This window comes from Ranitomeya imitator, chromosome 5 (genome assembly GCF_032444005.1).
Source record: "Ranitomeya imitator isolate aRanImi1 chromosome 5, aRanImi1.pri, whole genome shotgun sequence".
Classification (NCBI taxonomy): Eukaryota; Metazoa; Chordata; class Amphibia; order Anura; family Dendrobatidae; genus Ranitomeya; species Ranitomeya imitator.
This window is the reverse complement of record NC_091286.1, coordinates 651,393,009-651,537,187: the sequence shown is the minus strand read 5'-3', so window position 1 is coordinate 651,537,187 and position 144,179 is coordinate 651,393,009. Positions and strand designations below refer to the sequence as shown.

Here is a 144,179-nt window from a genome sequence, read left to right as displayed (position 1 = left end):
TTGGAAACATATCTGAGATGTTTTGTTTCTGCAGACCAGGATGATTGGGTGTCCTTTTTGCCGTTGGCTGAGTTCGCCCTTAATAATCGGGCCAGCTCGGCTACCTTGGTTTCTCCATTTTTTTGCAATTCTGGGTTCCATCCTCGTTTCTCTTCAGGACAGGTTGAGTCTTCGGACTGTCCTGGTGTGGATTCTGTGGTGGATAGGTTGCAGCAGATCTGGACTCAGGTAGTGGACAATTTGATCTTGTCCCAGGAGAAAGCTCAACTTTTCGCTAATCGCAGACGCCATGTGGGTCCCCGACTTCGTGTTGGGGATCTGGTTTGGTTATCTTCTCGTCATATTCCTATGAAGGTTTCCTCTCCTAAATTTAAACCTCGTTTTATTGGTCCGTATAGGATTTCTGAGGTTCTCAATCCTGTGTCTTTTCGTTTGACCCTCCCAGACTCCTTTTCCATACATAATGTATTCCATAGGTCGTTGTTGCGGAGATACGTGGCACCTATGGTTCCATCTGTTGAGCCTCCTGCCCCGGTTTTGGTGGAGGGGCAATTGGAGTATATTGTGGAGAAGATTTTGGATTCTCGTGTTTCTAGACGGAAACTCCAGTATCTGGTTAAATGGAAGGGTTATGCTCAGGAAGATAATTCCTGGGTTTTTGCCTCTGATGTTCATGCTTCCGATCTTGTTCGTGCCTTTCATGCGGCTCATCCTGGTCGGCCTGGGGGCTCTGGTGAGGGTTCGGTGACCCCTCCTCAAGGGGGGGCTACTGTTGTGAATTCTGTGGCTGAATTCACTCCTGTGGTCACAAGTGGTACTGCAGCTTCTGAGCTTCCTCCCTCAGGTGTTCTGGTGAGCTCGTTAACTGCTTCATTACTTAACTCCGCCTGATGCTGCTATCCTTGCTCCTTGTCAATGTTTCAGTGTTGGATCTGAGCTTCTCCTGATTGTTCCTGTGACCTGCTGCTCTGTATAGCTAAGTGCTTTTTGCTTTTTTGTTGCTTTTTTTCTGTCCAGCTTGTCTTTTGTTTTGCTGGAAGCTCTGAGACGCAAAGGGTGTACCGCCGTGCCGTTAGTTCGGCACGGTGGGGTTTTTTTGCCCCCTTTGCGTGGTTTTGCTTTAGGGTTTTTTGTAGACTGCAAAGTTCGCTTTACTGTCCTCGCTCTGTCCTAGAATATCGGGCCCCACTTTGCTGAATCTATTTCATCCCTACGTTTTGTCTTTTCATCTTACTCACAGTCATTATATGTGGGGGGCTGCCTTTTCCTTTGGGGAATTTCTCTGGGGCAAGTCAGGCCTATTTTTCTATCTTCAGGCTAGCTAGTTTCTTAGGCTGTGCCGAGTTGCCTAGGTAGTTGTTAGGCGCAATCCACAGCCGCTTTTAGTTGTGTTTAGGATAGGATCAGGTGTGCAGTCTACAGAGTTTCCACGTCTCAGAGCTCGTTCTTGTATTTTTGGGTATTTGTCAGATCACTGTGTGCGCTCTGATCGCTAAGCACACTGTGTTTCTGGATTGCCTTCATAACACCTGTCATTAGCAAACATAACACAACACATCACAATCCATGAACAACTCACAACTGCGTCACAGGGGGCTGATGGGTGGAGGTGAGTGCATGCACCGGCCATCTAAATGTTTCTGTCAGTGACTGACATGGACATTTAAATGCTTAAAACAGCAGCAATCAAGGCAAGCTCTGATCATTGCTGTTACAGGCAGATGCCGGATAGGTATTTCATACGACATCTGCCTGGTATGTGGCAGGCTCAGCTCCTGAACCCGCTACATAAAAGCACACCCCTAATGTGACAGTTACGTCAAGATTAGAAAATTTCACTTGCCTGTTCCTAAATGCGGAAGGACAAATGGAATTCCCTAAGGCTGGTTTCACATTTGCGTTTTTTGCCGCTGCGTTTTTGCGCATAAAAACGCATGCGTTTTTTAGCATGCGTTTTGCCGCGTTTTGACGACGCATGCGTCGTTTCTATGCATGCGTTTTGTTGCAGAAATGCAACATGTAGTAATTTCTAAGGGATCCTAACCCTAACCCTAAGGGTTAGGGTTAGGGTTAGGATCCCTAGGGTTAGGGTTAGGATCCCTAGGGTTAGGGTTAGGATCCCTAGGGTTAGGGTTAGGATCCCTAGGGTTAAGATCCCTAGGGTTAGGGTTAGGATCCCTAAGGTTAGGGTTAGGGTTAGGATCCCTAGGGTTAGGATCCCTAGGGTTAGGGTTAGGATCCCAAGGGTTAGGGTTAGGATCCCTAGGATTAGGGTTAGGATCCCTAGGGTTAGGGTTAGGATCCCCAGGGTTAGGGTTAGGATCACTAGGGTTAGGGTTAGGATCCCTAGAGTTAGGGTTAGGATCCCTAGGGTTAGGGTTAGGATCCCTAGGGTTAGGGTTAGGATCCCTAGGGTTAGGATCCCTAGGGTTAGGGTTAGGATTCCTAGAGTTAGGGTTAGGGTTAGGATCCCTAGGGTTAGGGTTAGGGTTAGGATCCCTAGGGTTAGGGTTAGGATCCCTAGGGTTAGGGTTAGGGTTAGAATCCCTAGGGTTAGGGTTAGGATCCCCAGGGTTAGGGTTAGGATCCCTAGGGTTAGGGTAAGGATCCCTAGAGTTAGGGTTAGGGTTAGGATCCCTAGGGTTAGGGTTAGGGTTGGGATCCCTAGGGTTAGGGTTAGGGTTGGGATCCCTAGGGTTAGGGTTAGGATCCCTAGGGTTAGGGTTAGGATCCCTAGGGTTAGGGTTAGGGTTAAGATCCCTAGGGTTACTAGGGATACTAACCCTAACCCTAGCTATTTCTGTTTATAGTGGGTTTTCTATTTGATTTTGATGATTGGCAGCTGTCACACACTTCTCATCATACGTTTCAAAAACGCAAACGCAGGAAAAAACGCATGTAAACGCGTCAAAACGCCGCGTTTGTTTTAACACATGCAAAAACGTATGCGTCTAAAAAATCCAGCGTTTTTTTCACCACATACGTTTGGGTTTCAAACGCTGCATTTTTAAACGCTAATGTGAAACCAGCCTAAGATGTAAAAGAGCCCTTTATAGATTTAGTAAATGTGCCCCAAGCATATGAATGTTTTTACACACCACAATGAACTATTACATACACGCATCTTACAGAAATACATATAATTACAGGTACACAAACATATCTGCAGACACACACAAACACGTAGATATGCACAAACACATGAATACATGAATACATCACCTGAACCACCATCAGTACATGGTGCTAGTAATGAGCGCAAGTGCACGTTACTCGAGTTTGCCGAGGGTGCTCGGGTGACATGTTCGCATCCCTGTACCCGATTGTTCTCTTTCATTTAGACTCCATCTTGTAGAGGCTCCACAATACATTTCACAACCATAGCTCTTTTCTGCAGACTCCCATCTTCTCTGATCTTCAGCAGCACATCCTGACATGATGCCCTTAAGAACAGCATAATGATTACCATATAATGTAAGTACCTGTGCTCCCTGCACAAGAAAATTACCCACACTCTACCCGTCATACGGTAGGTGTACTCCACACTCTTTTTTATACTGGGTCCCCTCTTGACAATGTCCTCTCACACTGTGTCCCCCTTATACTGCCCAGTCTCTATACTGTGTCCCTTCATTAAACTACCCCACCTGAGCATACTGTTCCCTCCTTTCTGTGGTCTCGCACTGTACCCCATGCTACCCCCTCTGTATTCCTCTCCCCACAATACCAAGTCTTTATTCTGAGTCCCCTCACAAGTTTCTACCCCCTTACAGTCTCACGCATTCCCTCCTCGCTCTCCATATTGTCTCCTCATACATCACCCATCACCATTCTGTTCCTGCGCCCATACATCATACTGTTTCTTCACACATTCTCCCCATACTGTCTCCTCAAATTTCATTCCATCTCTCCCCAATTATGATAAATCTTCATAACAGTATGCAGAAATGTAGAAACACAATCATGCAGACACACACATGTAGACACACAGACATGCAGACGTGCACGGACACACACTCACAGACATTGGGAGGCAGTGATGGTAAGTGGCTCTATGGCCACAATTCCATTTAAATCTGTCAGTTTTGCTTTGTGTGTGTGAGTGTTGGAGTTTGCAAGCTGCAGAGCAGAAGGCTCTGTGCAACCCAGGTCTGTGTGGAGTTAACACAGAAACAGGGATTCCAGGCGGCTGACGCACCCATAAGACTCAGCGATGCCAGTGTCCACGGCAATGGGTTTTGAGTTCTGGACTGTTTGTGGAAACCCAGCTGCGATCTGGAGGACATCACTCCTATGTTTGAGTTCTGAAAATAAAGCCACCATTTCTGTTGAACTTCTGTGGTCCCTGCCTATCTGTCGTACTGCACCAACCCTGCTGCACTACAACATGCACACACAGAAATGCAGACACGCACACATACACGCAGTCATTCACAGACACACGCAGATAAACACACAGATATGCACATTCAGACACACTTAGAGGTGTAGCTAGGGTTTTGGTTCAGGGGGGGGGGCGAAGCTTCTGAGTGGACCCCTAACCAGGTATCCTTGATTACAACTAGGTGACGCACCCTAATAGTGGAGAACCTCAGCAGATGACCGCGCTCTTACTGAAGATAATCTCTATATAAAGACCAATATGGATATTACTGCCAGATGGTCAGTCCTACAGAACATATAAGAGATCACTGCACAGTTATAGATGGTGACTTACCGCTGACGTTCTTTCTGATGGAATCGTTCACCTTTCCCATCTTTACCATTTGGCCCAGACCGACATGACAACTTCTTCCAGCCACATCTCGTCTGCAGAGAATACAACAAAGACACATTTCACTTCTCATATTCCAGCCCCATCATAATCTATTCCCAACCTGCACAAACTCCTCATCCTGCTGATATCCCCAAATACTGAGCCGCTGCTGCCGTATGTGTCCCTATTACTGCACCTGCTGTGTGGTTTTCTGTACCCTCTAAATCCTAAAGCAACCCTCTATAATATAGTAATGCCGGGTGCAAGTGCCCTAGACAACAGTGCCCATATTTTGCCCCCTAGAAAGTAATATTGCCCTGTGTGCCCCTTTGATAGTCACAGTAACCTGAGTTCCCCTATAACAATAAGTGCCCACTTTACATTTAATAATGTCCCGAGTCTCCCCCCTGTACAGCTTCCCTATACACAGTATGATGCTCTCTTATACACAGTATAATGCCCCCTCACTGTATATTACCACACTGTATACTGACCCCTTAGTAGCCCCCAAACTATTTGATGACTCCAACACTGTAATCCCCACACTGTACGATGACCCCCTCACTGTAATCTCCACACTGTATGATGCCCCCCCTAGATAGCCTCCATATAGTATAATGCACCAGATGGTCCTAAATGTAGTATAATGCACTCCCCATAAGCCTCCATATAGTATAATGCACTCCCCATAGGCCTGCTCATATTGTATAATGCACCCCCATAGGCAGACTCTATAGCACAAGGAAGCACCCATAGGCAGACTCTGTAGTAAAAGGCAGCACCCCATAGGCAGACCCTGTAATAAAAAGCAGCACCCCCATATGCAGACCCTGTAGTATAAGACAGCACCCCATACGTCGACCCTGTAGTATAAGGCAGCACCCCCATAAGCAGACCCTGTAGTATAAGGCAGGAACCCGATAGGCAGACCTTGTAGTACAAGGCAGCACCCCACAGGCAGACCCTGTAGTATAAGGCAGCACCCCACAGGCAGACCCTGCAGTATAAGAGAGCACCTCCATAGGCAGACCCTGTAATATAATGCAGCACCCTATAGGCAGACCCTGTAGTATAATGCAGCACCCCCTATAGGCAGACCCTGTAGTATAAAGCAGAACCCCACAGGCAGACCCTGAAGTATACAGCAGCACCCTACAGGCAGACCATGTAGTATAAGACAGCACCCCCATAGCCAGACACTGTAGTATAAGGCAGCACCCCACAGGCAGACCCTGTAGTATAAGGCAGAACCCCACAGGCAGACCCTGTAGTATAAGACAGCACGCTCATAGGCAGGCCCTGTAGTATAAGGCAGCAACCCCATAGGCAGACTCTGTAGTATAAGGCAGCAACCCCATAGGCAGACCCTGTAGTATAATGCAGCACCCCACAGGCAGACCCTGTAGTATAAGACAGCACCCCCATAGACAGACCCTGTAGTATAAGGCACCACCCCACAGGCAGACCCTGTAGTATAAGACAGCACCTCCATAGGCAGACCTTGTAATATAATGCAGTACCCTATAGGCAGACTGTGTAGCAGAGGTGTATCTAGCTCTTCCTGCACCTGGGGCAAAGAATCAGTTTGGCGCCCCCCTCAGATTTTTGCCCTCTATAAAGTCCTCAGATTTCTGCCCCCATAATGTCCTCAGATTTCGGCCCCCATAATGTCCTCAGATTTCTTTGGCCCCCATAATGTCCTGATTTCTGCCCCCATCCCCTCCCTTCCCGGGTTCAGTTGCATGTGGTGGAGAAATATGAGGAACACAGTAGTATACAGCACTGTCCACATAGTAGTATACAGCACAGTCCGCTTAGTAGTATATAGCACAGCCCACATAGTAGTATACAGCACCGTCCACACAGTAGTATACAGCATCGCCCACGTAGTAGTATACAGCACAGCCCACGTAGCAGTATACAGCACAGCCCACGTAGCAGTATACAGCACAGCCCACATAGCAGTATACAGCACAGCCCACATAGCAGTATACAGCCCAGCCCACGCAGCAGTATACAGTACAGCTCACATAGTAGTATATAGCACAGCCCACACAGAAGTATACAGCACAGCCCACATAGTAGTATATAACACAGCCCACACAGTAGTATACAGCACAGCCCACACAGTAGTATACAGCACAGCCCACATACTAGTAAACAGCACAGCCCACACAGTAGTATACAGCACAGCCCACACAGTAGTATACAGCACAGCCCACATAGCAGTATAGAGCACAGCCCACATAGTAGTATACAGCACAGCCCACACAGTAGTATACAGCACAGCTCACACAATAGTATACAGCACTGCCCACATAGTAGTATATAGCACAGCCCGCATAGTAGTATATACACAGCCCGCATAGTAGTATACAGCACTGCCCACATAGTAGTATATAGGACAGCCCACATAGTATACAGCACCACCCACACAGTAGTATACAGCACAGCCCACATAGTAGTATATAGCTCAGCCCGCAGAGTAGTATACAGCACTGCCCACATAGTAGTATATAGCAAAGCCTGCATAGTAGTATACAGCACAGCCCACATAGTAGTATGTAGCACAGCCCGCATAGTAGGATACAGCACCACCCACATAGTAGTATATAGCACAGCCCACATAGTAGTATATAGCAAAGCCTGCATGGTAGTATACAGCACAGCCCACATAGTAGTATGTAGCACAGCCCGCATAGTAGGATACAGCACCACCCACACAGTAGTATGCAGCACAGCCCACATAGTAGTATATGGCACAGCCCGCATAGTATATAGCACCGCCCACACAGTAGCATACAGCACAGCCCACATAGTAGTATATAGCACAGCCCGCATAGTAGTATACAGCACTGCCCACATAGTAGTATATAGCACAGCCCGCATAGTAGTGTACAGCACTGCCCACATAGTAGTTTATAGCACAGCCCACATAGTAGTATATAGCACAGCCCGCATAGTAGTATACAGCACCGCCCACACAGTAGTATACAGCACAGCCCACATAGTAGTATATAGCACAGCCCGCATAGTAGTATACAGCACTGCCCACATATTAGTATATAGCACAGCCCGCATAGTAGTATGCAGCACTGCCCACACAGTAGTATACAGCACTGCCCACATAGTAGTATTCAGCACTGCCCACATAGTAGTATATAGCACAGCCCGCATCTCTCCTAGGCAGTTTGCTGTCTTCCGCTCCAGCCTCCATTACCCAGCTGTCTGGAGCTGGAGCACTTACCACAAACCACAAGGCTGCCTGTGAAGAGCTGGCGAGTGACGTCAGCAGCGTGATCATGTGACCTGATCATGCTGCTGGCACTTCACTTATGCCGGCGGCGGTCAGGGTGTAGATCAAGGGTAGTAGCGTCTGAAGACGCTAGTACATCCTGGGGAACAGACGCGCAACTCTTTCTCTGAGCCGGCTGTCAATTTGACAGCCGACTCAGAGAACAGAAGAATCTCAGTGTGGGGGTGGCAGAATTCCGCCGACGGGAGCCTCCTCCTTTGACCTCCGCTTCAGGTGACCTGCTGGCGCCCCCCTGTCGGCTGGCCTGGGGCACATGCCCCGGCTGCCCCCCCTGGATACGCCACTGCCCTGTAGTATAAGGCAGCACCCCTATAGGCAGACACTGTAGTATAAGGCAGAACCCCACAGGCAGACCCTGTAGTGTAAGACAGCAACCCCATAGGCAGACCCTGTAGTATAAGGCAGCACCCCACAGGCAGACCCTGTAGTATAAGACAGCGGCCCCATAGGCAGAACCTGTAGTGTAAGGCAGCCACCCCATTGGCAGACCCTGTAGTATAATGCAGCACCCCACAGGCAGACCCTGTAGTATAAGACAGCACCCCCATAGACAGACCCTGTAGTATAAGGCAGCACCCCTATAGGCAGACACTGTAGTATAAGGCAGCACCCCACAGGAAGACCCTGTAGTATAAGACAGCAACCCCATAGGCAGACCCTGTAGTATAAGGCAGCACCCCACAGGCAGACCCTGTAGTATAAGACAGCACCCCCATAGGCAGATAATGTAGTATAAGGCAGCACCCCACAGGCAGACCCTGTAGTATAAGACAGCGCCCCCATAGGCAGACACTGTAGTATAAGGCAGCAACCCCATAAGCAGACCCCGTAGTATAATGCAGCACCCCACCAGACCCTGTAGTATAAGACAGCACCCCCATAGGCAAACCCTATAGTATAATGCAGCACCCCACAGGCAGACCCTGTAGTATAAGACAGCACCCCCATAGACAGACCCTGCAGTAAAAGACAGCACCCCCATAGGCAGACCCTGTAGTATAAGGCAGCACCCCACAGGCAGACCCTGTAGTATAAGGCAGCACCCCACAGGCAGACCCTGAAGTATAAGACAGCACCCCCATAGGCAGACCCTGTAGTATAAGGCAGCACCCCACAGGCAGACCCTGTAGTATAAGGCAGCACCCCACAAGCAGACCCTGTAGTATAAGACAGCACCCCCATAGGCAGACCCTGTAGTATAAGGCAGTATCCCACAGGCAGACCCTGTAGTATAAGACAGCACCCCATAGGCAGACCCTGTACTATAAGGCAGCACCCCACAGGCAGACCTTGTAGTATGAGGCAACATCCCCATAGGCAGACCTTGTAATCTAAGACAGCACCCTATAGGCAGACCCTGTAGTATAAGGCAGCACCCCATAGGCAGACCCTGTAATATAAGGCAGCACCCCATAGGCAGACCCTGTAGTATAAGGCAGCACCCCATGGGCAGACCCTGTAATATAAGGCAGCACCCCATAGGCAGACCCTGTAGCATAAAACAGCACCCCCATAGGCAGACCCTGTAGTCTTAGACAGCCCCCAAAAATAAATAAATACTCACCACTCTTCTTACTAGTTCCTTCGCAGCTCCGAGCGCCGCTCATGTCCTGACAGCAGGCGCCGGTTAGTGATGTCATTGTGCCCGCTGCCAGTGTCGGCGCCGGTGACGCCAGACGCTAGCAGAGTGATGATGGGAGAAGTAGCATAGTGCTCCTCCCATCAATGCGATCAGCTGTATCGGCTAAATGTCTGTACAGCTGACCTTACGATGACAGGTGAGGGGCCCACTCCTGGCACCGCCCCCCCCGCCTGCTCAGGGACCCCATGGCAGCCGGGCGCCGAGTAGGGAGATCGATTCTCCCTGCCCTGCCGCAGAATGTAACTGTATCGACACACCCATATACACATGCAGGGAAGCATGCACACACTAGCATGCTGACACATATACACAGAAATGCACACATAGAAACAAGGGCACACACCCAGGCAGACACGCATGAACACATGGACACACAAAGACATTCGCACACATGCACAAGTAAACACATGCAGATGTGCTCGTGTGCACACACACAAATGCATACACAGACAGACACGCCGAACCAGGCAGACCGATACAAGTAGACATGCACACCCAGGAGACACACTCACGCAGACACACACCCACACACACAAATGCACAAACACATATACAGATATATATACACATGCAGGCATATACACAAAAATTAATATAAACAGACACAAATATTAGGGTTCAAAGTAAAATATGAAACAGAATCCAGTCCAGGTGAAAGATTGGAAAAAACTTTATTCCGTTTCGACCAAATGGTCTTTATCAAGCAGGACCATTTGGTCGAAACATTGTATGATGGCAGAATAAAGTTTTTTCCGATCTTTCACCCGGACTGGATGCTGTTCCATATTTTACTTTGGAGTTACTACGTCCAATTGGGTCTGTGGACTTGGAGCGTGCATCTTGTTTTCTGATGTGCTGTCAGCTGTCCCTTTTTTTCACAAATATTAGAGTTCTCTGCAGTGGGTGAGAAGGGTTTCCGCAAGTTAATTTCATCTTAAATTCACCTTAAACCTGTGGTGAACACATACCAAGTAGGGATCCATTTAGGATCCAAAAGAGCTGGCTCCATTTGGTGAATGGAGCCATGAGAGCTGGATCACCAAAAAAAGCCGGACTGTCCGGTACAGCTCCAAATTAAAGTGTCTCCTAGTCATCGTTCAGACCATCAGAATAAAGGCTGTATACAGTGCCACAAAATATGTGTGCATGGTATAATCAGCATCGCATTAGCCGACCCTCAGTAAGCCAAAGTCCCCGAAAGAATATTCAGCTATAAAAGATGCAAATGACTGCACATACGTAAAACAATGGCCTTTTATAAATTATATAGATTTGGTACATTGATTGTACATACTTAAATCTAAAAAATTGAACCCAAACCCGAGCTGAGGGGCCGCGCTCTATATGACTGCCTCTCCTGGAACATTGCAGATTTGCCGCAGGAGACTTGGAATTTATTGCTCAGTATTAATGTTCGTCTGTTGCTAAGAGACAGGGAAGAATAAAACCTTGAAAGTCAGGATAGGTTGGGGCTCGGCATACGCTGACTTTTCAGGAATTCACACTCGCTTCATTGCGCCTGGGAGATATAGCGGATTTTTTTCCTGTTCTTCTTACTTGCGATGATACGGAAAATCCATTGACAATCGTATAAAGCCGGGTAACAATCGATATGGCGGTATTATAGGTCTCATGGGTGTTGTTATCTAGCTCTACCAGATTACTGTGTGCAAAATCTACTTAATTATGCATATACAGACGGAGGAGGATAGGAGCGCAAAACAAGACAGATTAGCTATTAAGCATGAGAAAGGTGGGTGATAAATTCATGTTTAAACTGTGATTCCAATTACTCTTCTTTCACAAAACATATTATATCTAAGATCTCATGCACTATTAAAAAATTTTTTTGTTTTCCATACTACTACTACCACCATTATCAGATCTTTTGGGGATCAAACCAAATTGACCAATCCAGAGTTTCGCCCTTACTGCTTCTTCAAGAGGAACCTCAAAGAAGCCCCTCAAAGAAGCTCATAAGGACAAAAGCCTTGGCTGGACAAGATACTGAGCTTATGTTTTAGTTTTCCAAAAGTGGATTATATTGATGTAATGACTATCGTATGCTCTGTCCTAATGGGTGCTGCCTGGCCTGATTAGATAGAACAACTGCCTGGGCAAAGAGTTAATACAAAATCGGGTGGTCTGTTAGTTTTTATTATACCATTCAGACTATGCTAGTACACACGCCTATAACTTAGAGCCGGAGGCTCCAGAAAGGAAATAAATTCATTTTCTTCCAGTAGCCACACTTTCAGTAAGGCGGCCAAGCAGAATTGTACCACGATTAATTCTGACTCCATAACTAGGCTGCCAAATGTAAGGTACTTGGCTGCAGAGGTGCATCTAGCTCTTCCTGCACCCGGGGCAAGGGATCAGTTTGGTGCCCCCCTCAGATTTCTGCCCCATAATGTCCTCAGATTTCTTCTGCCCCCATAATGTCCTGATTTCTGCCCCCATCTTCTCCCTTCCCGGGTGCAGTTGCATGTGGTGGAGAAATATGAGGAACACAGTAGTATACAGCACTGCCCACATAGTAGTATACAGTACAGCCCGCTTAGTAGTATACAGCACCGCCCACACAGTAGTATACAGCACAACCCACATAGTAGTATACAGCACAGCCCACGTAGCAGTATACAGCACAGCCCACGTAGCAGTATACAGCACAGCCCACGTAGCAGTATACAGCACAGCCCACGTAGCAGTATACAGCCCAGCCCACGCAGCAGTATACAGTACAGCCCACATAGTAGTATATAGCACAGCCCACACAGTAGTATACAGCACTGCCCACATAGTAGTATACAGCACAGCCCACATAGTAGTATATAACACAGCCCACACAGTAGTATACAGCACAGCCCACACAGTAGTATACAGCACAGCCCACATAGTAGTATACAGCACAGCCCACACAGTAGTGTACAGCACAGCCCACACAGTAGTATACAGCACAGCTCACACAGTAGTATACAGCACAGCCCACATAGCAGTATACAGCACAGCCCACACAGCAGTATACAGCATAGCCCACACAGTAGTATACAGCACAGCCCACATAGCAGTATACAGCAGAGCCCACATAGTTGTATACAGCACAGCCCACACAGTAGTATACAGCACAGCACACACAGTAGTATACAGCACTGCCCACTTAGTAGTATATAGCATAGCCCGCATAGTAGTAAATAGCACAGCCCAAATAGTATACAGCACCGCCCACACAGTAGTATACAGCACAGCCCACATAGTAGTATATAGCACAGTCCACATAGTAGTATACAGCACTGCCCACATAGTAATATATAGCACAGCCCGCATAGTAGTATACAGCACAGCCCACGTAGTAGTATATAGCACAGCCCACATAGTAGTATATAGCACTGCCCACATAGTAGTACTGTATATAGCACAGCCCACATAGTAGTATATAGCACAGCCCACATAGTAGTATATAGCACAGCCCGCACAGTAGTATACAGCACTGCCCACATAGTAGTATATAGCACAGCCCGCATAGTAGTATACAGCACTGCCCACATAGTAGTATACAGTACAGCCCGCTTAGTAGTATACAGCACCGCCCACACAGTAGTATACAGCACAGCCCACATAGTAGTATACAGCACAGCCCATGTAGCAGTATACAGCACAGCCCACGTAGCAGTATACAGCACAGCCCACGTAGCAGTATACAGCACAGCCCACGTAGCAGTATACAGCCCAGCCCACGCAGCAGTATACAGTACAGCCCACATAGTAGTATATAGCACAGCCCACACAGTAGTATACAGCACTGCCCACATAGTAGTATACAGCACAGCCCACATAGTAGTATATAACACAGCCCACACAGTAGTATACAGCACAGCCCACACAGTAGTATACAGCACAGCCCACATAGTAGTATACAGCACAGCCCACACAGTAGTGTACAGCACAGCCCACACAGTAGTATACAGCACAGCTCACACAGTAGTATACAGCACAGCCCACATAGCAGTATACAGCACAGCCCACACAGTAGTATACAGCATAGCCCACACAGTAGTATACAGCACAGCCCACATAGCAGTATACAGCAGAGCCCACATAGTTGTATACAGCACAGCCCACACAGTAGTATACAGCACAGCACACACAGTAGTATACAGCACTGCCCACTTAGTAGTATATAGCACAGCCCGCATAGTAGTAAATAGCACAGCCCAAATAGTATGCAGCACCGCCCACACAGTAGTATACAGCACAACCCACATAGTAGTATATAGCACAGTCCACATAGTAGTATACAGCACTGCCCACATAGTAATATATAGTAACATAGTAACATAGTAACATAGTAACATAGTAACATAGTTAGTAAGGCCGAAAAAAGACATTTGTCCATCCAGTTCAGCCTATATTCCATCATAATAAATAACCAGATCTACGTCCTTCTACAGAACCTAATAATTGTATGATACAATATTGTTCTGCTCCAGGAAGACATCCAGGCCTCTCTTGAACCCCTCGACTGAGTTCGCCATCACCACCTCCTCAGGCAAGCAATTCCAGATTCTCACTGCCCTAACAGTAAAGAATCCTCTTCTATGTTGGTGGAAAAACCTTCTCTCCTCCAGACGCAAAGAATGCCCCCTTGTGCCCGTCACCTTCCTTGGTATAAACAGATCCTCAGCGAGATATTTGTATTGTCCCCTTATATACTTATACATGGTTATTAGATCGCCCCTCAGTCGTCTTTTTTCTAGACTAAATAATCCTAATTTCGCTAATCTATCTGGGTATTGTAGTTCTCCCATCCCCTTTATTAATTTTGTTGCCCTCCTTTGTACTCTCTCTAGTTCCATTATATCCTTCCTGAGCACCGGTGCCCAAAACTGGACACAGTACTCCATGTGCGGTCTAACTAGGGATTTGTACAGAGGCAGTATAATGCTCTCATCATGTGTATCCAGACCTCTTTTAATGCACCCCATGATCCTGTTTGCCTTGGCAGCTGCTGCCTGGCACTGGCTGCTCCAGGTAAGTTTATCATTAACTAGGATCCCCAAGTCCTTCTCCCTGTCAGATTTACCCAGTGGTTTCCCGTTCAGTGTGTAATGGTGATATTGATTCCCTCTTCCCATGTGTATAACCTTACATTTATCATTGTTAAACCTCATCTGCCACCTTTCAGCCCAAGTTTCCAACTTATCCAGATCCATCTGTAGCAGAATACTATCTTCTCTTGTATTAACTGCTTTACATAGTTTTGTATCATCTGCAAATATCGATATTTTACTGTGTAAACCTTCTACCAGATCATTAATGAATATGTTGAAGAGAACAGGTCCCAATACTGACCCCTGCGGTACCCCACTGGTCACAGCGACCCAGTTAGAGACTATACCATTTATAACCACCCTCTGCTTTCTATCACTAAGCCAGTTACTAACCCATTTACACACATTTTCCCCCAGACCAAGCATTCTCATTTTGTGTACCAACCTCTTGTGCGGCACGGTATCAAACGCTTTGGAAAAATCGAGATATACCACGTCCAATGACTCACCGTGGTCCAGTCTATAGCTTACCTCTTCATAAAAACTGATTAGATTGGTTTGACAGGAGCGATTTCTCATAAACCCATGCTGATATGGAGTTAAACAGTTATTCTCATTGAGATAATCCAGAATAACATCCCTCAGAAACCCTTCAAATATTTTACCAACAATAGAGGTTAGACTTACTGGCCTATAATTTCCAGGTTCACTTTTAGAGCCCTTTTTGAATATTGGCACCACATTTGCTATGCGCCAGTCCTGCGGAACAGACCCTGTCGCTATAGAGTCACTAAAAATAAGAAATAATGGTTTATCTATTACATTACTTAGTTCTCTTAGTACTCGTGGGTGTATGCCACGAGTGGGTGTATGCCATATAGCACAGCCCGCATAGTAGTATACAGCACAGCCCACATAGTAGTATATAGCACAGCCCACATAGTAGTATATAGCACTGCCCACATAGTAGTACTGTATATAGCACAGCCCACATAGTAGTATATAGCACAGCCCACATAGTAGTATATAGCACAGCCCGCATAGTAGTATACAGCACTGCCCACATAGTAGTATATAGCACAGCCCGCATAGTAGTATACAGCACTGCCCACATAGTAGTATATAGCACAGTCTGCATAGTAGTATACAGCACTGCCCACATAGTAGTATATAGCACAGCCCACATAGTAGTATATAGCACAGCCCGTATAGTAGGATACTGTTGCTAAGAGACAGGGAAGAATAAAACCTTGAAAGTCGGGATAGGTTGGGGCTCGGCATACGCTGACTTTTCAGGAATTTACACTCGCTTCATTGCGCCTGGGAGATATAGCGGATTTTTTTCCTGTTCTTCTTACTTGTGATGATACGAAAAATCCATTGACAATCGTATAAAGCCGGGTAACAATCGATATGGCGGTATTATAGGTATCATGGGTGTTGTTATCTAGCTCTACCAGATTACTGTGTGCAAAATCTACTTAATTATGCATATACAGACGCAGGAGGATAGGAGCGCAAAACAAGACAGATTAGCTATTAAGCATGAGAAAGGTGGGTGATAAATTCATGTTTAAACTGTGATTCCAATTACTCTTCTTTCACAAAACATATTATATCTAAGATCTCATGCACTATTAAAGATTTTTTTTGTTTTCCATACTACTACTACCACCATCATCAGATCTTTTGGGGATCAAACCAAATTGACCAATCCAGAGTTTCGCCCTTACTGCTTCTTCAAGAGGAACCTCAAAGAAGCCCCTCAAAGAAGCGTATAAGGACAAAAGCCTTGGCTGGACAAGATACTAAGCTTATGTTTTAGTTTTCCAAAAGTGGATTATATTGATGTAATGACTATCGTATGCTCTGTCCTAATGGGTGCTGCCTGGCCTGATTAGATAGAACAACTGCCTGGGCAAAGAGTTAATACAAAATCGGGTGGTCTGTGAGTTTTTATTATACCATTCAGACTATGCTAGTACACACGCCTATAACTTAAAGCCGGAGGCTCCAGAAAGGAAATAAATTCATTTTCTTCCAGTAGCCACACTTTCAGTAAGGCGGCCAAGCAGAATTGTACCACGATTTATTCTGACTCCATAACTAGGCTGCCAAATGTAAGGTACTTGGCTGCAGAGGTGCATCTAGCTCTTCCTGCACCCGGGGCAAGGGATCAGTTTGGTGCCCCCCTCAGATTTCTGCCCCATAATGTCCTCAGATTTCTTCTGCCCCCATAATGTCCTGATTTCTGCCAGCATCTTCTCCCTTCCCGGGTGCAGTTGCATGTGCTGGAGAAATATGAGGAACACAGTAGTATACAGCACTGCCCACATAGTAGTATACAGTACAGCCCGCTTAGTAGTATACAGCACAGCCCACGTAGCAGTATACAGCACAGCCCACGTAGCAGTATACAGCACAGCCCACGTAGCAGTATACAGCACAGCCCACGTAGCAGTATACAGCCCAGCCCACGCAGCAGTATACAGTACAGCCCACATAGTAGTATATAGCACAGCCCACACAGTAGTATACAGCACTGCCCACATAGTAGTATACAGCACAGCCCACATAGTAGTATATAACACAGCCCACACAGTAGTATACAGCACAGCCCACACAGTAGTATACAGCACAGCCCACATAGTAGTATACAGCACAGCCCACACAGTAGTGTACAGCACAGTCCACACAGTAGTATACAGCACAGCTCACACAGTAGTATACAGCACAGCCCACATAGCAGTATACAGCACAGCCCTCACAGTAGTATACAGCATAGCCCACACAGTAGTATACAGCACAGCCCACATAGCAGTATACAGCAGAGCCCACATAGTTGTATACAGCACAGCCCACACAGTAGTATACAGCACAGCACACACAGTAGTATACAGCACTGCCCACTTAGTAGTATATAGCACAGCCCGCATAGTAGTAAATAGCACAGCCCAAATAGTATACAGCACCGCCCACACAGTAGTATACAGCACAGCCCACATAGTAGTATATAGCCCAGTCCACATAGTAGTATACAGCACTGCCCACATAGTAATATATAGCACAGCCCGCATAGTAGTATACAGCACAGCCCACATAGTAGTATATAGCACAGCCCACATAGTAGTATATAGCACTGCCCACATAGTAGTACTGTATATAGCACAGCCCACATAGTAGTATATAGCACAGCCCACATAGTAGTATATAGCACAGCCCGCATAGTAGTATACAGCACTGCCCACATAGTAGTATATAGCACAGCCCGCATAGTAGTATACAGCACTGCCCACATAGTAGTATATAGCACAGCCCGCATAGTAGTATACAGCACTGCCCACATAGTAGTATATAGCACAGCCCACATAGTAGTATATAGCACAGCCCGTATAGTAGGATACTGCACCGCCCACACAGTAGTATACAGTACAGCCCACATGGTAGTATATAGCACAGCCCGCATAGTATACAGCACCACCCACACAGTAGCATACAGCACAGCCCACATAGTAGTATATAGCACAGCCCGCATAGTAGTATACAGCACTGCCCACATAGTAATATATAGCACAGCCCGCAGAGTAGTATACAGCACTGCCCACATAGTAGTATATAGGACAGCCCACATAGTAGTACACAGCACTGCCCACATAGTAGTATATAGCACATCCCGCATCTCTCCTTCTAGGCAGTTTGGTGTCTTCTGATCCAGCCTCTATTACCCAGCTGTCTGGAGCTGGAGCACTTACCACAAACCGCAAGACTGCCTGTGAAGAGCCGGCGAGTGACGTTAGCAGGATGATCATGTGACCTGATCATGCTGCTGGTACTTCACTGCCGCCGCCGGCGGTCAGGGCATACGTAGATCAAGGGTACTAGCGTCTGAAGACGCTAGTACATCCTTGGGAACAGACGCGCAGCTCTTTCTCTGAGCCGACTGTCAATTTGAAAGCCGGCTCAGAGAACGGAAGAATCTCAGTGTGGTGGCGGCAGAATTCCGCCGACGGGAGCCTCCTCCTTTGACCTCCGCTTCAGGTGGCCTGCTGGCGCCCCCCTGTCGGCTGGCCTGGGGCACATGCCCCAGCTGCCCCCCCCCCCTGGATACGCCACTGTTTGGCTGTCTCTGTACCATTACTCACGTGAAGAGATTTCATCATACACTTTGAGATTCCAGAAGGTTTATTTTCAACTGAATTCTTGTGGTTATGCACAATTACAGTAGGTAAAAAAGACTATACCTGACCATGGATGCAAGACACCAGCTTCATAACATGGGTGACATGCTCAAAACCAGGAAGAAGAAGGTAGAGGTTACTGACTTCAGACTTAGGGAGGAGGGAGGATAAGCTTCTGAAATCAAACCTTATTACATAGTAACAATACAATACTGTATGATTCTTAAGTTGTGGGACATGACTCTAGTTACCAAGACGAAGCCTTTCTTGCAAAACGTGCGTCGGGTGCGGTAGGACCCCCTGACTACCTTGCAGCAGTCTTGGAGATACAGTATGTGGGTATCTATTATTCCGTGTTAAGTTTGATTTCACTTTTTATACTCATTTCATAGGAGGAGGCTTACTTAGAGACTTACTTAGGAGGCTTACTTAGATATAACACTATCGACTGCCTTATTTCCTATATTTTACTTTATCATTTTTGTGTTACATCTAGATATACTCCATTATGACTTATATATATATGATAGCAAGATTCCTTCAATGGATTAATCTCTGCTTTGCAGGTGAGCCCCGTTTCTACGTTTACCTGTGGTGTCTCATTTTCCCTACATGTTTTTTACTGTTATGAAATTTAAAAAATGTCCAAGTAATGTGGTACCATAAACACCTATCAAAAATCAGAAGTATGACCTCAACTCAATCCACTGAAAGGAAACGAGGCATACAAAGATAATCACTTGAAAGGAGTTACTTAAAAAATACCTTTAATAGGTATATGCCACATGGCCATTTATATATTAGTGTATATGGATGTCTGGAATGACATAATAACAAGAAAAGGAAGGAATTTTACCTATTGGTATAGGAAACCTTGAAGATACTCCGTGTTTCTGCAGGGTCTGACAGTGCATCCCTCTACCCCAACGCATGTTTCGGAGTTACTTACTCACCCCGCCCCTCACCTGTCCTGATGCCCCAACTTTTTGTCAGGACTTCTGCTGGCTGGCTCTATTACTTCCTCTGGCTCCAGTCTTTTCTTCTGTCTTTAGTCTCCTCCACCCTTTGGCACTTCTGGTGCTCATTAAGGCTCATGCAACATGACATGCGTCATCCTGCAAAGTCATGACAGCACGTAAGGGAAGATCCGAAGAGTCAAGGAGGATGAAGATAGAAACAAACACTGGTGCCAGAGAAAGGAAGCAAGCTTATACAGGACAGAGTGGATAGGTGCGGCGCAGGGACATGTTACTAGCAAAGTGAGTATAATTTTTTTTTTATTGTCTATCCTCTTCTTGGTCCTAATAAGAATCATGCCAAATAGCTGTAAAAATAGCTGACACTTTTCAACCTTTTCCCATATATCATGCTTCAAACATAAAGATACCAAATGTAAATTGTTGGTGAAGAATCAACAACAAGTGGAACACAATCGTGAAGATGAACGAAATGTATTTGTTATTTTAAATTTTTGCGGAAAATCAAAAACTGAAAAGTGGGGCGTGCAATATTATTCGGCCTCTTTACTTTCAGTGCAGCAAACTCACTCCAGAAGTTCATTGTGGATCTCTGAATGATGCAATGTTGTCCTAAATGCCTAATGATAATAAATATAATCCACCCATGTGTAATCAAGTCTCCGTATAAGTGCACCTGCTCTGTGATAGTCTCAGGGTTCTGTTCGAAGCGCAGAGAGCATCATGAAGACCAAGGAACAAAAGAGGCAGGTCCGTGATACTGTTGTGGAGAAGTTTAAAGCCAGATTTGGATACAAAATGATTTCCAAAACTTTAAACATCCCAAAGAGCACTGTGCAAGCGATCATATTGAAATGTAAACACAGTCACAGTAGAGAAACCAGCCGACCGGCACTGAACGAGCTCTCCCAAAATCAAACAGCTGCAGTACACACCCAGGGGACTAGACGGACCAAGCTTCTTCTGAAGATAGGGAGGTGCGTGCAATAACAACAGATGAATCTTAATGACAAATTAGACATGGTGGTATTCATCTAAATCCGTTTGAAATCTTGAGATTGTAGTATGAGTTATGTTGTTTTTATTTGTATTTGATTGGACATATGTGTGATAGGTGGTGTGTCCACTCCTATAAAAGGATGTGACATCACTAACACAACTCACTGGACCCGTTGAAGCGCTTGTGCGCGAAACGGCCGTCGTCCATCTCGTCTCTGCACACTCCCTCACCGCTCCCTCCTCATGTCTTAGCCTGTCTTGTCCCAAGTTTGGAACGTTGTGCCATGGTCATTAAAGGACAATTACACTATTGAAGACTGTGGGTGAGTGCTGCATTCATTTATCTCTTCGTTTGCTGGTGGATCATATTGAAATGGAAGGAGTATCGTACCACTGCAAATCTACCAAGACCCGGCCGTCCCTCTAAACTTTCATCTCAAACAAGGAGAAGACTGATCAGAGATGCAGCCAAGAGGTCCATGATCCCTCTGGATCTCTGGATGAACTGCAGAGATCTGCAGCTGAGGTGGGACAGTCTGTCCATAGGACAACAGTCAGTCGCACACTGCACAAATCTGGCCTTTATGGAAGAGTGGCAAGAAGAAAGCCATTTCTCAAATATATCCATAAAAAGTGTTGTTTAAAGTTTGCAACAAGCCACCTGGGAGACACACCAAACATGTGGAAGAAGGTGCTCTGGTCAGATGAAACCAAAATCAAACTTTTTGGCAACAAGATATGTTTGGCGTAAAGGCAACACAGCTCATCACCCTGAACACACCATCCCCACTGTCAAACATGGTGGTGGCAGCATCATTGTTTGAGCCTGCTTTTCTTCAGCAGGGACAAGGAAGATAGTTAAAATTGATGGGAATATGGATGGAGCCAAATACAGGACCATTCTTGAAGAAAACCTGTTGGATTCTGCAAAAGACCTGAGACTGGGATGGAGATTTGCCTTCCAACAAGACAATGATCCCAAACATAAAGCAAAATCTACATTGGAATGATTCACAAATAAACATATCCAGGTGTTAGAATTTCCAAGTCAAAGTCCAGACCTCAATCCAATCGAGAATCTGTGGAAAGAGCTGAAACTGCTGTTCACAAATTATCTCCATCAAACCTCACTGAGCTCGAGCTGTTTGCCAAGGAAGAATGGGCAAGAATTTCAGTCTCTCGATGTACAAAACTGATAGAGACATGCCCCAAGCGACTTGCAGCTGTAATCGCGGCAAAAGGTGGCGCAACAAAGTATTACGTTAAAGGGGCCGAGTAATATTGCACGCCCCACTTTTCAGTTTTTGAATTTCCACAAAAATGTAAAATAACCAATACATTTCGTTCAACTTCACAATTGCGTTCCACTTGTTGTTGATTCTTCACCAAAACTTTACATTTGGCATCTTTTTGTTTGAAGAATATGTGGGAAAAGGTTGAAAAGTTCCAGGGGGCCAAATACTTTCGCAAGGCACTGTATTTAATATTGATCATTGCATCATTAATCAAAAGTTAAGCAACTTTCTATATGGTCTACATTCAATCTATGCTTTCCATCCTGGCCCCAAATGGATTTTCAGTATTTGAGAATGTCAATTTTGCATCTTCATGTAAATGATACTAGTAGCACACTAAGGGCTCATACTCACATGCGAGAAACTCGGATGAGTCTCTCATGTCAATACCCGGCACTGCACCCGACACTCGGATCGGAGCATGCAGCCGTGTAGCAATACATGCAGCCGCACGCTCCGCTCCTGAGTGCTGGGTGCAGTGCCGGGTATTGACATGCGAGACTCATCCGAGTTTCTCGCATGTGAGTATGAGCCCTAAGGGTGTGCCAATTCTCAGCTAATGCATTGATCCTGTGCATGGACTATAAGTCTCCTTACAGTGGCATGTCAGGCATGTCTCTCTACACAAAGAAAAACGTTACCCCTTAGACCGCAGCCATAGTTTTGAAAACTAGAGATAGCACATGCTGTTATGAGAAAAGTCTTAGTTGGATCCTCATAGTGCACAAGTTATACGTTGGCTGAGGATAATCAAGTTACAATGGTGACAAACAATCCTTGTGCTGCAGAATACCGGAATGAGCGCCACCACGCTGTTCTATCATTATGTTTTAGGAATATAAAGTCGGTGCCTAAACCTGCCACACAAAACAAGTTTACTTGTTCTGAAATGAGGATTGTTATGGGGCAGACGGGCAAGTTGTACATTTAGACGACACCTTTCACTTTAACACGTGATATCCTGAAAAGCGGGAAAAAAATTCCAAGCATGGTCAAAGGGTGGAACAAGGATTTATTTTTACGTAGTTTAATATGCATTAAAAATAACCTGGATCTATAACTTTTTTATATTTTTTTCGTCTGTGGAGCTAGGTGAGAGCATGTTTTGTTTTGTGTGCAGAGATGTAGTCTCCATTGATACATTTTGGGGTAAATACGAAATCTGTCCTTTTTTTTCTTTTCAACATATATGGTAGAGTTTAAATAATTATATATAATTAAAATATATTACAACTATTGTGGTTTGTCCTGATGGAGAAGTATGTGCACTTCGAAACGCGTTGACAAATAAAAACTGCATTCAAACCCTTTGGCCTCCTACTACATCCTGAACTATTGGCAGGGCGGATTTATACCCACTTTCTTCCAGTTTCATATGGTGGCATCAATAGCAGACACTTTATGGTGGCATCAATAGCAACCTTTTCATGGGATCATAAGTCAAAGCCATTTTATGGAGGAATCATTTGCATGTAATTTATGGGGGGGCGTCGCTTACTGAACGCATCTACAGGAGGAATTCTTGGCTGTATCAAGGGCAAGCACTTTCTAGGATCATGGCATTTTTGGGGGATATCTGTTACAGGAACCTTATGAGGACAACACTGGCAATCTCTTTGTAGGCCATCAGTAGTGGGCGTTACTTATAATAAGGACTCTTGAAGACATCAATGTTAGATATTTTGAAATTCTGAAAATGTTTTAGGCTTCTATGCAAATTACTACAGCGGGGCCCGAAAACAAACCCGGGCCATTGGTCCTACATGGCACAGGGCACCCTCAGGCCCGAAAACAAATCCGGGCCATTGGTCACCCTCAGGCACCAGTTCCTGGGAGCTACAGGTACTTCTGCACACCCTTTCCCCTCCACGTATAGCTACATGTCTTGTAAGATCTAAGGTGTAATAAACTACTACGAAAGCCTGTAGCCCGAGCATATGTGTCTGTGAGTGTAGTGATGATCCCATGGTGAAATATCTGCCGTCTGTAGGTGATGAATCACATCCTCGGCCTTATCCTCATATAAAGCAAGATTTATACTGAAATTTACCCTACAAGGGGCCAAGCGTATTGTGTGTCACGGATGCTGTAGCCAAAAGCTGGGAACCTGTTCACATGCACTTGGCCTTTGATGTTGTGCTCCTTCGATGTGCTCCTTGGGGAACCGAGTCTTCATCTATTATGGAGGAGCTTCTCAGTCATGCATTATAGAAGAGGTCACGCTCCCCATCCAAGTAGAGATCATTCCGGCTATCAGGATGAAATACCGCACAATTAGATCCTCAGCTAGTATATTTGGAAATATTGGAGATTTCGGTCTTAATGGGCCCGAAGTTCAGGGTTTCTGATGATCTCACTTGTTCCTGGTATAAAGTTTTCTCTAAATGTAACAGTCATTACTAAGAAAGAAATTGTTATCCCGAACCCTAAAAAGCATGAAAGTCTCATAATCCGCCACTTGGCAATGACGTGGAATTTCACAACCCTAGAAGAGAATACAATGGCTTATTGTTGGATTCCATATGATGCCATACTCATAGTTTCATAGTTTTAAGGTTGAAGGTAGAAATAAGTCCATCAAGTTCAACCTATAACTTAACATGTTAATCCAGAGGAAGGTGACAACCCCATGAGGTACAGTAGATACTAATAGCTCCGTATTAGGGGAAAACTTCTATCTCGAGTATAGTGGGGGGCAATTATTTATTCAGGGGCTCAGCGTAGGGCAGATATTTTATTCAGGAGCATTATAATGACACTGCTATCTTTAAGGGCAATGTGTGGGAATGTGCTGCAGAAGACCGGAGAAGATGGAGGTCTGTAGAGACGAGACATGGATGTGAAAACTCATCATTGGGTCTGGAAAAGATGAAAGAGAACGATAACAGATAGAACATCATCTATCAGGTACCTGGATGTAAATAATGTTTGTGATACTGACTAATTCTCTAATTTTTATTTATGTTAGGAGCAGTAAAGGGGTTATCAAAGTTTGTGGTGAGTCTGCTATCATTCTATGTGACTGCAGACTTCTGAATTCTCATAGTGTGCACTGCACGCTGTCTGGATTCTCTCGTTCTGGCAATTTGCTAACACGTGGTCACGTGCTGACTAGACATGCGTGGCCTCACTCAATGAAAATAAATTGAGCAAGGCCAGACACGTCTAGTCGGAATGTGGCCAGACGTCTACAAAGTATTAAGGAGGTCTTGAGGGTATTACGGTAATTCTCTTTGTGGAGACCACCAAAAGCATAGAGAGACATAGAAGCCAGGCAATGCTCACTGGCCAAAGAGTCTGTCTGTACATTAGCATACTAGTAGGAAGAAAGATGGTTCTCTAGTGCCACTTATTGGAGTTAGTTGCCCTTTATGTCCATGTTTCACCCTTTCTCAAGCCTTGCAGTAGACCAATATTCTTATAAGGGGTGCGCACTGGTTTCTCATGACCCTGATGAGTTGACCTTTTTTGGCTTTCTGGCCCTTGTTGATTTATTTGTTTTGAAGTGCCTTGTATTTAATACATTACTTAATAAATATATTGTTTTTAGAGGTTTCAGGTTGCTCATTGTCAACCAAACCATCAATGGCCTTGTGTTCATTAGTGATGGGCGAGCTTGCTCGGCAGTGTTCGATCATCACTAGTTTTCATCCTTCTAGGAGTAAGTGTTAATTTTTATCTAATAAATTAATAGTACGCATGAAAATAAGCATCTTTGTAATATTTCTTATCACAGAAATCTGCTTCTTTCTCCTCTTGGATTGATCTTTTCTTCTCAACACAGGAGTAAAATTTGTACTCAGTGAAGACAGATGTCACATTACTGAGATAGGAATAGACAGTTGGTGCTTTTAAAATTCTATGGAAAAGGGAGGAGGAGCTAGAAGCAGATCTCCATAGAACTTATGAGCACCAACTCTCATCTCCTATTTCAGTAATGAGAAGATCTGTGTTCACTAAAGGCAGATTTTAACTGTGATTTGAGAATTTATGAGACTGAATGATCAGTCCAGGAGGAGAAAGAACTAGATTTCAAGAATAAGATACATTACAAACGTTCTTATTTTAATTTTTGAAAAAATGAGCGCAATCCATCGTTAAATTAGGAATTAGTGTGGAGCAGATACAAGCAGTGTCTCTCACTCTTCTCGCTGCTTCGAAAGCATCACCAAACCAGGGATTCAAGCTTCAGGAGGCTAATTTGCATATTCCAGGTGCCTTCTGGGAGAAGCGAAGTCTCCCTAAGCTAGAAGATCGTTGGGTACAGCCGGGACCAGCTGCTTCGAAAGCATCACCAAACCGCGCGCCTTAAGGCGCGCAAATTTTTGCCTGTAGGACATTATTGCAAGAGAGCTTGGCTGAGTAGATTACACAAGAAGGAAAACACACAGCAAGTCAGCAGGATCTAGGAGCAACATGGCAGATGTGACAACCTACATGGTGAGCTGCAGCATGTGCTACATGTTCACAGATCGACCAGAAGAAGAATCCAATTTCACCTGTCAGAAGTGTAGACTAGTGGCCCTTTTAGAAGAAAAGGTGCGGGGTCTGGAAGAAAGAATAGCAACTTTGAAACTCATCAAAGAGAATGAAGACTTTCTAGACAGAACAGAAGCATCTCTACTGGTCACAGAAGGTGCAAAAAGTGTCAGAGAACCTCCAAAAGCAGATGAGTGGAAGCATGTGACCAAAAGAAGCAAGAAGACCATGGAGAAATCACCAACCACACAACTGAAGAACCGATATCAAATCTTTGTAGAGGATGAAGATGGCACACCTAAGAATGAAGCAATACCAGCAAGCAAAAAAGAAAAGGGCACACAGCAACAAGTGACAGCAAAAAGTACAGCCAAGAAGCAACGAAGAGTGGTGGTGGTGGGAGACTCACTACTGAGAGGCACCGAAGCAGCCATCTGCAGACCGGACATAACTGCAAGAGAAGTATGCTGCCTTCCAGGTGCGATGATCAAGGATGTGACCGATAGGATACCAAAGCTCTTCAGCTCCAAGGACGTCCACCCATTTCTTCTGATACATGTTGGCACCAATGACACGGCAAGGAAGGACCTACCGACAATCTGCAAGGACTTTGAAGAGTTGGGGAAGAAAGTAAAGGAACTGGATGCACAGGTAGTTTTTTCTTCTATCCTTCCAGTAGACGGGCATGGCACCAGGAGATGGAACAGGATCCTTGATGCAAACAACTGGCTAAGACGATGGTGCAGACAACAAGGATTTGGATTCCTGGACCACGGTGTGAATTACTGGTATGATGGACTCCTCGCCAGAGACGGACTACACCTCAACAAACCTGGGAAACACACATTCGCCAGAAGACTCGCTACACTCATCAGGAGGGCGTTAAACTAGAAGAAGAGGGGACGGGAAGAAAAACATTAGACTCGAACAAAGACGACCCAGGAAAACATACTCAGAAGGGAGGTAAGAACATTTCTAAAACAATCCACAGTGAGGAGATTGGAACAAAACAAAATCCTCTAAACTGCATGCTCGCAAACGCCAGAAGCCTGACAAACAAGATGGAAGAACTAGAAGCAGAAATATCTACAGGTAACTTTGACATAGTGGGAATAACCGAGACATGGTTAGATGAAAGCTATGACTGGGCAGTTAACTTACAGGGTTACAGTCTGTTTAGAAAGGATCGTAAAAATCGGAGAGGAGGAGGGGTTTGTCTCTATGTAAAGTCTTGTCTAAAGTCCACTTTAAGGGAGGATATTAGCGAAGGGAATGAGGATGTCGAGTCCATATGGGTTGAAATTCATGGAGGGAAAAATGGTAACAAAATTCTCATTGGGGTCTGTTACAAACCCCCAAATATAACAGAAAGCATGGAAAGTCTACTTCTAAAGCAGATAGATGAAGCTGCAACCCATAATGAGGTCCTGGTTATGGGGGACTTTAACTACCCGGATATTAACTGGGAAACAGAAACCTGTGAAACCCATAAAGGCAACAGGTTTCTGCTAATAACCAAGAAAAATTATCTTTCACAATTGGTGCAGAATCCAACCAGAGGAGCAGCACTTTTAGACCTAATACTATCTAATAGACCTGACAGAATAACAAATCTGCAGGTGGTTGGGCATTTAGGAAATAGCGACCACAATATTGTGCAGTTTCACCTGTCTTTCACTAGGGGGACTTGTCAGGGAGTCACAAAAACATTGAACTTTAGGAAGGCAAAGTTTGAACAGCTTAGAGATGCCCTTAATCTGGTAGACTGGGACAATATCCTCAGAAATGAGAATACAGATAATAAATGGGAAATGTTTAAGAACATCCTAAATAGGCAGTGTAAGCGGTTTATACCTTGTGGGAATAAAAGGACTAGAAATAGGAAAAACCCAATGTGGCTAAACAAAGAAGTAAGACAGGCAATTAACAGTAAAAAGAAAGCATTTGCACTACTAAAGCAGGATGGCACCATTGAAGCTCTAAAAAACTATAGGGAGAAAAATACTTTATCTAAAAAACTAATTAAAGCTGCCAAAAAGGAAACAGAGAAGCACATTGCTAAGGAGAGTAAAACTAATCCCAAACTGTTCTTCAACTATATCAATAGTAAAAGAATAAAAACTGAAAATGTAGGCCCCTTAAAAAATAGTGAGGAAAGAATGGTTGTAGATGACGAGGAAAAAGCTAACATATTAAACACCTTCTTCTCCACGGTATTCACGGTGGAAAATGAAATGCTAGGTGAAATCCCAAGAAACAATGAAAACCCTATATTAAGGGTCACCAATCTAACCCAAGAAGAGGTGCGAAACCGGCTAAATAAGATTAAAATAGATAAATCTCCGGGTCCGGATGGCATACACCCACGAGTACTAAGAGAACTAAGTAATGTAATAGATAAACCATTATTTCTTATTTTTAGTGACTCTATAGCGACAGGGTCTGTTCCGCAGGACTGGCGCATAGCAAATGTGGTGCTAATATTCAAAAAGGGCTCTAAAAGTGAACCTGGAAATTATAGGCCAGTAAGTCTAACCTCTATTGTTGGTAAAATATTTGAAGGGTTTCTGAGGGATGTTATTCTGGATTATCTCAATGAGAATAACTGTTTAACTCCATATCAGCATGGGTTTATGAGAAATCGCTCCTGTCAAACCAATCTAATCAGTTTTTATGAAGAGGTAAGCTATAGACTGGACCACGGTGAGTCATTGGACGTGGTATATCTCGATTTTTCCAAAGCGTTTGATACCGTGCCGCACAAGAGGTTGGTACACAAAATGAGAATGCTTGGTCTGGGGGAAAATGTGTGTAAATGGGCTAGTAACTGGCTTAGTGATAGAAAGCAGAGGGTGGTTATAAATGGTATAGTCTCTAACTGGGTCGCTGTGACCAGTGGGGTACCGCAGGGGTCAGTATTGGGACCTGTTCTCTTCAACATATTCATTAATGATCTGGTAGAAGGTTTACACAGTAAAATATCGATATTTGCAGATGATACAAAACTATGTAAAGCAGTTAATACAAGAGAAGATAGTATTCTGCTACAGATGGATCTGGATAAGTTGGAAACTTGGGCTGAAAGGTGGCAGATGAGGTTTAACAATGATAAATGTAAGGTTATACACATGGGAAGAGGGAATCAATATCACCATTACACACTGAACGGGAAACCACTGGGTAAATCTGACAGGGAGAAGGACTTGGGGATCCTAGTTAATGATAAACTTACCTGGAGCAGCCAGTGCCAGGCAGCAGCTGCCAAGGCAAACAGGATCATGGGGTGCATTAAAAGAGGTCTGGATACACATGATGAGAGCATTATACTGCCTCTGTACAAATCCCTAGTTAGACCGCACATGGAGTACTGTGTCCAGTTTTGGGCACCGGTGCTCAGGAAGGATATAATGGAACTAGAGAGAGTACAAAGGAGGGCAACAAAATTAATAAAGGGGATGGGAGAACTACAATACCCAGATAGATTAGCGAAATTAGGATTATTTAGTCTAGAAAAAAGACGACTGAGGGGCGATCTAATAACCATGTATAAGTATATAAGGGGACAATACAAATATCTCGCTGAGGATCTGTTTATACCAAGGAAGGTGACGGGCACAAGGGGGCATTCTTTGCGTCTGGAGGAGAGAAGGTTTTTCCACCAACATAGAAGAGGATTCTTTACTGTTAGGGCAGTGAGAATCTGGAATTGCTTGCCTGAGGAGGTGGTGATGGCGAACTCAGTCGAGGGGTTCAAGAGAGGCCTGGATGTCTTCCTGGAGCAGAACAATATTGTATCATACAATTATTAGGTTCTGTAGAAGGACGTAGATCTGGGTATTTATTATGATGGAATATAGGCTGAACTGGATGGACAAATGTCTTTTTTCGGCCTTACTAACTATGTTACTATGTTACTATGTTACTCTGGAGAACCTGTCCTGCAAAATGAACACTGACTGCCAAATTTTCCCACAGATCTCAGGAGATCCCAACAGGGCACTCTTTGAATTCACCTTATTATCCAGAGATTTTAGAAAAAGTAGGGATTTTCTGCCACGTTTTATTTTGGAACGTTATTTGAGTGACAGTTTTAATAGCCAACGAAAAAAAAAATTCCTAGAACTGATTTCCACCAAGGACAACCCCTTCTTCTAAGGCAGCTCCACCAGTGGTGAGCTGCTGATCTGCATGTCTGGCCTGCTGAATTCGAGTAAGGTTTTTTCTGCCCTTTATTTTGTGAATGTAGTCTACATAGTGACAAGTCCTCTTTTACGTGCTAATTTTATGATGTGCCAGTAACTACTCTCACACATTGGTTTACGCTTAGTTGAAAACACATCAATCACACGATGTTACAAGAAAATAATTGCGAATCTGCGGCACACTTAACATATTAACAGATTAAACTAAAAAAAACTGATTCAGACATGCATAATTCATTTATATAACAAAAAAAAAATCGGTAGTTTTGCTATGGAAGGCTTTACCCGCACCAACCAGACATTGAGTATTCAATATGAAGTGACCTTTATGATCAGTGACCGTCTGACCTCCGGGACACCCATCAACTACTATTTTTTTTCCCCGGGATAGCAACACTTCATAGCTGTGTATGTAGAGGTCCTCTGAGTCAGCACTGTAGCCCCATAGGATTGATGGGGGTCTCGGAAGTTGCACAATCACCAATCTTAAAGTGATGGCATATACTAACAATATGAGATGAGAATACCACTTGAATATAAAACGGTTTACCTTGCAAAAGAAATTTATGGCAAATACAGAGAATATTTCATACATGTCTGATAATTCCAGGTTCTACGTTTGCAGAACAGGGGTCGTCTGCCTCCCGATCCTTTTGGTGAGTCAATCCTTTTAATCTTGGCAGAGTTCTCCAGGCGTCTTATGTATTGTGTTGCCTGTCTTTGCTCTTATTTAATAAAAGCATTGAAATTCAGTCATGACAAGACATGACACCCACTGTGGTCTCCTCAGTCCAGGACTGTAATTTGCATGTTAGAATTCTTCCACTGCTTAGCACAGTTATTTGGGCACTTTATGAGGATATTATTTATTTGAGCACTCTATGGGAATATTAGTTATTTGAGCACTTGTAATGCGGCAGTCATGACTGAGCTGCTGTCCTGTTACGTGTCCCAGTCCCAGAGTGCTGTCAAGTATGAGGAGCATCACACTCACTTGTAGGCCACAGGCCTCCGCTGTTTCTAGGCCTTCATCTGCAGGAGCCGCCGCACACAACTCAGGGAACACCAAGCTCATTTGAATAACCAGAAGTTTACTGGACAGTTCAAGTTCATGAGATGTATCATGTAGGATAGAGCACTACACATCTTCATCCCTACCATCTGTTCATCTTGAACTATCCCTAAACCCACTGGCTCTGTCAGCCCCAGGGATTTCCTGTCCAGTCTCCCAGTACACTCAGGATCTGCTACCTTCCCTTCACATGGTTCCATCTTCCCCTGTGTGCCAGAGGACGTGATGTGCCCTTTAGTTACTATACTGGGCCTTGAGCTCCTGATGTTGACCGAATGTCCACATATTCTAATACGGCTTCCCATTGCCTTGAATGATAGGTACATGCTGGCTTTAGTAGCCCACGGCACTTTGATTTGACATTGTTACTGTACCTGCCTATCTGACACCCATCAGGAAGTGAGTCCCTTGTCTAACCTTACTAACATCCTCCCACCGTGGGCTAGTCCCAAACATTAACTGTGTCTTTTTACCTGTAAAGTGGCTTGTGAAAGTATTTACCAGTTGCCTTTGTCTATTTTATGACATTTCAACCTGTGTTTAAATATTTTAGTAATCCAATATGATGATGCATCAGCACTAAATAGTCTTTGGTTAAGTGAAGTGAGCAAAATATAGGCATAAATTACATTTATGGGATCAAATAACTAAAAACTGGAACGTGCATATGTATTCCCCCCTTTTGCTATGAAGTCCCTAAAAATTTCTGATGCAAGCAATTATCTTCATAAGTCAGCTGCTTAATGACAGGACGTCCCCGATGTGCAATCTAAGTGTCACATGGTCTGTCAGTATATACACTTTACCTTTACTAAAAAGGCCACAGAGGCTGCAACATCATTAACAAAAGGCACCACTAACCAAACACCATTAACAAGAGGCGCCACTAACCAAACAACACCATTAACAAGAGGGGCCACTAGCCAAACACCATTAACAAGAGGCGCCACTAGCCAAACAACACCATTAACAAAAGGCACCACTAACCAAACACCATTAACAAGAGACATCACACTAACCAACCACTACGAAGACCAAGGAGATCTCCAAACAACACCATTAACAAGAGGCACCACTAACCAAACACCATTAACAAGAGGAGCCACTAACCAAACACCATTAACAAGAGGCACCACTAATCAAACGCCATTAACAAAAGGCACCACTAACCAAACACCATTAACAAGAGGCACCACTAACCAAACACCATTAACCCCTTCCCGACCCATGACGCCACGTAGGCGTCATGAAAGTCGGTGCCATTCCGACCCATGACGCCTATGCGGCGTCATGGAAAGATCGCGTCCCTGCAGATCGGGTGAAAGGGTTAACTCCCATTTCACCCGATCTGCAGGGACAGGGGGAGTGGTAGTTTAGCCCAGGGGGGGTGGCTTCACCCCCTCGTGGCTACGATCGCTCTGATTGGCTGTTGAAAGTGAAACTGCCAATCAGAGCGATTTGTAATATTTCACCCATTATAACGGGTGAAATATTACAATCCAGCCATGGCCGATGCTGAAATATCATCGGCCATGGCTGGAAATACTAGTGTGCCCCCACCCCACCCCTCCGATCGCCCCCCCAGCCCTCCGATCTGGCCGGTACACTGCTCCGGCTCCCCTCCGTCCAGTGCTCCGCTCCCCCCCGTGCTCTTGTCCGCTCCCCCCGTGCTCCAATCACCCCCCCGTGCTCCAATCACCCCCCCTGCACTCCGATCCACCCCCCCGGTGCTCCGTTCCACCCCCCTGTGCTCCATTCCAGCCCCCCCGTGCTCCGTTCCACGCCCCCCGTGCTCCGTTCCACCCCTCCCGCACTCCGATTCCCCCCCCCCGTGCTCCGATCCCCCCCCCCCATGCTCCGATCCCCCCCCCACCCCATCATACTTACCGATCCAGCCGGGGTCCCGTCCGTCTTCTCCCTGGGCGCCGCCATCTTCCAAAATGGCGGGCGCATGCGCAGTGCGCCCGCCGAATCTGCCGGCCGGCAGATTCGTTCCAAAGTGCATTTTGATCACTGAGATATAATCTATCTCAGTGATCAAAATAAAAAAAATAATAAATGACCCCCCCCCTTTGTCACCCCCATAGGTAGGGACAATAAAAAAATAAAGAAATTTTTTTTTTTCCACTAATGTTAGAATAGGGTTAGGGTTAGGGGTAGGGTTAGGGTTAGGGGTAGGGTTAGGGCTAGGGTTAGGGTTAGGGCTAGGGGTAGGGTTAGGGCTAGGGGTAGGGTTAGGGTTAGGGCTAGGGGTAGGGGTAGGGGTAGGGTTAGGGGTAGGGTTAGGGTTAGGGCTAGGGGTAGGGGTAGGGTTAGGGCTAGGGTTAGGGTTTCGGTATGTGCACACGTATTCTGGTCCTCTGCGGATTTTTACGCTGCGGATTTGATAAATCCGCAGTGCTAAACCGCTGCGGATTTATGGCGGATTTACCGCGGTTTTTCTGCGCATTTCACTGCGGTTTTACAACTGCGATTTTCTATTGGAGCAGTTGTAAAACCGCTGCGGAATCCGCACAAAGAAGTGACATGCTGCGGAATGTAAACCGCTGAGTTTCCGTGCAGTTTTTCCGCAGCATGGGCACAGCGATTTTTGTTTCCCGTAGGTTTACATTGAACTGTAAACTCATGGGAAACTGCTGCGGATCCGCAGCGTTTTCCGCAGCGTGTGCACATACCTTTAGAATTAGGCTATGTGCACACGGTGCGGATTTGGCTGCGGATTCGCAGCAGTGTTCCATCAGGTTTACAGTACCATGTAAACATATGGAAACCAAATCCGCTGTGCCCATGGTGCAGAAAATACCACGCGGAAACGCTGCGTTGTATTTTCCGCAGCATGTCAATTCTTTGTGCGGATTCCGCAGCGTTTTACACCTGTTCCTCAATAGGAATCCGCAGGTGAAATCCGCACAAAAAACACTGGAAATCCGCGGAAAATCCGCAGGTAAAACGCAGTGCCTTTTACCCGCGGATTTTTCAAAAATGGTGCGAAAATATCTCACACGAATCCGCAACGTGGGCACATAGCCTTAGGGTTAGGGTTGGAATTAGGGTTGTGGTTATGGTTAGGGGTGTGTTGGGGTTAGGGTTGTGATTAGGGTTATGGCTACAGTTGGGATTAGGGTTAGGGGTGTGTTGGGGTTAGTGTTGGAGGTAGAATTGAGGGGTTACCACTGTTTAGGCACATCAGGGGTCTCCAAACGCAACATGGCGCCACCATTGATTCCAGCCAATCTCGTATTCAAAAAGTCAAATGGTGCTCCCTCACTTCCGAGCCCTGACGTGTGCCCAAACAGTGGTTTACCCCCACATATGGGGTACCAGCATACTCAGGACAAACTGCGCAACAATTACTGGGGTCCAATTTCTCCTGTTACCCTTGTGAATCAAAAAAAATGCTTGCTAAAACATAATTTTTGAGGAAAGAAAAATGATTTTTTATTTTCACGGCTCTGCGTTGTAAACGTCTGTGAAGCACTTGGGGGTTCAAAGTGCTCACCACATATCTAGATAAGTTCCTTGGGGGGTCTAATTTCTAAAATGGGGTCACTTGTGGGGGTTTCTACTGTTTAGGCACACCAGGGGGTCTGCAAACGCAACGTGACACCCGCAGACCATTCCATCAAAGTCTGCATTTCAAAAGTCACTACTTCCCTTCTGAGCCCCGACGTGTGCCCAAACAGTGGTTTACCCCCACTCATGGGGTATCAGCGTACTCAGGAGAAACTGGACAACAAATATTGGGGTCAAATTTCTCCTGTAACCCTTGGGAAAATAAAAAATTCTGGGCTAAATAATTATTTTTGAGGAAAGAAAACGTATTTATTATTTTCACGGCTCTGCATTATAAACTTCTATGAAGCACTTGGGGGTTCAAAGTGCTCACCACACATCTAGATAAGTTCCTTTCGGGGTCTAGTTTCCAAAATGCGGTCACTTGTGGGGGGTTTCTACTGGTAAGCCACATCAGGGGCTCTGCAAACGCAACGTGACGCCCACAGAGCATTCCATCAAAGTCTGCATTTCAAAACGTCACTACTTCACTTCCGAGCCTCGGCATGTGCCCAAACAGTGGTTTACCCCCACATATGGGGTATCAGCGTACTCAGGAGAAACTGGACAACAACTTTTGGGGTCCAGTTTCTTCTGTAACCCTTGGGAAAATAAAAAATTCTGGGCTAAATAATTAATTTTTGAGGAAAGAAAACGTATTTATTATTTTCACGGCTCTGCATTATAAACTTCTATGAAGCACTTGGGGGTTTAAAGTGCTCACCACACATCTAGATAAGTTCCTTTGGGGGTCTAGTTTCCAAAATGGGGTCACTTGTGGGGGGTTTCTACTGTTAAGCCACATCAGGGGCTCTGCAAACGCAACGTGACGCCCACAGAGCATTCCATCAAAGTCTGCATTTCAAAACGTCACTACTTCACTTCCGAGCCCCGGCATGTGCCCAAACAGTGATTTACCCCCACATATGGGGTATCAGCATACTCAGGAGAAACTGGACAACAACTTTTGGGGTCAAATTTCTCCTGTTACCCTTGGGAAAATAAAAAATTGCAGGCTAAAAGATCATTTTTGAGAAAATAATTTTTTTTTTTTTTTCATGGCTCTGCGTTATAAACTTCTGTGAAGCACTTGGGGGTTCAAAGTCCTCACCACACATCTAGATTAGTTCCTTTGGGGGTCTAGTTTCCAAAATGGTGTCATTTCTGGGGGATCTCCAATGTTTAGGCACACAGGGGCTCTCCAAACGTGACATGGTGTCCGCTAATGATTGGAGCTAATTTTCCATTTAAAAAGCCAATCCCTTGTGCTGATGTAAAGTAAACATGTGGGAAATGTTATTTATTAACTATTTTGTGTCACATATCCCTCTGGTTTAACAGAATAAAAATTCAAAATGTGAAAATTGTGAAATTTTCAAAATTTTCGCCAAATTTCCGTTTTTATCACAAATAAACGCAGAATTTATTGACCTAAATTTACCACTAACATGAAGCCCAATATGTCACGAAAAAACAATCTCAGAACCGCTAGGATCCGTTGAAGCGTTCCTGAGTTATTACCTCATAAAGGGACACTGGTCAGAATTGCAAAAAACGGCAAGGTCTTTAAGGTCAAAATAGGCTGGGTCATGAAGGGGTTAACAAGAGGCACCACTAATCAAACACTATTAACACGGGGCACCACTAACCAAACACCATTAACAAGAGGCACCACTAACCAAACACCATTAACAAGAGGCACCATTAATCAAACATCATTAACAAGAGGCACCACTAACCAAACACCATTAACAAGAGGCACCAATAATCAAACACCATTAACAAGAGGCACCACTAATCAAACACCATTAACAAAAGGCACCACTAACCAAACACCATTAACAAGAGGCACCAATAATCAAACATCATTAACAAGAGGCACCACTAATCAAACACCATTAACAAAAGGCACCACTAACCAAACACCATTAACAAGAGGCACCACTAACCAAACACCATTAACAAGAGGCACCATTAATCAAACACCATTAACAAGAGGCACCATTAATCAAACACCGTTAACAACAGGCACCATTAATCAAACACCATTAACAACAGGCACGACTAACCAAACACCAGGAAGACCAAGGAGATCTCCAAACAAATCAGGGACAAAGTTATCAAGAAGTACAAGTCAGGGTTGGGTTATAAAAAAAAAATTCCAATCTCTAATGATTCTTGGAGCACTTTCAAATCTATTAGTAAGTAATAGAAAACTAACTGAACAAAGAACTAGTCTGAACTAGTGCATACCAAAAAACTCACATAGCAAATAAAGAACAAGGTTGCACTAAATTGCACTAAGGAAAATCGATGTGAAGTACATGAAGTGTGAATAGCATAATGGCTTTTAAAATTTACGATAAAACACATGAGATGCTTAGCACAAAATTTGACCAAAAATTGTGAGCCCATCCAGTTTTGCCTTGAGGAATGGGCAAAAATCCCAGTGGCAAGATGTGGAAAGCTCTTAGAGACTGATCCAAAGCAACTTGCAGCTGTAATGGCTGCAAAATGAGGCTCATAAATGTACTTACTTAGGGAGTGAATAATTATGCACATTGAAGTTTTCAGTTATTTTGTCCTATTTGCTGTCTGCTTCACAATAAAGAGAAAATCAAATGTTCACAGTTGTAGGCATTGTCTTTACTTGAACTGATGCAAACCCTCATAAAAAAAACAGTGAAATTCCAGGTTGTAAGGTAGCAAAACATGAAAAATGCCAAGGTTGGGTGAATACTTTCACAAGCCACTGTTCCTTGAGCTAACTAAGGTTACTATCCTATAACAGTATGTACTAAGACTATTCTTATCTTATGTCCTATCATTATACTGTGAACTATCAATATGTCCTATACTGCTGCCACGTACTATGCATATTACACTTCACATTACCATATCAACCACATTATTCACATAACGCATTATTGACGCAATTGGTGTTTTCAGGGGTAGGAACCCAGCAGCGCAGTCCACCACTCATACCACTCTGTGAGGATGTTATTTATTTGAGCACTATATGAGATCATAGTTATATGGCCACTCTATGGTTCCTCATCTGCAGTACCCTAGTAGCATTATGGATGATAGAGGTCCCATTTGAAAGGATAGCCATGGATCTGGTGGGTCCTCTGGCAAATACAACTAAGCGATTTCAATATATATTGGTCGTTCTTGCTTATATTACATTACACTGTGCCATTAATAAACTCCTTCGCTAAGTGTATCGCTTGAAAACTGAACCAAACTGGCCTGCCGAAACATACACATTTGTGCTCAAAAATTTACATACCCCGGAAGAATTTTTGCTTTCTTGGCTTTTCTTCAGAGAATATGAATGATAACACCAAAGCTTTTTCTCCACTCATGGTTAGTGGTTGGGCGAAGCCATTTATTGTCAATCTACTGTGTTTTCTCTTTTTAAATTATAATGACAACCCAAAACATCCAAATGACCCTGATGAAAAGTGCACATACCCTGGTGATTTTGGCCTGATAACATGCACAGAAGTTGACACAAATGGGTTTTAATGGCTACTAAAGGTAACATCCTCACCTGTGGCCTGTTTGCTTGTAATCAGTGTGTGTGCATAAAAGCTGAGTGAATTTCTGGGATCCAGACAGACTCTTGCATCTTTCATCCAGCCACTGATATTTCTGGATTGTGAGTCATGGGGAAAGCAAAAGAATTGTCAGTGGATTTATGGGAAAAGGTAGTTGAACTGTATAAAGCAGGAAAGGGATACAAAGAGATATCCAAAGAAATGATAATGCCAGTCAGCAACGTTCAAACTGTAATTAATAAATGGAAAATCGGGGGCTCTGTAAAAACAAAACCATGGTCAGATAGACCAACAAAAATGTTGTCCACAACTGCCAGGAAAATTGTTCAGCATGCAAAGAAAAACCCACAAATGACATTAACTAAAATACAGGACTCTCTGAAAACTAGTGTTGTGGCTGTTTCAAGATGCACAATAAAGAGGCACTTGAGGAAAAATGGGCTGCATGGTCGAGTCGCCAGAAGAAAGCCATTACTGCACAAAAGCCACACAGTATCTCACCTAACAGCACAGAGACATGCCTCAAAACTTCTGGAACAAGGTAATTTGGAGTGATGAGACCAAAATTGAACTTTTTGGCCACAAACATAAACATTACATTTGGAGAGAGGTCAACAAGGCCTATGATGAAAGGAACACCATTCCTACTGTAAAGCACGGAGGTGGATCACTGATGTTTTGGGGATGTGTAAGCTACAAAGGCACAGGAAACTTGGTCTAAGTTGAAGGAAAGATGAATGCAGCACGTTATCAGCAAATACTGGAGGCAAATTTGCACTCATCAGCCGGGAAGCTGCGCATGGGACGTACTTGGACGTTCCAACATGACAACGATCCAAAACACAATGCCAAGTCGACCTGTCATTGGCTACAGCAGAACAAAGTGAAGGTTCTGGAGTGGCCATCTCAGTCTCCTGACCGCAATATCATTGATCCACTCTGGGGAGATCTCAAGCACGCAGTTCATGCTAGACAGCCCAGGAATTTACAGGAACTGGAGGCTTTTTGCCAAGAAGAGTGGGCAGCTTTACCATCTGAGAAAATAAAGCACTACCACAACTACCACAAAAGACTTCAATCTGTCATTGATGTTAGAGGGGGCAATACACGGTATTCAAAAATGGGGTATGTGAACTTTTGATCAGGGTCATATGGATGTTTTGGGTTGTCATTATGATTTAAAAAGAGAAACATAGGATAGAGAAGGAGAAACTGTATTAATGGATCAGGTGACACTTTTCAGGTTGAGTGTCATGAAGGAGTTATGGAAGGCCCTGAAAATTTTGCAGCTCTGGACCTCGGTGTACCACTCGCAGACAGATGGCTTATTGGAAAGATTTAACAAGACTTTGAAAGCCGTGTTAAAGAAGGTGATAGAAAAGGACTGTGATTTGAACTGTCTTCTACCCAATCTGCTGTTCTCCATCAGGGAAGTTCCCCTAGCTTCCACAGGCTTCTCCCCATTTTAACTCCTGAATGTCTGACACTCTCGTGAACTCCACGATGAGGCAAAAGAGTCCTGGGAAGCTGAGGTTACGCCCTATAAAAGCGTGGCAGAGCATGTAGCCCAGATGCAAGAGAGGATTGCCAACATGATGTCCATTGTGAAGAAGCATCTTCTCAAAGCTAAAGAGACACAGTCCAGGGTATCAACCCTGGGGATCGGGTACTTATGTTGGTGTCCACAGTGGAGAGCAAATTCCTGGCCAAGTGACAGGGCCCCTTTTGAAGTGGTAGACAAGGTTGGTGGGGTCAACTACAAAGTTCATAAATCAGGGAAAAGGAAGCCCAACAGGTTTACTATGTCAACCTGATCAAATCTTGGCAGAACAGGGTACTCATGGAAGCTCTTTGTCTGGTGGCTAAGTCCTAAGCTAATGTGGAAGACATGGTGGCAGAAACTTTGTCCCAAACCCAGAAGCAGCAATATCGGGAGTTGTTGCATCGAAATAGAGACCTGTTCTTGAAGTTGCCAGGCCTCACACAGGTGATAGAGCATGAGTTTCTCACAGAGCCTCATTTTTGTGTCAACCTGAAGCCCTATAAGATTCCAGAAGCCCACCAAAAGGTGAAATCGAAAGAGGTGAAGTGTCACGACCTCGGATACTTACCTGCCTTCTCTCATCCCTCGGCGTGCTCCCGACTCTGTCCCTCGCCGCTCCTCCTCTGTCTTCTCCGGGTCTCGGCGTGTTGTATCCTCGTGCATGTGGAGTCACGCCTCCTCCGCCACTGGGTTCCCCGAGAGGCCGCAACCTGATGGCTCCTCCCCAATATGGCGGCACTCATCGGGTATTTCTTCCCGGCGTCTTCCTAAGGTAAGACGCCTGTGCTTCTTAGGGTATTTTGTTGCATTTATTGCCAGCATCCTCTTTATCCTCAGGCCCCTCTTTGTCTCTTCCATTCTAGCCCTGTGACCCTGCCGTTCCATTCCTGTGTCTCTCCCGTGCCTGCCCAGAGTCTTTGCCGTGCCTGCCTTGTGTCCCTGCCGTTCCAGTCCTGTGTTGCTCCTGTGCCTGCCCAGAGTCTCTGCCGTGCCTGCCTTGTGTCTCTGCCGTTCCAGTCCTGTGTCTGCAGTGCCAGCCCAGAGTCTCTGCTGTGCCTGCCTTGTGTCGCTGCCATCCCAGTCTTGTGTCTCTGCTGTGCCAGCCCAGAGTCTCTGCAGTGCCTGCCTTGTGTCTCTACCGTTCCTGCCCTGTGTCTCTGCTGTGCCTGCCCAGAGTCTCTGCTGTGCCTGCCACGTGTCACTACTGTGCCAGCCTTGTGCCACAGCCGCACTCGCCCTGTGTCTCTGCCATATCTGTCCTGTGTCTCTGCTGTGCCGCACCTGTGCCTCAACCGTACCAGTCAGGCATCAAGTCTTGTCTCCCAGTTTTCCCTGCTTCTATCCATTTCCTTTGGTCCTCTGTCTCTTTTCCTCTCCTCCTTGTAGTCACCCCTTTGGCTCTAGCAGTTGTGTCTCCATCCCCCTTGGGCCAGCTCCTAACAATCCCTGTATAGGGGGTGTGGTTCCATCTGGTCCGCTCTCCCTCAGGTGCTCTAGAGCCACGACCCAGAGGGTCCACTCTCGGGTTCTTCTTGAATCCTAATATGAAGTGGATATTGAATCTGGGAGTTATTGAAATATCCAAGAGTGGATGATCCAGTCCCATAATGTTGATGCCAAAGCCAGATAGCGAATGGCAGTTCAGTAATGACTACCATAAGCTGAATGAGGCAAAACACCAATAAACGGAGTAATTGTCCATTAAAGAAAATTTTTATTCTATAGACACATATAAAGACAGGTATATGTTCATTCTATATATGAGGACAAGGTGATATGAAGGGTACAGTTAGAACAGAGAGATTAGCTCATCCATACGACAAGCATGGTGGATATGGGGAGTAAACCATGGAAATAATAACTACTGTATTAGTGCAAAATGCCAATCATAAAGTGCTAGTGCTTTTGCATTTCACATCATCCCAATATAATACATGGTATTACTGGAAAGAGTAGAATTTAGTCAAAATTTATTCAATTGTCAAGAAAGACAATTGGAGGAAAATAAATGCTGCCTATGACCCAAAGAACACCATCCCCACTGTCAAGCATGGAGGTGAAAATATTATGTTTTGGGGGTGTTTATTTGCTAAGGGCTCAGGAATACTTCACTGCATCAGTGGAAGAATGGATGGAGCCATGTACCGTAAATTCTAAGTGACAACCTATTTTTAATGTCCTATGTCCCAGGACATTAAAAATAGGTTGTAGCTGGGTCTTCCAGTAAGACAATGACCCAAAAAATACAGCCAAGGCAACAAAGGAGTGGCTCAAAAAGAAACACATTAAGGTTATGGAGTGGCCTAGCCAGTCTCCAGATCTTAATCTCATAAAAAACTTATGGAGGAAGTTGAAGCTCCAAGTTGCCAAGTGACAGCCTCAAAATTTTAATGATTTAGAGATGTGCAATGAGGAGTGAACCAAAATTCCTCCTGACATTCGGGCAAACATCATCATCAACTACAAAAATGTCTGACTGCTGTGCTTGCCAACAAGGGTTGTGCCACCAAGTATTAAGTCTTGTTTGTCAGAGGGATCAAATACTTATTTCTCACTACAAAATGCAAATAAATTTATATAATTTATACAATGTGATTTTCTGGATTTTTGATATTTTATCTCTCAATGTTAAAATTAACCTACCCCTAAAATTATAGACTGTTCATGTCTTTGTCAGTGGGCAAACTTACAAAATCAGCAAGGGATCAAATACTTATTTCCCCCACTGTAACTGTCTTTATATGTGTCTCTTGAATAAAACTTTGTTAAAAAAAATTTCTTAAATGGACCGTTACTCCTTTTTGATGTATTGCATAGTATTTATGGAGTGTCCATAATACATTAGGCCTATTAACCTATAATATACGGCCTCTTCCTCTGATTGTCTGTATAACTATGATATCTGTTCTGGTATTATTGTTTTCACCTACCCAATGCCCAAGTGGATGAACTTATTGAAATGCTAGGTCCATCTCCGTACATTACCATCTTTGACCTCACAAAAGGTTATTAGCAAATTCCCCTATCAAATGAAGGCCAAGGAGAAGATGCCTTATCGACACCAGACGAATGTTACTAGTACGTCAGGACGCCAACTGGGTTTCAGGGAGCTCCGAACACCTTCCAGATAGCCATAGACCGGATCTTAGCACCCCACAAAAAATGCCTACCTAGATGCCATTGTCAGATTCAGCCAGGATTGGGAAAGTCATCTGAACAAAGTCCAGGCAATACTTAACGCCTTAAGGAAGGTGGGCTTTTCCATCAACCCTAAGAAATGTAGAGGAAGCCAAGTAGTTGGGTTATGTTGTAGGCAGGGACAAGACCAAACCCCAGATAAATAACGTAGTGGCGATGCAGAGTTGGTCACAACCCCTATGGAAAAATCAGGTCAGAGAGTTCTTCGGCATCATGGGCTACATGGGTTACGGTCTGACCATGCCCTGCTGAGGTGGATACGGAAGAAGAAGGGGAACAATGCCCGGGTGGCATGATGGTTTCTAGCCATTCAATATTTCTGGTTTCGGGTGGAGCATAGGAACAACACAGGAATACAAATATATTTGGAGAGGTGTGAACGGGTGCAGCTGGACAAGTCCTGGATAGGAGGTATGTGGCTAGTCTCGGGGATGTAGGACCCAGAGAGCCAGGATCCAGCATGATTAGTGGTGTGCAAGTGTCTTATTGTCCAGAGATCAGGTTTTGCCTGCCGAAAAAAAAAAACCAAGATTGTAACATGTGAACATAGCCTTAAAGTGGTTTTCTGGTTTCACAAAACCCTGTTCTCAGGTGCTGTTTTTTTTTTTTTTTAAACTGTGCTTTCCTTTTGTGTGCAACAGATCAGGATTATCACACGGTGATCAGATTGAGCTGGTTTATCCGCACACGGTCGCACGTTGTAGGATTACACACTTGTGATTCTGAGCGTTCCCCATAGATTAACAGTAAAGGTGTTGATAGACAATATCACACCGTAGTCTACCACATTCGGAAAGTGAGATGATCGCCACAAAGCCCGCACCTAACTGCCTTCTGTATTGCTTCTCGCTGAGCCTTCAGCTTAGCGTCTTGTGAATCTCGCTGGTGGGCTGCACTTCTGTGCTGAAAACAAAAGGCCAGACTATCAGAGTGGAAACCACATACCAAACACAAATCCAAGACCCTCTTAATCATTACGGACCTCACATCAGACCCCCTAACTAAATATTGACCCCACAACAGACCCCTTAATAAATACAGTCCCTCCAGAGTCCCTTATAGAGACCCCAGACCAGATTCCCCTTTAATGTAGACCAGATCCTCTATTTTAATGCACATCCCCAAAACCACTCATTCAAGACAATTGCAGACCCTCATAATAAATACTAACCCCAAAGAGAAATCTACTCACCTCAATGTATTTTATTAAGGGGGAGTCTGGTGTGGGGTCAATATTTATTTAGTTGGTCTGCTCTGGGGTCTATATTAAGGGGGAGTCAAGTTTATGGTTGGTATTACGGGGGAGTCTAGTAAGGAATCTGTATTAATTTAGAGAGTTTGTGTTTATTTAAGGGGTCTGGTCTGGAATCAGTGTTCACTTAAGGCATCTTTGGTCAATATTTATTAATGGAGTATGGTCTTTGGTCAGTCTTTATTTAGGGGGTCTGGTCTTTGGTATTTATTAATGAGGTATGGTCTTGGGTCAGCCTTTATGTAGGGGGTCTGTTCTTTCGTCTTAATTAACGGGGTATTGCCTTGGGTCAATATTTAGGGGGTCTGGTCTTTGATCAGTATTTATTAATGGGGTATGGTCTTAGATAAGTCTTTATTTAGGGGGCCTGGTCTTTGCTGGGTATTTATTGATGGGGTATGGTGTTTGGTCAGTCTTTATTTAGCGGGTCTGGTCTTGAGTCAGCCTTTATATAGGGGGTCTGTTCTTTGGTATTTATTAATGAGGTATGGTCTTGGATCAGTCTTTAGTAATGGGGTATTGCCTTGGGTCAATATGTAGGGGGTCTGGTCTTTGATCAGTATTTGTTAATGGGGTATGGTCTTAGATTTTTTTTTTTAGGGGGCCTGGTCTTTGCTGAGCATTTATTAATGGGCTATGGTCTTGGATCAGTCTTTATTTAGGGTGTCTGGTCTTGGGTCAGCCTTTATTTAGGGGATCTGTACTTTGATATTTATTAATGGGGTATGGTGTTTGGTCAGTCTTTATTTAGGGGGTCTGGTCTTGGATCAGCCTTTATTTAGGGGGTCTGTTCTTTGGTATTTATTAATGGGGTATGGTCTTCGATCAGTCTTTATTTAGGGGGTTTGGTCTTGGGTCAGTCATTATTTAGGTGGTCTGGTTTTTGATCAGTATTTATTAATGGGGTATTGTCTTTGGTCAGTCTTTATTTTGGGGGTCTGGTCTTGAATCGCCTTTATTTAGGGTGTCTGTTCTTTGGTCAGTATATATTTAGGGGGTTTGGTCTGGGGTCAGTATTTATGGGGTCTGGTCGGGGTCTGTATTTATTTTGTTGTCTGATGAAGGGAGTCATACGTATGTACTACTATATACGTATACATATACATATATATATATATATATGTATATATATATATATATATCGTATATAGCACAAATCTATGAAAGTTCCAATCACCTCCTTCCTTTTTCAAATCAAATTATAATTATTGTCTTTTTTTTTATGCAATACATATGGATCACAACATTGTATGTACCCCCGTGTTAGTCCTAATAAAAACTGCAGCTCGGCGCACAAATAACGAGCTCTCCCCCTCCATCCGAAAATGGCGACAATTTTTTTGTTTTGTTACAAACATCAGAATTTAAAAAAAAATGATATAATTTTATTGTTGCCGTAATCGTACCGAACTGGAGGATCATGCTGTAAAATAATTATTACTGCAGTCATAAAGCAAAACCCAAAGGACAATGACGTAATAGTGTTTTATTCGTCATTTCACCCCACTTGTAATTTTTTTTCCACTTATGCGGTAAAATGATCGCCATCATACAAAATCACAACTCGTCCTGGAAAAAACAAGTCCTCATACATCTATGTTAATGGATAAAAAAGAAAAAAAAAGATGGTGGAAAAAAAACAAAATCGCAAAAAAAAACGGAAAGAGGGAAAGATAAATGATTGACAGCAGAGAAAGCGGGCTGCATAAAAACGATGTAAAAATAGATAATTGATGACGCGAAACGCGTGCAACTCACATATTTTGACTTGATTCGTGTTTTTCATGAAAAACTTATAGCCGGTCAGCACAGAACATGAAGAGGTAAAACGAGCCTGACCAATATGGCTGCATGCACCAGCCTGCACAGGGTTAACAGGAGCCCATTCCCCCCATTGAGCATTCCCTGCTGCCTGCAGATCCAGCCCCTGCCAGTCCTTCCTGACACACAGCTGCACTATTGGCTGCAGAGCAGACAGCCCCCAGCACAGAGGGGCTAGCCCAGCACAGAGAGGGGCTAGCCCAGCACACAGGCTGAGAGCCACACACACAGGAAGCCCAGTCCACAGCTCACAGCACAGCCATGGGAGTGGAGATAGAGACCATCACTCCAGGAGACGGTATGCCTGCATTGTGTGCCCCAGATAGCTCACCCCATCGCTTCTGGCTCATTCTTTTCTTTAGACCTTTGGTTATTTTTCCTAGCACCGGTGTAGCAGAGCTGAACTTGTCATGGAGCTGATTCTTCTGTGCGGCTGAGCGTCATGTAAACCACAGATAACACATCATGGCCTCTGCTATATCTGTATACCACCTGTACAGATCAGAGAAGGGGGGAAAAGACAGAGCCCCATAAGTAGCGGATAATATTAATATTATTAATGCGCAGCACTGAGGACCCCGGAGATATCCTCCACATCACTACTCCGCTGTCTGTCTGTCATCTATCTCTCATCTCTCATCTATCTATTTATCAATTATCTATTATCTGTCATCTATCTCTCATCTATCCATCTCTCATCTATCTATCTATCCATCTATCTATCTATTTATCTATTATCTATCTATTATTATCTATCTATTATCTATCCATCTATCATCTATCTATTTATCTATTATCTGTCATCTATCTCTCATCTATCCATCTATCATCTATCCATCTATCTATCTATTATCTATCATCTATCTATTTATCTATCTATTATCTATCTATCTATCTATCTATCTATCTATCTATTATCTATCTATCATCTGTCTATTATCTATCTATCATCTTTCTATTATCTATCTATCATCTATCTATGATCTATCTATTATCTATTATCAATCTGTCTATTATCTATCTATCTATTATCTATAAACTATCTATTATCTATCTGTCTATCTATTATGTATCTATTATCTATCTTTCTATCTATTATCTATCTATCTATCTATCTATATCTATTATCTATCTATTATCTATCTATTTTCTATCTATCATCTATCTATCTATCTATTATCTATCTATCTATTATCTATCTATCTATCTATCTATCTACCTATCTATTATCTATCTATTTTCTATCTATCTATCTATGTATCTATCATCTATCTATCTACCTATCTATTATCTATATATCTATTATCTATCTTTTATCTATCATCTATCTATTATCTAACTACCTAATTATCTATTACCTATCTATTATCTATCTATCATCTATCTATCATCTATTATCTATCTATTATCTATCTATTATCTATCTATTTTCTATCTATCATCTATCTATGTATCTATTATCTACCTATCTATTATCTATCTATCTATCTATCTACCTATCTATTATCTATCTATTTTCTATCTATCTATCTATCTATCTATCTATGTATCTATCATCTATCTATCTATCTATCTATCTATTATCTATCTATCTACCTATCTATTATCTATCTATTTTCTATCTATCTATCTATTATCTATCTCTATCTATCTATCTATCATCTATCTATCTACCTATCTATTATCTATATATCTATTATCTATCTATTATCTATCTATCATCTATCTATGTATCTATTATCTATCTATCTTCTATTTTTCTATCTAACCTTCAATCCATCATCTAATTACTAATATATCTGTGTTACAGTAAATCAGGTGGAAGACACCCATGATATCGAACAGTAAGAATGTAACGTATCATAAGGAATAGATAAAAAGATAATAAATCATTCTCTATGTATTATTTATATAGCGTGAACATATTCTATAGCGCTGTACAGAGACGGCATCACTCTCTTTCCCCATTCGGTCTCACAATTTAAATTCCAAATTAATTCATGCATTACTGATATTATTAATTATTATTATCACTTCCGGATATTTTCTCCTTTTTGTAACATACATGTAGATGTAGCAGAGTTGAGTTTCTCATATGTCTTATCCCACTAAGTTACCATAACTCACGGTTTACAACAATATTCCCCTCCCAAGTACTAAATGACAAACTTAGCTCTGTTACATTTGAGATATAGTGAAGGTCATTTGATATTTGATAGATTTCATTCCTGCAAGATGTCAGTAGGTTTACCTGCAGTCCTATGTAAAAGCACAGGGAATATACTGTGGGACTCGCTGAAAGCCTCCCCGCAGCTCTGCTACATCTTGATTCATTCATTGATTAATGTTGTGACGTGTTCCCTTCTCCCCAATATCCCCCGTTCCCCATTCTGTATCCTGCACATATTACATTCATCCGCTCATGTGTATGCTCGGCGCTATCTCTGCAATTCTTTGTGTTTCCCCCATGTTGCGCCCTCCATGCGTGCATGTGCTTGCTGAACGCTCCTATGGACACATGCGGGTTATTTCCGCTCAGGTATTTCTTAAGAAAACATATTGTCATATCTCAGGGCACATTGTCTTATGTATGCCTCCAGACGGATGGGTAGTGCACGTGGGGGAATGAATGTCAGGCGACCGGTGCAAATTCCAGTTGGATATACACACGTGTACGTACGTTGTACATTTTACATCCGGAATTTTCAGGCGGACAATCCGCTGCGTCCTACATTCCCGGCATTGTGGAAGAGATTGACCAAATCTGTTCCGCGCCCAGCGAAAAAAAATCTGCAGCGTAATTTGATGTTGAGGATGAAAATCTGCAGCCAAATCCGCAGTGCAGAATTATATTCTGCAGATTGTCACTGTGAAACCCCAGGGGCTTGTTGACACATTGCGGATTTGCTGCGGATTTTCCATCCGGATTCGTGTTTCATAATTCGACAATGGAATATGGCGGCTGTAAAGTGAATTAGATATCAAAAAATCCTGACCCAAACCCTGCAGATGATTTCCTAGCATGTCGCTTCTGTCTTCAGATTTTCACTTTTGCAATGCATAGGTTGAAATCTTCTAAAAAAAAAACCCACAACAAAATCTGCAGAAAAAAAAATCTGCAGTTATCAGGTGAGGATTGTATTGTGGATCAAAAACAAAATCAGCCACAAAATGCACAAAGGAGTTTTGGCTTTAACGTAAGGGTTCGTTCACGTTGGTCGGATATTCAGTCTGGGATCTCCAGCCTTGAAGGGGTTGTCCAGGTTTGGCACAAAAGTCTCCAGTCATTCTCTGTGTCACTCTCTGTCAGTGCAGACTTGTGAATCCTCACTTTGCGTATAACACGCATTGTCAGGACTCTCCGGTGCCAGCGGCGAAATCGGGTGGACATGTGACCATAAGTATATGATAGGCATACTCCCAGCCACATTCAGACTAGACATGCACAACCTTGCTAATCACAGACCGCCCCGTTTCACCGCAGCCTCCGGAGAAACCTGCTATGCACGATGTGAGGATTAACCAGTCTGTAGTCACATAGAGTGACTGCAGACTTTCATGCCAAACCCGGACAACCCCTATAAAATCTGCTGCATCTTACAATTCCAGCTCTGTGGAAGAGATTTTGCATCAACACACTGCAAAAATCTGTAGTGAAAACTGAAAAGCACAGAAATCTGCATCCTGTCAATTTATTCTGCCTAATCGGAAATGTCCTGGGTGGACCTACCCTACTAGACCCAGCATGGTCCTACAGCGGGACGTGATAAACTTGGCTATAGACCGATGTTAATTGACCTAGAAATGTGTTGCCCTAGGAGTTCTGACACTCATACTGTTCAGCACAGCGTATAATCATAGCCTCGGGAACGCTTTCACATCAGGAGTTACTGGCTTTAGGAACGTTCGTAAACATTCAGCTGACCATGAGCACCAGTGATGCCCACCCTCAGATCATAAAAATGTGTGAAGAAATGGTTAATTCCACCTAGATTTATATTCTGATCTATCCTAAAACTGTACACTTTGGAGAAGTTACTGGTGCTCTCTTGTCAGGACCATGAAGATCACTTGGTATCTCCCAACACCTTTTGGTAGAACCTTGGCATTGAGTTGCCTTCAACTGAAGGAGAGTTCCTCTATTGCCTCTATTGTTCCTCCATTATATGTCAAAGCATGGTGTGTAGTTGTATTAGATTCAGTCACTTTGGAGAGAGGTGAACAAAGAGGCTGTTAGACAACTCGTCATTGCTTATGTCTGAAATCTATCTAAGGCAGAAAGGGGAAATGAGAGTCTGCTATACAGCATAGACATTAGACAGTTCAATGTTAATAATCTAATGTTTAATAGGTCTGCGCTAAACATTTGAATCTTGGATAACCAGTACTAGCTGATTGTATTTTGGACAACCAGTGGTAGTTGGTTGCACCTTGTGAAACTAGTGGTAGTTGGTCAGTTGAATCATGTGCAACTAGTGGTAGTTGGTAACATCTTTGGCAACCAGTGGCATTTGATTGCATCGCGGACAACCAGTAGTAGATGGATGCATCTTAGACAAGCAGTGGTAGTTGGTTGCATCTTGGACAACCAGTGGCAGTTCAGTGCATCTTCTACAACTAGTCACAGTTGGTTGGTTGCATCCAGTGGTAGTTCGCGGAATCTTGGACAACTAGTGGTGGTTGGTTTCATCATATGCAACCAGTGGTAGTGGGTTGCATCTTAGACAATCAGTCGTAGATGGAGGCATCTTGGACAACCAGTGGTAGTTGATTGCATCTTGTACAAGCAGTGGCAGTTCGGTGCATCTTCTACAACTAGTCACAGTTGGTTGGTTGGATCTTGTGCGACCAGTGGTAGTTTGCGGAATCTTGGACAACTAGTGGTGGTTGGTTTCATCATATGCAACCAGTGATAGTGGGTTGCATCTTAGACAATCAGTCCTAGATGGAGGCATCTTGGACAACCAGTGGTAGTTGGTTGCATCATGTACAAGCAGTGGCAGTTCAGTGCATCTTTTGCAATTAGTGATAGATGGTTGGTTGCATCTTGTGCAACCGGCTGCAGTTGGCTGCATTTTGGACAACCAATTGTAGTTGGTTGCATCTTGGGCAAACCAGTAGAATAATCACTAGACTTTGAAGTGTGGTGATGACAGCAAATATAACTTAGCGCCTCTAAAAATATTTGGTGACATCATCATTCATTGTCCATGAAGATCAGATACATTCTCGATGGTCATTCAGAATCTTCTTGCTGCTTTTGGCTTTGCTTCTGTTCTAGATGTGCAATGTAACATGCCTGACCTAAGGATTTAGTAATTTGAACTTGGTCCTAAAGATGTCCAAAAATTGTTTTCTCCAGACTAGTGCTGGTATCAACCAATCATTAGAAAAAATGTAATTGTTTTACTGCAACATATCCTTAAGAGGAATGATCCACCTAAAATAATCATCTTACCTTCCATAGGGTGAACACAGAAGATGAGATCTGTGAGCTAGGACCCACTTACTTGAAAAATCTTGGAACTCTATCTAGTCCTCACCCATGTAGTATTCCTAAGAAATTTCTATCACATGCATTTTGTTAATTTACTATAATGGCCCCTACATTTTAGAAATTGAGTCCCAGCTCATAGAGCCTCAGTTGTAAGATCTACAGTATATTACATCTCAGAAGTATGGTATATTACATCTCAGAAGAGGCTTTGGGGTGGAATTACCCTTCAAAAATATTTGAGCTGATAGACCTGATTAAGAAGGGTTTGCCAGTTTGAACAATCCCTATTTGTAAGGCTAGCTCCACACGATCAACATTTATGGTCTAAGAAGAAACCTCAATATCTGGACTAGCTGTGGATCTCCTGACTCAAAATCAACAGTCACATATGGCATATCTCTATGAGTTTGAGTTACGAAACTGTTCTCGGACCCTGAATGTCAGATGTGTAAAAATCTACCTTACAAGGATCCTCACAGACTGTCTTTCTGCTGGGATCAATACATCACCGATCAAAATCTTTTTCGAAACCTAACAGTAAGGGTTTAAGTTTCCTTTAGTGCCACCTCAGAGGAAAATAAGCATTACTCAGTGTTCATTTAAATCAGTGAGTTGTCTGTGTGATGCAGATCCTCCCGAGCAAGAGACACTCGGGAGCTATTCTTCACTCTTGTGAAGAGGATTCTGGATAGAAGATCACTCCATAAACTAGGAAATTGGTTGTCTAACTGAAGAACCCCTTAAAGAACTCATAAACATTTCAGTTATAATGGACAATAAGCAAAACTGGAAACATTCATTAAAAGAAAAAGTTGCTGAAGATTTAGATTTTTTTTTTAATTGGGTGATTTTCTCTGGTAGTATTTTCTGCTTGGTGTAGACAGTAACTGTGTGAGATAATGTGGCTCCTACTGCGAGCCTCCTGTGTATATATGACATTCACACTGTACTCCTAGTGTAACTGAGCTGGAGGTACTTCAGAAAAGGTCAGGCGTAGGATGTTTCTATGTTTAAACCTTTCACTTTAGCACCAGATGGGTTAGCCTTTTACTCCAAAACCAGATGGCACATCGACAACTGTATGCATGAATGATACTGTATACGATAACCTGGTAGTTATGCCTGAAATTCAATGACACTAAAATAATTATTTCTACATTTATTGCTTCAATTAATGAAGGAAGTGCAAGTTGGTCTATAGTCCTCTCTAGCACTATGCTCACCCAGTGTTTGTGACTACATGTGCTAACTGACGGCAGAATTTGTGTGAGCATCAAAAGGCGGTCAAAATTTGCAAAAGTTGCATCTCGAATTTTACTCCAATTCTGTCCATAAAAATCAGTATCAAGTTGTAGTATCATTGAGTTTTATCGATATCATATCCCAGTAATAGTGTCCACTTCTGCCCATCGCATTCTCTTTGGTATAGTCAGGAGAATACCTTGAGCTAATGTCATGAGTACCATCAAGAGCATCAACCAATCACTCTATCTTGAAGAATAACTTGGCTTGATGACATCGGTGCCATTGTGGGTATCAACCAACCACTCTACCTTGGAGAGTATTTTGGTTTGATGACATAAATTCTATCACGGGCATCACTTTTCTTTGGAGAGTAGTTTAGGTTGATGGCATGGGTGTCACAGAGGCCATCAAACAACCACTATACTTTGGAGATTATCTTGGGTTGATGGTATGAAAGCCATAGATGGCATCATCCAACCATTTTCCTTTTAAGAGTATCTTGGATTGATAGTATGGGTACCATCGAGAGCATAAACCAACTACTCTATCATGGCGAGTAGTTTGGGTTGATGGCAGGGGTGCCATAGAGGCCATCAACCAAACACTCTACTTTGGAGAGTACGTTGGGTTTAATGGCATAGGTGCCATAGAGGGCATCATCCAGCCACTCTTTCTTTAAAGAGTAAATTGGTTTGATAGAATGGGCATCATCACGGGCATCAAACAACCACTCTACAGGGGCTAGAGTGCTTTAATACAGTAATTGAATCTTTTGCTCCAGGTGAAGGATGGTTTTCATATACGGTAAGTATTTTGGTAGTCATTTGGGTGCAATAAATTGTTCCCTGTTATCAGCTGTGTCATGTATTGGAGTGACTGAATGTTCTTTTACTGACTAGAAGACAGCAGGTTGTCCCCAGGACCACTGCTCCATGTCATATACACAGTTCGGAGGACCTAGAGATAAATGTTTGGTGTGGGTTGCTGTGATGACCATTTTGGTAATTGGGTATTGAGGTGGCATTAAATTTTGAAGACCGGGTTCGTTCTGATGCATGCCTGTGCAATTTGTGCTGTTTGTGCTATCAAGAACATTACTCTTAATGTTCTTTTCTCCCGCTGCTTCATTTTAGAGCAGCAATTAGTACAAAATGTCTCACCCTATGTGTTAATGATGCAGCCTGAGGCTGTGAGGGTCACATAGTTTGTTCAGGTTGGGGTGGAGGGCTCCTCTTTCAGATCCTGATGATCTCGGAGAACTCATTGTTGCCTAGCAACAGTTAACACGTAGGAGCGTTGACTGGAGAATGCATTACCTGAAAGATATATGAACTTGGTATTTGTATCATTAGGATTCTGCAGAAGTCTCTACAAATCCCCATCCTTCCTACTGGAAGTATGAAGGAAACACTAAAGAATGTCAGGGATGTGAAATAATGGGGAAGACTGGGAAGGAATAAAAGGACAACCATAGTTCTGAGCACTATGCGTTGTTCCCTACATGTTCCAATCCCTCTATACAACACCAACAATAAACATGAGTTCTGGTCTAGGTGGAGGACCAGTACAGGTTAGGAGAAGCTTGATTGTCATGGCAACATATAATAGTTCCTAATTGTGATTTCATGCTAAGACTCAATAATATACATTGATGTACAGTATATAGAGAGCTCAGAATGAAGTTAGCTATCCTTGCCCACACCAGCTGGACTGGCCAACCATCCAACTGTCCACTATGATAGATGATGTTGAAGGAAGTAGATGGATTGGACAGGTTAGATTTACATGCCCAATATTTTGTTCTCATGAGAGATAAGCCATTGCTGGAGGTGTCTGGCATGGGATAACTACCATATCCCTATTAAAGGTTTTTTTGGACCATTTGGAAAAACCTGGGACGGAGTGTAACACGGACTTTGTTTCGTGGTGACCTCATGACCGCTCCTATCCTACACATTGATAGAAGACAGAGAAATTATGGATATCATATACGAGCAGTCACTAGGAGCCCAAAGTCCCGTAGAATCCTGATGTTCCTTGGGACGTAAAAAATGGTTCCCTGGAAGACCTGTTGCATTAGTGATTGGGTAATTTTAAGGACTCCCTAGGGCAGATAAACAGGTTTGGAATCCCCGGGCCGAGACCCTAATCATAAGGACACATGCATGGGTGGTCGGAAGGACTAGTTTTTGGCCAACAGCTATGTGAAGGTTGCAAGAAAGGAATCCGTGGAAGTATAATACAAGGTCAGGTGATCCTCCCTGGCCATTATATTACATGGGCACAGAATGGGCTCTTGAGGTCAAATTTTTGTTTGTGGTAATGGAAGGGATTTCTATGAATGCACAGACTATTAACAGGGGAAAATGGCAACTCTCTGTACATTAGGCCTCTTTCACACTTTCGTCGTTTGGCCAACATCGCAATGCGTCATTTTGGAGAAAAAACGCATCCTGCAAAGTTGGCCGCAGGATGCATTTTTTCTCCATAGACTTGCATTAGCAACGCATTGCGACTTATGGCCACACGTCGCATCCGTCATGCAACGGATGCGTCATGATTTTGCGGCCTGTCGTGACGAAAAAACGTTCAATGTAACGTTTTTTCATCCGTCGGAACCGCCATTTCCAACTGCGCATGCGCGGCCGAAACTCCGCCCCCTCCTCCCCAGAACTCATAATGGGCAGCGGATGCGTCTGAAAACTGCATCCGCTGCCCACGTTGTGCACTATTTGCACAACGTCCGTCGGTACGTCGGGCCGACGGTTTGCGATGGCCCCGTACCGACGGAAATGTGAAAGAGGCCTTACCAGGAATCCGTGGTAGAAAGCCATGACATACATTATATGGGATCATTCTGAATATTCTTCTTAGAAACTATTTGCAATGCAATTACTTAAACACATGTAAATATATATTTTTTTTTTTGTATTTTTAGGAAGGACTTTCCCCAAGAAGGGTCAGACATGCGTCGTCCACTACACAGGTAAGACGCACTATGCTTTACTGTTAATTTTTGATGTCCAAGACGTCCTCTGATTTATATTTTTGAGTATGGATTTATGTATGTTGGGTGGGAGAATGTGCAATTATTACTAAGGATGTGCACCTCCTCTCGATGAGCCAACTTCATCAATAAGGCTCAACTGCTGTCATCTCTGTGTCTCCTGCACCTACAAAAAGAACAACTTTCGAAACCAAAGTTCTCTGGGTCCCTGATGTTCCTTGGAACTTAAATAAGAGGCTCCCTGAAAGACAGGAAACATTTTTGTTAGTTTTCGGGAGATTTTAAGGATTCCTTAGGCGGGTAAAGGCATTTGGAATTACTGGTCATAAGGGCTCAATGGGAGGAGGCACTTATCATGAGCACACTGCGTGTGTTTTGGAACAGTTGTGGCAAAAAGTCAATGCATCCGTAATTTAAGAAGGCAGTCTTAAAAAAAGAGAGATGTTCTAGTGATTGGGCTGTCCTTGAGAGGGAAATTACAAATGTCTAAATATTTTGATGGGCTTCAGAGAGGTTTGCAAAAAAAGCAAAACTCACCCCCTTACTCCGTCACTCCACCACTCCCATTCTGTGTCCTGTGCATCACTCAGGAAATGCCTGTTTAGCCTTCCACCGGCCACAGCAGTGACTTACCCCTGCCAGTAAGTGGCCATTTACTGTCATTTCCTGTGAGTAGAAAAAGGGAACAGAACATTTTGAATCATTAGACGACCCCTTTAGAGGGTCATTCACATTTTCAGAAATGAGTATTGTCGAACAGTGCTTGTAAATGCAAGAAATTTTGCAAGTTGACGCTAATTAAAACATCCAACCGTTCTTGAGATATTATCACTTTTCTTTTGTTTACACCTTGTTGTCTTGGAGACCGACCATCGCTGCTAGACAGGAGAACATGCGCAGTGCTTACAACTCTTTTTCACTTAGCTCGTAAGCAGTGTGTTGAAGCTGGCCACGTTCGCTGGAATGTGCTGTTATCTCCTAATCCTGTCCAATGTAAATTACAATGTTTACAGGCTGCGGTGGTCGGTCTCCTAGACAACAAGCTGTAAACAGAAGAAAAGGATTAATATCTCAAGAATGTTTGCAAATGTTATTAAGCAGTAAATCACAAAAGTGCTTGCTTTTACATGCACTATCCAGCAATACGAGTTTATGATGTTGGGGGATAACCTTTTAAAGGTCTGCTCCAAAATGCAAATTGATTTTCATTCTAAATGCCTATCTATTTATTGCCATAATCTATTTTCTCTCTCCATGAAATAAAGAGTCATCTGTGAACTTCGTTTCAGGAGCTGGGCTAGTCCCTGCTCTGTCACTGTGCGATCTGTAGAATGACAGTGCGCTCTCTTGCTAGCTGAGTTCAGTAGTAATGAACCGGCAACAAAGTGCACTGTCAGTGCACTTTGTAAGAAGAATACCCAGGTTGCAGAGACCAACGCCGGCCCTGCAAATAACGTAACTTTTGGGAGCAGCGCTGGTCTCTGCATGCCGGGTATTTTTACAATGCACTCTGTTGCCAGCTCCTTACTACTGATCAGAGGCAGTGACAGAGAGCACTGTCATTGTGCACATCACACAGTGACAGAGCAGGAACTAGCCCAGCCTCTGAATCGAAGGTCACCAATGATGCGTCGTTTCAAGGAGGGAGCAGGGGCTATGGCAGGATGACGCCTCATTTGAGCAACCCAGAATACAATGGATTTCTCAAATGAGCCATCATTAAATTGAAAGTAGGAAAAAAAAGTAAATTTGTAGGATAGTGTAGTTATGGAAGGATAGGGAAATTTTAATTAAAGTACCGTATATTAGAAAATATATTAGATTATGGAATTAAATAGATAGGCATTTAGGATGAAAATTAATTTGTATTTCGGGCCATTTCGAAGTTCTTAAAGGATGCAGTTGCACAGAGTCATTCTTAGTCATTGGCTGTATGAAATAGTGTAGATGGAACTACCGTAATCGGATGGATTTTCTGGCTGGAGACTGTCATTTTGAGTTGTCTCTTTCCTTCCTTTTTGCTATGGCCAAGGACCGCAGAATGGTAAGGCAGTTGACCTCTAGGAGGTTGTATAATAAATAGACATATATGAGGGAGCAATATACATACCTCATACATTTGGTTTTTGCATCTGGGACACTTGAGAGAGGTCACTGTCATGTTACAGTATGTGCAGGACCTGCTCAGCTTACAGGCACCAGATCATATTCATAGGGTGCTCTTGGGCGATACTGTAATTGCTGGCTCAGCATTATGTCCCTGTAATAAAAGCCACCGCCAGCTTTCCAGCCATGTTCTGCTCCCCTGGTCAACCTCTACTCTTCATTTATGAGAGCACTTGAGTTTTGTTCAGGCAGCGTTGTGAGTTTTGAAGAAGTGCTAATGTACAGTGTTTCCACCCATCCTGGTGACCCGATGGACATGCATTAATCGCTTTTTGCATAGCCTGTGTGGGTGCTATCTTCTTTTCCCTTTTCTTTTTTTTTTTTTGCTATGATATGACCATGTTGATAAATGTGATCCTGGATAACCCCTTTAATTCAGCATGATTTACTGTGATAAAAAAAAACCCATGTCTGATTTTCGGAGGGGTTGGGTTTACTAAATGATCTTCTAAGGTTCCTTTTAAACCCATTATCTTTCCAATGCCTATAATAAGTCATAAAATATTAATAAACACATTTTATGTGCGCATTGACAATGAGCATAAATTATTCTTAATACAGATGGTGGCTTACACGGGAATTGGCAATTCAATCACAGGATGCTGTGGGGCGTAATGGAGAGGGCGTTAATAGATCTGTTCACTAGAAATCCTGTGTTAATCAATTCTGATGAGGGGGTTCGTTGCCCTCGAAAGGAAAACTCCCTAGCTTGGCGAGGCTGGCATCTGGAGGTCTACAATTAGAGAATTTTCTCAACAGTTATATGGCATATTTTTTCTTTTTTATTATTATTTTCTTTAAAAAAAGGGGAATCTGGTTTCAACTTATAACCAATTAGGGAATTCCAGATCTTCATGTCTTCACCAAAGTGGAGAATGGTTACAAACAGCGTCTCTCTCTCTGGAGGACCTGTCCTGTCCAGCCACCTTCTGATTTGAATGGACACTGCGTAATGCATCATTTCCCCAGCGGGCGCGCTACAGGGAAATCTAACACTTACTGCAATGCTTTTTCATAGATTACTGCTAACCTCTGGGCTTCCCAGCAGGGAGACACTTCTGAGATTGGCTTATTGTTAAGGAACTATTCTACCAAGTAAGGACTGTCTGAACCAGAGAACAAAACCTTTTAAGTATCCTAATTTTGATTGTTTTATGATAAAATACTAATAGAGGAAAAAAACAACAGTAAAAGTATTGTATAATGTACAATAAGAGCAGGCGGGCAGGTAGGCAACATGTCAGCAGTAGTCGAACAAAGAATTGTCTGCCACCATCATCCTTAAGCTGGCCGCACTCATGGGATATCTCTCCTGAAACCTCCATACACATATGGGGAGAGAGGAGACACCTCTGGTAGCGTCTTTTCTTCCCTGAAAGCAGAAGGATCAAACTTTAAAATTCCCATAGTCTGACCTTCTCTCTTCAATGTCATCTGTCAGGGCAGAATTGGGATCAGAAGGTTGGCCGGTCCTGCAAAAATCATAGTGTCAGAATGCAGCAAACCAAGGCAGATACAATGGCTCCACTGGGCTTGAGGGGACCTTTTACAATCTGGGTAAATATCTCAGGACATGTAGTCTAATGGAGCGCTTACATGTTTGATAGCAGTGGTACAAGTAAAAGATTGGGCACTAAAATTAGAAAAAACCCTAAACCTTGTTTTCCCTGACAAATGATGTTGGAGGAAAGATAGGTTGAGTTTGTTGCATCGGAATTTTCGAGAAGCCCCCATCTAGATAAGATGGTCAGCCGGTTCTACTGAAAACTGGGGTTGGGTGTTTTTTTCTAAAACGTTTTGGAGCCTTAAAAACCCACATAAACCCAGAAGGTGGTCTTTACCTTATCCCTATCAGCACCTCGTGTGGTCCGTTTCTATAGATGACCATGAGGTTGACCAGAGATTTCAGACTTCTGTTTTCTGCACTTAGTGTTCCTTGTTGGTGTATAAAAGTTGTTGTTTGGATGACAATGCCATAAAGGGTTATTCCTAGTGATGAGCGAATATACTAATTACTCGAGATTTACCGAGCACGCACGGGTGTCCCCCGAGTATTTTTTAGTGCTCGGAGATTTAATTTTCATCACCTCAGCTGAATGATTTACAGCTATTAGCCAGGCTAAGTACATGTGGGGGTTGCCTGGTTGCTAGGGAATCCCCACATGTACTTATGCTGGCTAGTAGCTGTAAATCATCCAGCTGCGGCGAAGAAAATTAAATCTCCGAGCACTAAAAAATACTCAGAGGACCCCCGAGCATGCTCGGTAAATCTCGAGTAACGAGTATATTCGCTCATCACTAGTTATTCCCAACATTATTATTAATCCAATACACATAGGACAGGTAAAAACGTACAGCTTAATGGGAGTCCAATCATACCGATCCAGAAAACGGGGCTCTGAAATGCGCCATCGGAATGGAGTGGTGGCTGAGCATGTGCCAGAAAAAGTGTGACCTGTTGCTCATCTATCTCCAGCGGTCCCAGTGTTGGCCACCGCTCTTTTTTCCAATAGGTAGTTTATCCCATGGATAAATGATACCTTTAAATGTTGTGAATAACCCGTTGAAGACAAATCGCTATTCAGTCGCAGTTGTGATATGAATAGTGATGAGCGAGTATACTTGTTGCTCGGGTTTTCCAGAGCACGCTCGGGTGGTCACCGAGTATTTATGACTGCTTGGAGATTTCGTTTTCCTTGCCGCAGCTGCATGATTTGCAGCTACTAGACAGCTTGATTACATGTGGGGATTCCCTAGCGACCAGGCAACCCCCCACATGTACTCAGGCTGTCCAGCAGTCGTAAATCATGCAGCTGAATCAACAAAAACAAAATCTCCGAGCAGTCACAAATACTCGGAGACCACCCGAGCGTTCTCAGGAAAACCCGAGCAACGAGTATCCTCGCTCATCACTAGATATGAACCCTGGTTGAGGCTTCCCGGGATTATACTCCTTGGACCACAGCCCCTTCACAACGACCGGAAAAAAAAATCAGATGGCAGATCAATTTTTTTTTAAATATTTGCTTTCAGTCTGCATTTATCACACTGGTTAATTCCAGAAAATGTTATAAATGACCTTTTCTTGGCTTTCCAAAATGTCCTGTTCATGGCCACCTTAAGGTAATATAGTGAAGACTCTTGGAACTTATTATATCAGTCCTAAAACAGCCTGTGCCTATTACTATCGGCAGAACCGGCACATACGGATCCTCCCTATCTGTCAAGACAGAAGAACCCGGTAATATCCGTGCAATCTGGTGACTTCCAGATGGCGCAGATTTCGTTATAGAGGAATAAATCCTATTTGGAAAGTTTTTATAACATTTCGGAGCTACGTGTGATTCTCCTAGGAGGCATCAATTAAGAGGCCATCCCTCGTCATTGGTACTTTGTACCAGGGGCTCCACGCCTATCATCCGCCATCTCTCCATGTGGTAGCTTTGATGTGAGATGTGCGCACTTCTTTGTCAGCATTGACACACGAGAGATGAATAAATCATGGCTGTGATTCACATGTAAGGACATGACACCGGTTCTTTTCTAAAGCCTCCGTGTGAGTTTTTTGATATTTTTCCTACAAAAGAGACTAGATAAAGAGACCTTGTATCTTACTATCTCCCATGTGGGCGTAAATCTGACGGAAACAAGGCAGTAGAACTAGACTACAGTTCCTGTTGTACTTGTTTTAATGGGATTTTTTCATCTTATATCCTGGCTTAATATACGGGATTGGAAAAACGTGGCCTAATTTTTCTAAAAATCATCAAGGGGTAGCGCTGTTTTTTTTTTTGTCTAATCCTGGACAACTCCCTTAAAAAAATTTCGCCCACTTAAAATATTATGAAAAACACTCAGAAGGCTGTAAAATAATAATAAAAAGTCACGTTCACCTTACCAAGCTCCTTCTGCTCCCGTTCCAATACTTCCTTGGTCCCCTGCCGGTCTCTATACTTTCTGGTTTGTTTGGTCGAACAGCCAATCCACTGGTTGTAGCGGTGACCATCACATCATTGCTGTAGCCAGTGATTGACTACAGTGGTCAAAAAAGAGCAGAGAGTGCGAGAAGATGGGCTCCAGTCATTTGACCACTGCAGTCAATCACTGCCTCCCGTTGTTTTCTGTACTGGTTTGTTTTCTGGAAACTATTGATTAATGAAATAATAATTAAACCGACCAGCTTCCAGAGAACTCTTTGTTAAGGTTAACTGGATATGAATGGTACAAACTTCTATATCACCATAAAATTGGCCATGTTTTTTTCTATTCCAATATTTTATGCATTCATAAATAAAATATTGATTATGCTGAGAAGCATCATCTATCTATAAAAATCTGTGCAAAGAGGGAATGTTGTGCCACCGCCGCTCATCGAAAGTAATTGGCATCTTCTCGCATCTAAGACTATAGATCTATAGTACTGGAGGCAAAGTTTTAATGAGTCAACAAGAGGCGCGAATTGAAACGTTTTTATAGCAAGAAATCCCCATAGAGTTTAGAATTCTGTAAATTCTGTTTTATTTCTACCCAGTAGAAAGACGTATAAATCCTACTGTTTATAGTTGGATCGATAATGATTCACTGGTTGTAACCAGTCCTCTATGGGTCTTTAACTAGTAACGCCATATTGCCACAGAATATACAAAAGACAGCGCTGTATTAATGACGTTGTTGTTTTTAGATTTTCATATAATTTTTCTCATCCCATTTTGTCTATGATGAAAAAAAAATCTTTAATAAGAGATCATCTGCGGTGATCCCGATCATCACCCGTTTCGCTGATTTTGTCAGGGCTGCTTTCCTCTGCAGTGGCCCCTATGGGAGGAACGTAGAATTGCATGCTGCCATTCAAGTTGGAGAGACAGCAGAATTGTCGTGTTCCTCTGCTAGGTAACCGTCGCATACTATCTTAGACATGAAGGGGTATTCCGACTTTTGCAGTGGTGAATAAAGAGGTGGCCAAACATTAATAGATTTCTCTATTCACTTCTATGGGAGTTTTGCAAATAGACAAACGGTCACAGAGGTACTGCATCTATCAGACATTTATGTCATAATCCATGGATATGCCATAAGCGTCTATTAAAGGAATGCTCTTTGTAGAGACACAGGATCAGTGGGTGTTCTCATCCGCTGCCCCGGCTGTTTTTAGAAAGACTGCATGGACCAGGGCTCATACCACTGAACGCCCATGGACCAGGGCTCATACCACTGAACGCCCATGGACCAGGGCTCATACCACTGAATGCCCATGGACCAGGGCTCATACCACTGAATGCCCATGGACCAGGACTCATACCACTGAATGCCCATGGACCAGGGCTCATACCACTGAACGCCCATGGACCAGGGCTCATACCACTGAATGCCCATGGACCAGGGCTCATACCACTGAATGCCCATGGACCAGGACTCATACCACTGAACGCCCATGGACCAGGGCTCATACCACTGAATGCCCATGGACCAGGACTCATACCACTGAATGCCCATGGACCAGGGCTCATACCACTGAACGCCCATGGACCAGGGCTCATACTACTGAATGCCCATGGACCAGGGCTCATACCACTGAATGCCCATGGACCAGGACTCATACCACTGAACGCCCATGGACCAGGGCTCATACCACTGAATGCCCGCGCTCTCTCCCTGTGGGCAGAACACTACTGAGGCAACACAGGGTGAGGGTAAAACAGTGTGGCAATAATTTATTGAACCACCAACACACAATAGCATAGAGAGCAGTCCCAGCAAATACCCAAAATGGTGCAAATTACAGAGTCTCACCCTTCCGCTGATTCGCTGGGATTAGAGCTTCTTCCAGGGCCAAATACCCCCATCAATGGCTCCCCGCTTTTGGGGGCCCCCACTGAGAGGAGATAAAAACAAGCTTAGGAAGCTAACTGAGAGCAGTGAGATATGTGGCCAGGTGACCCAATTGTTCCAACCTGGATTCTTTAAGGGGTCCCTGGTCAATGAAGCAGTCCTGTGATCTTCTAGCTGGGGCCGTGGTTACCTAAGCTGACACCCTGTAGAGTCACTTGGACCAGATGAAAAAGTATCTTTATATAGTACACAATTGGCCTTCAACCAGCATCCATAGGTCAGAGAGTGATGTGAATGAGGCCAACCTGCAATGTTTGATTATGTACACTATTTACATAGTTTTTCCTCTGTTCTGAATGCCAACAAACCAGCTGGCCTGGACAGTGTATGTAATCAACATATCAGCAAACATCATTGTTCGGTGGCCATGCCTTACTGTTTTGCAAAGATAAAAAATAAACTGTAGGAACTAATATTACAGGTAAATATTTGTCCTACAAGAAGAGTCAATACTTCAAACAACAGTTTATGATTCTGGGCCTACTGAATTTACTTCTGGCATAATTAAGAAGAAACGCTGTGTTGTCACACCCTTTAATATGAAATGGATTCTTTTAGGACCCTCAGTAAAAAAAAAAAAAGGCAGAATAGGGTGGCTGAGAGAGAGGACTAGATAATGTCTGTATTGATCAATCTCCATGAAATGTTCTTAGCACATTTATTGTATTCCACCTATCAATACCTAATTCACATCCATTTGGATGGCATTATTGGATGACATCCAGCCGCAGCTCACAGCTCTGAAAAAACTAACGTTTAAACCTCCTGGGGTCATCCACTTTAACCAAATATTCATTGCAGGCAGCATGTATTACACCACGTCTGCCCAGAGCATTGTTCTTTGTACACAAAAATAAGCTGATCACAAAGATTGTCACTGTCAGGAACCCCAGTGTCGGCTGTAATTTGGCAGCAAGTGTTAAACTCCCCCACCATGCCTCTTCAGGGCAAATTAAGTATTAAATGGTGCACGTAAGAGGGAAAATGTTGATAGTGATATGCCCCTTTAAATATAACATAAGATGTAGTCACCCTTGTGGACAGAGCAGTTCCCTGCTCAGGAATCCCAGAAGGATGGAGGCAAAGACAGATGTCATTACAACAGCTTTACTCACAGGGAGACAACAAGCTTGATAGTTACAGTCTCACATGAGACAATCAGCTTTATGATAACACAGCCTCATATACACAATAAGCTGGATGGTTAAAGAGCTTGATGGTCACACAGTCTCACATGGGGCAATGAGCTTGATAGTCACACAGTGTCACATGAGACATTGAGCTTGATGGTAACAATTTTGCATATATATAATGAGCTTGATAGTTACACAGTCTCACATGAGGCAACAAGCATAATGGTTACACAGTCCCATATAAGATAATGAGCTTGATGGTAACAGTCTTACATATATGATGAGCTTGATGGTCACAAAGTATCACATGAGGCAATGAGCTTGATGATCACACAGTCTCACATAAGACGATGACGTTGATGGTCACACATTCTCACATGAGACAGTTAGCTTAGTGGTCTCACGTGAGACAATGAGGATAGTGGTCTCACAGTCTCACATGAGACAATGAGCTTGATGGTCACGCAGTTTCACATGGGACAATGAGCTTGATAGTCACACAGTGTCATATGAGACAATGGCCTTCATGGTCACACAGTCTCACATGGACAATGAGCTTGATGGTAACAGTCTCCCATAAGATAATGAGCTTCGTGGTAACACTCTTACATATACAATGAGCTTGATGGTCACAAAGTATCACATGGGACATTGAGCTTGATAGTCACACCGTGCTACATGAGACATTGAGCTTTATGGTAACACTCTCACATACACAATGAGCTTGATAGTTACACAGTCTCCCATAAGATAATGAGCTTCATGGTAACACTCTTACATAAACAATGAGCTTGTTGGTCACAAAGTATCACTTGGGACAATGAGCTTGATGGTCACACAATCTCACATGGGACAATGACCTTGATGGTCACACAGTCTTGAATGAGGCAACAAACGTATATAATTGGCAGATATAGCAGTATGACCTAATGGGGTATTTTTAAAAAAATGGGTTTCTAAACCAGACACCACTTTAAGCAAATGTGACAGAGCACTGCCTCTTGAAAAAAGTCAATGTATAGAGGAAATAAAATAAGTTGCTGCCAAACTCCTGTTCCGGGCTCTTATAGTTCCTGAGAACAAAAGAGTCATGTATTGAAACTGGATCTATTCACATTAATCAGTCATATGGTCTCTCTGCAAACAGCACGGATTTTTGCACATTTTTAAAAATTTGTAATTCAGATTTTTTTTAATTATTTTTGTTATTCCATTAATACTATAAGATATAATGCAGCGGCAATGTTGTAGGATGTAGAACAGTATGACTGGGATTTGGTAATGGCGATGTGTGGGCAGCAAATGCTACTCATCATAACAGACACTGTGAGAAGGGAGGCGGCAGAATTGATGCAGAATAGGTGCTAAACAATGGACCATAAGCAGAATATCCACCTAATGTGCCCTTCATTATGCAGGCCAAAACGGCGGTGTGACAAAACACAAGTCGTAATTACGTAGAACATTCACACTTACAGGTTATTATATACTTAATAATAGGATTTCTTCTCCTGGAGAACAAAATGTTATCTTTAGAGCATTTGCAGAACAGTTGAGGTGGAGTGACAATCTGTCCTTTTTCTCCCAGCCTTGTGATGTGGACGTTTCTAGCGTGGGCTGCAACATAGGGAAGAGGTTGACGGTGAATCAACAGTTGGCTCCTAGTGCGCCTTCTCTCCAAGCTTCGGTAGTTCCTGCAAGTTGGGACATAATGATTAGCAATTTACAAAACTATCTAGAGGGTACAGTTGAGCGTTTGGGGCTGTTACTCTGACTTTTGGTTAAAGACCCTCATAAACATTACATAGTGGCCGATGAGGAGGAACCTCCAACATCATCTGTTGTGGGAGAGAAGAATCGACCAGTTAGAATTTCAATGCCCCATCCTTTTGTTTTCCGGGGTGAAAGTCTTCTGCCAGAGGCGTCTGTCAGTGGCTTTCTCCTCCAACGTCGTTGAATACTCATGGACGGCCAAGATCGCTCATGTGTATGGGGAAGTCAGGAAGGATAGCTGTTTGCCGAATGAGATGGCCATGTCATGTGTAAGACTCGCTGAAGATAGTCTCCGGCATGGTTGTCTGCATATCTCCCATAGTCTTTAGTGTAGAGGCCATGCACTTGGACAGTGACCTTTCCTATACACAGCTACAATAAGGAGTCAGTGGGGTTCAAGCCAGGGGCTACCGTAACCATGTGATGGTGCCACTTCCCCCAGAAATGGTACCATCGCATGGTTCAAGCAATCTCTTAGTCTGTCATCTGCTCTACTATTTTGGCATACACAAGTGATGTAGCCCCTGGTTCTACCTCAAGCACTAGGCACCTTTGCACAAACTAGGTTATGTTCTGGTTATAATTATTCATGTTTAGTTTACAAGCACTGTGCACTTTATATGTATATATATACAACTCTGGCAAAAATTAAGAGACCACCACACCAAAACCCTGCCATGGGCAGCCCAATCTCCAGACCTGAACCCCATTGTATACCTCTGGAATGTAATGAAGAGGATGATGGATAGTCACAAGCCATCAAACAAAGAAGAACCGCTTACTTTTTTTGTACCAGGAGCAGTGTGAAAGACTGGTGGAAAGCATGTCAAGACGCATAAAAGCTGTGATTAAAAATCATGGTTATTCCACAAAATATTGATTTCTGAGGTAAAACATTAGTATTGTTGTTTCTAAAGAGATTATGAACTTGTTTTCTTTGCATTATATTTGAGGCCTGAAAGCACTGGGGCTTTTAAAATTTTTGACCATTTCTACTTTTCAGATAAAAAATAAAAAAATTATTGCTTGGAAATTCAGAGACATGTCAGAAGTTTATAGACTAAAAGCATTGTAATTTTGATATTTAATAAAGATTGTTTTAACCAGTTCTTTGATCTCCCGTGTTTCTCTATATGTTTTCCTAGTGGCCCTATGTATATAATTGGAGTGTGAGCGATACCGATGTTTTCTTTTCATATCGCTGGACATTACACTTGTGCTATATAAATAACGACATAAATCATAGCCGTATATCCCCCCAAAGACCCCTGCCAGGACATATGTCATCGTCTGACGGAGCGAGGCCTGATGTGCAGACAATTAACAGATGTATTTTTACTTCCAGACAGACACGTGGTCCCAGGATAGGGGCAGATGGACGGGGGTCTAGTGTTTCTGATGCAGTTGCTTTTTTCCATTGCTATGTATAGCTGGGCAGAGGAATCCCACCACCTCTAGTTACATCGGGCTGGTAATATTGCTTAATGGGCATAATCTGGTTGGATTCGTAGACAGCAGACATATTTTAAATTTGCAATGTCCAGACAGATTACCGCTGTATTATGTTACACACACAGCTCTGCTGCGCTACATGGGCAGCAATGCAAATGAAGGATCGTGTCTTATAAGACGTTATGGCAGGTGATGATCTCACATGGGCCCAAATCCCGTGTTTATTTTCCAGAATTAACACCCACCTTGGACCTGGCAGCAGGACCTTTTGCTTTTTAAACAAGGCGGCTGTGCGATGCCATAAACATAAAACATCAGTGATGGCTCCAGTATATCAGACTTTACAAAGAAATTGCTTAAAGGGGAACTATCACCAGTTAAAAAATGTACGGTTTTTGCTCTTATTTAATTCCCCCTACTTCCCTGAGCATTCCTTTTTTTTTCTTTTTTAAAATCCGGCATACGGTTCCAGAGATACAGACCTTTTTATTTACTGCTAATTTTTATGGTGTTCAATAGTGTAGGCGTGGCTCACATGGTAATTATGCAGAGCAGCCTAAAGACACTCCCCCAAAGAATCCTGTGAGCCACGCCTCCTTAGACCATAAAAATTGGCACTAAATAAAAAGGCCCATATCTCTGGAACCGTATGATGGATTTTAAAAAAGAAAAAAAGGGAATACTCAGGGGAGCATAGGGAATAAAATAAAAGCAAAAACTAGACACTTCTGACCTGATGACAGATTCTCTTTAAAGGGCAGTTCCTAATATGATATTATCAGAATGGCTTAAAGTAGTAGTAATAATAATAGGTAAGTTTGCCAGGGAACAAAAGAGATAGAATTTTAGTGATTTCCTACAGAAATCACCGGCCGATTTTGCCGAGAAGGTTGCTGCTAGCTACTTTTTTTCCCCACAGTGACCACTAAAGGTGAAATGCAGTATTGCATGCAGCCATTCAAATCAATAGCTATTAGACATCCATTTATTACATGGGGAGGCAACATAAGTCAATACAAGAGGCTCATATTGGCGATCTGACACAGAGAAAACCCTTTAGAAGTGTCTCTACACTCTATTTTGTTATATAGAAAGAGGCTGAGATTAGATAATCTTTTTTTTTTCCGTTTTTTAAAATGTGGAGTATATTCCCTGCCACCAATACCAATAATTATGCCCTATCTTGGAATAATGCAATTTCTTAATAGGGATGTCACTCCTGTCCTGCATACCCATATCCCCAGCTAATCTACCTCCTGCTCCCTTTCTACAAAGTCACCCGTGCAGCTAATGATTGACTGCAGAGGTCTCATGTGTATATCAACAAGCCAACATTGCAGCAGGAAATTCTAAAAAAAAATCAGCTGTAATCCAAAATCCCCAATCATTTAATGACATTTTAATCAACTATTTCTTCATTATTATGTTCTTTTAAAACTCTGCCTATATTACTACTATTTTTGTTATAGCAAAATCATATTGAAGGATAAATCACTGCATAAATTCTGCTTACCAGAAATCGCCACTAGAGGGAGCTCAGGTTACTACTTTTGATATCAATGTAAAAAAAAATTAATGTTGTGAGCTCCCTCTAGTGGTAGCTGATAACAGCAAGAATTTTATGTTTTAAATTTTTTATTTTTTTTTAAAGAGAATTGGAGCTCTGTATCTAAAAAAAACAGAGCTGTCACCACTATATTGATTAGAAAAATAATTTGCCTAGATTTTCTTATAAATTATGGTGCAGTGAAGTGCATGAAATAGGTTTTCAACCTTTGTGGACATTCTTTTTTTTTACCTAAGTGCATGCAATTGGGGCTAAAAATCATTTTTACAATTGGGTTCCATGCAAAATGTTGCACCATTTACATTCTTTAACCTCTGTGTCTAATGCTGGCTGCAAAATGAGTTAACTGAGAATCCATCAGTGAGCCCGCTATGCACGGTAGGTCTGAAGATGAGCTTGTAACTGTTATCTGTCTTTTTCTGACCTCTTTTCTTGTCTTTTGCCTCCTGCAGAATGGGTTAACTGAGATTCCACCAGTGAGTTCATTCTGACCGTCCAATGGGAGAGATTCTAACTCTTTCATCTGTCTTTTTCTGAGCTCCTCAGCTGATTTATGACCACAGACCAAAGTTGGATGTGCAGGAAAAGAAAGAGTCTATAAAAACCAAATGGTGCAAAATTAAAAACTAAAAATTGTCCCCAAAGTTGGACAACCCCTTTAAGACTTCCAAATATTAAACAGCCAGCAAGATAGAGATATATATTTTGATCCGCATCACCAGTTTAACCCTATGCAGTATGTTTTGGTGGAAGAGTTGAAGTCATGCGAGTAGTAGAAGAGCACGATATCTTCATGCTCTGTAGCGCATCTGAAACTACAAGTACTAGCATGCTCTGAATTTCCACTTAGAAAAGAAAAAAGTCACGTATGGCTGTAGTGGTCTGGCTATGTTGGTGCTTGTTCCCCTGTAAATATTACACCTTTTTTTGGTAGAGATCCGATGCACCAGTCATGAGAAATCTAGAAGCCATAAACCAATCTGATCACTGATTGTCATCAATCAGCATGACATCGGCAGTTTCGCCCAATCAACAGAGCAGAGCAGAAGAGAATGAGCTGCTCTGTCGACACTACGTCAGTGTAAAAAAAAAAAAAAGATAAGTCCTTTAATACATTATTGTGCTGTGCTGACAAAAGCCTCGACAGGCCGCAGGTCTAATCACAATACATGTTCCAAGTGCACTGACTCTCCCGCAGTGCACTTCCAGCCTGATTTGCATATGGTTTCTACACTACATTTCTCATGACTGGTGTATCGGATCTCTATAACACACATATCATTTTGATTGGGGGACAAGCATCTATATAGCCTTACCACTACTTCCATATGTAAAAACATGCCGACAGGTTCTCTTTAAATCCACAATATTTCAATTTATTCAGATTTTTTGATAATTTTCCCAATTAATTTGAATGCATAGTCAATATACGCAATAAAATGCATTTTGGCAGAATTTGTAGTGGTTAACCTATGATTTGTCACACAATATGCCAGGTTTTTTTTTTTTTACTATGGGCCTAAAAGCTAACAGGCTAACAGAGGCAACTACTAGTGATGAGCGAGCGTGATCGGATAAGGTGTTATCCGAGCATGCTCGAGTTCTAATCGAGTATTTTCGGCATGCTTGAAAAAAAATGCTCGAGTCCCTGCAGCAGTTTGACCGCCGCAACACATACACATTAGGACGCGAGCGTTCTCGGATAGCACCTTATCCAAGCACAACTATCTGCTTGCTTTACCCTGTCACCAACCCCTCCTGCCGGCGATTCAGCTGCTACCCGTCCACAGAGCAGCTCTTCATCTTCCTCTTCTGGGCTGCTCTGTTGACTGCTGACGTCATGCTGATTGCCTGCAGTCTTCCCACAGTTAGACAGCAGGGAGCTGGCTGTCAATCAGCATGACATCAGCAGTTACGCCCCATCAACAGAGCAGCTCTTCATCTTCCTCTTCTGGGCTGCTCTGTTGACTGCTGACGTCATGCTGATTGACTGCTGTCTTCCCACAGTTAGACAGCAGGGAGCCGCCTGTCAATCAGCATGACATCGGCAGTTACGCCCCATCAACAGAGCAGAGCAGAAGAGAATGAGCTGCTCTGTCGACACCACGTCAGTGTAAAAAAAAAAAAGAAGATAACTCCTTTAATACATTATCGTGCTATGCCGACAAAAGCCTCGACAGGCTGCAGTTCTCATCACAACCACAATACAGACACATATAGCATAATCATCTCCCGACAGAGTATCACAAATTACTACTATTATACCGCATGAATAACATAGTCCTGGAAAATAGGATGGGAAAACACAGGTAAGGAAATGTTGCTCGCATCGAGGAAGCAGTGAAGGGGTTTTTGCTTGCACAGAAATCTGCGCAGGATTAGCGGGTGGCTGTAACATTTGCCGCCATCCTCACGACAGACCCACATAATTGTTAGTCACTGAACAAGTAGGTGTCTGCGTGACGTCGGAGCGCTGCCGAGTGACAGCCGCGAGCAGCCTGTGCCATTGTTCGATCAGTTTCCCCCCTCGCTCCGAAGCTGTAACCCACACACTGCTCGGCATGTCTTGGCACATGTTATTATATTAACATTAAGCTTTCTAATCCCTCTGGAAGAGAAAACGCATTACTGCTAATTAGCGGCTCTGGGTTTGTGCCTTACAACCGGGTCCCGAATGATCTTTTAGAAAATTAATAGGCGTAATGAGGGCAGATAATTTTACCGCTTGGATGTATAGAGAGAATTTGTTTCTATATGCGGCACATATTGTCTTCCTCGGTAGCACAGTGTTCATTATTAACCACTCCATGATAGGAGATGGGGGCTGTTTTCCTCTCTTTGTGAGGCTGACGTTACGGGTAAACCCTGTTGGAAGGAATATATTGTTATATATAAGAGAAAAAAAAGGCTTTCTGAAAATCAAAAAAATATATATATTTTTTTTTAACAGTGCCACTCTTGCCCACAGGCTGTGTCTCGTATTACAGCATATAATTGACTGATATAAACTCAGTTGGATCAGCCACTAAATTGTTGCCCTAAATTGAATCCTTTAAATTCGGCATAGGCTAACACTTAGGCCGGGGTCACACTTGCGAGAAACTTGCACGAGTCTCGCGTCTCAATACCCGGCACTGCCGCCGGCGGTTTGGACCGGAGCGTTCAGCTGCATAGAAATATATTGTTTCGGTCATGTGATAATTCTTAGGACATGCTATTATCTCATCAGGTTCCTGTTATTGCTCCCCGGTGTCCAAAAAGGGTAACAGAATGCCTACTACCCTATCTAACCGCTTAGATGCCACGGTCGCTGTTCACCACTGTATCTAAGCGGTTATACTGTGATCAGGGCTGGCTCCCGTAGCAGCAATTACCAGAAGGTGTCCACTCCATGCAAATCCTTCCAACTATTGGCAGATGTCAGGAGGACTGGGCTGGGGTGGGGGCCGGCTAGCAAAGAGTCCCCCTAATTTATGGGTCTCATAGTAGCTTTCATATGGATAGGGCATAACTTGAAGACTGGGTACCTCGTGACTTGTGCTGTAAGCCTCCACCATGACTGAGAAATAGCTATAGTACCACTCATGGCCACTAAACTATGTAGAGCGTTGAGCTCTTCAATCAGCTGATTGGTGGATGTGTTGCATATCGGACCCCCACCAATCTGATATTAATGACATTTTTTAAGGGTAGGCGATCAATGCTCTCACTACAGAGGACTCTCACACTCACAGCATCGACAAGCCCTAATCTAGGTCAATGGTGGACATCGGATTCATTAGTATGTAGCATACTGATTCTTAACTCTTCGAACCTAAATATGATTATCTCATGTATCGTCACGACATCTATTGACCTCTGTTAGTTTGGCGACCTGTTGACCTCTTGTCTAAAGCGGCTGCCTGAAAGGCAGAGGGATCGCGGAGGAAAGCCTGGACCGGGCCTCCATGGTCTTTCCATTGGTGTGGGATGGACCGCTCCCAAAGATTACTGCACTGTGTCCATCCTATTGGCAGTAAAAAATGAATGGAAGGGGTGGTTTACACTTCTCAAGACGCGCCAATGCCTCTCCGGTGAAGAATTGGCCGCGAAACTGGCAAAGAAGTAGCGGTTGCAGAACGAAGGTCACCCGGGTCCGGACTGTACATGTTTAGGTTTGTGGGTGGAGAGTCGCTCTGACCTACAGTATATGTGCCGTATTATTCACCAGAATAGCCCCCAGTTTATATGTCAGAGTCAGCCATACGACAGAAGTATCACTGCGCAAAAATGTTGTGATATTTTGAAAAGTCGCAAATGATGATGAATGTGCAATGAATAAGCAAGAAAACAAAGCATCAGGATAATGAAAATTGAAATCACGGCAACAATGTCAAGCAAACCTAATAGTGACAACAAAAAAACAACAGCCTGCAAAAAAAAAAACCTAACCTAAAAATTATGCAGAATCCATAATAAATTTATCGATAAGATAAAAATGATCAAAATAAAAAAATGGGAGGGAGATTGTGAAAAATAGGAGAGAAAAAAGAACAAAAGCCTTATTTTTGTGCCACACCGCAGGGCAGGGCGTGCTGTGATGTACGAATATAACTCCATTACACATTATCTTATGAGGGTGATAAATCTAATAACAGCCTTTTATCTCGGGAAAGCCGCTCCATGGGGCATGAATATCAATCAATGTACATGGAGCAGGCTTGTGTACTGTGTGACCTTGGATAATAGATAACAAGTGATGCTTAGCAGCACCATGCCTGGATGTAATCCGTACACAAGGCAAGGCTGGTGACCCGCATTATCCAGTAATTTCTGTTATTTTATTTTTTACATCAATTTTGAACAAAATGTTATTTTTTCTCAGTGACATGTTGTTTTGTTTTCTCACCGTCCACGTTTCACGCTCTCACTAACAAATTCATCACAAGCCTCTCAGGTGATACCGAGGTTTATATAGTTTCTCTTTACTTTACATGGCTTCAGGGTCACTTACAGAGGTAACTTCTCCTCTGTAACCAGAGCTGTGGAGTCGGCAAGCCAAACCTCCGACTCCTCAATTTCCATGACACCGACTCCAACTCCACCAAAACTGGGCTCCGACTCCACAGCCCTGACAAGGCTGTGGAGTCTGTAAGGGCTGTGGAGTCAGTTTGCCAAACCTCCAACTCCGACTCCTCAATTTCCATGTCACCGACTCCAACTCCACCAAAAATGGGCTCCGAATCCACAGCCCTGACAGGGCTGTGGAGTCTGTAAGGGCTGTGGAGTTGGTAAGCCAAACCTCCGACTCCGACTCCTCAATTTCCATGACTCCGACTCCACCAAAAATGGGCTCCGACTCCATAGCCCTGACAGGACTGTGGAGTCAGTAAGGGCTGTGGAGTCCTCAAGCCAAACCTCCGACTCCTCAATTTCCATGACACCGACTCCGACTCCACCAAGAATGGGTTCTGACTCCACAGCCCTGACAGGGCTGTGGAGTCAGCAAGGGCTGTGGAGTCGGTAAGCCAAACCTCCGACTCCTCAATTTCCATGACTCTGACTCCACCAAAAATGGGCTCCGACTCCACATCCCTGTCAGGGCTGTGGAGTCAGCAAGGGCTGTGGAGTCGGTAAGCCAAACCTCTGACTCCTCAATTTCCATGACTCTGACTCCACCAAAAATGGGCTCCGACTCCACAGCCCTGTCAGGGCTGTGGAGTCAGCAAGGGCTGTGGAGTCGGTAAGCCAAACCTCTGACTCCTCAATTTCCATGACTCCAAAATGGACTCCAACTCCACAGCCCTGTCTGTCACACAACTTGGCATCACCTTAGGGTACTGTCACACAGTGGCACTTTGATCGCTAGGACGGCACGATCCGTGATGTTCCAGCGATATCGTTACGATCTCGCTGTGTCTGACACGCTACTGCGATCAGGGACCCCGCTGAGAATCGTACTTTGTAGCAGATCGTCTGAAACTTTATTTCGTCGCTGGATCTCCCGCTGACATCGCTGAATCGGCGTGTGTGACGCTGATTCAGCGATGTCTTCACTGGTAACCAGGGTAAACATCGGGTTACTAAGCGCAGGGCCGCGCTTAGTAACCCGATGTTTACCCTGGTTACCAGCGTAAACATAAAAAAAAACCAAACACTACATACTTACCTTCAGCTGTCTGTCCCCGGCGCTGTGCTTCTCTGCACTCCTCCTGCATCCTGTGTCAGCGCCGGCCAGCCAGAAAGCACAGCGGTGACGTCACCGCTCTGCTTTACAGCTGACCGGCGCTGACAGTGCAGAGGAAAGCACAGTGCCGGAGGACAGACACGGAAGGTAAGTATGTAATGTTTGTTTTTTTGACGTTTATGCTGGTAACCAGGGTAAACATCGGGTTACTAAGCGCGGCCCTGCGCTTAGTAACCCGATGTTTACCCTGGTTACCAGGGGACTTCGGGATCGTTGGTCGCTGGAGAGCTGTCTGTGTGACAGCTCTCCAGCGACCAAACAGCGACGCTGCAACAATCGACATCGTTGTCGTATCGCTGCAGCGTCGTTTCAGTGTGACGGTACCCTTACTGTAGCTGTCCACTGTCCTTGTCCCCCACCTACAAGTTGCAGGCTGTTCAGGATGCACAGCTTCAACCTGCTGCTCCTTCTCTCTGAAACTGACTCAAATTGGAGGGAAGCTAGCCCATTAATTACCTCTGCCTTTCACTCACATTCTGAGCATAAGTCTTAGGGTACCGTCACACTATAACATTTCGATCGCTACGACGGTACGATTCGTGACGTTCCAGCGATATCGTTACGATATCGCTGTGTCTGACACGCAGCAGCGATCAGGGATCCTGCTGAGAATCGTACGTCGTAGCAGATCGTTTAGAACTTTCTTTCATCGCTGGATCTCCCGCTGTCATCGCTAGATCGGTGTGTGTGACACCGATCTAGCGATCTAGCGATGCGATCCAGCGATGCGTTCGCTTGTAACCAGGGTAAACATCGGGTAACTAAGCGCAGGACCGCGCTTAGTTACCCGATGTTTACCCTGGTTACAAGCGTTAAACTAAAAAAAAAAAACAGCACATACTTACATTCTGGTGTCCGTCAGGTCCCTTGCAGTCTGCTTCCAACACTGTGACTGCCGGCCGTAAAGTGAAAGCAGAGCACAGCGGCTGTGCTTTCACTTTCACTTTACGGCCGGCAGTCACAGTGCGGGAAGCAGAGACTGCAAGGGACCTGACGGACACCAGAATGTAAGTATGTGCTGTTTTTTTTTTTTTAGTTTAACGCTTGTAACCAGGGTAAACATCGGGTAACTAAGCGCGGTCCTGCGCTTAGTTACCTGATGTTTACCCTGGTTACCCAGGGACCTCGGCATCTTGGTCGCTGGAGAGCGGTCTGTGTGACAGCTCCCCAGCGACCACACTACGATTTACCTACGATCACGGCCAGGTCATATCGCTGGTCGTGATCGTAGGTAAATCGTATAGTGTGACGGTACCCTTAGTGAAAACTTTCAAATGAAAGTGCCATTCTGACTTTTAAAAAAGTTAGCAAACAGTCCTTTTTAAGCCTATAAAAACAGGACTGCAAAATTAAAAATATATATATTTGGTTATTTGTATTTAGCACCCTTGTTTTGTAGCACTGGAGCCCTGGGTCTAAATCCCACCTATGATGAGGTTTACATGGAGTTTGTTTATTTTCCTCTGATGCGTTAAATCCTCAGGGTTCTAAGATTTTATCTCACATTTGAAATAAATCAATAAATAGGTCAATTAGCTTTCTATGAAAATGGTCCTAGTGTATTTGTGTGAGTCCCCATTGGGACTGGGACTGATGTGACAGGTATGGTCTCTTTTCAGAGATGTGCATTATGTTGATGCTTAATAGCAAATGTAAAATATTGTTAAACATTACCTATGTTGCTCGGAAAGGCATAACTGTTGGACACATTTAGGGGTCATTGTTGGGCCCATGGCTGTCCCTATAAAACAAGATCACAAAGGGGCCAGCGGTAATTATCTGCAATCGCCCCGACAACTGTACCACCCTATTATCTTGTGATCGAACAGCTGAGCTTACATGATCACGGCGCTGTTAATGTTTAGTATAATGTTCCAAAAAAAATTCCAGTACATTGAGATGCATAGTGAGAACCAACGGGCAGAAGTGCAATTATTCCTAACACTTTGTTAGTTTCCTCCTGATAGAAAACTTTCCAGTAGATGGAAGTCCTTCCTTCATCCTCTTCAATAAAATTTTTGTCATTTTTCTTTCTGTTGTTTCTTAGTTTCATCTATTTTTTTTTTTAAATGATGGATGTCCTGAGCATCAACTTTTTCTGTCCTAAAAACCACAAATAAATGTGGCTTTATGAACGTACCCAAGTACCTGTATATTTATTTGAACTTTCTTTTGTAATGACAAATCAATATACATGCGAGCCTGCCAACCTTAAATGGGTTGTTTCCATTTTGGGTATTTTTTTTTTCTAACCTTAAATGGGTTGTTTACATTTTGGGTATTTTTTTTTCTAACATAAATGCATGTAAATATGTAAATAATTTTTTTTTATTACGATCTATGAAAATTTTTGCACTGTTTTCCATCTATAGCCTGTATAGCACTGATTGCTGGCTGCAGAATAAGTTAACTGAGGATTGGTCAGTGAGCTCGTCCAAAGGGAGAATTTTCTCTGAACTCCTTGCAGCTGATTTTGGACCACAGACAATATCATAGTTGAATGTGCAGGGAAAAAAAGAGCCTATAAAAGGCAAAATGGTGCACAATTTTTATGAAAAGTAATTGCAAAACTGATTTTTAGCCAAAAGTACATGCATTTATGTAAAAATAAATAAATAATTTTACATCACAATTAACATAAGAATTTGCTGTTCTTGTACCAGAAGACACAAAAGAAAAAAAAATGAAAGGGAAAAAATAGATTCTGATGTGAGGTTCCTTACAATAAGAGAAATGTACAAAAGCCTTTGATTTCACTGTTGGGTCCCGCTGCTCCTGGTCTATGCTGTGTACCTAATTATTCACAAGCCGAGTATTTCAGAGAAGTGTTCCCTGTAGAGAACAAGAGCGCAGAACACCGGCTAATTATACTGAGCTTGATACATGCTTTCCATGCTGAAATTCTCCACTTTTAATGCTCCCCCTCTGCTGCGGCATATTGAATAAGGCAGCATCAGCGTGCTCCCGCCGTGCACAGTCCAATTGCTTTGGGTTAAGACTTTTTTATTCTGAAACTGTATAAAACCTCCATTCAAAGCTATGCCACGTGGGGACGCCCCAAAAATTGCCAGATTTTCTCTAGTGCTAAACATTAAACCCATACTGCTGAACAAAAGCTGGGATTAGAAGGATTATGCCTGTGACATTTTTGATTTTCATACCCACTAAATGTACTATTGTTCTTATCCATGGTGGGCAGTATTATAGTAGTTATATTCTTGTATATAGGGGCAGTATTATAGTAGTTATATTCTTGGACATAGGAGCAGTATTATAGTAGTTATATTCTTGTATATAGGGGCAGTATTATAGTAGTTATATTCTTGTACATAGGAGGCAGTATTATAGTAGTTATATTCTTGTATATAGGGGCAGTATTATAGTAGTTATATTCTTGTACATAGGAGGCAGTATTATAGTAGATATATTCTTGTATATAGGGGCAGTATTATAGTAGTTATATTCTTGTACATAGGGGGCCGGCCGTATTATAGTAGATATATTCTTGTACATAGGAGCAGTATTATAGTAGTTATATTCTTGTATATAGGGGCAGTATTATAGTAGTTATATTCTTGTACATAGGGGGCCGGCCGTATTATAGTAGTTATATTCTTGTACATAGGAGCAGTATTATAGTAGTTATATTCTTGTATATAGGGGCAGTATTATAGTAGTTATATTCTTGTACATAGGAGGCAGTATTATAGTAGTTATATTCTTGTACATAGGGGACAGTATTATAGTAGTTATATTCTTGTACATAGAGGGCAGTATTATAGTATTTATTTTCTTGTACATAGGGGCAGTATTATAGTAGTTATATTCTTGTATATAGGGGCAGTATTATAGTTGTTATATTCTTGTACATAGGAGGCAGTATTATAGTAGTTATATTCTTGTACATAGGGGCAGTATTATAGTTGTTATATTCTTGTACATAGGAGGCAGTATTATAGTAGTTATATTCTTGTACATAGGGGGTAGTATTATAGTAGTTATATTCTTGTACATAGGAGGCAGTATTATAGTAGTTATATTCTTGTACATAGGAGCAGTATTATAGTAGTTATATTCTTGTACATAGGAGCAGTATTATAGTAGTTACTGTATATTCTTGTACATAGGAGCAGTATTATAGTAGTTATATTCTTGTACATAGGGAGCAGTATTATAGTAGTTATATTCTTGTACATAGGAGCAGTATTATAGTAGTTATATTCTTATACATAGGGGCAGTATTATAGTAGTTATATTCTTGTACATAGGGGGCCGGCCGTATTATAGTAGTTATATTCTTGTACATAGGAGCAGTATTATAGTAGTTATATTCTTATACATAGGGGCAGTATTATAGTAGTTATATTCTTGTACATAGGGGGCCGGCCGTATTATAGTAGTTATATTCTTGTACATAGGAGCAGTATTATAGTAGTTATATTCTTGTACATAGGGGGCAGTATTATAGTAGTTATATTCTTGTACATAGGGGGCAGTATTATAGTAGTTATATTCTTGTACATAGGGGGCAGTATTATAGTAGTTATATTCTTGTACATAGGAGCAGTATTATAGTAGTTACATTGTTGTACATAGGAGCAGTATTATAGTAGTTATATTCTTGTACATAGGTGACCCGCCGTATTATAGTAGTTATATTCTTGTACATAGGAGATAGTATTATAGTAGTTATATTCTTGTACATAGGGGCAGTATTATAGTAGTTATATTCTTTTACATAGGGGGCTGTTATGATGCGGTGGTTTAGGAGCAACATGGAACGAGCTCTGAAGGAAGTGGTAACTGTACTGACCGCAGTCCCTAAGCTCAACACAACACTAGAAGTAGCCGTGGGATGCTCCTAACTCTCCCTAGGCACCTCGTCACCGCCTAAGAGCTAACTACCCCTAAAGATAGAAGCAGGAAAACTATCTTGCCTCAGAGAAAATCCCCAAAGGATAGATTAGCCCCCCACAAATAATGACTGTGAGTGGAGATGGAAAAGACATACACAGAATGAAACCAGGATGAGCACAGGAGGCCAGTCTAGCTTGATAGATAGGACAGGATGGAGTACTGTGCGGTCAGTATAAAACACTACAAAAATCCACGCAGACTTTACTATAAATCTCCACACCTGACTAAAGGTGTGGAGGGTAAATCTGCTTCCCAGAGCTTCCAGCGAGACAGAATTAATTCATACTGATAACGCTGGACAAACATAGAAAGCACAGAACGGATAAGTCCACAATCTGTGAACAGAAAAGAGCAAACAAAAACTTAGCTTTGCTGAACTGGTCAGGATAACAGGGAAATCCAAAGAGATGTGAATCCAACCAGGAACCATTTACAAGTGACACTGGCTGAAGGACAGAGCCAGGCATAAATAGCCGAGCAGAAAAGACGATCAGTGGAAGCAGCTGAAGACAGCTAACTCCAAGGAGCAGCCATACCACTTGAAACCACAAGAGGGAGCCCAAGAGCAGAACTCACAAAAGTGCCACTTACAACCACCGGAGGGAGCCCAAGAGCGGAATTCACAACAGTACCCCTCCCCCCCTTGAGGAGGGGTCACCGAACCCTCACCAGAGCCCCCAGGCCGATCAGGACGAGCCAAGTGAAAAGCACGAACCAAATTGGTGGCATGGACATCGGAGGCAACAACCCAAGAATTATCCTCCTGACCATAACCCTTCCACTTGACAAGATACTGAAGCCTCCATCTCGAGAAACGAGAATCCAAAATCTTCTCAACCTCATATTCCAACTCTCCCTCAACCAACACCGGGGCAGGAGGGTCAACCGAGGGAACAACGGGCACCACATATCTCCGCAACAAAGAGGCTGGAAGAGCCAAACGAAAAGACAGCGGATTAATAACTTCAGAAATTTTATAATGACCAATAAACCGAGGCTTAAACTTAGGGGACGAAACCTTCATAGGAACATGACGAGAAGACAAACAAACCAAATCCCCCACACGAAGCCGGGGACCAACACACCGACGGCGGTTAGCAAAACGTTGAGCCCTTTCCTGAGACAACGTCAAATTGTCCACCACATGAGTCCAAATCTGCTGCAGCCTGTCCACCACAGAATCAACACCAGGACAATCAGAAGGCTCAACCTGCCCAGAAGAAAAGCGAGGATGAAAACCAAAATTACAAAAGAAAGGTGAAACCAAAGTAGCCGAACTAGCCCGATTATTAAGGGCAAACTCAGCCAACGGCAAGAAAGCCACCCAATCATCCTGATCAGCAGACACAAAGCATCTCAAATAGGTCTCCAAGGTCTGATTAGTTCGCTCAGTTTGGCCATTAGTCTGAGGATGAAACGCCGAAGAAAAAGACAAATCAATGCCCATCCTAGCACAAAAGGCCCGCCAAAATCTAGAGACAAACTGAGAACCTCTGTCAGACACAATATTCTCCGGAATGCCATGCAAACATACCACATGCTGAAAAAACAATGGAACCAGATCTGAGGAGGATGGCAACTTAGGCAAAGGTACCAGATGGACCATTTTAGAGAACCGGTCACAAACAACCCAGATAACAGACATCTTCTGGGAAACAGGAAGATCCGAAATAAAATCCATGGAAATATGCGTCCAGGACCTCTCAGGGACCGGCAAAGGCAAAAGCAACCCACTAGCGCGGGAACAGCAAGGCTTGGCTCGGGCGCAAGTCCCACAGGACTGCACAAAAGCATGGACATCACGCGACAAGGAAGGCCACCAAAAGGACCTAGCAACCAAATCTCTGGTACCAAAAATCCCAGGATGACCAGCCAACACTGAACAATGAACCTCAGAAATCACCTTACTCGTCCATCTATCAGGAACAAACAGCTTCCCCACAGGACAGCGGTCAGGCCTATCAGCCTGAAATTCCTGAAGCATCCGCCGCAAATCAGGGGAGATGGCAGAAAGAATCACCCCTTCCTTAAGAATGCCAACCAGCTCAAGGACTCCAGGAGAATCAGGCGAAAAACTCCTAGAGAGGGCATCAGCCTTAACATTCTTAGATCCCGGAAGATACGAGACCACAAAATCAAAACGGGAGAAAAACAAAGACCATCGAGCCTGTCTAGGATTCAGCCGCTTGGCCGACTCGAGGTAAACCAGATTCTTATGATCAGTCAAGACCACAACGCGGTGCTTAGCTCCCTCAAGCCAATGTCGCCACTCCTCAAACGCCCACTTCATAGCCAACAACTCTCGATTGCCGACATCATAATTGCGTTCCGCAGGCGAAAACTTTCTGAAAAAAAGGCACACGGTTTCATCAAAGAACCATCAGACTCCCTCTGAGACAAAACGGCCCCTGCCCCAATCTCAGAAGCGTCGACCTCAACCTGAAAAGGAAGAGAAGCATCCGGCTGACGCAACACAGGGGCAGAAGTAAATCGGCGTTTAAGCTCCTGAAAGGCCTCAACAGCCGCAGAGGACCAATTCGTCACATCAGCGCCTCTCTTCGTCAAATCAGTAAGGGGCTTAACCACACTGGAAAAGTTGGCAATGAAACGGCGATAGAAATTAGCAAAGCCCAAAATTTTTTGAAGGCCCTTCACAGATGTGGGTTGAATCCAATCATGAATAGCTTGGACCTTAACAGGATCCATTTCTATAGACGAGGGAGAAAAAATAAAACCCAAAAAAGAGACCTTCTGAACTCCGAATAGGCACTTAGACCCCTTCACAAACAAAGCATTATCACGAAGGATCTGGAACACCATCCTGACCTGCTTCACATGAGACTCCCAATCATCGGAAAAAATCAAAATATCATCCAAATATACGACCATGAATTTATCAAGATAATTGCGGAAAATATCATGCATGAAAGACTGGAACACAGATGGAGCATTAGACAGCCCAAATGGCATCACAAGATATTCAAAATGGCCTTCGGGCGTATTAAATGCAGTTTTCCCTTCGTCACCCTGCTTAATACGAACAAGATTATATGCCCCTCGGAGGTCAATCTTAGTAAACCAACTAGCCCCCTTAATCTGAGCAAACAAATCAGTAAGCAGAGGCAAGGGGTATTGGAATTTAACCGTGATCTTTTTAAGAAGACGATAATCAATACAGGGTCTCAAGGAGCCATCCTTCTTAGCAACAAAAAAGAAACCCGCTCCCAATGGTGACGAAGAGGGCCGAATATGCCCCTTCTCCAAAGACTCCTTAACATGGCATGGCGGCATGCTCTGGCACAGACAGATTGAAAAGTCGGCCCTTAGGGAACTTGCAACCAGGAATCAAGTTAATAGCACAATCACAGTCCCTGTGCGGTGGAAGGGAACTGGACTTGGGCTCATCAAATACATCCTGGAAATCCGACAAAAAGTCAGGGACCTCAGAAGAGGGGGAAGAGGAAATTGACATCAAAGGAACGTCACTATGTACTTCTTGACAACCCCAACTAGTCACAGTCATAGTTTTCCAATCCAGCACCGGATTATGTTCCTGTAACCATGGAAAACCCAGTACAACAACATCATGCAGGTTATGCAACACCAGAAAACGGCAATCTTCCTGATGTGCTGGGGCCATGTACATAGTCATCTGCGTCCAGTACTGAGGTTTATCCTTGGCCAAGGGTATAGCATCAATACCCCTCAAAGGAATAGGGCTCTGCAAAGGCTGCAAGGAAAAACCACAGCGCCTGGCGAATTCTAAGTCCATTAAGTTCAGGGCAGCGCCTGAATCCACAAATGCCATGACAGAAAAGGACGACAATGAGCAAATCAGGGTCACAAAAAAAATGGTTCAGAACTTTTTTTTCCTTCTTTTGAGATGCATTTAATTCATTTTTGGCCACTTGTACTGTTATGATGTGGTGGTTTAGGAGCAACATGGAACGAGCTCTGAAGGAAGTGGTAACTGTACTGACCGCAGTCCCTAAGCTCAACACAACACTAGAAGTAGCCGTGGGATGCTCCTAACTCTCCCTAGGCACCTTGTCACCGCCTAAGAGCTAACTACCCCTAAAGATAGAAGCAGGAAAACTATCTTGCCTCAGAGAAAATCCCCAAAGGATAGATTAGCCCCCCACAAATAATGACTCTGAGTGGAGAGGGAAAAGACATACACAGAATGAAACCAGGATGAGCACAGGAGGCCAGTCTAGCTTGATAGATAGGACAGGATGGAATACTGTGCGGTCAGTATAAAACACTACAAAAATCCACGCAGAGTTTACTATAAATCTCCACACCTGACTAAAGGTGTGGAGGGTAAATCTGCTTCCCAGAGCTTCCAGCAAGACAGAATTAATTCATACTGATAACGCTGGACAAACATAGAAAGCACAGAACGGATAAGTCCACAATCTGTGAACAGAAAAGAGCAAACAAAAACTTAGCTTTGCTGAACTGGTCAGGATAACAGGGAAATCCAAAGAGATGTGAATCCAACCAGGAACCATTTACAAGTGGCACTGGCTGAAGGACAGAGCCAGGCATAAATAGCCGAGCAGAAAAGACGATCAGTGGAAGCAGCTGAAGACAGCTAACTCCAAGGAGCAGCCATACCACTTGAAACCACAAGAGGGAGCCCAAGAGCAGAACTCACAACAGGGGGCAGTATTATAGTAGTTATATTCTTGTACATAGGAGCAGTATTATAGTAGTTATATTCTTGTACATAGGGGGCAGTATTATAGTAGTTATATTCTTGTACATAGGGGCAGTATTATAGTAGTTATATTCTTGTACATAGGAGCAGTATTATCTACAATATAATTGTCTAAGGGGTACTTCCGTCTTTCTGTCTGTCCTTCTGTCTTTCTTTCTGTCGGCAACTTCCGTCACGGAAATCCGGCGTTGCTGATTGGTCTCGCCAGCTGCCTGTCCTGGCTGCCGCGACCAATCAGCGACGGGCACAGTCCGATTAGTCCCGTTAACGCTGCTATTAACCCTGTGTGTCCCCAACTTTTTACTATTGATGCTGCCTATGCAGCATCAATAGTAAAAAGATGTAATGTTAAAAATAATAAAAAAACAAAAAACCTGCTATTCTCACCCTCCGTCGTCCGACGATGCGCTCACGCCTGCCGCCAGTTTCCGTTCCCAGAGATGCGATATGGGGGACAGTATTATAGTAGTTATATTCTTGTACATAGGAGCAGTATTATAGTAGCTATATTCCTGTACATAGAGGTAGTATTATAGTAGTTATATTCTTGTACATAGGGGACAGTATTGTATTAGCTATATTCTTGTACGTAGGGGCAGTATTATAGTAGTTATATTCTTGTACGTAGGAGCAGTATTATAGTAGTTATATTCTTGTACATAGGGGGCAGTATTATAGTAGTTATATTCTTGTACGTAGGGGCAGTATTATAGTAGTTATATTCTTGTACATAGGGGGCAGTATTATGGTAGTTATATTCTTGTACATAGCGGGCAGTATTATAGTAGTTATATTCTTGTAAATATGAGCAATATTATAGTAGTTATATTCTTGTTCATAGGGGCAGTATTATAGTAGTTATATTCTTGTACATAGGAGGCAGTATTATAGTAGTTATATTCTTGTACATAGGGGGCAGTATTATAGTAGTTATATTCTTGTACATAGGAGGCAGTATTATAGTAGTTATATTCTTGTACATAGGGGGCAGTATTATAGTAGTTATATTCCTGTACATAGGAGCAGTATTATAGTAGTTATATTCTTGTACATAGGGGCAGTATTATAGTAGTTATATTCTTGTACATAGGAGCAGTATTATAGTAGTTATATTCTTGTACATAGGAGGCAGTATTATAGTAGTTATATTCTTGTACATAGGGGGCAGTATTATAGTAGTTATATTCTTGTACATAGGAGGCAGTATTATAGTAGTTATATTCTTGTACATAGGGGGCAGTATTATAGTAGTTATATTCTTGTACATAGGAGCAGTATTATAGTAGTTATATTCTTGTACATAGGGGCAGTATTATAGTAGTTATATTCTTGTACATAGGAGCAGTATTATAGTAGTTATATTCTTGTACATAGGAGGCAGTATTATAGTAGTTATATTCTTGTACATAGGGGGCAGTATTATAGTAGTTATATTCTTGTACATAGGAGGCAGTATTATAGTAGTTATATTCTTGTACATAGGGGGCAGTATTATAGTAGTTATATTCTTGTACATAGGGGCAGTATTATAGTAGTTATATTCCTGTACATAGATGTAGTATTATAGTAGTTATATTCTTATACATAGGAGCAGTATTATAGTAGCTATATTCCTGTACATAGAGGTAGTATTATAGTAGTTATATTCTTGTACATAGGAGCAGTATTATAGTAGCTATATTCCTGTACATAGAGGTAGTATTATAGTAGTTATATTCTTGTACATAGGGGATAGTATTGTATTAGCTATATTCTTGTACGTAGGGGCAGTATTATAGTAGTTATATTCTTGTACGTAGGGGCAGTATTATAGTAGTTATATTCTTGTACATAGGGGGCAGTATTATAGTAGTTATATTCTTGTACGTAGGGGCAGTATTATAGTAGTTATATTCTTGTACATAGGGGGCAGTATTATGGTAGTTATATTCTTGTACATAGCGGGCAGTATTATAGTAGTTATATTCTTGTAAATATGAGCAATATTATAGTAGTTATATTCTTGTTCATAGGGGCAGTATAATAGTAGTTATATTCTTGTACATAGGAGGCAGTATTATAGTAGTTATATTCTTGTACATAGGGGGCAGTATTATAGTAGTTATATTCTTGTACATAGGGGCAGTATTATAGTAGTTATATTCTTGTACATAGGGGGCAGTATTATAGTAGTTATATTCTTGGACATAGGAGCAGTATTATAGTAGTTATATTCTTGTAAATAGGGGGCAGTATTATAGTAGTTATATTCCGGTAGATAGGGGCAGTATTATAGTAGTTATATTCTTGTACATAGGATCAGTATTATAGCAGTTATATTCTTGTAATAGTGGAATTATTACACTCCTGAACATTGAAATTATCCTACCAGGGTGGAAACGTCACAAACCAGAAGACGGTGTTTGCACAACATTGGGCTACGTGCCAGACGTCCAGCTACAGGTGTCCATTGACTTTATGTTGCAGAGCAAGATGGCAACAGAGGCTGGAATTGAGGTCTAGCCTCTTTGGGGATGAGTCCCACTTTTGTCTTTGATGCAATGATAGCTGCAGGTTGTAGAAGCCTTCATGGGGGAACATCAAAGTGTTTCAAGAGCTGGTTGTAAACAACTCCAGGATGTTTGTTGCTCACGCTACTGTGAGCAGCCTGCATGGCCTAAACATGCCACTATGGCCTGCAGCATCTCCGGAATTGTCTCCCATCGAGCACATCTGGGACGTCATTGGTCGGCAATTGCACAGAAGCTGCCAGCGGAGGATTTTGAGGATTTGTCCAAGTGTATTTAGAACTTTACTCCGACGACCTCTGAATGTGGCTCAACTGTAGACTGAGTAAATCAAGATGTTTTGAGAATTGTTTCAATTTTTTCATTATTTGCAGGTCATTAGCATGTGTATCCATCCTGTGATTTCCATCATTCCATGACTTTTTCTTCTTCATGTTGCATTTTCAGCGTCGGGGGCATAATAATTAGAGTTTTATACCTTTTATAGGTAGCAAAGTTCTCGACATGTTGGATACTTTACATCTAGGACTCGTCAAGTCATGACCTGTGTAATATATGCAATAAAAAAGTTTCAAAAATTTTATTCCCCAAAGGAGTCCTACATATAATATAATTGTTCCCCTTCACCATTGACTATCCAGTTAATGGTGTATGAATGATGTCATGCTGTTTCCTTGGACTACCCTAAGTGCTGTTCAATTACGTTAGTGTCTATTATACATATTTTCTAGAAACATTAAGAGCAGCGTTATTGAATTGTGGAAAAGGAACTAATCTGATTTGGCTGGATCAGCAGGCTCATGGGCATAGAAGCAGCAAGAGAGGCAAGGAACGTACATCAGATTGTCTGTAGGTGGGAACACCGTGCCAGCCGACCTTATGGTAGCTCCATATCAAGAGCAACTGACCTGACCATACCCTCATATTTCAGTGGGAAACATTGTCAAACTGGTGGGACCAATCAACTCGATTACAATGAGAAACAGTTTGCCAATAAAGGCCAGTTTTATGTTATACACATTTTTACCTTTACGTAAGCATATAAAACATTTTGGATTCAAAGAAAACAAAAATTTTGTAACTCACTTATGGTCCTTTAATTTTGGTTATTACCTAATTGCATGAAGAATATTACCTGTTAGCCCCAACTTATCAGTATTTTCCCACCTCCCTTTCTGCTGGAGCCTTCTCTTGGGATATCAGCACTTGTCTTGGTGGTCTCACTCATCACACTGGCCTGGACAACTGTGGTCCCAGATGAAGACACAGTGCAGTTGCCGCAGTGGTTGTCAGTCATGATGCTCTCCATAAACATTCCCAGACTGCATTCCTCGGCTATTTTTACCCCTCCTGTCTTTTGCCACCTTTTCATTTCGTTCATTCCTATCAGCTTCTTGTAAACCTATTAAGGGATCCAAGAATAACGAAAGACAATAATATTGTCACATTCTCATTAATGCGCTCTGACAATGTAGGCTAATGTCCACCAGTCTGGTCTTCCTGGTGGTGTGGGCAAAGTGAAAGGGTGAAAATTGTGGAGCTCTTTATTACTCTGCTAAGCAAAGCGATGGTGCCAAATCTGACTATGGGAGCTCATTTTGACCTAATGGTAGCCATTAAAGATATACTTTTGAAATGTACTCGCTTCCCATTCCATTGCGTAATATTATATCATGGAGAAGATTGGGTGTATGGAGCTACTCCGATCATTACTGCCACATAATTGCTGCCATTGATCCCTGACAGTGACATTAAACTGGCACAATCCCAGTGGGGCAAAGCAATAGCGGGATGCCGAAAGGTTGCTGAAGGCCCCCAACACCAACGTCTTGGTGCTTCAGTGAACCTCAGCCACAGGTCAGGCTTCATAGGAGACTCAAGTCTTCACTTCATAGGGGACCATGATCTTCACTTCATAGGAGACCACGATCTTCACTTCATAGGAGACCATGATCTTCACTTCATATGAGACCATAACCTTCATTTCATAGGAGACTATAACCTTCATTTCATAGGACACCCATAACCTTCACTTCATAGGAGACTATAACCTTCACTTCATAGGAGACCATAACCTTCACTTCATAGGATATCATAACCTTCATTTCATTGGAGAACAACCTTTATTTCATAGGAGACCATGATATTCACTTCATAGGAGTCCATAACCTTCACTTCATAGGAAACCATAACCTTCACTTCAAATGAAGACCATAACCTTCACTTCATAAGAGACCATAACCTTCACTTCATAGGAGACCATAACCTTCACTTCATAAGAGACCATAACCTTCACTTCATAGGAGACCATAATCTTCATTTCATAGGAGACCATAATCTTCACTTCATAGGAGACCATAACCTTCATTTCATAGGAGACCATGATCTTCTCTTCATAGGAGACCATAATCTTCACTTCAGAGGAGACCATAACCTTCACTTCATTGGAGCCCATAACCTTCACTTCATAGGAGACCATAACCTTCACTTCATAGGAGACCATAACCTTCACTTCATAGGATATCATAACCTTCATTTTATTGGAGACCATAACCTTCACTTCATAGGAAACCATAACCTTCACTTCAAATGAAGACCATAACCTTCACTTCATAAGAGACGATAACCTTCACTTCATAGGAGACCATAACATTCACTTCATAAGAGACCATAACATTCACTTCATAGGAGACCATACTCTTCACTTCATAGGAGATCATAAACTTCAATTCATATGACACCATAACCTTCATTTCTTAGGAGACCATAATCTTCACTTCATAGGAGACCATAACCTTCATTTCATAGGAGACCATAACCTTCATTTCATAGGAGACCATAATCTTCACTTCATAGGAGACCATAACCTTCATTTCATAGGAGACCATAATCTTCACTTCATAAGAGACCATAACCTTCACTTCATAGGAGACCATAACCTTCACTTCATAGGAGACCTGATCTTCACTTCATAGGAGACCATAACCTTCACTTCATAGGAGACCATAACCCTCACTTCATAGAAGACCATAACCTTCACTTCATAGGAGACCATAACCTTCATTTCATTCGAGAGCATGACCTTCATTTCATAGGAGACCTGATCTTCACTTCATAGGAGACCATAACCTTCACTTCATAGGAGACCATAACCTTCACTTCATAAGAGACCATAACCTTCACTTCATAAGAGACCATAACCTTCACTTCATAGGAGACCATAACCTTCAATCCATAGGAGACCATGACCTTCACTTCATAGGAGACCATAACCTTCACTTCATAGGAGACCATAACCTTCAATGCAGAGGAGACCATAACATTCAATTCATAGGAGACCATAACCTTCACTTCATAGGAGGCCATAACCTTCACTTCATAGGAGTCCATAACCTTCACTTCATAGGAGACCATAACCTTCACTTCATAGGAGACCATAACCCTCACTTCATAGAAGACCATAACCTTCACTTCATAGGAGACCATAACCTTCATTTCATTCAAGAGCATGACCTTCATTTCATAGGAGACCTGATCTTCACTTCATAGGAGACCATAACCTTCACTTCATAGGAGACCATAACCTTCACTTCATAAGAGACCATAACCTTCACTTCATAAGAGACCATAACCTTCACTTCATAGGAGACCATAACCTTCAATCCATAGGAGACCATGACCTTCACTTCATAGGAGACCATAACCTTCACTTCATAGGAGACCATAACCTTCAATGCAGAGGAGACCATAACATTCAATTCATAGGAGACCATAACCTTCACTTCATAGGAGGCCATAACCTTCACTTCATAGGAGTCCATAACCTTCACTTCATAGGAGACCATAACCTTCACTTCATAGGAGACCATAACCCTCACTTCATAGAAGACCATAACCTTCACTTCATAGGAGACCATAACCTTCATTTCATTCAAGAGCATGACCTTCATTTCATAGGAGACCTAATCTTCACTTCATAGGAGACCATAACCTTCACTTCATAGGAGACCATGACCTTCACTTCATAAGAGACCATAACCTTCACTTCATAAGAGACCATAACCTTCACTTCATAGGAGACCTGATCTTCACTTCATATGAGACCATAACCTTCACTTCATAGGAGACCATAACCCTCACTTTATAGAAGACCATAACCTTCACTTCATAGGAGACCATAACCTTCACTTCATAGGAGACCATAACCTTCAATTCAGAGGAGACCATAACATTCAATTCATAGGAGACCATAACCTTCACTTCATAGGAGACCATAACCATCACTTCATAGGGGTCCATAACCTTCACTTCATAGGAGACCATAACCCTCACTTCATAGAAGACCATAACCTTCACTTCATAGGAGACCATAACCTTCATATCATTCAAGAGCATGACCTTCATTTCATAGGAGACCTGATCTTCACTTCATAGGAGACCATAACCTTCACTTCATAAGAGACCATAACCTTCACTTCATAAGAGACCATAACCTTCACTTCATAGGAGACCTGATCTTCACTTCATATGAGACCATAACCTTCACTTCATAGGAGACCATAACCCTCACTTCATAGAAGACCATAACCTTCACTTCATAGGAGACCATAACCTTCACTTCATAGGAGACCATAACCTTCACTTCATAGGAGACCTGATCTTCACTTCATAGGAGACCATAACCTTCACTTCATAGGAGACCATAACCCTCACTTCATAGAAGACCATAACCTTCACTTCATAGGAGACCATAACCCTCACTTCATAGAAGACCATAACCTTCACTTCATAGGAGACCATAACCTTCATTTCATTCGAAAGCATGACCTTCATTTTATAGGAGACCATAACCTTCACTTCATAGGAGACCATAACCTTCACTTCATAAGAGACCATAACCTTCACTTCATAGGAGACCATAACCTTCAATTCAGAGGAGACCATAACATTCAATTCATAGGAGACCATAACCTTCACTTCATAGGAAACCTTAACCTTCACTTCATAGGAGACCATAACCTTCACTTCATAGGAGACCATAATCTTCACTAGATACTTCAATATAATCCCTGGTTGATATCCACTAGTGGAAGGCCGGAGTCACACTCAGCGTAGGGAAATACGGTCCGTATTTTACAGGCGTAATACGCAGAAATGTTCCCAAAACAGTGATCCGTATGTAATCCGTAGGCAGGGTGTGCCAGCGTATTTTGCGCATGTAAACCTCCGTATGTAATCAGTATGGCATCCATACAGCAAGATTTTCTCGCCGGCTTGCAAAACGGACATACAATGGATCCATGGGCTCAAATATTCATGAAAACATACATACTGTATATATATATATATATATATATATATGTATATATATATATATATATGTCAGTGAGACACATATATACTGTACAGACCAAGAGTTTGGATACACCTTCTCATATAAAGATTTTTCTGTATTTTCATGACTATGAAAATTGTACATTCACACTGAAGGCATCAAAACTATGAATTATCACATGTGGAATTATATACTTAACAAAAAAGTGTGAAACAACTGAAATTATGTCTTATATTCTAGATTCTTCAAAGTAGCCACCTTTTGCTTTGATGACTGCGTGGCACACTCTTGGCATTCTCTTGATGATGTTCCAGCTCCAGCTTGATAAAAATGAAAAAACTTTAATGAAAGCCATTAACAGCACAATGCACAGAGGCTCCAAACAGACAACACCATGACCCCAGTGAGTGAAGCTTCACTCACTGGGGTCATGGTGTTGTCTGTATGGAGCATCTGTGCATTCTGCTTTTAATGGTTTTCATTAAAGTTTTTTCATTTTTATCAAGCTGGAGCTGGAACATCGTGTTTTTTCTATTGTCTCATATCTCATCAGGATCAAGTTCCGTGCTCTGTTGGAAATGGTGAGCTGGCTTCAAGAGGTAGTCACCGGGAATGGTTTTACTGATAGTCCTACTGAATAGACTGTTAGAATTTGTATTATGGCAAGAAAAAAGCAGCTAAGTAAAGAAAAACGAGTGGCCATCATTATTTTAAGAAATGAAGATCAGTCTGTCCGAAAAATTGGGAAAACTTTTATAGTGTCCCCAAGTGCAGTGGCAAAAACCATCAAGCGCTACAAAGAAACTGGCTCACATGAGGACCGCCCCAGAAAAGGAAGAACAAGAGTCACCTCTGCTTCTGAGGATAAGTTTATCCGACTCACCAGCCTCAGAAATCGCAGGTTAACAGCAGCTCAGATTAGAGACCAGGTCAATGCCACACAGAGTTCTAGCAGCAGACACATCTCTACAACAACTGTTAAGAGGAGACTTTGTGCAGCAGGCCTTCATGGTAAAATAGCTGCTAGGAATCCACTGCTAAGGACAGGCAACAAGCAGAAGAGACTTGTTTGGGCTAAAGAACACAAGGAATAGACATTAGACCAGTGGAAATCTGTGCTTTGGTCTGATGATTTAACCCATTATTTTAACAGCTAGAGCTCCCAACTTCTAAGAACAAGTACCACTGATACATAACTTAGAAAAGTAACGGGATACCATCCCATATATTCTGGACAATATACAAGTCACCAGGACACTCCAAACATATTAATCCTACAAAAGACAAGGAGTAAAAATCCCATACACAGGTATAAAAGGAACGTATAACAATCTTTATTAAACAAATATACAACATACAGACTGACTATACAAGGTCCAGAAACTGGTGCAAATACAGAGGACACAGACACTGTGGTAACACATGGGGCATAATGAACTGATGACCTCAGATGAAAGGTAATCAAACGTATCTCAATACGGTGCTGCAAGTCTTATATGGTATTATATTATATGTAGCCTGAACCGTATCTGACTACCAAACTACACATATTGCCTGTCACATCTAGAGTTAAATCATGGCGAAAGTGGAGGGTACACCGTTCATCTTACCCGCATTCATGTGCCAGTGCGTGTCGCCAGCATTGGGCTTCCTCGGGGGGCTGTGAAAGTATGTGTGTTTAGAGCGGTCATTTGAATGCAGGGAGCACCTGTCTACAATGATCGGCGTGATTGATGGCGCATGCGTGGCAATACGCAGGTCCGCTTGTATCACATCATATCCTGCTCTTCCTGTGGCGCGACGGGCAGAGGGAAATCCCTCATGACGTCTCAAGCCCGCCGCGTCACATCCTGAGAGCAGGAGAGGATGAATCACGATTCCTGCCACACCACGCATGCGCTCTCACCGCGACCACCATTTTGGAGAAGGGCAAAAGCGCCCTCAAGTAAAGCGTTATAATGGTGAAGTATAAGAATCTAAATTGCATATAACTAAGTTATTATCATAGCGCCTAGAGGTTTACACCTATGATGGACATACTAGTGTATGTAATTAACCCGCCCTGTCATATCTCAAGAGCAGGGGGGGGGTGAAAGAAGACGAAAACGGGAGGGGAGGGGTTATTATAAGGGAGATACAAGCTGAGTCCCATCATACTGCCTATGCGCACGTGTCACCATCGCCAAGTTGAAGAAGGGAGAAGTAATCCTGAGCTGACATAGTACGTGAAATTAAGATCCAATTTGTGCTAATATATATCTAACAGTAGGTGTGCTAACGCACAAGCCTCTAATATGAAAAAAGTAAAATTAAAGTGATTACGTGCAAAGTGATACCGCCCACTATAAGGGGCAAATCTGTATACATGACTCTGCCCAGAAAGACTATATAACTTGGGCACATGGACATTATGGCAGATATATTAAAAATGTACAAAAGTGACATAAAAAACCGTCCCATGCAAAATGGAACAGGTAAATACCTAAAAATACAGGGTGACCAAAATACATCACAAAAAAATATATATACTGTATATATTGAGGCATCAAAAAATGCCATAGATACACATGATGTGGAAATATAATAGACATGTGAACAAGACCATGAAAGCCTGGATATCTTCAAATCTTGCATGAAGACGAGGGGATCCCGTATAACGTCCTGAAGTCCATGACCGCTCTGAGAGTATGTAGATGACGAGATATAACGACACAACAACAATACTAGAAAAATAAAGAATGAAAAAACACACAAAAATTAAAATCCAGAAAACTCAGAAAAACTAAAATCTGACCCAGATACTTCTACAGAGATGAAGCAAAGCTTAGTTGTTCATTAACCCCTTAAGCCCCGAGGGTGGTTTGCACGTTAATGACCGGGCCAATTTTTACAATTCTGACCACTGTCCCTTTATGAGGTTATAACTCTGGAACGCTTCAACGGATCTTGGCGATTCTGACATTTATTCGATATAACTTGCGTTTATTTGTGAAAAAAACGGAAATTTGGCGAAAATTTAGAAAATTTCGCAATTTTCCAACTTTAAATTTTTATGCCCTTAAATCACAGAGATATGTCACGCAAAATACTTAATAAGTAACATTTCCCACATGTCTACTTTACATCAGCACAATTTTGGAACCAAAATTTTTTTTTGTTAGGGAGTTATAAGGGTTAAAAGTTGATTAGCAATTTCTCATTTTTACAACACCATTTTTTTTTAGGGACCACATCTCATTTGATGTCATTTTGAGGGGTCTATATGATAGAAAATACCCAAGTGTGACACCATTCTAAAAACTGCACCCCTCAAGGTGCTCAAAACCACATTCAAGAAGTTTATTAACCCTTCAGGGGTTTCACAGGAATTTTTGGAATGTTTAAATAAAAATGAATATTTAACTTTTTTTCACACAAAATTTATTTCAGCTCCAATTTGTTTTATTTTACCAAGGGTAACAGGATAAAATGGATGCCAAACATTGTTGTACAATCTGTACTGAGTACGCTGATACCCCATATGTGGGGGTAAACCACTGTTTGGGCGCATGGCAGAGCTCGGAAGGAAAGGAGCGCCATTTGACTTTTAAATGCAAAATTGACAGGAATTGAGATGGGACGCCATGTTGCGTTTGGAGAGCCCCTCATGTGCCTAAACATTGAAACCCCCCACAAGTGACACCATTTTGGAAAGTAGACACCCTAAGGAACTTATCTAGATGTGTGGTGACCACTTTGACCCACCAATTGCTTCACAGAAGTTTATAATGCAGAGCCGTAAAAATAAAAAATCATATTTTTTCACAAAAATGATCTTTTCGCCCCCAATTTTTTATTTTCCCAAGAGTAGGAGAAGAAATTGGACCTCAAAAATTGTTGGCCAATTTGTCCTGAGTACGCTGATACCCCATATATGGGTGTAAACCATTGTTTGGGCGTATGGCAGAGCTCGGAAGGGAAGGAGCGCCATTTTACTTTTCAATGCAAAATTGACTGGAATTGAGATGGGATGCCATGTTGCGTTTGGAGAGCCCCTGATGTGCTTAAACATTGAAATCCCCACAAGTGACACCATTTTGGAAAGTAGACCCCTTAAGGAACTTATCTAGATGTGTGGTGAGCACTTTGACCCAACAAGTGCTTCACAGAAGATTATAATGCAGAGCCGTAAAAATAAAAAATCATATTTTTTCACAAAAATAATCTTTTCGCCACCAATTTTTTACTTTCCCAAGGGTAAGAGAAGAAATTAGACCACAAAAGTTGTTGTGCAATTTGTCCTGAGTACGACGATACCCCATATGTGGGGGTAAACCACTGTTTGGGCGCATGGCAGAGCTCGGAAGGAAAGGAGCGCCATTTGACTTTTCAATGCAAAATTGACTGGAATTGAGATGGGACGCCATGTTGCGTTTGGAGAGCCCCTGATGTGCCTAAACATTGGAACCCCTCACAAGTGACACCATTTTGAAAAGTAGACCCCTTAAGGAACTTATCTAGATGTGTGGTGAGCACTTTGACCCAACAAGTGCTTCACAGAAGTTTATAATGCAGAGCCGTAAAAATAAAAAATCTTATTTTTTCACAAAAATGATCTTTTCGCCCCCAATTTTTTATTTTCCCAAGGGTAAGAGAAGAAATTGGACCACAAAAGTTGTTGTGCAATTTGTCCTGAGTACGATGATACCCCATATGTGGGGGTAAACCACTTTTTGGGTGCATAGCAGAGCTCGGAAGGGAAGGAGCGCCATTTGACTTTTCAATGCAAAATTGACTGGAATTAAGATGGGACGCCATGTTGGTTTGGAGAGCCCCTGATGTGCCTAAACATTAAAACCCCCCACAAGTGACACCATTTTGGAAACTAGACCCCCTAAGGAACTTATCTAGATGTGTTTTGAGAGCTTTGAACCCCCAAGTGTTTCACTACAGTTTATAACGCAGAGCCGTTATAACGCAGAGCCGTGAAAATAAAAATTCTTTTTTTTTTCACAAAAATGATTTTTTAGCCCCCAGCTTTCTATTTTTACAAGGGTAACAGAATAAATTGGACCCCAAAAGTTGTTGTTCAATTTGTCCTGAGTACGCTGATACCCCATATGTGGGGGGGAACCACTGTTTGGGCGCATGGCAGAGCTCGGAAGGGAAGGAGCGCCATTTGGAATGCAGACTTAGATGGATTGGTCTGCAGGCGTCACGTTGCATTTGCAGAGCCCCTGATGTACCCAAACAGTAGAAACCACCCACAAGTGACCTCATATTGGAAACTAGACCTCCCACGGAACTTATCTAGATGTGTTGTGAAAACTTTGAACCCCCAAGTGTTTCACTACAGTTTACAACGCAGAGCCGTGAAAATAAAAAATCCTTTTTTTTCCCACAAAAATGATTTTTAGCCCCCCAAATTTTTATTTTCCCAAGGATAACAAGAGAACTTGGACCCAAAAAGTTGTTGTCCAATTTGTCTCGAGTACGATGATACCCCATATGTTGGGGTAAACCCCTGTTTGGGCACACGGGAGAGCTCGGAAGTGAAGGAGCACTGTTTTACTTTTTCAATGCAGAATTGGCTGGAATTGAGATCGGACGCCATGTCGCGTTTGGAGAGCCCCTGATGTGTCTAAACAGTGGAAACCCCCCCAATTATAAATGAAACCCTAATCCAAACGCACCCCTAACCCTAATCCCAACTGTAACCCTAACCACACACCTAACCCTGACACACCCCTAATTCTAATCCCAACCCTAATCCCAACCGTAAATGTAATCCAAACCCTAACCCTAGCCCTAACCCTAGCCCTAACCCTAACCCTAATGGGAAAATGGAAATAAATACATTTTTTTTAATTTTATTATTTTTCCCTAAGGCTAGGTTCACATTGCGTTAGGGAAATCCGTTTAGCACTAGCGGATTGCGCTAACGCAATGTCTTTTTAGGTGTCGTGTTTAGTGGTCGCGTTAACGTCCCCGGTCTGGAAGATCGGGGATCGGACCTCGGGCGCGCCGCGGACGCTGCAAGCAGCGTCTGAGGCGCGCCACAAAAGAATGGCACCTTGCTAGCGCGAGCCGAAAATGGCACGCTCTAGTGATGCGCTACACCAGAAAATCACATTGCTGTCAATGGTTGTGCTAACGGACCCGTTGCACGGCGTTAATTGTGACATTTTCGCCGTGCAACGCTGTCCGTTAGCGTTAACCCATTAACGCAATATGAACCTAGCCTAACTAAGGGGGTGATGAAGGGGGGTTTGATTTACTTTTATAGCGTTTTTTATATCGGATTTTTATGATTGGCAGCCGTCACACACTAAAAGACGCTTTTTATAGCAAAAAAGTTTTTGCGTCTCCACATTTTGAGACCTATAATTTTTCCATACTTTGGTCCACAGAGTCATGTGAGGTCTTGTTTTTTGCGGGACGAGTTGACGTTTTTATCGGTTACATTTTCGGACATGTGACAGTTTTTGATCGCTTTTTATTCCGATTTTTTGTGAGGCAGAATGACCAAAAACCAGCTATTCATGAATTTCTTTTGGGGGAGGCGTTTATACCGTTCCGCGTTTGGTAAAATTGATGAAGCAGTTTTATTCTTCGGGTCAGTACGATTACAGCGATACCTCATTTATATCATTTTTTTTATGTTTTGGCGCTTTTATACGATAAAAGCTATTTTATAGAAAAAATAATTATTTTGGCATCGCTTTATTCTGCGGACTATAACTTTTTTATTTTTTTGGTTATGATGCTATATGGTGGCTCGTTTTTTGCGGGACAAGATGACGTTTTCAGAGGTACCATGGTTATTTATATCCGTCTTTTTGATCGCGTGTTATTCCACTTTTTGTTTAGCGTTATGATAATAAAGCGTTGTTTTTTGGCTCGTTTTTTTTTTTTTTTTCTTACGGTGTTCACTGAAGGGGTTAACTAGTGGGCCAGTTTTATAGGTCGGGCCGTTACGGACGCGGCGATACTAAATATGTGTACTTTTATTGTTTTTTTGTTTTTTTTTTATGTAAAGAAATGTATTTATGGGAATAATATTTTTTTTTTCTGCTTTATTTAGGAATTTTTTTTTTTTTTTTTTTTTTACAAGTGTGGAAATTTTTTTTTTTACTTTTTCACTTTGTCCCAGGGGGGGACAATACAGATCACCGATCTGACAGTGTGCACAGCACTCTGTTAGATCGGTGATCTGACATACAGCCGGGCAGGATTAGAGCTGCAGCTGCAGCCTGATCCTGACCCGGAAGTGCTCCCTGCAGGACCCGGATGCAGCCCGGTGGCCATTTTGGATCCGGGGACTGCAGGGAGAAGACGCTCGGTACACGGTGAGCACATCACCGTGCACCGATCGTCTCAGGGAAGCCCGCAGGGAGCCCCCTCCCTGCGCGATGCTTCCCTGCACCGCCGGCACACCGCGATCATCTTTGATCGCGGTGTGCCGGGGGTTAATGTGCCGGGAGCGGTCCGTGACCGCTCCTGGCACATAGTGCCGGATGTCAGCTGCGATAGGCAGCTGACACCCGGCCGCGATCGGCCGCGCTCCCCCCGTGAGCGCGGCCGATCGCATATGACGTACTATCCCGTCCCTGGGAATTAAGTCCCAGGTCACCTGGACGGGATAGTACGTCATATGGGATTAAGGGGTTAAGGCCTAGAGGGGACATGGTGCCCAGTGTTGTTATCCAGCGGCATTCCAGTTGCGCTAATGTCCGCTTAAGATCTCCCCCTCTGATCCCACTTCTCACATGATCGATGCCGAAAATTTTAAGTTCTTTTTGGTTACATCCATGGTGAAGTCAAAAATGGCGGGGTATAGTTTTTAATGTGGCAACATCATCCACCTTTCCTGCCCCCATAATGTCTCTTATATGCTCACGTGTCCTGACCCTAAGTTCACGTGAGGTAAGACCCACATAGGACAGGTCACATGAGCATTTGGCCAAATATACGACAAATGTGGTACTACAGCTAATATAGTCTGTGATTTTAAACTCTCTCCGGCCATCGGCCGAGGTGAACGATGTTGCCCTAACATGATTGCGACATGCCAAACAGTCGCCACATGGGAAAAGCCCCACCTTTGTTTGCCGGCTCCAAAAATAGCCGGGACTTTAGTTGTATAGTGGCTTCTAACCAGCATATCTCTTAGGTTCTTACCCCTTCTCGCTGTCATCAATGGTTCGTCTGAGAGATATTTCGTGAGTGTGGGTTCAGTTCTTAAGATTGGCCAATGTCTGCTCAGAATTTTTCTCATCAGACCCCACTGGTGGTTATATGTTGAGATATATCGAATTTTCCCCTCTTCTCTCTCTCTTTTGTGTGATTGGGACAGAAGTTCACACCTCTTCTGATTTTTAGCACGGTTGAGGCCACGTTTAATACTCCTATTGCTATATCCGCGCGCGCGGAATCTCTCCCCAAGGTCCACAGCTTGTCTGTCAAAAGCCTCCTCAGTAGAGCAGATTCTCTTCATCCTGAGAAACTGCCCTATCGGTATAGCTCCAATCGTGGAGTTCAGGTGAGATGAGGAGGCATGGAGGAGCGCATTGACCGAAGTTTCTTTTCTGAAGACATCTGTATGTATATCGCCATCCTCTCGGACCAGCAGCAGTATATCTAGGAAAGATATTTCTCTACAACTAAAGTTGTATGTGAGCCTGATGTTGAGGCTGTTGCGATTCAAATCCTGCATGAACGATTTAAGTTGTTCCACCGAACCGTGCCAAATAAACAAAATATCGTCTATGTACCGATACCACCCCAGAATCCGCGAGGAGGCGCACGCACCCCCCTGAAATATGCTCCTCTCCCAGTAACCCAGGAAGAGGTTAGCATAGGAGGGTGCGCACGCCGCCCCCATAGCCGTACCGCGGCTCTGGAGGTAGTATCGGTCCTTAAAAGTAAAAAAATTGTGTGTCAGGATAAATCGCAAGAGCCTCAACACCAGGCCACCAACTTCCGGATCAATGCTGCTGGCCCCAAGGAAAAAATTGGCTGCCTCTAAGCCATCGTCATGGCGGATGGAGGTGTAAAGTGTCTCTACATCCGCCGTGACTAACAGCATATCAGATTCAAGCGTCATCCCATCCAGTCTCCTCAGGACGTCCATAGTGTCCCTGACATAGGAGGGGAGAGTCTCAACTTGTGACCTAAGATAATGGTCAACAAATTTACATATAGGATCACACATCCCTCCTATGCCAGAGACAATCGGACGTCCCGGAGGATTGACAGAGTCCTTGTGGACCTTGGGGAGAAGATAGAAGGTGGGTATAACCGGATGTTTAACGACCAATCCATCAAATGTTTTTTTGGTAATGGTACCTTTATATAAAGCTTCCTCAAGCATCTCGACCAGCTCTGACATAAAGCTGGATAATGGATTCTGGGTAAGCAGAGTATATGTATCCCTATTGCGGAGCTGTTTGAAAGCTTCCCTCTCATATTTGTCCGTGGGCCATACCACCACGTTTCCACCCTTGTCAGAGGGCTTAATAACTACACCCTCAAGTGCCTTTATCTCACGGAGAGCCTGTCTCTGACGTGATGTTAGATTATCATTTTTATATTTATTACTAATAGTTCTTAAATCTGCGGCAACTAGATTTGTGAAGATTTCCACCTGTGGGCAGAGCGACAAGGGTGGAAACGTGGTGGACTTAGCCGAGATTGGTGGAGGGGGAATACCTGAAGAGGAACCAGCGGACTCATTCTCCAATTCCTCCAAGATAGAAATAACTTCCTGTTCGGTGATATGAGGACTCTCCGTTGGAGAACGGGAAAGAGCTCCCAACTTCTGTTGGGTTTGAGAAGGAGATAGCAAAAACCGGCAATTGAATTACCGGCTTTTAAGCTATCTAGCGCTGTATGAAATATATATATATATATTTATATATATATATGTGTGTGTCTCACTGATTAATATACAGTTAGGGCCAGAAATATTTGGACAGTGACACAATTTTCGCGAGTTGGGCTCTGCATGCCACCACATTGGATTTGAAATGAAACCTCTACAACAGAATTCAAGTGCAGATTGTAACGTTTAATTTGAAAGGTTGAACAAAAATATCTGATAGAAAATGTAGGAATTGTACACATTTCTTTACAAACACTCCACATTTTAGGAGGTCAAAAGTAATTGGACAAATAAACATAACCCAAACAAAATATTTTTATTTTCAATATTTTGTTGCAAATCCTTTGGAGGCAATCACTGCCTTAAGTCTGGAACCCATGGACATCACCAAACGCTGGGTTTCCTCCTTCTTAATGCTTTGCCAGGCCTTTACAGCCGCAGCCTTCAGGTCTTGCTTGTTTGTGGGTCTTTCTGTCTTAAGTCTGGATTTGAGCAAGTGAAATGCATGCTCAATTGGCTTTAGATCTGGAGATTGACTTGGCCATTGCAGAATGTTCCACTTTTTGGTACTCATGAACTCCTGGGTAGCTTTGGCTGTATGCTTGGGGTCATTGTCCATCTGTACTATGAAGCGCCGTCCAATCAACTTTGCAGCATTTGGCTGAATCTGGGCTGAAAGTATATCCCGGTACACTTCAGAATTCATCCGGCTACTCTTGTCTGCTCTTATGTCATCAATAAACACAAGTGACCCAGTGACATTGAAAGCCATGCATGCCCATGCCATCACGTTGCCTCCACCATGTTTTACAGAGGATGTGGTGTGCCTTGGATCATGTGCCGTTCCCTTTCTTCTCCAAACTTTTTTCTTCCCATCATTCTGGTACAGGTTGATCTTTGTCTCATCTGTCCATAGAATACTTTTCCAGAACTGAGCTGGCTTCTTGAGGTGTTTTTCTGCAAATTTAACTCTGGCCTGTCTATTTTTGGTATTGATGAATGGTTTGCATCTAGATGTGAACCCTTTGTATTTACTGTCATGGAGTTTTCTCTTTACTGTTGACTTAGAGACAGATACACCTACTTCACTGAGAGTGTTCTGGACTTCAGTTGATGTTGTGAACGGATTCTTCTTCACCAAATTAAGTATGCGGCGATCATCCACCACTGTTGTCATCCGTGGACGCCCAGGCCTTTTTGAGTTCCCAAGCTCACCAGTCAATTCCTTTTTTCTCAGAATGTACCCAACTGTTGATTTTGCTACTCCAAGCATGTCTGCTATCTCTCTGATGGATTTTTTCTTTTTTTTCAGCCTCAGGATGTTCTGCTTCACCTCAATTGAGAGTTCCTTTGACCGCATGTTGTCTGCTCACAGCAACAGCTTCCAAATGCAAAACCACACACCTGGAATCCACCCCTGACCTTTTAACTACTTCATTGATTACAGGTTAACGAGGGAGACGCCTTCAGAGTTAATTGCAGCCCTTAGAGTCCATTGTCCAATTACTTTTGGTCCCTTGAAAAAGAGGACGCTATGCATTACAGAGCTATGATTCCTAAACCCTTTCTCCGATTTGGATGTGGAAACTATCATATTGCAGCTGGGAGTGTGCACTTTCAGCCCATATTACATATATAATTTTATTTCTGAACATGTTTTTGTAATCAGCTAAAATAACAAAACTTGTGTCACTGTCCAAATATTTCTGGCCCTAACTGTATATATATATATATATATATATATATATATATATATATATATATATTAGACTGTATATATATGTTTTTACGATTATTTGAGCCCATGGGTCCATTGTATGTCCGCATGTCTGTTTTGCAAGCCGGCGAGAAAATCTCGCAGTACGGATGCCATACGGATTACATACGGAGGATGACATGCGCAAAATACGCTGAAACACCCTGCCTACGGATGACATACAGATCACTATTTTGGGAACACTTCTGTGTATTACGGCCGTAAAAAACAGACTGTATTTTCATACGCCTTGTGTGACGCCGGCCTTAGCAGGTCTATATTTACATGGTCCGATAACCCCACAAAAATCTGTGGGTTTGGCCAGTTTTAATCTAAGGTATGTGTAGGGACATTTACAATCTACAGGTATTAGGGTTTAGATAGCAGATGTCTTGTAATAGTTGTCAGCTGTAGATAACTTACATGGGTAGGAATACTAGTTAACAGCATGTGCACACTGCATCTGATGAATTTTTTTGAGTGGATACTGAGTAGAAAGGAGATGGATTTGAGGAGGATTTGGAGAGTTTCCTATATGTATAATATTCCACAAAGGATCCAAAGGTAATCTCTAAGCAACTAAAGGATTCTCTCACATTAGCCAATGTAAAGGCCCCGTCACACATAGCGACGCTGCAGCGATACCGACAACGATCCGGATCACTGCAGCGTCGCTGTTTGGTCGCTGGAGAGCTGTCACACAGACCGCTCTTCAGCGACCAACGATCCCGAGGTCCCCAGTAACCAGGGTAAACATCGGGTAACTAAGCGCAGGGCCGCGCTTAGTAACCCGATGTTTACCCTGGTTACCATCGTTAAAGTAAAAAAAAAAAAACGCTACATACTTACCTATCGCTGTCTGTCCTCGGCGCTCTGCTTCTCTGGTCTGGCTGTGAGCACAGCGGCCGGAAAGCAGAGCGGTGACGTCACCGCTCTGCTTTCCGGCTGACCGGCGCTCATAGCCAGACCAGAGAAGCAGAGCGCCGAGGACAGACAGCGATAGGTAAGTATGTAGCGTTTGTTTTTTTACTTTTAGGATGGTAACCAGGGTAAACATCGGGTTACTAAGCGCGGCCCTGCGCTTAGTTACCCGATGTTTACCCTGGTTACCAGCGAAGACATCGCTGAATCGGCGTCACACACGCCGATTCAGCGATGTCAGCGGGACCTCAACGATCAAAAAATGGCCCAGGCCATTCCGACACGACCAGCGATCTCACAGCAGGGGCCTGATCGCTGGTACGTGTCACACATAACGAGATCGCTACTGAGATCGCTGTTGCGTCACAAAACTTGTGACTCAGCAGCGATCTCGCTAGCGATCTCGCTATGTGTGACGGGGCCTTTAATCTGTAGGAGTCCTCCATCAGGAAGACACAGAATGGTATGTATGGCAGGATTGCAAAGAGAAGGCCACTACTCCCCAGAAAGAACATTGCTGCACATCTACATGTGCTAAAGATCTATGGGATAAAACAGAAAGATATTGGAATAATGTTTAGTGGCTGGATAAGACCAAAATAAGAGTTCATTGGTTTAATAGATAAGCATTATGTTTAGAAACAGAAAAACCCTTCATTACAGCGTAAAACCCTCATATCAGTGGTGATCAGGGGTGGACATACCTCCATTGCAGTCCCTTAGTATATAGGATACTCACTTATTATGTATAGCAGAGTCCCTTAGTATATAGTGTACTCAATTATTATGTATAGCACAGTCCCTTAGAATATAGTGTACTCATTTATTATGTATAGCACAGTCCCCTAGTATATAGTATACTCACTTATTATGTATAGCACAGTCCCTTATTATATAGTGTACTCATTTATTATGTATAGCACAATCCCCTAATATATAATGTACTCACTTATTATGTATAGTGCTGTCCCTAGATACATAGTTTCCTCTATGTAACTAAGGACAAAATGTGATAATCGGATCATTTTCCTCAATAAAAAAAATGACAAAGTCCGATAATTTGGACTAATTTGTTAGATTTGCTTTTCTTTATTTACTTTTAGGACTTGTGTGAAAATCTGATGTAGTTTTAGGTCAAATTTATGTAGAAATATAAAAAATATGAAAGGGGTCACAAACTTCAAAGTGCCACTGTGTGGTCTAAGTGTTGTCTATGGGCAGTTTTAGCATGCATACTGCTACAATGACTCTTTATGACCTTTTAGGTTCAATAGGAATAATAATGCGATCAGAATTAGTGTGCAAGAAAACGTATTAAACAAGCAGGGCAACGGAGCTGTAATAGCGCGTCTGCACAGACACTGCGGAGTTTACTTTCTACCTCTTACTGTAACTGGGTTGTGTCGGTGAACTTCCCGGATGAAAAGTTCATAGTCTGTTATTCAGGAAGATGTTGTCTGCTTTACCTCTTTGGCCTGACAGCCAGACTTATAAAAACTGTAGTAAAAGGAGGAGCGGTGTCCTCGTCATGATAGGAGCCAGAGTGACGGAAAATGTGACACGTACAGTGATAGATATTATAACCTCTTCCAACGTAAACCTCATAGTGAGCGAAACGTGATTCATCCCTCTCCTGTAAAAACAGTGCAGTGTAATGTGTACTGTGCATCATGACCGCTGACTACCACAAGCTATCAAGTGATGCCCCCTATTGGGGGAAGGTAACATTACAATTTATACAAAGCATGTTCTGCTGTCATTAACTTATCTCACAATGTATGTCAGTCCTGAGAATTAAGTAATGAAACACTTGGAGCAGTATTATAGTAGTTATATTCTTGTACATAGGGGCAGTATTATAGTAGTTGTATTCTTGTACATAGGAGCAGTATTATAGTAGTTATATTCTTGTACATAGGGCATAGTATTATAGTAGTTATATTCTTGTACATAGGGCAGTATTATAGTAGATATATTCTTGTACATAGGGGGCAGTATTATAGTAGATATATTCTTGTATATAGGGTCTGTATTATAGTAGATATATTCTTGTATATAGGGGCAGTATATAGTAGTTATATTCTTGTACATAGGAGCAGTATTATAGTAGTTATATTCTTGTACATAGGGGCAGTATTATAGTAGTTATATTCTTGTACATAGGGTCAGTATTATAGTAGTTATATTCTTATACATAGGAGCAGTATTATAGTAGTTATATTCATATACATAGGGAACAGTATTATAGTAGTTATATTCTTGTACATAGGGAACAGTATTATAGTAGTTATATTCTTGTACATAGGAGCTGTATTATAGTAGTTATATTCTTATACATAGGAACAGTATTATATTAGTTATATTCATATACATAGGGAACAGTATTATAGTAGTTATATTCTTGTATATAGGATCTGTATTATAGTACTGTAGTTATATTCTTGTACATAGGAGCAGTATTATAGTAGTTATATTCTTGTACATAGGAGCAGTATTATAGTAGTTATATTCTTGTACATAGGAGCAGTATTATAGTAGTTAGATTCTTGTACATAGGGGGCAGTATTATAGTAGTTATATTCTTGTACATAGGAGCAGTATTATAGTAGTTATATTCTTGTACATAGGGGGCAGTATTATAGCAGTTATATTCTTGTACATAGGAGCAGTATTATAGTAGTTATATTCTTGTACATAGGGGGCAGTATTATAGTAGTTATAATCTTGTACATAGGAGCAGTATTATAGTAGTTATATTCTTGTATATAGGGGCAGTATTATAGTAGTTATATTCTTGTACATAGGAGCAGTATTATAGTAGTTATATTCTTGTATATAGGGGCAGTATTATAGTAGTTATATTCTTGTACATAGGAGCAGTATTATAGTAGTTATATTCTTATACATAGGTAACAGTATTATAGTAGTTATATTCTTGCACATAGGAGCAGTATTATAGTACCGTAGTTATATTCTTGTACATAGGAGCAGTATTATAGTAGTTATATTCTTGCACATAGGGGCAGTATTATAGTAGTTATATTCTTGTACATAGGGGACAGTATTATAGTAGTTATATTCTTGTACACAGCTGCAGTGTTATAGTAGTTATATTCTTGTACACAGGTGCAGTATTATAGTAGTTATATTCTTGTACATAGGAGCAGTATTATAGTAGTTATATTCTTATACATAGGTAACAGTATTATAGTAGTTATATTCTTGCACATAGGAGCAGTATTATAGTACCGTAGTTATATTCTTGTACATAGGAGCAGTATTATAGTAGTTATATTCTTGCACATAGGGGCAGTATTATAGTAGTTATATTCTTGTACATAGGGGACAGTATTATAGTAGTTATATTCTTGTACACAGCTGCAGTGTTATAGTAGTTATATTCTTGTACACAGGTGCAGTATTATAGTAGTTATATTCTTGTACATAGGGGCAGTATTATAGTAGTTATATTCTTGCACATTGGGGCAGTATTATAGTAGTTATATTCTTATACATAGGGAACAGTATTATAGTAGTTATATTCTAGTACATAGGAGCTGTATTATAGTAGTTATATTCTTGTATATAGGATCAGTATTATAGTACCGTAGTTATATTCTTGTACATAGGAGCAGTATTATAGTAGTTATATTCTTGTACATATGGGCAGTATTATAGTAGTTATATTCTTATACATAGGGGTCAGTATTATAGTAGTTATATTCTTGTACATGGGGCAGTATTATAGTAGTTATATTCTCGTACATATGGGCACTATTATAGTAGTTATATTCTTATACATAGGGGGCAGTATTATAGTAGTTATATTCTTGCACATAGGGGGCAGTATTATAGTAGTTATATTCTTGTACATAGGGGGCAGTATTATAGTAGTTATATTCTTGTACATAGGAGCAGTATCATAGTAGTTATATTCTTGTACATAGAGGCAGTATTATAGTAGTTATGTTCTTGTACATAGGGGCAGAATTATAGTAGCTATATTCTTGTACATAGGAGCAGTATTATAGTAGTTATATTCTTGTACATAGGAGCAGTATTATAGTAGTTATATTCTTGTACATAGGGGGCAGTATTATAGTAGTTATATTCTTGTACATAGGAGGCAGTATTATAGTAGTTATATTCTTGTACATAGGGGGCAGTATTATAGTAGTTATATTCTTGTACATAGGGGGCAGTATTATAGTAGTTATATTCTTGTACATAGGGGGCAGTATTATAGCAGTTATATTCTTGTACATAGGAGCAGTATTATAGTAGTTATATTCTTGTACATAGGGGGCAGTATTATAGTAGTTATAATCTTGTACATAGGAGCAGTATTATAGTAGTTATATTCTTGTATATAGGGGCAGTATTATAGTAGTTATATTCTTGTACATAGGAGCAGTATTATAGTAGTTATATTCTTGTATATAGGGGCAGTATTATAGTAGTTATATTCTTGTACATAGGTAACAGTATTATAGTAGTTATATTCTTGCACATAGGAGCAGTATTATAGTACCGTAGTTATATTCTTGTACATAGGAGCAGTATTATAGTAGTTATATTCTTGCACATAGGGGCAGTATTATAGTAGTTATATTCTTGTACATAGGGGACAGTATTATAGTAGTTATATTCTTGTACACAGCTGCAGTGTTATAGTAGTTATATTCTTGTACACAGGTGCAGTATTATAGTAGTTATATTCTTGTACATAGGGGCAGTATTATAGTAGTTATATTCTTGCACATTGGGGCAGTATTATAGTAGTTATATTCTTATACATAGGGAACAGTATTATAGTAGTTATATTCTAGTACATAGGAGCTGTATTATAGTAGTTATATTCTTGTATATAGGATCAGTATTATAGTACCGTAGTTATATTCTTGTACATAGGAGCAGTATTATAGTAGTTATATTCTTGTACATATGGGCAGTATTATAGTAGTTATATTCTTATACATAGGTAACAGTATTATAGTAGTTATATTCTTGCACATAGGAGCAGTATTATAGTACCGTAGTTATATTCTTGTACATAGGGGGCAGTATTATAGCAGTTATATTCTTGTACATAGGAGCAGTATTATAGTAGTTATATTCTTGTACATAGGGGGCAGTATTATAGTAGTTATAATCTTGTACATAGGAGCAGTATTATAGTAGTTATATTCTTGTATATAGGGGCAGTATTATAGTAGTTATATTCTTGTACATAGGAGCAGTATTATAGTAGTTATATTCTTGTATATAGGGGCAGTATTATAGTAGTTATATTCTTGTACATAGGAGCAGTATTATAGTAGTTATATTCTTATACATAGGTAACAGTATTATAGTAGTTATATTCTTGCACATAGGAGCAGTATTATAGTACCGTAGTTATATTCTTGTACATAGGAGCAGTATTATAGTAGTTATATTATTGCACATAGGGGCAGTATTATAGTAGTTATATTCTTGTACATAGGGGACAGTATTATAGTAGTTATATTCTTGTACACAGCTGCAGTGTTATAGTAGTTATATTCTTGTACACAGGTGCAGTATTATAGTAGTTATATTCTTGTACATAGGGGCAGTATTATAGTAGTTATATTCTTGCACATTGGGGCAGTATTATAGTAGTTATATTCTTATACATAGGGAACAGTATTATAGTAGTTATATTCTAGTACATAGGAGCTGTATTATAGTAGTTATATTCTTGTATATAGGATCAGTATTATAGTACCGTAGTTATATTCTTGTACATAGGAGCAGTATTATAGTAGTTATATTCTTATACATAGGGGTCAGTATTATAGTAGTTATATTCTTGTACATGGGGCAGTATTATAGTAGTTATATTCTCGTACATATGGGCACTATTATAGTAGTTATATTCTTATACATAGGGGGCAGTATTATAGTAGTTATATGTTATGGCTGGCAATCAGGCAACACAGCGTGCAGTAATCAGCGCACATACAGAGATCTGGCAATAACCAAAAACAATAGGACGAGCTCTGAGACGTGGAATCTCTGTAGACTGCAGTACCTGATCTATCCTCACACAACTATAAGCAGCAGTGGATTGCGCCTATAACTACCTATGCAACTCGACACTGCCTGAGGAGCTGACTAGCCTGCAGATAGAAATACAAGCCTGACTTACCTCAGAGAAATACCCCAAAGGAATAGGTAGCCCCCCACATATAATGACTGTTAGCAAGATGAAAAGACAAACGTAGGAATGAAATAGATTCAGCAAAGTGAGGCCCGATATTCTAGACAGAGCGAGGATAGCAAAGAGAACTATGCAGTCTACAAAAAACCCTAAAACGAAAACCACGCAAAGGGGCAAAAAGACCCACCGTGCCGAACTAACAGCACGGCGGTGCACCCCTTTGCTTCTCAGAGCTTCCAGCAAAAGTTAATAGCAAGCTGGACAGAAAAAACAGAAAACAAACTAGAAGCACTTATCTAGCAGAGCAGCAGGCCCAAGGAAAGATGCAGTAGCTCAGATCCAACACTGGAACATTGACAAGGAGCAAGGAAGACAGACTCAGGTGGAGCTAAATAGCAAGGCAGCCAACGAGCTCACCAAAACACCTGAGGGAGGAAGCCCAGAGACTGCAATACCACTTGTGACCACAGAAGTGAACTCAGCCACAGAATTCACAACAGTACCCCCCCCTTGAGGAGGGGTCACCGAACCCTCACCAGAACCCCCAGGCCGACCAGGATGAGCCACATGAAAGGCACGAACAAGATCTGGGGCATGGACATCAGAGGCAAAAACCCAGGAATTATCTTCCTGAGCATAACCCTTCCATTTGACCAGATACTGGAGTTTCCGTCTAGAGACACGAGAATCCAAAATCTTCTCCACAATATACTCCAATTCCCCCTCCACCAAAACAGGGGCAGGAGGCTCCACAGATGGAACCATAGGTGCCACGTATCTCCTCAACAACGACCTATGGAATACATTATGTATGGAAAAGGAGTCTGGGAGGGTCAGACGAAAAGACACCGGATTGAGAATCTCAGAAATCCTATACGGACCAATAAAACGAGGTTTAAATTTAGGAGAGGAAACCTTCATAGGAATATGACGAGAAGATAACCAAACCAGATCCCCAACACGAAGTCGGGGTCCCACACGGCGTCTGCGATTAGCGAAAAGCTGAGCCTTCTCCTGGGACAAGGTCAAATTGTCCACTACCTGAGTCCAGATCTGCTGCAACCTGTCCACCACAGAATCCACACCAGGACAGTCCGAAGACTCAACCTGTCCTGAAGAGAAACGAGGATGGAACCCAGAATTGCAGAAAAATGGAGAGACCAAGGTAGCCGAGCTGGCCCGATTATTAAGGGCGAACTCAGCCAACGGCAAAAATGACACCCAATCATCCTGGTCAGCGGAAACAAAACATCTCAGATATGTTTCCAAGGTCTGATTGGTTCGTTCGGTCTGGCCATTAGTCTGAGGATGGAAGGCCGAGGAAAAAGATAGGTCAATGCCCATCCTACCACAAAAGGCTCGCCAGAACCTCGAGACAAACTGGGAACCTCTGTCAGAAACAATATTCTCAGGAATGCCATGTAAACGAACCACATGCTGAAAGAACAAAGGCACCAAATCAGAGGAGGAAGGCAATTTAACCAAGGGCACCAGATGGACCATTTTAGAAAAGCGATCACAGACCACCCAAATGACCGACATTTTTTGAGAAACGGGAAGGTCAGAAATGAAATCCATCGAAATATGTGTCCAAGGCCTCTTCGGGACCGGCAAGGGCAAAAGCAACCCACTGGCACGTGAACAGCAGGGCTTAGCCCTAGCACAAATTCCACAGGACTGCACAAAAGCACGCACATCCCGTGACAGAGATGGCCACCAGAAGGATCTAGCAACCAACTCCCTGGTACCAAAGATTCCTGGATGACCGGCCAGCACCGAACAATGAAGTTCAGAGATAACTTTACTAGTCCACCTATCAGGGACGAACAGTTTCTCGGCCGGACAACGATCAGGTTTATTAGCCTGAAATTTCTGCAACACTCTCCGCAAATCAGGGGAGATGGCAGACACAATGACTCCTTCCTTGAGGATACTCGCCGGCTCAGATAACCCCGGAGAATCGGGCACAAAACTCCTAGACAGAGCATCCGCCTTCACATTTTTAGAGCCCGGAAGGTATGAAATCACAAAATCAAAACGAGCAAAAAATAACGACCAACGGGCCTGTCTAGGATTCAAGCGCTTGGCAGACTCAAGATAAGTAAGGTTCTTATGATCAGTCAAAACCACCACGCGATGCTTAGCACCCTCAAGCCAATGACGCCACTCCTCGAATGCCCACTTCATGGCCAGCAACTCTCGGTTGCCCACATCATAATTACGCTCAGCAGCAGAAAATTTCCTGGAAAAGAAAGCACATGGTTTGAACACTGAGCAACCAGAACCTCTCTGTGACAAAACCGCCCCTGCACCAATCTCAGAAGCATCAACCTCGACCTGGAACGGAAGAGAAACATCAGGTTGACACAACACAGGGGCACAGCAAAAACGACGCTTCAACTCCTGAAAAGCTTCCACGGCAGCAGAAGACCAATTAACCAAATCAGCACCCTTCTTGGTCAAATCGGTCAATGGTCTGGCAATGCTAGAAAAATTACAGATGAAGCGACGATAAAAATTAGCAAAGCCCAGGAATTTCTGCAGACTTTTCAGAGATGTCGGCTGAGTCCAATCCTGGATGGCCTGAACCTTAACCGGATCCATCTCGATAGTAGAAGGGGAAAAGATGAACCCCAAAAATGAAACTTTCTGCACACCGAAGAGACACTTCGATCCCTTCACGAACAAGGAATTAGCACGCAGTACCTGGAAAACCATTCTGACTTGCTTCACATGAGACTCCCAATCATCTGAGAAGATCAAAATGTCATCCAAGTAAACAATCAAGAATTTATCCAGATACTCACGGAAAATGTCATGCATAAAAGACTGAAAAACAGATGGAGCATTGGCAAGTCCGAACGGCATCACCAGATACTCAAAATGACCCTCGGGCGTATTAAATGCCGTTTTCCATTCATCTCCCTGCCTGATTCTCACCAGATTATACTCACCACGAAGATCAATCTTAGTAAACCAACTAGCCCCCTTAATCCGAGCAAACAAGTCAGATATCAATGGCAAGGGATACTGAAACTTAACAGTGATCTTATTAAGAAGGCGGTAATCAATACACGGTCTTAGCGAACCATCCTTCTTGGCTACAAAAAAGAACCCTGCTCCCAATGGTGACGACGATGGGCGAATATGTCCCTTCTCCAGGGACTCCTTCACATAACTGCGCATAGCGGTGTGTTCAGGTACGGACAAATTAAATAAACGACCCTTAGGGAATTTACTACCAGGAATCAAATCGATAGCACAATCACAATTCCTATGCGGAGGTAGGGCATCAGACTTGGACTCTTCAAATACATCCTGAAAGTCCGACAAGAACTCTGGGATGTCAGAAGGAATGGATGACGAAATAGACAAAAATGGAACATCACCATGTACTCCCTGACAACCCCAGCTGGTTACCGACATAGAGTTCCAATCCAATACTGGATTATGGGTTTGTAGCCATGGCAACCCCAACACGACCACATCATGCAAATTATGCAGTACCAGAAAGCGAATAACTTCCTGATGTGCAGGAGCCATGCACATGGTCAGCTGGGCCCAGTACTGAGGCTTATTCTTGGCCAAAGGTGTAGCATCAATTCCTCTCAACGGAATAGGACACCGCAAAGGCTCCAAGAAAAATCCACAACGTTTAGCATAATCCAAATCCATCAGATTCAGGGCAGCGCCTGAATCCACAAACGCCATGACAGAATATGATGACAAAGAGCACATTAAGGTAATGGACAAAAGGAATTTGGACTGTACAGTACCAATAACGGCAGAGCTATCGAACCGCCTAGTGCGTTTAGGACAATTAGAAATAGCATGAGTAGAATCACCACAATAGAAACACAGTCTGTTCAGACGTCTGTGTTCTTGCCGTTCTACTTTAGTCATAGTCCTGTCGCACTGCATAGGCTCAGGTTTACTCTCAGACAATACCGCCAGATGGTGCACAGATTTACGCTCGCGCAAGCGACGACCGATCTGAATGGCCAAGGACATAGACTCATTCAAACCAGCAGGCATAGGAAATCCCACCATTACATCCTTAAGAGCTTCAGAGAGACCCTTTCTGAACAAGGCCGCTAGTGCAGATTCATTCCACAGAGTGAGTACTGACCATTTCCTAAATTTCTGACAATATACTTCTACATCATCCTGACCCTGGCATAAAGCCAGCAGATTTTTCTCAGCTTGATCCACTGAATTAGGCTCATCGTAAAGCAATCCCAGCGCCTGGAAAAATGCATCAACATTACTCAATGCAGAATCTCCTGGTGCAAGAGAAAACGCCCAGTCCTGTGGGTCGCCGCGCAAAAAAGAAATAATAATCAAAACCTGTTGAATAGGATTACCAGAAGAATGAGGTTTCAAGGCCAAAAATAGCTTACAATTATTTCTGAAGCTCAGGAACTTAGTTCTGTCACCAAAAAACAAATCAGGAATCGGAATTCTTGGTTCTAGCATCGATTTCTGATCAATAGTATCTTGAATCTTTTGTACATTTACAACGAGATTATCCATTGAGGAGCACAGAGCCTGAATATCCATGTCCACAGCTGTGTCCTGAAGCACTCTAATGTCTAGGGGAAAAAAAAAGACTGAAGACAGAGCTAAGAAAAAAAAATGATGTCAGGATTTTTTTTTCCCTCTATTGGAAATCATTGGAATGGCTCCTTGTACTGTTATGGCTGGCAATCAGGCAACACAGCGTGCAGTAATCAGCGCACATACAGAGATCTGGCAATAACCAAAAACAATAGGACGAGCTCTGAGACGTGGAATCTCTGTAGACTGCAGTACCTGATCTATCCTCACACAACTATAAGCAGCAGTGGATTGCGCCTATAACTACCTATGCAACTCGACACTGCCTGAGGAGCTGACTAGCCTGAAGATAGAAATACAAGCCTGACTTACCTCAGAGAAATACCCCAAAGGAATAGGTAGCCCCCCACATATAATGACTGTTAGCAAGATGAAAAGACAAACGTAGGAATGAAATAGATTCAGCAAAGTGAGGCCCGATATTCTAGACAGAGCGAGGATAGCAAAGAGAACTATGCAGTCTACAAAAAACCCTAAAACGAAAACCACGCAAAGGGGCAAAAAGACCCACCGTGCCGAACTAACAGCACGGCGGTGCACCCCTTTGCTTCTCAGAGCTTCCAGCAAAAGTTAATAGCAAGCTGGACAGAAAAAACAGAAAACAAACTAGAAGCACTTATCTAGCAGAGCAGCAGGCCCAAGGAAAGATGCAGTAGCTCAGATCCAACACTGGAACATTGACAAGGAGCAAGGAAGACAGACTCAGGTGGAGCTAAATAGCAAGGCAGCCAACGAGCTCACCAAAACACCTGAGGGAGGAAGCCCAGAGACTGCAATACCACTTGTGACCACAGAAGTGAACTCAGCCACAGAATTCACAACAGTTATATTCTTGTACATAGGGGGCAGTATTATAGTAGTTATATTCTTGTACATAGGGGGCAGTATTATAGTAGTTATATTCTTGTACATAGGGGGCAGTATTATAGTAGTTATATTCTTGTACATAGGGGGCAGTATTATAGTAGTTATATTCTTGTACATAGGAGCAGTATCATAGTAGTTATATTCTTGTACATAGAGGCAGTATTATAGTAGTTATGTTCTTGTACATAGGGGCAGAATTATAGTAGCTATATTCTTGTACATAGGAGCAGTATTATAGTAGTTATATTCTTGTACATAGGAGCAGTATTATAGTAGTTATATTCTTGTACATAGGGGGCAGTATTATAGTAGTTATATTCTTGTACATAGGAGGCAGTATTATAGTAGTTATATTCTTGTACATAGGGGGCAGTATTATAGTAGTTATATTCTTGTACATAGGGGGCAGTATTATAGTAGTTATAGTCTTGTAAATAGGGGCAGTATTATAGTAGTTATAGTCTTGTACATAGAAGGCAGTATTATAGTATTTACATTCCTGTACATAGGAGCAGTATTATAGTACCGTAGTTATATTCTTGTACATAGGAGCAGTATTATAGTAGTTATATTCTTGTACAAAGGGGCAGTATTATAGTAGTTATATTCTTGTACATAGGGGGCAGTATTATAGTAGTTATAGTCTTGTAAATAATAGTTATATTCTTGTACACAGGTGCAGTATTATAGTAGTTACCGTATTTTCTGGTGTATAAGACGACTGGGCGTATCAGATGACCCCCAACTTTTCCATATAAAATATGGAATTTGGGATATGCCCGCCGTATAAGACGGGGGTCATCTTATACGCCCAGTCATCTTATACGGCGTGTGGTTCCCAGGGTCTGGAGGAGAGGAAACTTGCCTTCAGGCCCTGGGATCCATATTCATGTAAAAAATAAAGAATAAAAATAAAAAAACATGGATATACTCACCCTCGGACGGCCCCTGGCTCAAAGCGCTGCTAGCGTCTCCCTCCGTTCAAAAGGAATGCAGTGAGTGAAGGACCTTCAATGATGTTGCGGTCACATGAGCGGTCAGGTGACCGGTCACCTGACCGCGACGTCATGTTGTGGTAGAGGCTTCCAGAGTAGGGGTGATGCGCGAGAGAAATCTTGTATGCAATTGTGGGAAGAGGAGATAAGAGGCGAGTAGAGAAGGAAATCTTGTGAGGATCAGAGGTTATGTGCAGGAAAGTACCAGGAGACAAGGTCATAGATGTATGGAGGCAGGTTGTGGATGGCTTTGTATGTCATGGTTAGAGTTTTGTACTGGAGTCTCTGGGCAATGGGGAACCAGTGAAGGGACCGACAGAGAGGAGAGGCCGGAGAATAGCGGGGGGACAGGTGGATTAGTCGGGCAGCAGTGTTTAGAATAGATTGGAGGGGTGCAAGAGTGTTCGAGGGGAGGCCACTGTCACGATTCACACTGTGACCGTCACCCCCATGTCACAGATCGGGGTGACTTTAGGCCAACAGACGGCTATCACATGTGCAGGGGGCTTATCTTAGTTACCCCTCCCAGCTACAATGTGATGGAAAAACACACACAAGGTTATTGACCTCTTAGTTTACAGCAGGAGCTTATTTTAGGTATCCCACTGCTCTTCAATATACCACGAACTGCAGGGATTTATGTATATCCCGCTTTACAGTTCCACTTGAAACTTGCAGCTCTCTAGCGCCCCCTCACCCTCAGGTCAGACTAGGTACTGCACCTAGAGTAATTAGTCGCCAGAAAGGCTGCCTGCTATGTATTGGCTATTGGGCACGCTGCAGCGAGACGATATAACTGCTCCCACTCAGGCAGGAACAATAACTATTAATGCCGCAGTCACTACAACGACTCCCAAAGGCCCAGCACACGGTATGCTGCCACCAGCTCCGATTAAACGGGTCCGAAGCTAACCCAAAACAGTAGGGTAATTCCCTTCAGAAGACTTAGGGTACGTTTTAGAGCAGAAGAACGAATCTAGTATTTTAAATATTATACTCCATAAAAGATTTAAGGCAGTGTTTATAAAAAGTCATATAAAGATGTTACAAAAGAGATAATTGAAATATGTACAAAGTAATTATAAAATAAAAGGGAACAAAGAAGAAAGGCAAAACTCACATGTTCTCAGTTCATATCAGGCAAAACCATGTTGGTGGGCGGAGCTCCCCCAAATGTCCCAGTGCATCAGGAGGTCTGGATAGAAACAGCTCCTTAAGTAAATCTCTGCTGACTCTAGACTCAGGCTGGGATAAGGGTAGTGACTTTTAAACCCCCAGGCTTGTGACATCACTAAAGGGGTTGAGTTAAGATTGCCCTTTCCTTTCCTCAGCTGTAAGTTTTCTCCAACAATTCTTATGATTGTCATATTTTCGCTGGATAATCTGGCAGAGTCATAACACACCCCTCATCCATCTTGTATTAAGATTTGCTCCCTATAGATACTAAATTCGGGCTAGTAGGGACACTCCGTTCCAGAGAAATCTGTATTTCGTTACCTGGTGGAATTAGAGGCTAGTGCTTATAGGGACCGATAGATCCACCCAAGGAGGTTAGCAATATATACTTATTATTTTTCTAGCCCAAATCGGTGGCCCAATATCTTGTTATAACAGATCAAAGAGCCACATGGCTTTGAGAAAGCTATCAGACCGGCTCTAGCTGGAGAGAGAATTGTGCCGCTACCAGCGCACTAGACCTTTCTGGCTTGGGGGGAGGGCAGAGCATTGAGAAGACAAGCTCCACTCACACATAGAAAAAAAGAGCCAGAGAGAGAAGGGGGGGGGGTTTAGCCCACAGCATGGGCTAGCAAGAGAAACTAATATTTATATTATACATTTTCCTCACAGCCACAGAGCAGGAGGTTGCAGTAATCAAGGCGGGAGATGATGAGTGCATGGACTAGGGTTTTTTGCAGATTCTTGGTTTAGGGATGTATGGATCCGTGAAATATTTTTGAGCTGAAGTCGGCAGGAAGTGGAAAGGGCTTGGATATATCATTTGAAGGCGAGATGAGTGTCAAGGATTACTCCCAGGCAGCGAGCTTTTGGGACTGGGGAGAGTGGGCAGCCATTTACTTTAGTGGGTAGGTCTGTTGGGGGGGTCGCGTGAGATGAGGGAAAGATGATGAATTCTGTTTTGTCCATGTTAGGTTTTAGAAATCTAGTGAAGGAGACGGATGAAATAGGGGACAGACATTGAGGGATTCTGGTTAGTAGGATGGTGATATCTGGTCCAGAGATGTAGATCTGTGTGTCATCAGCACAGAGGTGATACTGAAAGCTGTGAGATTCTATGAGCTGTCCCAGGCCAAAGGTGTAAACGGAGAAGAGAAGGGGCCCTAGGACTGAACCTTGCGGGACTCCAACAGATGGGGGCGAGGTGAGGAGGTGGTGTGTGAGTGGGAGACGCTGAATGTCCGGTCTGTTAGTTATGACAAGATCCAGGATAGGGCCAAGTCTGTGATGCCAAAGGACGAGAGGGTCTGTAATAATAGGGAATGGTCCACTGTGTCAAAGGCAGAGAGCAGGTCCTGGAGGAGGACAGAGTAGTGTCTCTTGCTCTTGGCGGTTAATAGGTCATTGGTGACCTTAGTTAGGGCAGTTTCAGTGGAGTGGTGTGACCGGAAGCCAGATTGTAAGTGGTCGAAGAGGGAGCAGGAAGATAGATGGGAGCACAGTTCAAGATGGACGTGTTGTTCCAGTAGTTTTGAGGCATAGGGGATACAGGGCGATAGCTAGATACAGAGGATAGGTCAAGAGAGGTCTTTTTGAGGATACATGTGATTGAGGCATGTTTAAAGCTTGAGAGGAAAACACCAGTTGTTAGTGATAGGTTGAAGAGATAGGTTAGGGTTAAGATGAAGACTGGGGCAAGGTTTGGGATGAAGTGAGATGGAATTGGGTCAAGTGCACAGGTGGTAAGATGCGATCTTGACAGTAGAGTGGAGAGTCGATATTCTGTAATCGTGGAGATTTTGGTTTTGGAGGTGGAGGGCTGGGCAGTTGGGAGGAAGCGCTCTGGGGGTTATCGACCAAAACTGTCTCTGATATTATCAATCTTCTGCTTGAAAAATGAGGCAAAGTCTTCAGCTGAGATGAGTGGGGAGGGAGGAGGTGCGGGTTGTGAGACAGGGAGGATATGAGAGATGAGAAGTAGGTTTATTTAGCTGTGGCGAGTGTGGCCTTGAAAGTAGTGAGGGACTGTTTGAATGCGATGAAGTGCTCGTTGGAGTGGGATCTTTTCCATCTCCGCTCAGCAGCCCTGGAAGCCCGCCTCAGTTCTTTGGTCAGGCTGGTGAGCCAGGGCTGTCTGTATTATGTGCAGTATTATAGTAGTTATAGTCTTGTACATAGGAAGCAGTATTATAGTAGATATATTCTTGTACATAGGGGCAGTATTATATTAGATATATTCTTGTACATAGGGGCAGTATTATAGTAGTTACAGTGGGGCAAAAAAGTATTTAGTCAGTCAGCAATAGTGCAAGTTCCACCACTTAAAAAGATGAGAGGCGTCTGTAATTTACATCATAGGTAGACCTCAACTATGGGAGAGAAACTGAGAAAAAAAATCCAGAAAATCACATTGTCTGTTTTTTTAACAATTTATTTGCATATTATGGTGGAAAATAAGTATTTGGTCAGAAACAAAATTTCATCTCAATACTTTGTAATATATCCTTTGTTGGCAATGACAGAGGTCAAACGTTTTCTGTAAGTCTTCACAAGGTTGCCACACACTGTTGTTGGTATGTTGGCCCATTCCTCCATGCAGATCTCCTCTAGAGCAGTGATGTTTTTGGCTTTTCGCTTGGCAACACGGACTTTCAACTCCCTCCAAAGGTTTTCTATAGGGTTGAGATCTGGAGACTGGGTAGGCCACTCCAGGACCTTGAAATGCTTCTTACGAAGCCACTCCTTCGTTGCCCTGGCGGTGTGCTTTGGATCATTGTCATGTTGAAAGACCCAGCCACGTTTCATCTTCAATGCCCTTGCTGAAGGAAGGAGGTTTGCACTCAAAATCTCACGATACATGGCCCCATTCATTCTTTCATGTACCCGGATCAGTCGTCCTGGCCCCTTTGCAGAGAAACAGCCCCAAAGCATGATGTTTCCACCACCATGCTTTACAGTAGGTATGGTGTTTGATGGATGCAACTCAGTATTCTTTTTCCTCCAAACACGACAAGTTGTGTTTCTACCAAACAGTTCCAGTTTGGTTTTATCAGACCATAGGACATTCTCCCAAAACTCCTCTGGATCATCCAAATGCTCTCTAGCAAACTTCAGACGGGCCCGGACATGTACTGGCTTAAGCAGTGGGACATGTCTGGCACTGCAGGATCTGAGTCCATGGTGGCGTAGTGTGTTACTTATGGTAGGCCTTGTTACATTGGTCCCAGCTTTCTGCAGTTCATTCACTAGGTCCCCCCGCGTGGTTCTGGGATTTTTGCTCACCGTTCTTGTGATCATTCTGACCCCACGGGGTGGGATTTTGCGTGGAGCCCCAGATCGAGGGAGATTATCAGTGGTCTTGTATGTCTTCCATTTTCTAATTATTGCTCCCACTGTTGATTTCTTCACTCCAAGCTGGTTAACTATTGCAGATTCAGTCTTCCCAGCCTGGTGCAGGGCTACAATTTTGTTTCTGGTGTCCTTTGACAGCTCTTTGGTCTTCACCATAGTGGAGTTTGGAGTCAGACTGTTTGAGGGTGTGCACAGGTGTCTTTTTATACTGATAACAAGTTTAAACAGGTGCCATTACTACAGGTAATGAGTGGAGGAAAGAGGAGACTCTTAAAGAAGAAGTTACAGGTCTGTGAGAGCCAGAAATCTTGATTGTTTGTTTCTGACCAAATACTTATTTTTCACCATAATATGCAAATAAAATGTTAAAAAAACAGACAATGTGATTTTCTGGATTTTTTTTCTCAGTTTGTCTCCCATAGTTGAGGTCTACCTATGATGTATATTACAGACGCCTTTCATCTTTTTAAGTGTTGGAACTTGCACTATTGCTGACTGACTAAATACTTTTTTGCCCCACTGTATATTCTTGTACATAGGGGCAGTATTATAGTAGTTATATTCTTGTATATAGGAGCCCTATTATAGTAGTTATATTCTTGTACATAGGAGCAGTATTATAGTAGTTATATTCTTGTACATAGGAGCAGTATTATAGTAGTTATATCCTTGTACATAGGAGCAGTATTATAGTGGATATATTCTTGTATATAGGGACAGTATTTTAGTAGTTATATTCTTGTACATAGGGGCAGTATTATAGTAGTTATATGTTTGGACATAGGGGCAGTATTCATTGTGTGATTTTTTTTCTCACCAGTGACACTACTACTCACTGGTCTTATGCCCGGGATTTCTTTGTCGGGTGGTATTATGAGCTGTAGATGGATCCCTCTAGTCTTTGTTCCGGGTACACTCAGCCCGGCATTACATTGATTTGGTAGTGGAACCAATGGTATGGCCATTTCTCCAATGTGTCCTAGGAGCCATTTTTCAGTGCAACAACTCCAGGCCACATGTTGCTTGTGATAATATGAGCAGCCTGTGTGGTCTAAATGTGCTACCATGGTCTGCAGTGTCTCCAGACTTGTCTCCCATCGCTCACATCTAGGACATCATTGGTTGGCAGTAGCAGAGGGAGCTGTCAGCAGCAGATCTTGATGATTTACCCAAGTGCATTTAGCAGCTGAACATTCCTCAGATGGCCATTGGTAACCTCAGTGATAGCGGCCGAGGCTGTAAGTGCGGGGATTTCTGCACTTGGCTAATACTCCATGCTGAATAAAATAAGATGTTTTGAAAAAAATATTTCCATTATTTCATAATTTGCAAATCGGTAAAATGTCTATCCAGCTTGTGATTTCCATCATTCCACAACTTTTTCTTCCTGGTGTCACAATTTCAATGCTTAGGAGGTTATTTTGAAAGAAATTTAAAAAAAAATAATAATTTAAATTTATGTTTTCAGGTATGCTGCAAAATGGGAAGAAGTTTGACTCATCAAGAGACCGAAACAAGCCTTTCAAATTTCGGTTAGGACGGCAGGAAGTGATTAAAGGATGGGATGACGGTATTGCGCAGGTACGCTACATCCTGCAAACCTTCAATTTCACCTGTAACTTGGCAGACGGTGTAAAATCTAGTGAAAAACATGGACAAAAATGGTGCTGTTTTGGGACACTTTTTTCTTTTTTTCCAATTTCATACAAAGTCTTTGAAAACAGAAAACAATGATTTTTCCTATGTAAAGCACAAGGCAGGTAACTATACTACTCAAAAAATAGAGGGAACACTTAAATACCACATCTTAGAAATCACTGAGTGAAATATTTTTGTTGCAAATCTTTATTCATTGTGGAATGCGCTGAGAACAATAAAACATAAAAATGATCAATGTAAATCAAAATTATCCCATGGAGGTCTAGATTTGGAATGATAGTCAAAATCAGAGTGGAAAAACAAATTACAGGCTGATCCAACTTCAGTGGAAATGTGTCAAGACAAGGAATTGAAGCTCAGTAGTCTGTGTTGCCTCCACATGCCTGTATAACCTTTCTACAATGCCTGGGCATGCTCCTGATGAGGCGGATGTTCTCCTGAGAGATCTCCTCCCAGACCTGGATTAAAGCATCAGTTAACTCCTGGACAGTGTGTGGTGCAACATGGCGTTTGTGGATGGAGCGAGCATGATGTCCCAGATGTGCTCGATTGGATTAGATGCCTTCATCATGCAGGAACTGCTGACACACTTCAGCCACATGAGGCTTAGCATTGTCATGCATCAGAAGGAACCCAGGGCCAACCGCACCAGCATATTGTCTCACAATGGGTCTGAGGATCTCATCCTGGTACCTAATGGCAGTCAGGGTAAGGGTACCTCTGGCTAGCACATGGAGGGCCGTGCGGCCCTCCAAAGGAATGCTACCCCACACCATTACTGACCATCTGCCAAGCCGGGCATGGTGGAGGATGTTGCAGGCAGCAGAACTTTCTCCACTGTCACGTCTGTCACATGTGCTCAGTGTGAATCTGCTCTCATCCGTGAAGAGCACAGGGCGCCAATGTTGAATCTTCCAATCTTGGTGTTCTCTGGCAAATGCCAATCGCCCTGCACGGTGTTGGGCTGTAAGCACAACACGCACTTGTGGATGTCGCTCCCTCATACCATCCTCATGGAGTTTGTTTGTGACAGTTTGAGCAGATACATGGATGTTGGTGGCCTGCTGGAAGTCATTTTGCAGGGCTCTGGCACTGTTCCTCCTTGCTCCTTCTGCTGGGTTGTTGCCCTCCTACGGTCCCCTCCACATCTCCTGGTGTACTGTCCTGTCTCCTGGTATCTGCTCCATTCTCTGGACACTGTGCTGACAGACAAAGCTACCCTACTTGCTACAGCTCGCATTGATGTGCCATACTGGATGAGCTGCATAACCCGAGCAACTTCTGCAGGTTCTAGACTCCACCTCATATTACTGTACCTTTAGGGGTAAGAGCAATGACACAATACAAAAGTGACTAAAACAACAGCCAAAAAGGCTGAGAACGAAGAAATGGACAGGTTGATTTCACAGAAGTGTGATTGACTTGGAGTTACATTGTGTTGTTTAATTGTTCCCTTTATTTTTTTGAGCAGTGTATAATGGCATGTAGAATAATGCACAAAAAGGAAATTGAATTCCTAATTATTGAAGGAGCAATCCTGCCTCACAGGCACCCAGACACCGAGCATGATCCCTTACATAGGGAATGCTGAACCCCGTTCATTGACATCCTGTTATCTAGAGACGGATGTGAGTGCGTCGCTCGCCTTGGGCTTTCATGTGTCACAATTATTCTCGTAGTTTGCTGAGCTTTGAGAAGACTATAATTTGTCCTGTATATAGAGCGATGGCTGCGCGCCTCCTGCCCCCAATGTGACACCAATATAAATGATGCTGCTATTTTTACATCATCGCATAAAATACGTTACGTCCTGCCTATGTGTATTTTCATCTCGACCTCATTATAGCCTGGACGTCTCCTGATATTATAAGAAGCCTATGATTCATGAGTGACTGGCGGCTGAGATGCTTTTTATAGAAAGCCAAACGCATTTCTTCAGTCAGAACTACAAGATCAAATATAGCTGGTGGGAAAGAACTGCCTAAATTGGCTAATTGTTCTTATGGTGTAACTAGCATTCTTTTTATTGTAAGCATATTTTTTCATGTGACTATCTGCAGAAAAAAACTTGAAATATTCAGGTTTTTACTTACTGGAGCAGACATGATAGTCTGATGATTCCTGCTTTTATTGGTCATTGTTAAGCTTTGCTGTGTAGACAGAGACAGAGCCAGCAGGGTCATCTCATTATCATTACAGGGCAGGGGATGTAAGGTCTTGGTTCACTACAATAGGATTCGGGAGCTGTGTGGCTACCATCCATAGCTCTGAAATGCAGCTGATGCCCTGCTTCATTCGGTGGGATCGGAGTTAACTCTGATCCTGGTTATGTAACCCTCCTAGATGTTGTGGTTAATAGAAGCCTCTGAGAAGTTTAACAGAGGGAGGGTGCTCCCGCTTTCACATCATTGGCACCCCTTGAAACAATCAGGGAGGTGGTGAAGTTGGATTACCACCGCAGGGGGGAGACCTAACTAAAGCCCCTGTTTCTATAATCTATATTCGCCTGTTAGGGTTTGCAGTCTCCTGCACTATAATACAACGGTATTGCAGGGTATTACTGAGGCAATCAGAAGATTGCACAGTCAAGTCGCATAGTTGGACTAGAAACAAAATAATATTAACTAATAATAACAATAATGATAATAATATAATTAAGCTGATTAAAAATAGTAAAAATGTAGAAAAAAATGCAATAAATCACTATTTCCAATTAAAATTCCACGTGAAGTTCCTAAAAAATTGCAATAACAAAATGCACAATAAAGTTACAGTAATATAGTAAAGTGAACACTGTAAAAAGAAGTCCCCAGAAAACAATAGCGGAATTGGTGTGGGTTTTCTTCAACCATTATCCCCTTCCCTTCCATAGCTGTTGTGGGAACTATTCAATTCCCGTAAGCCATGTACTATTACATGTTGGCGGTAATATCTGTGCCAACTTTTATGGGTGCTTGCTGTATTATACAGCCAACACCTTGCTCTAGCAGCAAGGATTCGGGAGAACTCATACACCTGCTGTTTAAGCCCTTAGATTCTGCTTTCAATGCTGATGACAGCGGATGGACAAAGGCAGGGTCTAATAGGCAGCCTGTTAGATTTACAGTAACAAACATAAGACAGTGCAATAGAGAATTATTGCAGTGCAATATATGAGTGATCAGATATAATATAATAAATGAGTGATCAGAGGAATCAGTGTTGAAAGCATCTAACTAAAACAAAAAAAAAATGGTTTAAAAAAAATCCAAGATTTAAAAGCAAAAAATGCTTTTTGGGGGCTTAGCATTCAAAAAAATAAAAGGAAGATAATTTGTTCACAAAAAAAACCTGGTGTAGAACATTACACTTTTTTATATTTTTAATGATTTCATACCAGCCCTGTCAATTAAAAAAAAGGAAAAATTACTTTACTCTCATTTACACCAGAGAATGGCGTAAATTACATCAGTAAAATACTCCAGTGGCCGGAATTCATTTTCTGAGCATCTGCTAAATGTGCCAAAATACACTGCTCAAAAAAATAAAGGGATGAATGAAATATTCCAGTTGCAAATTTGTATTCATTGCATAGTGGAATGTGTTCAGAACAATAAAACATAACAATTATCAATGTAAATCAAAATGAATATCCCATGGAGGTCTGGATTTGGAACGATACTCAAAATCACAGTGGAAAATCAAATTACAGGCTGATCCAACTTCAGTGGAAATGCCTCATGACAAGGAAAAGATGCTCAGTATTGTGTGTGGCCTCCACGTGCATGTATGACCTCCCTACTGTACAATGCCTGGGCATCCTCCTGATGATGTGACAGATGGTCTACCGAGAGATCTCTTCCCAGACCTGGACTAAAGCATCCGCCAACTCCTGGACAGTCTGTGGTGCAACTTGACATTGGTGGATGGAGCGAGACATGATGACCCAGATGTGCACAATCGGATTCAGGTCTGGGGAACGGGCAGGCCAGTCCATAGCTTCAATGCCTTCATCTTGCAGGAACTGCTGACACACTCCAGCCACATGAGGTTCGGCATTGTCCTGCATTAGGAAGAACCCAGGGCCAACCGCACCAGCATATGGTCTCACAAGGGGTCTGAGGATCTCATCTCGGTATCTAATGGTAGTCAGGCTACCTCTGGCGAGCACATGAAGGGCTGTGCATCCCTCCAAAGAAATGCCACCCCACACCATTACTGACCCACTGCCAAACCGGTCATGCTGAAGGATGTTGCAGGCAGCAGATCACTCTCCACGGCGTCTCCGGACTCTGTCACGTCTGTCACATGTGCTCAGTGTGAACCTGCTTTCATCTGTGAAGAGCACAGGGCACCAGTTGCGAATTTGACAATCCTGGTGTTCTGTGGCAAATGCCAAGCATCCTGCATGGTTTTGGCTGTGAGCACAACCCAATCTGTGGGCGTCGGGCACTCAGACCATCCTCATTGAGTCGGTTTCTAACCGTTTGTGCAGACACATGCACATTTGGGGCCTGCTGGAGGTCATTTTGCAGGGCTCTGGCAGTGCTCCTCCTGTTCCTCCTTGCATAAAGGCTGAGGTAGCGGTCCTGCTGCTGGGTTGTTGCCCTCCTATGGCCCCCTCCACGTCTCCTGGTGTATTGGCCTGTCTCCTGGTAGCGCCACCAGCCTTTGGACACTACGCTGACAGACACAGCAAACCTTGCCACAGCTCGCATTGATCTGCCATCCTGGATGAGCTGCACTACCTGAGTCACTTGTGTGGGTTGTAGAGTCCACAAGTGTGAAAGCATAACCAACATTCAAAAGTAACCAAAGCATTGGTACTGAGATGTGATCTGTGGTTCCCACCTGCAGAACCACTCCTTTATTTAGGGTGCCTTGATAATTGCCAATAATTTCCATCTGTTGTCTATTCCATTTGCACAACAGCATGTGAAATTGATTGTCAATCAGTGTTGCTTCCTAAAGGTACCGTCACACTAAGCGACGCTGCAGCGATACCGACAACGATCCGGATCGCTGCAGCGTCGCTGTTTGGTCGCTGGAGAGCTGTCACACAGACCGCTCTCCAGCGACCAACGATGCCGGTAACCAGGGTAAACATCGGGTTACTAAGCGCAGGGCCGTGCTTAGTAACCCGATGTTTACCCTGGTTACCATCCTAAAAGTAAAAAAACCAAACACTACATACTTACCTTCCGCTGTCTGTCCTCGGCGCTGTGCTTTCCTGCACTGACTGTGAGCACAGCGGCCGGAAAGCAGAGCGGTGACATCACCGCTCTGCTTTCCGGCCGCTGGGCTTACACAGGGGAGAGAAGCAGAGCGCCGAGGGACAGACAGCGGAAGGTAAGTATGTAGTGTTTGTTTTTTTTTTTACTTTTACGCTGGTAACCAGGGTAAACATCGGGTTACTAAGCGCGGCCCTGCGCTTAGTAACCCGATGTTTACCCTGGTTACCAGTGAAGACATCGCTGAATCGGTGTCACACACGCCGATTCAGCGATGTCTGCGGGAGATCCAGCAACGAAATAAAGTTCTGGACTTTCTGCAGCGACCATCGACATCACAGCAGGATTCTGATCGCTGCTGCGTGTCAAACTGAACGATATCGCTAGCCAGGACGCTGCAATGTCACGGATCGCTAGCGATATCGTTTAGTGTGACGGTACCTTTAGTGGGCAGTTTGATTTCACAGAAGTTTGATTTACTTGGAGTTATATTCTCTGTTGTTTAAGTGTTCCCTTTATTTTTTTGAGCAGTGTATTTAAGAGGTGTGCACTTCTTAATCAATTTAGTGCATGTTATTCCAGTCATGGTGAATTTATCCCTATAGTGTTTTTATTGTGCAAAAGCAGAAAAATCTTTTTTTTTAAAAAGGATACATTTCTTATTTTCATAAGGCTACGTTCACACAAATGTAATTTTGGTCCGTAAAAAAAAATTGCAGCAAGAGGACCAATTTTATTCAATAGAGCTGTTGATGTGACCGTTGTTTTTTTTTGTTTTTTTTATACTGACTGAATATCTGCTCTAAAAAAAATTACATCATGTACTAGTCTCTTCCGTATTTCAGATAATACTTATTCAAGTCTATGAGTGCGCAAAAAATACTATATCCCATACCCATCATCTATATGGGTTGCAATGGGAAACAAATACTGTGGTGCTTGAAAGTTTGCAAACTAGTCAGAATTTTCCATATGTCTACATAAATTTAACCTAAAACTACATTTGATTTTCCCACAAGTCCTAAAGGTAGTGAGTGGAAAAAGTAAGCAAAACTTTAGGATTAGCAAATAATTTGAAGATGAAAATAGAGTTTGGGGTTTTCGATAAATGGGATGACAATCAGGTGAGAGTGGGCAACTTGATCTAGGGTGCATTTAGACGTTCTTACAAATTGGTCTGAGATCGCACCGCATTGCACAGACAGGCACGGATCTCCCGACCCATGCGTCCGAGCTTCATCTATTTTTATTAAGCTGTCGCACTGAGGTCATGAGACTTGTAGCAAGTCTATGTATTGCAGTCTAATCTCAGACTAATATGGATGGACGTCAGAATGCGCCCTTACTTAAAGTAAAGGAGTCTAAAAAAGTCTGAACACCTTTGTGAAATTATAATATGGAACAAATTAGGGAGATTTCTGAGGAACTCAGAAGAAGAGTTGTTGATGCTCATCAGACTGGAAAATGTTACAAAACCATGTCTAAAACGTTTTGATTCTACAAATCCACAGAGAGTGTACAAATGAAAGAAATTCCACACCATTATTACCTTTCCCAGGACTGTTCGGCCTAGAAAGATTACTCCAAGAGCAAGCATTAATATAGTCTGCAATGTCCCAGAGGAACCCAAGGTAACCTCTCAGCAACTAAAGGCCAATGTTACTGTTCATGAGTTCACCATCAGGAAGACACTAAACCACAATGGTGTACATGGCAGGATTACAAGGAGAAAGCCACTGCTGTCTAAAAAGATCATTGCCGTCTGTCTGCAGTTTGCTAAAAATCACCTGGAGAGGCCAGAAAGATATTGGAACAATGTTTTGTAGACAAATGAGACCAAAATACAGCGTTTAGTTTAAATGACAAGAATAATGTCTGGAGGAAGAAAAACCCTGCATGACAGCATAAAAACCTCATAAATCTATGAAGATCGGTGGTGGTAGTATCACGGTTTCGAAATTGGTCCAAGCCAATGTGAAGGACTAGTGAACAACTATCAGAAATGTTTGGATGCAGTAATTATTGCACAAGGCGGTCACACAAAATACTGAAATCAAAGGTTCTTTTGCCACTCATAGACATGTGACATTGGATTATTATCCTCATTTAAAAAATTAGGATAATCTAAAAATATTAAAAATTACAAAGTCTAATTTTTTTTGTATTTCTTTGATTTGGTTCTGATTATCTACTTTTAGGACTTGTGTGAAAATATGATGTAGTTTTAAGGCAAATTTATGCTGAAATCTGAAAAATTCTGAATGGGTCATAATCTTTCAGGCGCCACTGTAAATCTACTTTAATTATTTCTCTTGTACAGACTGAATTTTTACTTGTCTTTCCCATTTTTCAGATGAGTTTGGGTCAACGAGCAAAATTGACTTGCACACCGGATGTTGCGTATGGAGCCACTGGACACCCCGGAGTCATCCCGCCCAACGCTACCTTGCTGTTTGATGTGGAGCTGTTGAAAATTGAGTGAATGTATTAGCAGGCAGGCTGAAAACAAGATCTCCAAAACCATTATCCACCTCTTCCTTTAACTGACCACCTCCACCACCACCATCCACACTGCTGGAGAAATCAACAAGCTTAAATAGGGCAACTTCAGTAGAAAGGGGCCACACAAGTCTTCACAAAAAACCATGGCCAAAGCAGACTGCATTGGATTTCTTTGCAGTCTTCTCTGGCATTATGACAGGACTATGAAATCTATGGTCTTCTAACCTAGGTCAATCTTAGCAAGCTCTTACCAAGGTCATTGAGATATGAAGGACTCATTGATCTCCCATCACATCTCTTTTATCTAGATCAATGATGCTCAGATAATCGGCTCATACTCGAGATATACGAAGACCTTCCAAATAACATACATTCCTCAAAGTTACGGCACACAACTTTTCACTGTTGATAAAGCGTCCGTAGGGTTGTGATCTTTTGGTGGCGACATTCTTTGGCCCTTTATAAGGCTGGAGTGAACTTTCATCCCAAATTGAGTAAAATATGAATGTATCTCGTGTGTCCGGTTTGAAGCCAGAAAAGAAAACCATCTGCTGCTGATCCTTAAAGTCGTCCTAGTCTTTGGCAGCTGAAAGAGGCAGTCCCGAAAAAAATTGAAGATCAAACGGCATCGAGAAATATAGTTGAGTAGAGAAAAAAAAGTCTTCAAAAGTATATTATTTTGTTTTTATTGAATTTATTGTATTATAATTATGTTACTAAATATTAGAATTGGTAGGGAACCTGTCGCACGACCTGGTCCATCGACCATGACAGTAATCTGACTGCCAAACGGGAGCCGTGAGAACCACCTCAAACCAGACTGCATTTGTAGCTCTTTTTTTGACTAACCCACCTGGTGTGACGTCATCTTGCCGGAATGGCACACATCTGACATTGCGCCAGACCGTCTAACCAAGAGTAAAGATACAATTGCCATCGGGTAAGAGTCTCACGGCTAAAGTCCTACGGTCAGAGATTCCTGTCATGGCCAATGGACCTAGTCATGTATAAACTCTGCTAAGTATAGTGTTTTTTATTTCTATATTTTTTATTTTTTTTACAGTATGGCCAATTTGCTTAAATATGTCCCTGTCCAGTTAAATTACAAAAAAATTTTTGCATGTAATTTTTTAAACTTTTTATTAAGAAATTTTAGTACTGCATTGAAGACAAAAAATGTACCATACCTCCAACAATTTGCCAAAAGGGACTGCCTCTTTGAAGGGACTTAAGGAAAACTACCTGTTATTATTTTTTTTTTTATATATAGATATATACATTCATCACAGTATCTTCCCAGATCTTGGCCTCAGCCCAGAAGTAAAAAAAAGAGAAAAAAATGAACAAAAATGTGAGGAAATTAAAAAAAATACACAAAAAAATAATGAATCCGCTCCTCAAGACGAGGAAGGGGCGACCATTGCTGTTATTGTCATTTTATTTTCTTAAGTGGTGTCTGTGTTTTTTGTCTTGAAATTTAAAAACTTTATGGATTTCTAAGAAGACAAGGAAAGAGAGAAAAGAAAAAACTACTAAAACCACAATCAAGTCTGCTGTTTTGGCTATAACACTCTCTAAGTTGTACATTTTGTTAAGCATTTCCTTCCAGTGGGGTAAATAGTTTTTTTTTGCAACTAGGTTTTTATTACAAGTTGTCATTATGTATGTTGAGTCAATCATCATGAAAAACACCAAGTTAGCCAAAGCTCCTGTTATTTTGGTACATAAATCAGCGCCTAAAACTCCAAAACGTAAGATCACTCTGTCCTATTACCAAAAATACGCAAAAAGGGTATTTTTCTCCCCCTAAAAAACTGTGCCACTCCTCTTTTTGGGGTTGTGTTTGGTATTCCAGCTCAATTATGTTTTTGGGAGAAAATTTTTCTTTTCTCATTGTTTTTCTTTTTTTGTTTGTTTTTTTAAGATCCAAAAATGTTTGTGACTTTTTGTGACAACCGTTCCATCGGTTGGAAACTGTTATTATAGAGACCCCCATTATCGGTATGAGGTTACATTTTTGGCTACGTAAGTGTGTCAGTGGATGAGGTCACATTCTCTCGACTATGTTTGATCTGTCATTTCTGGGTATGATTAAAGGAACGAGTAGGACACAAGGGGACCCCCATCCTTTCCATGTGTAAGAACTACTACAACAACTTCACTTCTCAGGGTTCAGTCATTAAAAACTGCTGCTCAACCATGAACATTGGCTCAACAAACAAAATGACTCCCTAAAAAGTGTGTGGGGACAGGGGGATGGAATTTCTTTTTTTCTTTTACTTTAAAGCTCCGACTGGAAGCAAGAACCTTTAATTTGCATGTGGCGTAACTCACACTCCAAAAAAAAGAAATAAAAATAATAGGATAAAGCCCACTGCCTTACAGTACACTTAGGAATAGAGGCCCTCGGGGGACGTTCTCGGCACATTCTGCAAACAAATGGGCATTAGCTAACGGTTATCTGCTGTATCACACCGACTCAGTCCTGTAAGTCTTGCTTGCTGCTGATCTAAAGAGAGCCTCTCCTTTAACTACATATATACAGATCTATATATATATATTACAAAGAAGAATAAATTTTAAGAAAAATCATCTTTGCTTTGTAGGTGTGGTTTGTGGTTTTCTATAACTTTTGTTGAAACTATTGCAAATTTCTTTTTTTTTTGCTTGGCCTTTTTTCCATAATTCGCCGGTGTACCTGGATTTTTGGAGCAGACACTATTTGTAGTGGCACTCCGATCCGTACTTATGGATGGGTGGTCTCTTTCTATAGCTTTTTCCTCTGTTTTTTCAAAATGTCCTACAAGGAGGAGACAAACCCTTTAGGTTGTGGTCAGCCTGGCAAGAGGAACCCCGGTGTGACTTTTACCAGGTACCTACTGCTGGAAGATGTAAGCCCACATTTCAGCTGAAACGGAGAAAATTAGTTAAAATCGTAGAAAGATTATTGGTGGCCAATCTCTGCCTTCAAAATGAGAACATTTAGAGTTTCTAAATGTGTCACATGGAGCCATATTTAATATGAGTTTGACTTTGGTCACACATGTTTTAGGGGCACCCTAAAGTGAAGACCCACCATGTTACAAGTAGGACCCAAATGCTGTGCTTATTCACTCCTCTATTTTTAAATTGCAGCACCAAGAGGGAAAAGTCCAGAAATTATCTGTAGACTCTTTATGTATGTAAACATTGAATATATAAAATTGGAATTGCATTACTGCTGTAGAAAAGAAGTTAAAAATGAAGACAGTTAGTGCATAAATTGGCCAAGCCATGTGTGCCCAACAGCCAGCGACAAGGCGACCTACTCTTTTGGGACCTAACATGATCCCTCTCCTAGGATAAAAGCTGACAATCGTATGGACAGGTAGGATCAACGTCCGCTTAAAACCACCATAGGCTGATGGGTGGAGGGCACAGTCAATAGTCATAGTCAATGTTTACATACTATAGAGTCTCGGAGTGCAACTTTAATTTGTTAGTTCCATATAGAGTGGCTCGCTTAGCTTGCACCTATTCACATTTGTCTTTCTGTTTGGAAGTGACGGTCAGTCTTTTGATATTTAAGCTCGGTATGTGGCATTGTGACATGTAATTTTACTTACAGTACAGAATGGATCAGTGTGCACCATTCTTCCAATCTGATGACACCACCTCATCAACCCCATGATGAAGCCTTCAGGAGGGAACGTCACACCGTCCCTGCTCCCAGGATTATGGCGTTCGGACACCTCTATTCTTCATTCCAGGTGCACGAACTGTTTTTCAACATGACAACGCCAGGCTGCATTTTGCTCATGGTTCTGTGAGCAGTCTGCATGGCCTAAACATGCTACCATGACCGCAGCGTTTCCACACTTGTCTCCCATTGAGGACATCTGGGACGTAATTGGTCATCAAATGCAAAAGCAGCAGATGTTGATTTTCCCAAGTGCATGACAGAATATTCCTCAAACAACCTCTTTAATAACCTCATTGAAAACAGCCAAAGCTGGAAGTGCTGGGATTTCTGCACATGGAACTCATACTCCTTACTGAATAAATCGAGATATTTTGATAATTTAGTTTCCATTTTTTCATCATTTGCAGATCAGTAACAAGTCCATAGATCATGTGAAACATTTCCTACTTTGTGCTTCAATGTCAATGTTGAGTACCATATATACGTACACACATGGAAAAAATTCTTGTTACCCTTCTAAAAAAGCAAGACTGTAGTTTGCCAAAATGCATATTAACAAGCCACAAAGCGTCCTTTGAACAGATGAGACAAAACTAGACTTATTAGGCAAATCACATCAGCTCTAGGTTCATAGACACAAAATGAAGGAAAGAAAAGAACATGGTTAAGAATGAGCGGACCCGTGGATGTTTGGGTTTGTTGGGTTCGGCCGAACTGTAGTTCAAAGTTCGGTTCAGCTTCCGAACTTGACACCAAACCCAATAGAAGCCAATTGGGACCCAAACTTTAAAATGGCTGTAAAATGGTATGGGCTAGGGGGCTGCAAAGGGAGGCAAAATTGGGGTAAGAGCAGGACAATTGCCCTGCAAACTAATGTAGATAGGAAAATGACTTAATATAGCAGAATAAAAAAATGTAAAATTATGATCTTGAATCAGGAGGTCCAAGTGGAGGAGGAGGTAGTGGAGTAAGTGGAGTAAGTGGAAATGACGGTGTAGATGGAAGTGGCAGGGGAGGAGGTATCCAACACTGTTTTTGTGGGGGTTTTTTGCTTGCTTTTTAGGGAACTGCTTTAAAAGGACATAGAATTAAAAACAAATAAATAACAATATAGAACCAGGAGATGGTCGTCCAAGAGGAGGTGGAGGACGCGAAGGTGGATGTGGCGGTGTAGGTGGAAGAGTCGAGAGGCGTTATCAACCCCTTTTTTATGGGGTGTATGCTTTATTTTGTTTTTTTTTAGGGAATTGACTTAAGAAAACATAGAATTTAAAAAAAAATCTAGAACCAGGAGGCGGAGGTGGATTTGACGGTGTAGGTGAAAGAAACAGTGAGGGAGGCATCTAGCTTTGTTTTTTGGGGGGGAATTTTTAGTTTTTTTAGGAAACTGACTTAAAGGGACTCTGTCACCTGAATTTGCCTTGCACAGGCATGTACTATGGAGGACAAAGAATGAACTTCAATCCAATATTGCAGCCAGCATGCAGCCAGCGGGTAAGGAAAGGGTGAATCAAACACCCGAAAACCCCGCCCCTATGGCTGAAGATTGTTCCCTCCAAATTCAGGTGACAGAGTCCCTTTAAAAGAACACAAAATTTAAAAAAAAGAATCTAGAATCATGAGGAGGAAGTGGAGGTGGACATGGCAGTTAAGGTGGAAGAGGCAGAGGAGAAGGTGGCCAACACCTTTTGTTTTTAGTTTTATTTTTCTTATGTTTTTATTTGGGGATAACCCAATGTTAAACAAATGGCAAATAAGGGTATCATAATGAATGTGTGCGGCTGGTATAGTTGTCTAGTCAGCCAAATGTATAGACAAGCCCTGTGGAATCCACGTCTGGTTCATTTTATTGAATGTTAGTATAGCGATCCGGGAAGAAACTAGAGTGGACCCTCTGGACCGTGGGGAGACCTACCCCTGGGCGAGCGACCTAAGATAGAGAACGACCCCTATACAGGGACCGCTAGGAGCAGGCCCAGAGGTCACTTACCCACGGTGAAGATACCAGAAGGGACGGCTCCAGGAAGAAGGGAAGGAGAAGGCTGGGAAAAACCGGAACACTGGGAGCTGAGACGAACAGGACGCTGAGGAACAAAACAAAAGAACAAAAAAGGGTTAAACAACAAAGGCGAGAGACCAGCAAACGAAAGGGGCAAAACCAAAAGAGGGCAGGAACAGAGGGAAGGCGAATCCACGGACAGAAACGCAGAGCACGAAGCAGGGAAGACCAGGGAGAGCCAAAGGCAATAGCAAAAGAGCTAAAACAATCTGGCACCAGAGAACCAGAGAGCCTGCCTCTTATAGTAGAGGCAAGAACAGGATTGGACAATAGCGAAGACTGACCTATTGACCTCAGGAAGAGGTCACGGAGACCCAGCGCCTGCGTCCTTGAGGAAAGCTAGGGCGCCTGCGCAAAGGGAGCGCACCAGCCGAGGACCCAGACACCGGAAATGCCGAAGGAGCAGACCCGGAAGTGGAACGCCGGGGGCGCGCTGCGACAGAGAAGGATCTGGCGCTATGAGGAGCAAGAGCAGGACGGACAGGATCAGACCCGGAGGCAGAGCGAGGAGGGACAGAGCGACGAGAGCCGCGGCGCCCGGACCCAGCAGCGGAGGAGCGACGACGCCGAGAAGCGGCGTAGGTAACAGTTAGGTTCCCCACTTTGGCTGTGGACAGGTGGTTGCGTCTGTCTGTGATCACATTCCCTGCAGTGGTAAACACACGTTATGATACAACACTTGCCACAGGTCAGGCCAGCACCTCCAAGGCATAAAGAAAAAGCTCAGGCCATGTGTTCAATTTGGAGATTCAGAAGTTAAATGGGGAAGACCCATCAGTTTGTACATGGAGACACGTGGACATGTACTCTTCCACCATTTTGTTGTAACACTGCCTCCTGCTACGGACCATACCAGATGGTGGCGCCGGATGTTTTGGTGTGCTGAGAAAGTTTTACCATATTGCGGCCATGCTAACCCTGCCTTCTGATGTGGTGACAGTGCCCCAGCTGCATTGGCAACTTCCTCCACCTCTTTGTTGTTCTTCCACTGCGCCACCGTTGTCAGGTGGGAACGCTGTCAGTAGTGCATCTACCAGTGTGTGCTTGTATCCATGCCTTTTTGCGATCACGCTAAAGTGATGGAAGTAATGATGGTACATTGTTCTTGAAGCTGGGATCCAGCAGGGTGGCGACTTAGTAGTCAGCAGTAGTAACAATCCAGGCAACTCGGCGGTCATTGTGCAGGCACAGCAGCATGTATTGGCTCCTGTGTGCCGGGCTGCCCAGAGGTAATGACAAGCTGTCCTCACTGGAAGGTGTATTGTCTGGGTCCTCTGCATCCTCTCAGCCATGCTCCAGTGATGCCCATGAGCTGATTTGAGTGCCACCCTCCTGTTAACATGGTTCTTCATCCTCCAAAACAGTCCCCTGGCTAGACAGTTGGGTACCAGGCCATTGTTGGGACAGTAACCCACCGTCCAAGTCATGTGTGGACGACAGGCCTGATAATGGTGTGGATGGTCCCTGTTTCTCCTGCTCCTCATCTTGCTGAGCCACCACCTCATCCATCATTGTGTGAAGTGTTTTTACCAGTAGGCATAGAAGTGTTATAGTAACGCTCATGATGGCGGCATCTGCTCTGGCCATATTGGTGGAGTATTCGAAGCAGCACAACATAGCACACACGTCCCGCATGGAGGTCCACTCATCGGTGGTGAAGTAATGCTTTTCCACAGAATGACTCACCCGTGCGTGCTTCAGCTGAAAATCCATTATTACCTGTTGCTGCTCGTACAGTCTCTCCAGCAAAAGCAAGGTAAAGTTTTACCTTGTTGGCGCATCGCATATAAGGCGGTGAGCGGGAAGGCAGAAGTGATGCGGCAGCACAGACAGGTGAACAGCAGCAGGGTGAGAATGCCGAAAGTGTGCACACACTGCCCACACTTTCATCAGCAGCTTTGATATATGTGGGTAATTTTTGAGAAAGCTCTGTACCACCACATGTGTAAGTCAAAGGATGTGCATCAAACCGACTAGGTCCAGAGATGTTACAAAATTTCACCCATTATCACACACAACAAGGTTGGGCTTGAGGTTCACCGGCACCAACCACCTATCTGCTGTTTGATCCTCGTCCACAGCTCCTGTGTGGTTTGGGATTTGTCCCCCAAGCAGATACATTTCAGAACAGCCTCAGGTCGTTTCCATCTGGCTGTGCTGAAGATGGTGGTGCAGGTTTTACTGGGACCAGATGAGGAGGCGGTGGAGCAGGAGGAGTAGGTGACAACCTGAACAGAGACGTCCAGTAATCCTCAGTGGTGGTAGGACATGTGTTACAATGCCTTCCGCCTCTGTCCCAGCCACCCCTACATTTACCAGTGGGCAGTTAGGGAGTCCATGGCCATGCTTACTGGCAGGACCGGTGTTAGCGGCAGTGAAACCAGGCAGCTGCCTAGGGCCCCCGCTCCACCAGGGGCACCCATCCAGTCACCTGCTGCCAGCGCCGACTCCCCCGCCAATGCCAAATCACTGCCCTGCCAGCGCTGACGCATTCAACTATACCAGCATCTATGACACTGGTACAGTTCAATGCAATGATGGAAGAGAGATTGTCAGATGATGCTCCCTCTCCCATCATTCCCCTCTGACACTGCGGGTGTGCAATGGCATCATATCATCGTGTACTTGCTGTGTGCTGGGCAGACTGCAGCCCCTGAGATTGGAGCCGTGCCGGGAGCAGCGTGGGGCACGAGGAGAGGTGAGGATTATGTGCTTTTATTAATATATGTCAATGAGTGCTGGACTATGGGGCCATTCTCGGGGGGAGGGGGTACATTATATTCTATGGGGGGCTGTATTATATTCTATGGGGGCTGTATTGTATTCTATGGGGGAGCTGTATTATATACTATGGGGGCTGTATTATATATTATGGGGAGGCTGTATTATATACTATGGGGGGCTTTATTATATTCTGTGGGGGGCTGTATTATATACTATTGTGGGCTGTATTATATTCTTTGGGGGACTGTATTATATTCTATGGGGGGCTGTATTATATTCTATGGGGCTGTATTATATATTATGGGGAGGCTGTATTATATACTATGGGGGGCGTATTATATTCTATGGGGGGGCTGTATTATATTCTATGGGGGAGCTGTATTATATACTATGGCGGGCTGTATTATATTCTATGGGGGGCTGTGTTATATTCCATGGGGGCTGTATTATATACTATGGGGGCTGTATTATATTCTATGGGGGAAGATTGCATCATACTCTTTGATGGGGCTACATTATATTCTATGGAGGGGCTGCATTATATTCTATGGGGCCTACATTATATTCTATGGAGGGGCTGTATTATATTCTATGGGGGAGCTGTATTATATTCTATGAGGGCCTACATTATATTCTATGGGGGAGCTGTATTATATTCTATGAGGGCCTATATTATATTCTATGGAGGGGCTGTTGTTGTGAATTCTGTGGCAGAGCTCCCTCCTGTGGTCACAAGTGGTACTTCGGCTGATTCTCTCTGTGAGCTTCTGTTGGTGGAGGGAAGTGGTACTGCGGCTTCTGAGTTTCCTCCCTCAGGTGATCTGGTGAGGTCGTTAGGTGCTTCTCTACTTAACTCCACCTAATGCTTTGATCCTGGCTTCCTGTCAATGTTCCAGTGTTGGACTTGCTTTTCCCTGGATCATTCCTGTGGCCTGCTGCTCTGCATAGCTAAGTTCTTCTTTGCTATTTGTTTGCTATTTTTTCTGTCCAGCTTGTCTAATTTGTTGCTGGAAGCTCTGGGACGCAAAGGGTGTACCTCCGTGCCGTTAGGTCGGTACGGAGGGTCTTTTTGCCCCCTTTGCGTGGTTTCCTTTAGGGTTTTGTGTAGACCGCAAAGTTATCTTTTCTATCCTCGCTCTGTTAAGAAAGTCGGGCCTCACTTTGCTGAATCTATTTCATCTCTACGTTTGTCTTTTCATCTTAACTCACAGTCATTATATGTGGGGGGCTGCCTTTTCCTTTGGGGTATTTCTCTGAGGCAAGGTAGGCTTATTTTCTATCTTCAGGCTAGTTAGTTTCTCAGGCTGTGCCGAGTTGCATAGGCAGAGTTAGGCGCAATCCACAGCTGCCTCTAGTGTTGTTTGGAGAGGATCAGGGATTGCGGTCTGCAGAGTTCCCACGTCTCAGAGCTCGTTCTATGATTTTGGGTTATTGTCAGATCACTGTATGTGCTCTGACCGCTATGTCCATTGTGGTACTGAATTGCCTCTCATAACAGGCTGTATTATATTCTATGGGGGGCTGTATTATATTCTATGGGGACCTACATTATATTCTATGGGGGCCTACATTAAATTCTATGGGGGGCTGTATTATATAATATGAGGGGCTGTATTATATTCTGTGGGGGAGGATTGCATCATACTCTTTGATGGGGCTAATTATATACTATGGAGGGGCTGCATTATATTCTATGGGGCCTACATTATATTCTATGGAGGGGCTGCATTATATTCTATGGGGGGGCTGTATTATATTCTATGGGGGGCTGTATTATATTCTATGGGGGAGCTGTATTATATTCTATGGGGGCCTACATTATATTCTATGGGGGGCTGTATTATATTCTACTTGGGGCTGTATTATATTCCATAGTGGCCTACATTATATTCTATAGAGGGGCTGTATTATATTCTATGGGGGGCTGTATTATATTCTATGGGGGCTGTATTATATTATATGGGGGAGGATTGCAGCATACTCTTTGATAGGGCTAAAATGCAGCAAAAACACCCTGTGTGAACTTACCCTAAAACCTAGGTATGTCTTATAGTATTAAAAAATATGGTCGTTTTCCTTTAATTGGACTCGCCTGGCAAACTAATTCACAGATGTTTGAGATTGATTTCAATGATCCAAAGACTAAAACTCAATAACATCTATGAGTCTATTTGGAAAGCAAAAAATTACATTTTTATGATGCTTCATATAAATCCAATTTGCATAATAATTTGGAACGCAGTGTACTCCCTTCTTCCCGGAGGTGGTTTGACCACCCAGCAAA

At 42.8% G+C, this 144,179-nt stretch overlaps 1 protein-coding gene across 1 annotated transcript; it reads left to right on the top strand.

Annotated features, from left to right (window-relative positions):
• The first annotated feature begins 46,880 nt into the window (after nt 1-46,880).
• On the top strand, nt 46,881-136,022 carry FKBP1B (FKBP prolyl isomerase 1B). Its single transcript, XM_069728175.1, has 4 exons — nt 46,881-47,191; nt 56,574-56,621; nt 125,528-125,640; nt 133,282-136,022. The coding sequence occupies exons 1-4, from the start codon at nt 47,155-47,157 to the stop codon at nt 133,408-133,410; spliced, it is 327 nt and encodes a 108-aa protein (XP_069584276.1). The 5' UTR covers nt 46,881-47,154; the 3' UTR covers nt 133,411-136,022.
• The last annotated feature ends 8,157 nt before the right edge of the window (nt 136,023-144,179 follow it).

Coding starts and splice junctions, on each gene's coding strand:
- FKBP1B (XM_069728175.1), top strand. CDS start 47,155: ATGGGAGTGGAGATAGAGACCATCACTCCAGGAGACG. Junction 56,622..125,527: donor ATGCGTCGTCCACTACACAG/GTAAGACGCACT, acceptor TTATGTTTTCAG/GTATGCTGCAAAATGGGAAG. Junction 125,641..133,281: donor GGGATGACGGTATTGCGCAG/GTACGCTACATC, acceptor CCCATTTTTCAG/ATGAGTTTGGGTCAACGAGC.